The sequence below is a fragment of the Anser cygnoides genome, chromosome 2 (assembly GCF_040182565.1).
Source record: "Anser cygnoides isolate HZ-2024a breed goose chromosome 2, Taihu_goose_T2T_genome, whole genome shotgun sequence".
In the NCBI taxonomy this organism is placed as follows: domain Eukaryota; kingdom Metazoa; phylum Chordata; class Aves; order Anseriformes; family Anatidae; genus Anser; species Anser cygnoides.
In genome coordinates, this window is record NC_089874.1 from 162,587,282 (window position 1) to 162,712,087 (window position 124,806).

Consider the following 124,806-nt stretch of genomic DNA (forward strand, 5'->3'; position numbering starts at 1 on the left):
GCGTGTGGAGAGATAGGCCTGGTGGGGCGGACGAAGGAAGGGAGCGGGGTTCAGGCTCACCTCGTTGGGCGCAGGGGAGAAGACGTCGGGAGGATTGTGTGAGGGTGCGAGTCGCAGGGCCGGCTTTTATGCTGGTCCGTGAGTGCCCGCGGGGCGAGAGAGCCTTTGCGCATGACAGCATTTGGCGTGAGCTGCTCTTACATGCTAAAGCCTGGCAAGTAATGAGGTGGGGCGTGTTGTCCTTCCCACAACGCTCTCGTGTTCTTTTCTCCTGTTGAGGATGTGTCTCTGCGGCCTTGGCGGCAGCTTTTAAGCGAGAGCGGCTCTTTGGATGGATTTGCATGGAGAGTGCGTTTGAGGACAGTCAGCAGACGCGGCCAAACCATGAGAGATGTGGGGTGTCACGAAGTGAGGTCATGGCGTGTCACTCGTGCGGTGCGGTTTGCGGCTTCATTGTTGTGAGGAGGGGGCCCTATTTGCTGGCGTCGCCATAATGCAGGCTGGTGTGGGCTTCCCAGATGTGCTGGGCGCGAGGCGCTGGCACTGGCATTGCACTCGCTCCCTCCCTGCCTTCGTGCCCATTCCCTACGCCTGTGTTTATTCCTCGTCTTTCCCATTGGTTTGCTGCATCGGTCGGTGGCTTGGTGGCGTTTGTGCTTGGAAGGTCCTGGGTGGGAGAAGGGAGGCTGCGTGCTTTCTTCTTGCGGCAGCTTGGCGGGTGGTAGTTTGATTAGGCGGAGGAGAGCTGTCTACGACAGCAGGACGTTGTCCTTTCAGGCCCTGTTGAGAGCTTGCAAGCCCTGAGCTGAGGGGGAGTGGTTTGGCAGGGAGACTTAGGCAGAGCTTTTGGGGTCTTATTCAGCACTGAGCGCCCAAGGGTGAGGCCCTTTCCCTGCCTAGGCTTTGATGGTCAGATGCAGGGTTTGGTCACTGCAGCAGGGAGTTGGAGGCATGCATGGTACTTGGGGCAGCAGTCGTGAGCCCCTCCTGGCTGGGTGGTCCCGGGCATGGCTGACGAGTGGCAAGGCCTGTCCCCGTTGGGCTGAGGTGGTTTTGGCTTGCTGCTGAGGTGAGTAGCGCTTGTTGCTGAGGAAGATGAATCAAGGTAGGAAGGGGGGCTGTGCAACTGGGTGTGCCTTGTTCCGTGAGGCCTGCTGGGTTGCAGCCACAAATGCTGAGGGAGCTGTGTGGTGTCCTTGCGAGGCCACTACTAATTATCTTTGAAAGGTCCTGGTGAGTGGGAGAGGCTCCTGAAGACTGGAAGAGACTCGCCGGCTCCTGTGTTCAAGAAGGTGAAGAAGGAAGGGGTGGGAAACCAGAGGCTGGTTGGCCTGACATCAGTCGCTGGGAAGGTTCTAAAGGAAATCCTCCCGGAAAGCGCTGTCGAGCAGACGAAGAACCAGAATGTGATGGGGAGTAGTCAGCACGGATTTAGAGAGGGAAAGTCACGCGTGAGCCTCCTGAGCGTCTTCTAAATTGAGGTGACCAGCTTGGTGGATGAGGGGAGAGCAGTGGCTGCTGCTCAACTTTAGTAAAGCCTTTAGTAAGGGCTTTCTTTGACACTTGCTCCCGTGACAAGCTCCTAGAGAAGCGGACAAAGTATGGGTTAGATAAAGGGACAGTGAGGTGGGCTGAGAAGTGGCTGATTGCTTGGGTGCAGAGGCTTGTGCTAAGTGGCACAGAGCGGTGTTGGAGGCAAGGCCCTAGCGGTGTAGGCTAGGGCTTGGCAGTGAGGCCACCAATGTTCAATATCGCAGAATCCCAGAATGAGACAACTGAAGGTGTTGGAAGGGACCTCGAAAGATCATCAGGTCCAACCCCCCTGCCAAAGCAGGTTCCTTAGAGCAGGCTGCCCAGGTAGGCATCCAGACGGGCCTTGAATATCTCCAGAGAAGGAGAGCGCACAACCTCCCTGGGCAGCTCCGTCACCCTCACTGTGAAGAAGTTCTTTCTCATGTTGGTGCGGAACTTCCTGTGCTCTATCTTGTGGCCATCATATCCTCATTAGTGAGGTGGGTGATGGGACGGAGTGACCCCGCAGGAATTCTGCAGATGACCCGAGACGGGGAGGAGCGTCTGATGCACGTGATGAACGTGGCACCATTCAGAATGATGTGCAGAGGCTGGAGAACTGGGCAGAGACCAACATCATGAAGTTGCCGAAGGGGCAAAGCAAATTCCTGCCTCTGGGGAGGACTAACGCCGGGGAGCAGGACATGGTGTTGTCCGACAGAGTGGCAGGCAGCTTTGCCAAGCAGGACCTTGTGTTGCTGTTGGAGAGCAAGCTGACGATGAGTCAGCAATGCAGCCTTGCGGCAAAAGAGGCCACCAGGCTCCAGGAGGGCATGGGGAAGAGCGTTGCCAGCACGATGAGAAAGGCGCTCCGTCATCTCTCTTCATCGCCGGTGAGGCCCCTTGTGGAGTCCTTTGTCCAGTTTGAGGCGTCCCAGTGGAAGATGGAAGCGGACATGCTGGAGCAATTCCAGTGCAGGGCTACCAAGATGCTGAAGGGCCTGGAGCCTCTTCAATATGAGGAGAAGGTGAGAGAGCTGGGCGTTTTCAACCCGCAGAGAAGGCTGCTCAGGCTGAATCTCCTCCTTGTTCTAAATCCCGGATGGGCGGGAATGAAGACAAGGGAACCAGACTATTTTCAGTTACTGCCTGCTGCCAGGACAAAGGTGAGTGGACGCCACAGAGAAGAGATGCAATTGTCTTGGAAGAGAAGGAAAGCCTTTTCCCCTGTGAGGGTGGTCAAGCAGTGGACCTCAAGCAGAGGTTTTGGATTTCCATGCTTGGAGATCTGAGAAACCCAACTGCACATGGTCCTGGACAGCCTGCTGTAGCTGACTCTGCTTGAGCAGGGTGCTTGCAGCACATGGTCTCCAGAGGTTACTTCCAAACTGAAAGGACTCTGTGACTGCATCTGTTGTCAATGCGGGAGAATGCTGCTGGGTGAGAAAGCAGTCGAGTGTGTGCTGCTGACACGGAGAGATTGTTTCAGAGGGCATGTGCAGAAGAGCCTTAGCGTGGCCAAGCCTTTGTTTGGTCAAGTGTAGGTCTTGCGTGACGTGCTGGAAGGTGTGGTGGCCCTTTTCGACGTGCCCCGATGACCTCTCGAGTTTTGCCTTTGTACTGAGGGAAGTGGGAAGGGCGCTGGGAAAGAAGGGAAGAGGAGGAGCGTCAGGCTGGCATGCTTGAGAACTTTATTGAGGAAAGCGCATGGAAAGGAAGGAGCAGCAAGTGGCACATCCCTGGGGGGTCTTGGATGCACGTAGGGTGACCAACAACGTCATCGTTGTGCACGGTAAATTTTCTCGGAGCACAGAAATCTTCCAGCCCTGTGATGGGAGCAGCAGAGCGGGAGTCGATCCCTGGTGGCGTTTGGCTTGTGAGCACGTCATAGCGCCAGAGAGAACCAGACATACGAGACAGTGCAAGTCAGGGAAAGAAGTGGGAGAATGGTAGAATGTAAGTCGGCCATGTTTCCAAACATCACGGAATAGCCCACTTCCTTGCTTCTCTGGTTTATGCCTTGAGAGAAATAGCCATGGTTGTGGAGCTGAAGACCCAGTGGGTCAGCGATGGCACAAAGGTGCATCCTCAATCCACGAGGAGTCTCGCACCATATGTGTGGTGTCCGTGTGACGGACAACCCTGTTAAATCATACTGGCCTCGCTAGAGGCCCCAGAGGGACACCACTCCTCCCTGGTCTCCACTTGAGCAAAGAGCTGTTGACCGCAGGTCTTGGTATGTGACCATGCAGGCAATTCATTGTGTGCTGAGTGACCCATCATGTCTTTCCATTTTAGTGACAAGGAGCTATGTAAGAGGGTTGTCCAAACGCTTCTTGAACACCACCAGGCATGGGCCCTGATGGCCACTTGAGCCCTGCTTTTTGTTCTTTTTGTCGGGTGAAGTTGGAAGAGCGTTGGGAGAAGAAAGGAAGAGGAGGCATCTGAGGATGTGGGATGCAGGCGGATTTTATTGAGGAAAACATGAAAAAGAGGGAGCGTCAAGTGGAAGGTGCACATTCGGAGGTGCCTGGAGGGCGACCACCAGCCTATGTCCCTTGCGTAGAGCAGATTTTCCCAGAGCCCCAAGGTCTCGCTACCGTGTGGTGGGAGCAGCCCCAGAAGGTCTCTGGAGGGATTGTGCTAGTGAGCAAGGCATTGCAGCAGAGAGTAGCAGCCGTAGAAGGTGGTGCTATGGAAAGGAGAAAGAGGAAGAAAGAAGGAGGTATGTTGGCCATGTGTCCTGACAGCATGGGCTGGCCCCTTCCTTGCTTGCTTGCTTTGTTGTGCCATGGAATGATGAGCCGCGGCTGGCGAGCCTGCATGCCATGAACAGCGCAGAGGTGCGTCCTCAGTGCGAGAGCTGTGTTGCACGGTGTTGGAGGCTTCTGTCAGGGGTGTTGGCGTGGGTCCTTAGCAGGGGTAGCAGGCTCTTCCGCCGTTGATGCAGCCCAGGCCTCCAAAGCCAAAGCCTCCAAGGCCAAAGCCTCCGAATCCCCCGGAGGAGATGGGCACTCCCTGGGCGCTGAGGTTGCTGCCCACGGCAGCTGATGCGGAGGATCCAACGGCGGTGTTCTGGGGGAAGGAGCTGAGGATGGGTCCTGGCAGGGTGACCAGCACGGCAGGAGGCTGGATGACGACGCGGGAATCCTCGCACTGCCTGACACAGGGCTCGTTGCAGCTGTTAGCCAGCGGGGTGGGTCCGCAGGGGCGGCAGATGTCGTAGCAGGACATGTCTGTGGTGCGGAGGGTCCCTGGAAGAGAGGGTGTTGGGAAGGTGGAGGGTGTTGGGAACGCGGAGGGTGTTGGGGGCGTGAGGAGTGGTGCTGGGGGAGGCCAAGAGTGTGGGGAGGCCTGGGGTTGTGGGGAGCATGGCGGTGGGGAGGGAGAAGGGCTGCTGAGGCTAAGGGGGAAAGGGCGTGTGGAGAGATAGGCCTGGTGGGGCGGACGAAGGAAGGGAGCGGGGTTCAGGCTCACCTCGTTGGGTGCAGGGGAGAAGACGTCGGGAGGATTGTGTGAGGGTGCGAGTCGCAGGGCCGGCTTTTATGCTGGTCCGTGAGTGCCCGCGGGGCGAGAGAGCCTTTGCGCATGACAGCATTTGGCGTGAGCTGCTCTTACATGCTAAAGCCTGGCAAGTAATGAGGTGGGGCGTGTTGTCCTTCCCACAACGCTCTCGTGTTCTTTTCTCCTGTTGAGGATGTGTCTCTGCGGCCTTGGCGGCAGCTTTTAAGCGAGAGCGGCTCTTTGGATGGATTTGCATGGAGAGTGCGTTTGAGGACAGTCGGCAGACGCGGCCAAAGCATGAGAGAGGTGGGGTGTCACGAAGTGAGGTCATGGCGTGTCACTCGTGCGGTGCGGTTTGCGGCTTCATTGTTGTGAGGAGGGGGCCCTATTTGGTGGCGTCGCCATAATGCAGGCTGGTGTGGGCTTCCCAGATGTGCTGGGCGCGAGGCGCTGGCACTGGCATTGCACTCGCTCCCTCCCTGCCTTCGTGCCCATTCCCTACGCCTGTGTTTATTCCTCGTCTTTCCCATTGGTTTGCCGCATCGGTCGGTGGCTTGGTGGTGTTTGTGCTTGGAAGGTCCTGGGTGGGAGAAGGGAGGCTGCGTGCTTTCTTCTTGCGGCAGCTTGGCGGGTGGTAGTTTGATTAGGCGGAGGAGAGCTGTCTACGACAGCAGGACGTTGTCCTTTCAGGCCCTGTTGAGAGCTTGCAAGCCCTGAGCTGAGGGGGAGTGGTTTGGCAGGGAGAGTTAGGCAGAGCTTTTGGGGTCTTATTCAGCACTGAGCGCCCAAGGGTGAGGCCCTTTCCCTGCCTAGGCTTTGATGGTCAGATGCAGGGTTTGGTCACTGCAGCAGGGAGTTGGAGGCATGCATGGTACTTGGGGCAGCAGTCGTGAGCCCCTCCTGGCTGGGTGGTCCCGGGCATGGCTGACGAGTGGCAAGGCCTGTCCCCGTTGGGCTGAGGTGGTTTTGGCTTGCTGCTGAGGTGAGTAGCGCTTGTTGCTGAGGAAGATGAATCGAGGTAGGAAGGGGGGCTGTGCAACTGGGTGTGCCTTGTTCCGTGAGGCCTGCTGGGTTGCAGCCACAAATGCTGAGGGAGCTGTGTGGTGTCCTTGCGAGGCCACTACTAATTATCTTTGAAAGGTCCTGGTGAGTGGGAGAGGCTCCTGAAGACTGGAAGAGACTCGCCGGCTCCTGTGTTCAAGAAGGTGAAGAAGGAAGGGGTGGGAAACCAGAGGCTGGTTGGCCTGACATCAGTCGCTGGGAAGGTTCTAAAGGAAATCCTCCCGGAAAGCGCTGTCGAGCAGACGAAGAACCAGAATGTGATGGGGAGTAGTCAGCACGGATTTAGAGAGGGAAAGTCACGCGTGAGCCTCCTGAGCGTCTTCTAAATTGAGGTGACCAGCTTGGTGGATGAGGGGAGAGCAGTGGCTGCTGCTCAACTTTAGTAAAGCCTTTAGTAAGGGCTTTCTTTGACACTTGCTCCCGTGACAAGCTCCTAGAGAAGCGGACAAAGTATGGGTTAGATAAAGGGACAGTGAGGTGGGCTGAGAAGTGGCTGATTGCTTGGGTGCAGAGGCTTGTGCTAAGTGGCACAGAGCGGTGTTGGAGGCAAGGCCCTAGCGGTGTAGGCTAGGGCTTGGCAGTGAGGCCACCAATGTTCAATATCGCAGAATCCCAGAATGAGACAACTGAAGGTGTTGGAAGGGACCTCGAAAGATCATCAGGTCCAACCCCCCTGCCAAAGCAGGTTCCTTAGAGCAGGCTGCCCAGGTAGGCATCCAGACGGGCCTTGAATATCTCCAGAGAAGGAGAGCGCACAACCTCCCTGGGCAGCTCCGTCACCCTCACTGTGAAGAAGTTCTTTCTCATGTTGGTGCGGAACTTCCTGTGCTCTATCTTGTGGCCATCATATCCTCATTAGTGAGGTGGGTGATGGGACGGAGTGACCCCGCAGGAATTCTGCAGATGACCCGAGACGGGGAGGAGCGTCTGATGCACGTGATGAACGTGGCACCATTCAGAATGATGTGCAGAGGCTGGAGAACTGGGCAGAGACCAACATCATGAAGTTGCCGAAGGGGCAAAGCAAATTCCTGCCTCTGGGGAGGACTAACGCCGGGGAACAGGACATGGTGTTGTCCGACAGAGTGGCAGGCAGCTTTGCCAAGCAGGACCTTGTGTTGCTGTTGGAGAGCAAGCTGACGATGAGTCAGCAATGCAGCCTTGCGGCAAAAGAGGCCACCAGGCTCCAGGAGGGCATGGGGAAGAGCGTTGCCAGCACGATGAGAAAGGCGCTCCGTCATCTCTCTTCATCGCCGGTGAGGCCCCTTGTGGAGTCCTCTGTCCAGTTTGAGGCGTCCCAGTGGAAGATGGAAGCGGACATGCTGGAGCAATTCCAGTGCAGGGCTACCAAGATGCTGAAGGGCCTGGAGCCTCTTCAATATGAGGAGAAGGTGAGAGAGCTGGGCGTTTTCAACCCGCAGAGAAGGCTGCTCAGGCTGAATCTCCTCCTTGTTCTAAATCCCGGATGGGCGGGAATGAAGACAAGGGAACCAGACTATTTTCAGTTACTGCCTGCTGCCAGGACAAAGGTGAGTGGACGCCACAGAGAAGAGATGCAATTGTCTTGGAAGAGAAGGAAAGCCTTTTCCCCTGTGAGGGTGGTCAAGCAGTGGACCTCAAGCAGAGGTTTTGGATTTCCATGCTTGGAGATCTGAGAAGCCCAACTGCACATGGTCCTGGACAGCCTGCTGTAGCTGACTCTGCTTGAGCAGGGTGCTTGCAGCACATGGTCTCCAGAGGTTACTTCCAAACTGAAAGGATTCTGTGACTGCATCTGTTGTCAATGCGGGAGAATGCTGCTGGGTGAGAAAGCAGTCGAGTGTGTGCTGCTGACACGGAGAGATTGTTTCAGAGGGCATGTGCAGAAGAGCCTTAGCGTGGCCAAGCCTTTGTTTGGTCAAGTGTAGGTCTCGCGTGACGTGCTGGAAGGCGTGGTGGCCCTTTTCGACGTGCCCCGATGACCTCTCGAGTTTTGCCTTTGTACTGAGGGAAGTGGGAAAGGCGCTGGGAGAAGAAGGGAAGAGGAGGAGCGTCAGGCTGGCATGCTTGAGAACTTTATTGAGGAAAGCGCATGGAAATGAAGGAGCAGCAAGTGGCACATCCCCGGGGGTCTTGGATGCACGTAGGGTGACCAACAACGTCATCGTTGTGCGCGGTAAATTTTCTCGGAGCACGGAAATCTTCCAGCCCTGTGATGGGAGCAGCAGGGAGGGAGTTGATCCCTGGTGGCGTTTGGCTTGTGAGCACGTCATAGTAGCAGAGAGAACCAGACATACGAGACAGTGCAAGTCAAGGAAAGAAATGGGAGAACGGTAGAATGTAAGTCGGCCATGTTTCCAAACATCACGGAATAGCCCACTTCCTTGCTTCTCTGGTTCATGCCTTGAGAGAAATAGCCGTGGTTGTGGAGCTGAAGACGCAGTGGGTCAGCGATGGCACAAAGGTGTATCCTCAATCCACGAGGAGTCTCGCACCATATGTGTGGTGTCCGTGTGACGGACAACTCTGTTAAATCATCCTGGCCTCACTAGAGGCCCCAGAGGGACACCACTCCTCCCTGGTCTCCACGTGAGCACCGAGCTGTTGACCGCAACTCTTGGTATGTGACCATGCAGGCAATTCATTGTGTGCTGAGTGGCCCATCATGTCTTTCCATTTTAGTGACAAGGATCTATGTAAGAGGGTTGTCCAAACGCTTCTTGAACACCACCAGGCATGGGCCCTGATGGCCACTTGAGCCCTGCTTTTTGTTCTTTTTGTCGGGTGAAGCTGGAAGAGCGTTGGGAGAAGAAAGGAAGAGGAGGCATCTGAGGATGTGGGATGCAGGCGGATTTTATTGAGGAAAACATGAAAAAGAGGGAGCGTCAAGTGGAAGGTGCACATTCGGAGGTGCCTGGAGGGCGACCACCAGCCTATGTCCCTTGCGTAGAGCAGATTTTCCCAGAGCCCCAAGGTCTTGCTACCGTGTGGTGGGAGCAGCCCCAGAAGGTCTCTGGAGAGATTGTGCTAGTGAGCAAGGCATTGCAGCAGAGAGTAGCAGCCGTAGAAGGTGGTGCTATGGAAAGGAGAAAGAGGAAGAAAGAAGGAGGTATGTTGGCCATGTGTCCTGACAGCATGGGCTGGCCCCTTCCTTGCTTGCTTGCTTTGTTGTGCCATGGAATGATGAGCCGCGGCTGGCGAGCCCGCATGCCATGAAGAGCGCAGAGGTGCGTCCTCAGTGCGAGAGCTGTGTTGCCCGGTGTTGGAGGCTTCTGTCAGGGGTGTTGGCGTGGGTCCTTAGCAGGGGTAGCAGGCTCTTCCGCCGTTGATGCAGCCCAGGCCTCCAAAGCCAAAGCCTCCAAGGCCAAAGCCTCCGAATCCCCCGGAGGAGATGGGCACTCCCTGGGCGCTGAGGTTGCTGCCCACGGCAGCTGATGCGGAGGATCCAACGGCGGTGTTCTGGGGGAAGGAGCTGAGGATGGGTCCTGGCAGGGTGACCAGCACGGCAGGAGGCTGGATGACGACGCGGGAATCCTCGCACTGCCTGACACAGGGCTCGTTGCAGCTGTTAGCCAGCGGGGTGGGTCCGCAGGGGCGGCAGATGTCGTAGCAGGACATGTCTGTGGTGTGGAGGGTCCCTGGAAGAGAGGGTGTTGGGAATGTGGAGGGTGTTGGGGAGGCGGAGGGTGTTGGGGGCATGAGGAGTGGTGCTGGGGGAGGCCAAGAGAGTGGGGAGGCCTGGGGTTGTGGGGAGCATGGCGGTGGGGAGGGAGAAGGGCTGCTGAGGCTAAGGGGGAAAGGGCGTGTGGAGAGCTAGGCCTGGTGGGGCAGGCGAAGGAGGGGAGCGGGGTTCAGGCTCACCTTGTTGGGCGCAGGGGAGAAGGCGTCGGGAGGATTGTGTGAGGGTACGAGTCGCAGGGCCGGCTTTTACGCTGGTCCGTGAGTGCCCGTGGGGCGAGAGAGCCTTTGCGCATGACAGCATTTGGCGTGAGCTGCTCTTACATGCTAAAGCCTGGCAAGTAATGAGGTGGGGCGTGTTGTCCTTCACACTACGTTCTTGTGTGCTTTTCTCCTGTTTAGGATGTGTCTCTGCGGCCTTGGCGGCAGCTTTTAAGCGAGAGCGGCTCTTTGGATGGATTTCCATGGAGAGTGCGTTTGAGGACAGTCGGCAGACGCGGCCAAAGCATGAGAGAGGTGGGTTGTTATGAAGTGAGGTCATGGCATGTCACTCGTGCGGTCGGTTTGCGGCTGCATTGTTGTGAGGAGGGGGCCCTATTTGCTGGCGTCGCCATAATGCAGGCTGGTGTGGGCTTCCCAGATGTGCTGGGCGCGAGGCGCTGGCACTGGCATCGCACTCGCCCCCTCCCTGCCTTCGTGCCCATTCCCTACGCCTGTGTTTATTCCTCGTCTTTCCCTTTGGGTTTGCTGCATCGGTCGGTGGCTTGGTGGCCTTTGTGCTTGGAAGGTCCTGTGTGAGAGAAGGGAGGCTGCGTGTTTTCTTCTTGCGGCAGCTTGGCGGGTGGTAGTTTGATCAGGCAGAGGAGAGCTGTTTGCGACAGCAGGACGTTGTCCTTCCAGGCCTCGTTGAAAGCTTGAGAGCCCTGAGCTGAGGGGAATGGTTTGGCAGGGAGACTTAGGCAGAGCTTTTGGGGTCTTATTCAGCACTGAGCGCCCAAGGGTGAGGCCCTTTCCCTGCCTAGGCTTTGATGTTCAGACGCAGGGTTTGGACCCTGTAGCGGGGAATTGGAGGCATGCATGGTGCTCAGGGCAGCAGCCGTGAGCCCCTCCTGGCTGGGTGGTCCCGGGCATGGCTGACGAGTGGCAAGGCCTGTCCCCGTTGGGCTGAGGTGGTTTTGGCTTGCTGCTGAGGTGAGTAGCGCTTGTTGCTGAGGAAGATGAATCAAGGTAGGAAGGGGGGCTGTGCAACTGGGTGTGCCTTGTTCCGTGAGGCCTGCTGGGTTGCAGCCACAAATGCTGAGGGAGCTGTGTGGTGTCCTTGCGAGGCCACTACTAATTATCTTTGAAAGGTCCTGGTGAGTGGGAGAGGCTCCTGAAGACTGGAAGAGACTCGCCGCGCTCCTGTGTTCAAGAAGGTGAAGAAGGAAGGTGTGGGAAACCAGAGGCTGGTAGGCCTGACATCAGTCGCTGGGAAGGTTCTAAAGGAAATCCTCCCGGAAAGCGTTGTCGAGCAGACGGAGAACCAGAATGTGATGGGGAGTAGCCAGCCGGGATTTAGAGAGGGAAAGTCACACGTGAGCCTCCTCAGCGTCTTCTAAATGGAGGTGACCAGCTTGGTGGATGAGGGGAGAGCAGTGGCTGCTGCTCAACTTTAGTAAAGCTTTTAGTAAGGGCTTTCTTTGACGCTTGCTCCCGTGACAAGCTCCTAGAGAAGCGGACAAAGTATGGGTTAGATAAAGAGACAGTGAGGTGGGATGAGAAGTGGCTGATTGCTTGGGTGCAGAGGCTTGTGCTAAGTGGCACAGAGCGGTGTTGGAGGCAAGGCCCTAGCGGTGTAGGCTAGGGCTTGGCAGTGAGGCCACCAATGTTCAATATCGCAGAATCCCAGAATGAGACAATTGAAGGTGTTGGAAGGGACCTCGAAAGATCATCAGGTCCAACCCCCCTGCCAAAGCAGGTTCCTTAGAGCAGGCTGCCCAGGTAGGCATCCAGACAGGCCTTGAATATCTCCAGAGAAGGAGAGCGCACAACCTCCCTGGGCAGCTCCGTCACCCTCACTGTGAAGTAGTTCTTTCTCGTGTTGGTGCGGAACTTCCTGTGCTCTATCTTGTGGCCATCATATCCTCATTAGTGAGGTGGGTGATGGGACGAAGTGACCCCGCAGGAATTCTGCAGATGACCCGAGACGGGGAGGAGCGTCTGATGCACGTGATGAACGTGGCACCATTCAGAATGATGTGCAGAGGCTGGAGAACTGGGCAGAGACCAACATCATGAAGTTGCCGAAGGGGCAAAGCAAATTCCTGCCTCTGGGGAGGACTAACGCCGGGGAGCAGGACATGGTGTTGTCCGACAGAGTGGCAGGCAGCTTTGCCAAGCAGGACCTTGTGTTGCTGTTGGAGAGCAAGCTGACGATGAGTCAGCAATGCAGCCTTGCGGCAAAAGAGGCCACCAGGCTCCAGGAGGGCATGGGGAAGAGCGTTGCCAGCACGATGAGAAAGGCGCTCCGTCATCTCTCTTCATCGCCGGTGAGGCCCCTTGTGGAGTCCTTTGTCCGGTTTGAGGCATCCCAGTGGAAGATGGAAGCGGACATGCTGGAGCAATTCCAGTGCAGGGCTACCAAGATGCTGAAGGGCCTGGAGCCTCTTCAATATGAGGAGAAGGTGAGAGAGCTGGGCGTTTTCAACCCGCAGAGAAGGCTGCTCAGGCTGAATCTCCTCCTTGTTCTAAATCCCGGATGGGCGGGAATGAAGACAAGGGAGCCAGTCTATTTTCAGTTACTGCCTGCTGCCAGGACAAAGGTGAGTGGACGCCACAGAGAAGAGATGCAGTTGTCTTGGAAGAGAAGGAAAGCCTTTTCCCCTGTGAGGGTGGTCAAGCAGTGGACCTCAAGCAGAGGTTTTGGATTTCCATGCTTGGAGATCTGAGAAGCCCAACTGCACATGGTCCTGGACAGCCTGCTGTAGCTGACTCTGCTTGAGCAGGGTGCTTGCAGCACATGGTCTCCAGAGGTTACTTCCAAACTGAAAGGATTCTGTGACTGCATCTGTTGTCAATGCGGGAGAATGCTGCTGGGTGAGAAAGCAGTCGAGTGTGTGCTGCTGACACGGAGAGATTGTTTCAGAGGGCATGTGCAGAAGAGCCTTAGCGTGGCCAAGCCTTTGTTTGGTCAAGTGTAGGTCTCGCGTGACGTGCTGGAAGGTGTGGTGGCCCTTTTCGACGTGCCCCGATGACCTCTCGAGTTTTGCCTTTGTACTGAGGGAAGTGGGAAAGGCGCTGGGAGAAGAAGGGAAGAGGAGGAGCGTCAGGCTGGCATGCTTGAGAACTTTATTGAGGAAAGCGCATGGAAATGAAGGAGCAGCAAGTGGCACATCCCCGGGGGTCTTGGATGCACGTAGGGTGACCAACAACGTCATCGTTGTGCGCGGTAAATTTTCTCGGAGCACGGAAATCTTCCAGCCCTGTGATGGGAGCAGCAGGGAGGGAGTTGATCCCTGGTGGCGTTTGGCTTGTGAGCACGTCATAGTAGCAGAGAGAACCAGACATACGAGACAGTGCAAGTCAAGGAAAGAAATGGGAGAATGGTAGAATGTAAGTCGGCCATGTTTCCAAACATCACGGAATAGCCCACTTCCTTGCTTCTCTGGTTCATGCCTTGAGAGAAATAGCCGTGGTTGTGGAGCTGAAGACGCAGTGGGTCAGCGATGGCACAAAGGTGTATCCTCAATCCACGAGGAGTCTCGCACCATATGTGTGGTGTCCGTGTGACGGACAACTCTGTTAAATCATCCTGGCCTCACTAGAGGCCCCAGAGGGACACCACTCCTCCCTGGTCTCCACGTGAGCACCGAGCTGTTGACCGCAACTCTTGGTATGTGACCATGCAGGCAATTCATTGTGTGCTGAGTGGCCCATCATGTCTTTCCATTTTAGTGACAAGGATCTATGTAAGAGCGTTGTCCAAACGCTTCTTGAACACCACCAGGCATGGGCCCTGATGGCCACTTGAGCCCTGCTTTTTGTTCTTTTTGTCGGGTGAAGCTGGAAGAGCGTTGGGAGAAGAAAGGAAGAGGAGGCATCTGAGGATGTGGGATGCAGGCGGATTTTATTGAGGAAAACATGAAAAAGAGGGAGCGTCAAGTGGAAGGTGCACATTCGGAGGTGCCTGGAGGGCGACCACCAGCCTATGTCCCTTGCGTAGAGCAGATTTTCCCAGAGCCCCAAGGTCTTGCTACCGTGTGGTGGGAGCAGCCCCAGAAGGTCTCTGGAGAGATTGTGCTAGTGAGCAAGGCATTGCAGCAGAGAGTAGCAGCCGTAGAAGGTGGTGCTATGGAAAGGAGAAAGAGGAAGAAAGAAGGAGGTATGTTGGCCATGTGTCCTGACAGCATGGGCTGGCCCCTTCCTTGCTTGCTTGCTTTGTTGTGCCATGGAATGATGAGCCGCGGCTGGCGAGCCCGCATGCCATGAAGAGCGCAGAGGTGCGTCCTCAGTGCGAGAGCTGTGTTGCCCGGTGTTGGAGGCTTCTGTCAGGGGTGTTGGCGTGGGTCCTTAGCAGGGGTAGCAGGCTCTTCCGCCGTTGATGCAGCCCAGGCCTCCAAAGCCAAAGCCTCCAAAGCCAAAGCCTCCGAATCCCCCGGAGGAGATGGGCACTCCCTGGGCGCTGAGGTTGCTGCCCACGGCAGCTGATGCGGAGGATCCAACGGCGGTGTTCTGGGGGAAGGAGCTGAGGATGGGTCCTGGCAGGGTGACCAGCACGGCAGGAGGCTGGATGACGACGCGGGAATCCTCGCACTGCCTGACACAGGGCTCGTTGCAGCTGTTAGCCAGCGGGGTGGGCCCGCAGGGGCGGCAGATGTCGTAGCAGGACATGTCTGTGGTGTGGAGGGTCCCTGGAAGAGAGGGTGTTGGGAATGTGGAGGGTGTTGGGGAGGCGGAGGGTGTTGGGGGCATGAGGAGTGGTGCTGGGGGAGGCCAAGAGAGTGGGGAGGCCTGGGGTTGTGGGGAGCATGGCGGTGGGGAGGGAGAAGGGCTGCTGAGGCTAAGGGGGAAAGGGCGTGTGGAGAGCTAGGCCTGGTGGGGCAGGCGAAGGAGGGGAGCGGGGTTCAGGCTCACCTTGTTGGGCGCAGGGGAGAAGGCGTCGGGAGGATTGTGTGAGGGTACGAGTCGCAGGGCCGGCTTTTATGCTGGTCCGTGAGTGCCCGTGGGGCGAGAGAGCCTTTGCGCATGACAGCATTTGGCGTGAGCTGCTCTTACATGCTAAAGCCTGGCAAGTAATGAGGTGGGGCGTGTTGTCCTTCACACTACGTTCTTGTGTGCTTTTCTCCTGTTTAGGATGTGTCTCTGCGGCCTTGGCGGCAGCTTTTAAGTGAGAGCGGCTCTTTGGATGGATTTCCATGGAGAGTGCGTTTGAGGACAGTCGGCAGACGCGGCCAAAGCATGAGAGAGGTGGGTTGTTATGAAGTGAGGTCATGGCATGTCACTCGTGCGGTCGGTTTGCGGCTGCATTGTTGTGAGGAGGGGGCCCTATTTGCTGGCGTCGCCATAATGCAGGCTGGTGTGGGCTTCCCAGATGTGCTGGGCGCGAGGCGCTGGCACTGGCATCGCACTCGCCCCCTCCCTGCCTTCGTGCCCATTCCCTACGCCTGTGTTTATTCCTCGTCTTTCCCTTTGGGTTTGCTGCATCGGTCGGTGGCTTGGTGGCCTTTGTGCTTGGAAGGTCCTGTGTGAGAGAAGGGAGGCTGCGTGTTTTCTTCTTGCGGCAGCTTGGCGGGTGGTAGTTTGATCAGGCAGAGGAGAGCTGTTTGCGACAGCAGGACGTTGTCCTTTCAGGCCTCGTTGAAAGCTTGAGAGCCCTGAGCTGAGGGGAATGGTTTGGCAGGGAGACTTAGGCAGAGCTTTTGGGGTCTTATTCAGCACTGAGCGCCCAAGGGTGAGGCCCTTTCCCTGCCTAGGCTTTGATGTTCAGACGCAGGGTTTGGACCCTGTAGCGGGGAATTGGAGGCATGCATGGTGCTCAGGGCAGCAGCCGTGAGCCCCTCCTGGCTGGGTGGTCCCGGGCATGGCTGACGAGTGGCAAGGCCTGTCCCCGTTGGGCTGAGGTGGTTTTGGCTTGCTGCTGAGGTGAGTAGCGCTTGTTGCTGAGGAAGATGAATCAAGGTAGGAAGGGGGGCTGTGCAACTGGGTGTGCCTTGTTCCGTGAGGCCTGCTGGGTTGCAGCCACAAATGCTGAGGGAGCTGTGTGGTGTCCTTGCGAGGCCACTACTAATTATCTTTGAAAGGTCCTGGTGAGTGGGAGAGGCTCCTGAAGACTGGAAGAGACTCGCCGCACTCCTGTGTTCAAGAAGGTGAAGAAGGAAGGGGTGGGAAACCAGAGGCTGGTAGGCCTGACATCAGTCGCTGGGAAGGTTCTAAAGGAAATCCTCCCGGAAAGCGTTGTCGAGCAGACGGAGAACCAGAATGTGATGGGGAGTAGCCAGCCGGGATTTAGAGAGGGAAAGTCACACGTGAGCCTCCTCAGCGTCTTCTAAATGGAGGTGACCAGCTTGGTGGATGAGGGGAGAGCAGTGGCTGCTGCTCAACTTTAGTAAAGCTTTTAGTAAGGGCTTTCTTTGACGCTTGCTCCCGTGACAAGCTCCTAGAGAAGCGGACAAAGTATGGGTTAGATAAAGAGACAGTGAGGTGGGATGAGAAGTGGCTGATTGCTTGGGTGCAGAGGCTTGTGCTAAGTGGCACAGAGCGGTGTTGGAGGCAAGGCCCTAGCGGTGTAGGCTAGGGCTTGGCAGTGAGGCCACCAATGTTCAATATCGCAGAATCCCAGAATGAGACAATTGAAGGTGTTGGAAGGGACCTCGAAAGATCATCAGGTCCAACCCCCCTGCCAAAGCAGGTTCCTTAGAGCAGGCTGCCCAGGTAGGCATCCAGACAGGCCTTGAATATCTCCAGAGAAGGAGAGCGCACAACCTCCCTGGGCAGCTCCGTCACCCTCACTGTGAAGTAGTTCTTTCTCGTGTTGGTGCGGAACTTCCTGTGCTCTATCTTGTGGCCATCATATCCTCATTAGTGAGGTGGGTGATGGGACGAAGTGACCCCGCAGGAATTCTGCAGATGACCCGAGACGGGGAGGAGCGTCTGATGCACGTGATGAACGTGGCACCATTCAGAATGATGTGCAGAGGCTGGAGAACTGGGCAGAGACCAACATCATGAAGTTGCCGAAGGGGCAAAGCAAATTCCTGCCTCTGGGGAGGACTAACGCCGGGGAGCAGGACATGGTGTTGTCCGACAGAGTGGCAGGCAGCTTTGCCAAGCAGGACCTTGTGTTGCTGTTGGAGAGCAAGCTGACGATGAGTCAGCAATGCAGCCTTGCGGCAAAAGAGGCCACCAGGCTCCAGGAGGGCATGGGGAAGAGCGTTGCCAGCACGATGAGAAAGGCGCTCCGTCATCTCTCTTCATCGCCGGTGAGGCCCCTTGTGGAGTCCTTTGTCCAGTTTGAGGCGTCCCAGTGGAAGATGGAAGCGGACATGCTGGAGCAATTCCAGTGCAGGGCTACCAAGATGCTGAAGGGCCTGGAGCCTCTTCAATATGAGGAGAAGGTGAGAGAGCTGGGCGTTTTCAACCCGCAGAGAAGGCTGCTCAGGCTGAATCTCCTCCTTGTTCTAAATCCCGGATGGGCGGGAATGAAGACAAGGGAACCAGACTATTTTCAGTTACTGCCTGCTGCCAGGACAAAGGTGAGTGGACGCCACAGAGAAGAGATGCAGTTGTCTTGGAAGAGAAGGAAAGCCTTTTCCCCTGTGAGGGTGGTCAAGCAGTGGACCTCAAGCAGAGGTTTTGGATTTCCATGCTTGGAGATCTGAGAAGCCCAACTGCACATGGTCCTGGACAGCCTGCTGTAGCTGACTCTGCTTGAGCAGGGTGCTTGCAGCACATGGTCTCCAGAGGTTACTTCCAAACTGAAAGGACTCTGTGACTGCATCTGTTGTCAATGCGGGAGAATGCTGCTGGGTGAGAAAGCAGTCGAGTGTGTGCTGCTGACACGGAGAGATTGTTTCAGAGGGCATGTGCAGAAGCGCCTTAGCGTGGCCAAGCCTTTGTTTGGTCAAGTGTAGGTCTTGCGTGACGTGCTGGAAGGTGTGGTGGCCCTTTTCGACGTGCCCCGATGACCTCTCGAGTTTTGCCTTTGTACTGAGGGAAGTGGGAAAGGCGCTGGGAGAAGAAGGGAAGAGGAGGAGCGTCAGGCTGGCATGCTTGAGAACTTTATTGAGGAAAGCGCATGGAAATGAAGGAGCAGCAAGTGGCACATCCCCGGGGGGTCTTGGATGCACGTAGGGTGACCAACAACGTCATCGTTGTGCGCGGTAAATTTTCTCGGAGCACGGAAATCTTCCAGCCCTGTGATGGGAGCAGCAGGGAGGGAGTTGATCCCTGGTGGCGTTTGGCTTGTGAGCACGTCATAGTAGCAGAGAGAACCAGACATACGAGACAGTGCAAGTCAAGGAAAGAAATGGGAGAATGGTAGAATGTAAGTCGGCCATGTTTCCAAACATCACGGAATAGCCCACTTCCTTGCTTCTCTGGTTCATGCCTTGAGAGAAATAGCCGTGGTTGTGGAGCTGAAGACGCAGTGGGTCAGCGATGGCACAAAGGTGTATCCTCAATCCACGAGGAGTCTCGCACCATATGTGTGGTGTCCGTGTGACGGACAACTCTGTTAAATCATCCTGGCCTCACTAGAGGCCCCAGAGGGACACCACTCCTCCCTGGTCTCCACGTGAGCACCGAGCTGTTGACCGCAACTCTTGGTATGTGACCATGCAGGCAATTCATTGTGTGCTGAGTGGCCCATCATGTCTTTCCATTTTAGTGACAAGGATCTATGTAAGAGCGTTGTCCAAACGCTTCTTGAACACCACCAGGCATGGGCCCTGATGGCCACTTGAGCCCTGCTTTTTGTTCTTTTTGTCGGGTGAAGCTGGAAGAGCGTTGGGAGAAGAAAGGAAGAGGAGGCATCTGAGGATGTGGGATGCAGGCAGATTTTATTGAGGAAAACATGAAAAAGAGGGAGCGTCAAGTGGAAGGTGCACATTCGGAGGTGCCTGGAGGGCGACCACCAGCCTATGTCCCTTGCGTAGAGCAGATTTTCCCAGAGCGCCAAGGTCTCGCTACCGTGTGGTGGGAGCAGCCCCAGAAGGTCTCTGGAGAGATTGTGCTAGTGAGCAAGGCATTGCAGCAGAGAGTAGCAGCCGTAGAAGGTGGTGCTATGGAAAGGAGAAAGAGGAAGAAAGAAGGAGGTATGTTGGCCATGTGTCCTGACAGCATGGGCTGGCCCCTTCCTTGCTTGCTTGCTTTGTTGTGCCATGGAATGATGAGCCGCGGCTGGCGAGCCCGCATGCCATGAAGAGCGCAGAGGTGCGTCCTCAGTGCGAGAGCTGTGTTGCACGGTGTTGGAGGCTTCTGTCAGGGGTGTTGGCGTGGGTCCTTAGCAGGGGTAGCAGGCTCTTCCGCCGTTGATGCAGCCCAGGCCTCCAAAGCCAAAGCCTCCAAGGCCAAAGCCTCCGAATCCCCCGGAGGAGATGGGCACTCCCTGGGCGCTGAGGTTGCTGCCCACGGCAGCTGATGCGGAGGATCCAACGGCGGTGTTCTGGGGGAAGGAGCTGAGGATGGGTCCTGGCAGGGTGACCAGCACGGCAGGAGGCTGGATGACGACGCGGGAATCCTCGCACTGCCTGACACAGGGCTCGTTGCAGCTGTTAGCCAGCGGGGTGGGTCCGCAGGGGCGGCAGATGTCGTAGCAGGACATGTCTGTGGTGCGGAGGGTCCCTGGAAGAGAGGGTGTTGGGAAGGTGGAGGGTGTTGGGAACGCGGAGGGTGTTGGGGGCGTGAGGAGTGGTGCTGGGGGAGGCCAAGAGTGTGGGGAGGCCTGGGGTTGTGGGGAGCATGGCGGTGGGGAGGGAGAAGGGCTGCTGAGGCTAAGGGGGAAAGGGCGTGTGGAGAGCTAGGCCTGGTGGGGCAGGCGAAGGAGGGGAGCGGGGTTCAGGCTCACCTCGTTGGGCGCAGGGGAGAAGGCGTCGGGAGGATTGTGTGAGGGTGCGAGTCGCAGGGCCGGCTTTTATGCTGGTCCGTGAGTGCCCGCGGGGCGAGAGAGCCTTTGCGCATGACAGCATTTGGCGTGAGCTGCTCTTACATGCTAAAGCCTGGCAAGTAATGAGGTGGGGCGTGTTGTCCTTCCCACAACGTTCTTGTGTGCTTTTCTCCTGTTTAGGATGTGTCTCTGTGGCCTTGGCGGCAGCTTTTAAGTGAGAGCGGCTCTTTGGATGGATTTCCATGGAGAGTGCGTTTGAGGACAGTCGGCAGACGCGGCCAAAGCATGAGAGAGGTGGGGTGTCACGAAGTGAGGTCATGGCGTGTCACTCGTGCGGTGCGGTTTGCGGCTGCATTGTTGTGAGGAGGGGGCCCTATTTGCTGGCGTCGCCATAATGCAGGCTGGTGTGGGCTTCCCAGATGTGCTGGGCGCGAGGCGCTGGCACTGGCATCGCACTCGCCCCCTCCCTGCCTTCGTGCCCATTCCCTACGCCTGTGTTTATTCCTCGTCTTTCCCTTTGGGTTTGCTGCATCGGTCGGTGGCTTGGTGGCCTTTGTGCTTGGAAGGTCCTGTGTGAGAGAAGGGAGGCTGCGTGTTTTCTTCTTGCGGCAGCTTGGCGGGTGGTAGTTTGATCAGGCAGAGGAGAGCTGTTTGCGACAGCAGGACGTTGTCCTTTCAGGCCTCGTTGAAAGCTTGAGAGCCCTGAGCTGAGGGGAATGGTTTGGCAGGGAGACTTAGGCAGAGCTTTTGGGGTCTTATTCAGCACTGAGCGCCCAAGGGTGAGGCCCTTTCCCTGCCTAGGCTTTGATGTTCAGACGCAGGGTTTGGACCCTGTAGCGGGGAATTGGAGGCATGCATGGTGCTCAGGGCAGCAGCCGTGAGCCCCTCCTGGCTGGGTGGTCCCGGGCATGGCTGACGAGTGGCAAGGCCTGTCCCCGTTGGGCTGAGGTGGTTTTGGCTTGCTGCTGAGGTGAGTAGCGCTTGTTGCTGAGGAAGATGAATCAAGGTAGGAAGGGGGGCTGTGCAACTGGGTGTGCCTTGTTCCGTGAGGCCTGCTGGGTTGCAGCCACAAATGCTGAGGGAGCTGTGTGGTGTCCTTGCGAGGCCACTACTAATTATCTTTGAAAGGTCCTGGTGAGTGGGAGAGGCTCCTGAAGACTGGAAGAGACTCACCGCGCTCCTGTGTTCAAGAAGGTGAAGAAGGAAGGTGTGGGAAACCAGAGGCTGGTAGGCCTGACATCAGTCGCTGGGAAGGTTCTAAAGGAAATCCTCCCGGAAAGCGTTGTCGAGCAGACGGAGAACCAGAATGTGATGGGGAGTAGTCAGCAGGGATTTAGAGAGGGAAAGTCACGCGTGAGCCTCCTCAGCGTCTTCTAAATGGAGGTGACCAGCTTGGTGGATGAGGGGAGAGCAGTGACTGCTGCTCAACTTTAGTAAAGCTTTTAGTAAGGGCTTTCTTTGACGCTTGCTCCCGTGACAAGCTCCTAGAGAAGCGGACAAAGTATGGGTTAGATAAAGAGACAGTGAGGTGGGATGAGAAGTGGCTGATTGCTTGGGTGCAGAGGCTTGTGCTAAGTGGCACAGAGCGGTGTTGGAGGCAAGGCCCTAGCGGTGTAGGCTAGGGCTTGGCAGTGAGGCCACCAATGTTCAATATCGCAGAATCCCAGAATGAGACAATTGAAGGTGTTGGAAGGGACCTCGAAAGATCATCAGGTCCAACCCCCCTGCCAAAGCAGGTTCCTTAGAGCAGGCTGCCCAGGTAGGCATCCAGACGGGCCTTGAATATCTCCAGAGAAGGAGAGCGCACAACCTCCCTGGGCAGCTCCGTCACCCTCACTGTGAAGTAGTTCTTTCTCGTGTTGGTGCGGAACTTCCTGTGCTCTATCTTGTGGCCATCATATCCTCATTAGTGAGGTGGGTGATGGGACGAAGTGACCCCGCAGGAATTCTGCAGATGACCCGAGACGGGGAGGAGCGTCTGATGCACGTGATGAACGTGGCACCATTCAGAATGATGTGCAGAGGCTGGAGAACTGGGCAGAGACCAACATCATGAAGTTGCCGAAGGGGCAAAGCAAATTCCTGCCTCTGGGGAGGACTAACGCCGGGGAGCAGGACATGGTGTTGTCCGACAGAGTGGCAGGCAGCTTTGCCAAGCAGGACCTTGTGTTGCTGTTGGAGAGCAAGCTGACGATGAGTCAGCAATGCAGCCTTGCGGCAAAAGAGGCCACCAGGCTCCAGGAGGGCATGGGGAAGAGCGTTGCCAGCACGATGAGAAAGGCGCTCCGTCATCTCTCTTCATCGCCGGTGAGGCCCCTTGTGGAGTCCTTTGTCCAGTTTGAGGCGTCCCAGTGGAAGATGGAAGCGGACATGCTGGAGCAATTCCAGTGCAGGGCTACCAAGATGCTGAAGGGCCTGGAGCCTCTTCAATATGAGGAGAAGGTGAGAGAGCTGGGCGTTTTCAACCCGCAGAGAAGGCTGCTCAGGCTGAATCTCCTCCTTGTTCTAAATCCCGGATGGGCGGGAATGAAGACAAGGGAACCAGACTATTTTCAGTTACTGCCTGCTGCCAGGACAAAGGTGAGTGGACGCCACAGAGAAGAGATGCAGTTGTCTTGGAAGAGAAGGAAAGCCTTTTCCCCTGTGAGGGTGGTCAAGCAGTGGACCTCAAGCAGAGGTTTTGGATTTCCATGCTTGGAGATCTGAGAAACCCAACTGCACATGGTCCTGGACAGCCTGCTGTAGCTGACTCTGCTTGAGCAGGGTGCTTGCAGCACATGGTCTCCAGAGGTTACTTCCAAACTGAAAGGATTCTGTGACTGCATCTGTTGTCAATGCGGGAGAATGCTGCTGGGTGAGAAAGCAGTCGAGTGTGTGCTGCTGACACGGAGAGATTGTTTCAGAGGGCATGTGCAGAAGAGCCTTAGCGTGGCCAAGCCTTTGTTTGGTCAAGTGTAGGTCTCGCGTGACGTGCTGGAAGGCGTGGTGGCCCTTTTCGACGTGCCCCGATGACCTCTCGAGTTTTGCCTTTGTACTGAGGGAAGTGGGAAAGGCGCTGGGAGAAGAAGGGAAGAGGAGGAGCGTCAGGCTGGCATGCTTGAGAACTTTATTGAGGAAAGCGCATGGAAATGAAGGAGCAGCAAGTGGCACATCCCCGGGGGGTCTTGGATGCACGTAGGGTGACCAACAACGTCATCGTTGTGCGCGGTAAATTTTCTCGGAGCACGGAAATCTTCCAGCCCTGTGATGGGAGCAGCAGGGAGGGAGTTGATCCCTGGTGGCGTTTGGCTTGTGAGCACGTCATAGTAGCAGAGAGAACCAGACATACGAGACAGTGCAAGTCAAGGAAAGAAATGGGAGAATGGTAGAATGTAAGTCGGCCATGTTTCCAAACATCACGGAATAGCCCACTTCCTTGCTTCTCTGGTTCATGCCTTGAGAGAAATAGCCGTGGTTGTGGAGCTGAAGACGCAGTGGGTCAGCGATGGCACAAAGGTGTATCCTCAATCCACGAGGAGTCTCGCACCATATGTGTGGTGTCCGTGTGACGGACAACTCTGTTAAATCATCCTGGCCTCACTAGAGGCCCCAGAGGGACACCACTCCTCCCTGGTCTCCACGTGAGCACCGAGCTGTTGACCGCAACTCTTGGTATGTGACCATGCAGGCAATTCATTGTGTGCTGAGTGGCCCATCATGTCTTTCCATTTTAGTGACAAGGATCTATGTAAGAGCGTTGTCCAAACGCTTCTTGAACACCACCAGGCATGGGCCCTGATGGCCACTTGAGCCCTGCTTTTTGTTCTTTTTGTCGGGTGAAGCTGGAAGAGCGTTGGGAGAAGAAAGGAAGAGGAGGCATCTGAGGATGTGGGATGCAGGCGGATTTTATTGAGGAAAACATGAAAAAGAGGGAGCGTCAAGTGGAAGGTGCACATTCGGAGGTGCCTGGAGGGCGACCACCAGCCTATGTCCCTTGCGTAGAGCAGATTTTCCCAGAGCCCCAAGGTCTTGCTACCGTGTGGTGGGAGCAGCCCCAGAAGGTCTCTGGAGAGATTGTGCTAGTGAGCAAGGCATTGCAGCAGAGAGTAGCAGCCGTAGAAGGTGGTGCTATGGAAAGGAGAAAGAGGAAGAAAGAAGGAGGTATGTTGGCCATGTGTCCTGACAGCATGGGCTGGCCCCTTCCTTGCTTGCTTGCTTTGTTGTGCCATGGAATGATGAGCCGCGGCTGGCGAGCCCGCATGCCATGAAGAGCGCAGAGGTGCGTCCTCAGTGCGAGAGCTGTGTTGCCCGGTGTTGGAGGCTTCTGTCAGGGGTGTTGGCGTGGGTCCTTAGCAGGGGTAGCAGGCTCTTCCGCCGTTGATGCAGCCCAGGCCTCCAAAGCCAAAGCCTCCAAGGCCAAAGCCTCCGAATCCCCCGGAGGAGATGGGCACTCCCTGGGCGCTGAGGTTGCTGCCCACGGCAGCTGATGCGGAGGATCCAACGGCGGTGTTCTGGGGGAAGGAGCTGAGGATGGGTCCTGGCAGGGTGACCAGCACGGCAGGAGGCTGGATGACGACGCGGGAATCCTCGCACTGCCTGACACAGGGCTCGTTGCAGCTGTTAGCCAGCGGGGTGGGTCCGCAGGGGCGGCAGATGTCGTAGCAGGACATGTCTGTGGTGTGGAGGGTCCCTGGAAGAGAGGGTGTTGGGAATGTGGAGGGTGTTGGGGAGGCGGAGGGTGTTGGGGGCATGAGGAGTGGTGCTGGGGGAGGCCAAGAGAGTGGGGAGGCCTGGGGTTGTGGGGAGCATGGCGGTGGGGAGGGAGAAGGGCTGCTGAGGCTAAGGGGGAAAGGGCGTGTGGAGAGCTAGGCCTGGTGGGGCAGGCGAAGGAGGGGAGCGGGGTTCAGGCTCACCTTGTTGGGCGCAGGGGAGAAGGCGTCGGGAGGATTGTGTGAGGGTACGAGTCGCAGGGCCGGCTTTTATGCTGGTCCGTGAGTGCCCGTGGGGTGAGAGAGCCTTTGCGCATGACAGCATTTGGCGTGAGCTGCTCTTACATGCTAAAGCCTGGCAAGTAATGAGGTGGGGCGTGTTGTCCTTCACACTACGTTCTTGTGTGCTTTTCTCCTGTTTAGGATGTGTCTCTGTGGCCTTGGCGGCAGCTTTTAATGCGAGAGCGGCTCTTTGGATGGATTTCCATGGAGAGTGCGTTTGAGGACAGTCGGCAGACGCGGCCAAAGCATGAGAGAGGTGGGTTGTTATGAAGTGAGGTCATGGCATGTCACTCGTGCGGTGCGGTTTGCGGCTGCATTGTTGTGAGGAGGGGGCCCTATTTGCTGGCGTCGCCATAATGCAGGCTGGTGTGGGCTTCCCAGATGTGCTGGGCGCGAGGCGCTGGCACTGGCATCGCACTCGCCCCCTCCCTGCCTTCGTGCCCATTCCCTACGCCTGTGTTTATTCCTCGTCTTTCCCTTTGGGTTTGCTGCATCGGTCGGTGGCTTGGTGGCCTTTGTGCTTGGAAGGTCCTGTGTGAGAGAAGGGAGGCTGCGTGTTTTCTTCTTGCGGCAGCTTGGCGGGTGGTAGTTTGATCAGGCAGAGGAGAGCTGTTTGCGACAGCAGGACGTTGTCCTTTCAGGCCTCGTTGAAAGCTTGAGAGCCCTGAGCTGAGGGGGAATGGTTTGGCAGGGAGACTTAGGCAGAGCTTTTGGGGTCTTATTCAGCACTGAGCGCCCAAGGGTGAGGCCCTTTCCCTGCCTAGGCTTTGATGTTCAGACGCAGGGTTTGGACCCTGTAGCGGGGAATTGGAGGCATGCATGGTGCTCAGGGCAGCAGCCGTGAGCCCCTCCTGGCTGGGTGGTCCCGGGCATGGCTGACGAGTGGCAAGGCCTGTCCCCGTTGGGCTGAGGTGGTTTTGGCTTGCTGCTGAGGTGAGTAGCGCTTGTTGCTGAGGAAGATGAATCAAGGTAGGAAGGGGGGCTGTGCAACTGGGTGTGCCTTGTTCCGTGAGGCCTGCTGGGTTGCAGCCACAAATGCTGAGGGAGCTGTGTGGTGTCCTTGCGAGGCCACTACTAATTATCTTTGAAAGGTCCTGGTGAGTGGGAGAGGCTCCTGAAGACTGGAAGAGACTCGCCGCGCTCCTGTGTTCAAGAAGGTGAAGAAGGAAGGTGTGGGAAACCAGAGGCTGGTAGGCCTGACATCAGTCGCTGGGAAGGTTCTAAAGGAAATCCTCCCGGAAAGCGTTGTCGAGCAGACGGAGAACCAGAATGTGATGGGGAGTAGTCAGCAGGGATTTAGAGAGGGAAAGTCACACGTGAGCCTCCTCAGCGTCTTCTAAATGGAGGTGACCAGCTTGGTGGATGAGGGGAGAGCAGTGGCTGCTGCTCAACTTTAGTAAAGCTTTTAGTAAGGGCTTTCTTTGACGCTTGCTCCCGTGACAAGCTCCTAGAGAAGCGGACAAAGTATGGGTTAGATAAAGAGACAGTGAGGTGGGATGAGAAGTGGCTGATTGCTTGGGTGCAGAGGCTTGTGCTAAGTGGCACAGAGCGGTGTTGGAGGCAAGGCCCTAGCGGTGTAGGCTAGGGCTTGGCAGTGAGGCCACCAATGTTCAATATCGCAGAATCCCAGAATGAGACAATTGAAGGTGTTGGAAGGGACCTCGAAAGATCATCAGGTCCAACCCCCCTGCCAAAGCAGGTTCCTTAGAGCAGGCTGCCCAGGTAGGCATCCAGACGGGCCTTGAATATCTCCAGAGAAGGAGAGCGCACAACCTCCCTGGGCAGCTCCGTCACCCTCACTGTGAAGTAGTTCTTTCTCGTGTTGGTGCGGAACTTCCTGTGCTCTATCTTGTGGCCATCATATCCTCATTAGTGAGGTGGGTGATGGGACGAAGTGACCCCGCAGGAATTCTGCAGATGACCCGAGACGGGGAGGAGCGTCTGATGCACGTGATGAACGTGGCACCATTCAGAATGATGTGCAGAGGCTGGAGAACTGGGCAGAGACCAACATCATGAAGTTGCCGAAGGGGCAAAGCAAATTCCTGCCTCTGGGGAGGACTAACGCCGGGGAGCAGGACATGGTGTTGTCCGACAGAGTGGCAGGCAGCTTTGCCAAGCAGGACCTTGTGTTGCTGTTGGAGAGCAAGCTGACGATGAGTCAGCAATGCAGCCTTGCGGCAAAAGAGGCCACCAGGCTCCAGGAGGGCATGGGGAAGAGCGTTGCCAGCACGATGAGAAAGGCGCTCCGTCATCTCTCTTCATCGCCGGTGAGGCCCCTTGTGGAGTCCTTTGTCCAGTTTGAGGCGTCCCAGTGGAAGATGGAAGCGGACATGCTGGAGCAATTCCAGTGCAGGGCTACCAAGATGCTGAAGGGCCTGGAGCCTCTTCAATATGAGGAGAAGGTGAGAGAGCTGGGCGTTTTCAACCCGCAGAGAAGGCTGCTCAGGCTGAATCTCCTCCTTGTTCTAAATCCCGGATGGGCGGGAATGAAGACAAGGGAACCAGACTATTTTCAGTTACTGCCTGCTGCCAGGACAAAGGTGAGTGGACGCCACAGAGAAGAGATGCAGTTGTCTTGGAAGAGAAGGAAAGCCTTTTCCCCTGTGAGGGTGGTCAAGCAGTGGACCTCAAGCAGAGGTTTTGGATTTCCATGCTTGGAGATCTGAGAAGCCCAACTGCACATGGTCCTGGACAGCCTGCTGTAGCTGACTCTGCTTGAGCAGGGTGCTTGCAGCACATGGTCTCCAGAGGTTACTTCCAAACTGAAAGGACTCTGTGACTGCATCTGTTGTCAATGCGGGAGAATGCTGCTGGGTGAGAAAGCAGTCGAGTGTGTGCTGCTGACACGGAGAGATTGTTTCAGAGGGCATGTGCAGAAGCGCCTTAGCGTGGCCAAGCCTTTGTTTGGTCAAGTGTAGGTCTTGCGTGACGTGCTGGAAGGTGTGGTGGCCCTTTTCGACGTGCCCCGATGACCTCTCGAGTTTTGCCTTTGTACTGAGGGAAGTGGGAAAGGCGCTGGGAGAAGAAGGGAAGAGGAGGAGCGTCAGGCTGGCATGCTTGAGAACTTTATTGAGGAAAGCGCATGGAAATGAAGGAGCAGCAAGTGGCACATCCCCGGGGGGTCTTGGATGCACGTAGGGTGACCAACAACGTCATCGTTGTGCGCGGTAAATTTTCTCGGAGCACGGAAATCTTCCAGCCCTGTGATGGGAGCAGCAGGGAGGGAGTTGATCCCTGGTGGCGTTTGGCTTGTGAGCACGTCATAGTAGCAGAGAGAACCAGACATACGAGACAGTGCAAGTCAAGGAAAGAAATGGGAGAATGGTAGAATGTAAGTCGGCCATGTTTCCAAACATCACGGAATAGCCCACTTCCTTGCTTCTCTGGTTCATGCCTTGAGAGAAATAGCCGTGGTTGTGGAGCTGAAGACGCAGTGGGTCAGCGATGGCACAAAGGTGTATCCTCAATCCACGAGGAGTCTCGCACCATATGTGTGGTGTCCGTGTGACGGACAACTCTGTTAAATCATCCTGGCCTCACTAGAGGCCCCAGAGGGACACCACTCCTCCCTGGTCTCCACGTGAGCACCGAGCTGTTGACCGCAACTCTTGGTATGTGACCATGCAGGCAATTCATTGTGTGCTGAGTGGCCCATCATGTCTTTCCATTTTAGTGACAAGGATCTATGTAAGAGCGTTGTCCAAACGCTTCTTGAACACCACCAGGCATGGGCCCTGATGGCCACTTGAGCCCTGCTTTTTGTTCTTTTTGTCGGGTGAAGCTGGAAGAGCGTTGGGAGAAGAAAGGAAGAGGAGGCATCTGAGGATGTGGGATGCAGGCGGATTTTATTGAGGAAAACATGAAAAAGAGGGAGCGTCAAGTGGAAGGTGCACATTCGGAGGTGCCTGGAGGGCGACCACCAGCCTATGTCCCTTGCGTAGAGCAGATTTTCCCAGAGCCCCAAGGTCTTGCTACCGTGTGGTGGGAGCAGCCCCAGAAGGTCTCTGGAGAGATTGTGCTAGTGAGCAAGGCATTGCAGCAGAGAGTAGCAGCCGTAGAAGGTGGTGCTATGGAAAGGAGAAAGAGGAAGAAAGAAGGAGGTATGTTGGCCATGTGTCCTGACAGCATGGGCTGGCCCCTTCCTTGCTTGCTTGCTTTGTTGTGCCATGGAATGATGAGCCGCGGCTGGCGAGCCCGCATGCCATGAAGAGCGCAGAGGTGCGTCCTCAGTGCGAGAGCTGTGTTGCACGGTGTTGGAGGCTTCTGTCAGGGGTGTTGGCGTGGGTCCTTAGCAGGGGTAGCAGGCTCTTCCGCCGTTGATGCAGCCCAGGCCTCCAAAGCCAAAGCCTCCAAGGCCAAAGCCTCCGAATCCCCCGGAGGAGATGGGCACTCCCTGGGCGCTGAGGTTGCTGCCCACGGCAGCTGATGCGGAGGATCCAACGGCGGTGTTCTGGGGGAAGGAGCTGAGGATGGGTCCTGGCAGGGTGACCAGCACGGCAGGAGGCTGGATGACGACGCGGGAATCCTCGCACTGCCTGACACAGGGCTCGTTGCAGCTGTTAGCCAGCGGGGTGGGTCCGCAGGGGCGGCAGATGTCGTAGCAGGACATGTCTGTGGTGCGGAGGGTCCCTGGAAGAGAGGGTGTTGGGAAGGTGGAGGGTGTTGGGAACGCGGAGGTGTTGGGGGCGTGAGGAGTGGTGCTGGGGGAGGCCAAGAGTGTGGGGAGGCCTGGGGTTGTGGGGAGCATGGCGGTGGGGAGGGAGAAGGGCTGCTGAGGCTAAGGGGGAAAGGGCGTGTGGAGAGCTAGGCCTGGTGGGGCAGGCGAAGGAGGGGAGCGGGGTTCAGGCTCACCTTGTTGGGCGCAGGGGAGAAGGCGTCGGGAGGATTGTGTGAGGGTGCGAGTCGCAGGGCCGGCTTTTATGCTGGTCCGTGAGTGCCCGCGGGGCGAGAGAGCCTTTGCGCATGACAGCATTTGGCGTGAGCTGCTCTTACATGCTAAAGCCTGGCAAGTAATGAGGTGGGGCGTGTTGTCCTTCCCACAACGTTCTCGTGTGCTTTTCTCCTGTTTAGGATGTGTCTCTGTGGCCTTGGCGGCAGCTTTTAAGTGAGAGCGGCTCTTTGGATGGATTTGCATGGAGAGTGCGTTTGAGGACAGTCGGCAGACGCGGCCAAAGCATGAGAGAGGTGGGGTGTCACGAAGTGAGGTCATGGCGTGTCACTCGTGCGGTGCGGTTTGCGGCTGCATTGTTGTGAGGAGGGGGCCCTATTTGCTGGCGTCGCCATAATGCAGGCTGGTGTGGGCTTCCCAGATGTGCTGGGCGCGAGGCGCTGGCACTGGCATCGCACTCGCCCCCTCCCTGCCTTCGTGCCCATTCCCTACGCCTGTGTTTATTCCTCGTCTTTCCCTTTGGGTTTGCTGCATCGGTCGGTGGCTTGGTGGCCTTTGTGCTTGGAAGGTCCTGTGTGAGAGAAGGGAGGCTGCGTGTTTTCTTCTTGCGGCAGCTTGGCGGGTGGTAGTTTGATCAGGCAGAGGAGAGCTGTTTGCGACAGCAGGACGTTGTCCTTTCAGGCCTCGTTGAAAGCTTGAGAGCCCTGAGCTGAGGGGGAATGGTTTGGCAGGGAGACTTAGGCAGAGCTTTTGGGGTCTTATTCAGCACTGAGCGCCCAAGGGTGAGGCCCTTTCCCTGCCTAGGCTTTGATGTTCAGACGCAGGGTTTGGACCCTGTAGCGGGGAATTGGAGGCATGCATGGTGCTCAGGGCAGCAGCCGTGAGCCCCTCCTGGCTGGGTGGTCCCGGGCATGGCTGACGAGTGGCAAGGCCTGTCCCCGTTGGGCTGAGGTGGTTTTGGCTTGCTGCTGAGGTGAGTAGCGCTTGTTGCTGAGGAAGATGAATCAAGGTAGGAAGGGGGGCTGTGCAACTGGGTGTGCCTTGTTCCGTGAGGCCTGCTGGGTTGCAGCCACAAATGCTGAGGGAGCTGTGTGGTGTCCTTGCGAGGCCACTACTAATTATCTTTGAAAGGTCCTGGTGAGTGGGAGAGGCTCCTGAAGACTGGAAGAGACTCGCCGCGCTCCTGTGTTCAAGAAGGTGAAGAAGGAAGGTGTGGGAAACCAGAGGCTGGTAGGCCTGACATCAGTCGCTGGGAAGGTTCTAAAGGAAATCCTCCCGGAAAGCGTTGTCGAGCAGACGGAGAACCAGAATGTGATGGGGAGTAGTCAGCAGGGATTTAGAGAGGGAAAGTCACGCGTGAGCCTCCTCAGCGTCTTCTAAATTGAGGTGACCAGCTTGGTGGATGAGGGGAGAGCAGTGGCTGCTGCTCAACTTTAGTAAAGCTTTTAGTAAGGGCTTTCTTTGACGCTTGCTCCCGTGACAAGCTCCTAGAGAAGCGGACAAAGTATGGGTTAGATAAAGAGACAGTGAGGTGGGATGAGAAGTGGCTGATTGCTTGGGTGCAGAGGCTTGTGCTAAGTGGCACAGAGCGGTGTTGGAGGCAAGGCCCTAGCGGTGTAGGCTAGGGCTTGGCAGTGAGGCCACCAATGTTCAATATCGCAGAATCCCAGAATGAGACAATTGAAGGTGTTGGAAGGGACCTCGAAAGATCATCAGGTCCAACCCCCCTGCCAAAGCAGGTTCCTTAGAGCAGGCTGCCCAGGTAGGCATCCAGACGGGCCTTGAATATCTCCAGAGAAGGAGAGCGCACAACCTCCCTGGGCAGCTCCGTCACCCTCACTGTGAAGTAGTTCTTTCTCGTGTTGGTGCGGAACTTCCTGTGCTCTATCTTGTGGCCATCATATCCTCATTAGTGAGGTGGGTGATGGGACGAAGTGACCCCGCAGGAATTCTGCAGATGACCCGAGACGGGGAGGAGCGTCTGATGCACGTGATGAACGTGGCACCATTCAGAATGATGTGCAGAGGCTGGAGAACTGGGCAGAGACCAACATCATGAAGTTGCCGAAGGGGCAAAGCAAATTCCTGCCTCTGGGGAGGACTAACGCCGGGGAGCAGGACATGGTGTTGTCCGACAGAGTGGCAGGCAGCTTTGCCAAGCAGGACCTTGTGTTGCTGTTGGAGAGCAAGCTGACGATGAGTCAGCAATGCAGCCTTGCGGCAAAAGAGGCCACCAGGCTCCAGGAGGGCATGGGGAAGAGCGTTGCCAGCACGATGAGAAAGGCGCTCCGTCATCTCTCTTCATCGCCGGTGAGGCCCCTTGTGGAGTCCTTTGTCCAGTTTGAGGCGTCCCAGTGGAAGATGGAAGCGGACATGCTGGAGCAATTCCAGTGCAGGGCTACCAAGATGCTGAAGGGCCTGGAGCCTCTTCAATATGAGGAGAAGGTGAGAGAGCTGGGCGTTTTCAACCCGCAGAGAAGGCTGCTCAGGCTGAATCTCCTCCTTGTTCTAAATCCCGGATGGGCGGGAATGAAGACAAGGGAACCAGACTACTTTCAGTTACTGCCTGCTGCCAGGACAAAGGTGAGTGGACGCCACAGAGAAGAGATGCAGTTGTCTTGGAAGAGAAGGAAAGCCTTTTCCCCTGTGAGCGTGGTCAAGCAGTGGACCTCAAGCAGAGGTTTTGGATTTCCATGCTTGGAGATCTGAGAAGCCCAACTGCACATGGTCCTGGACAGCCTGCTGTAGCTGACTCTGCTTGAGCAGGGTGCTTGCAGCACATGGTCTCCAGAGGTTACTTCCAAACTGAAAGGATTCTGTGACTGCATCTGTTGTCAATGCGGGAGAATGCTGCTGGGTGAGAAAGCAGTCGAGTGTGTGCTGCTGACACGGAGAGATTGTTTCAGAGGGCATGTGCAGAAGCGCCTTAGCGTGGCCAAGCCTTTGTTTGGTCAAGTGTAGGTCTTGCGTGACGTGCTGGAAGGTGTGGTGGCCCTTTTCGACGTGCCCCGATGACCTCTCGAGTTTTGCCTTTGTACTGAGGGAAGTGGGAAAGGCGCTGGGAGAAGAAGGGAAGAGGAGGAGCGTCAGGCTGGCATGCTTGAGAACTTTATTGAGGAAAGCGCATGGAAATGAAGGAGCAGCAAGTGGCACATCCCCGGGGGGTCTTGGATGCACGTAGGGTGACCAACAACGTCATCGTTGTGCGCGGTAAATTTTCTCGGAGCACAGAAATCTTCCAGCCCTGTGATGGGAGCAGCAGGGAGGGAGTTGATCCCTGGTGGCGTTTGGCTTGTGAGCACGTCATAGTAGCAGAGAGAACCAGACATACGAGACAGTGCAAGTCAAGGAAAGAAATGGGAGAATGGTAGAATGTAAGTCGGCCATGTTTCCAAACATCACGGAATAGCCCACTTCCTTGCTTCTCTGGTTCATGCCTTGAGAGAAATAGCCGTGGTTGTGGAGCTGAAGACGCAGTGGGTCAGCGATGGCACAAAGGTGTATCCTCAATCCACGAGGAGTCTCGCACCATATGTGTGGTGTCCGTGTGACGGACAACTCTGTTAAATCATCCTGGCCTCACTAGAGGCCCCAGAGGGACACCACTCCTCCCTGGTCTCCACGTGAGCACCGAGCTGTTGACCGCAACTCTTGGTATGTGACCATGCAGGCAATTCATTGTGTGCTGAGTGGCCCATCATGTCTTTCCATTTTAGTGACAAGGATCTATGTAAGAGCGTTGTCCAAACGCTTCTTGAACACCACCAGGCATGGGCCCTGATGGCCACTTGAGCCCTGCTTTTTGTTCTTTTTGTCGGGTGAAGCTGGAAGAGCGTTGGGAGAAGAAAGGAAGAGGAGGCATCTGAGGATGTGGGATGCAGGCGGATTTTATTGAGGAAAACATGAAAAAGAGGGAGCGTCAAGTGGAAGGTGCACATTCGGAGGTGCCTGGAGGGCGACCACCAGCCTATGTCCCTTGCGTAGAGCAGATTTTCCCAGAGCCCCAAGGTCTCGCTACCGTGTGGTGGGAGCAGCCCCAGAAGGTCTCTGGAGAGATTGTGCTAGTGAGCAAGGCATTGCAGCAGAGAGTAGCAGCCGTAGAAGGTGGTGCTATGGAAAGGAGAAAGAGGAAGAAAGAAGGAGGTATGTTGGCCATGTGTCCTGACAGCATGGGCTGGCCCCTTCCTTGCTTGCTTGCTTTGTTGTGCCATGGAATGATGAGCCGCGGCTGGCGAGCCCGCATGCCATGAAGAGCGCAGAGGTGCGTCCTCAGTGCGAGAGCTGTGTTGCACGGTGTTGGAGGCTTCTGTCAGGGGTGTTGGCGTGGGTCCTTAGCAGGGGTAGCAGGCTCTTCCGCCGTTGATGCAGCCCAGGCCTCCAAAGCCAAAGCCTCCAAGGCCAAAGCCTCCGAATCCCCCGGAGGAGATGGGCACTCCCTGGGCGCTGAGGTTGCTGCCCACGGCAGCTGATGCGGAGGATCCAACGGCGGTGTTCTGGGGGAAGGAGCTGAGGATGGGTCCTGGCAGGGTGACCAGCACGGCAGGAGGCTGGATGACGACGCGGGAATCCTCGCACTGCCTGACACAGGGCTCGTTGCAGCTGTTAGCCAGCGGGGTGGGTCCGCAGGGGCGGCAGATGTCGTAGCAGGACATGTCTGTGGTGCGGAGGGTCCCTGGAAGAGAGGGTGTTGGGAAGGTGGAGGGTGTTGGGAACGCGGAAGGTGTTGGGGGCGTGAGGAGTGGTGCTGGGGGAGGCCAAGAGTGTGGGGAGGCCTGGGGTTGTGGGGAGCATGGCGGTGGGGAGGGAGAAGGGCTGCTGAGGCTAAGGGGGAAAGGGCGTGTGGAGAGCTAGGCCTGGTGGGGCAGGCGAAGGAGGGGAGCGGGGTTCAGGCTCACCTTGTTGGGCGCAGGGGAGAAGGCGTCGGGAGGATTGTGTGAGGGTGCGAGTCGCAGGGCCGGCTTTTATGCTGGTCCGTGAGTGCCCGCGGGGCGAGAGAGCCTTTGCGCATGACAGCATTTGGCGTGAGCTGCTCTTACATGCTAAAGCCTGGCAAGTAATGAGGTGGGGCGTGTTGTCCTTCCCACAACGTTCTCGTGTGCTTTTCTCCTGTTTAGGATGTGTCTCTGTGGCCTTGGCGGCAGCTTTTAAGTGAGAGCGGCTCTTTGGATGGATTTGCATGGAGAGTGCGTTTGAGGACAGTCGGCAGACGCGGCCAAAGCATGAGAGAGGTGGGGTGTCACGAAGTGAGGTCATGGCGTGTCACTCGTGCGGTGCGGTTTGCGGCTGCATTGTTGTGAGGAGGGGGCCCTATTTGCTGGCGTCGCCATAATGCAGGCTGGTGTGGGCTTCCCAGATGTGCTGGGCGCGAGGCGCTGGCACTGGCATCGCACTCGCCCCCTCCCTGCCTTCGTGCCCATTCCCTACGCCTGTGTTTATTCCTCGTCTTTCCCTTTGGGTTTGCTGCATCGGTCGGTGGCTTGGTGGCCTTTGTGCTTGGAAGGTCCTGTGTGAGAGAAGGGAGGCTGCGTGTTTTCTTCTTGCGGCAGCTTGGTGGGTGGTAGTTTGATCAGGCAGAGGAGAGCTGTTTGCGACAGCAGGACGTTGTCCTTTCAGGCCTCGTTGAAAGCTTGAGAGCCCTGAGCTGAGGGGGAATGGTTTGGCAGGGAGACTTAGGCAGAGCTTTTGGGGTCTTATTCAGCACTGAGCGCCCAAGGGTGAGGCCCTTTCCCTGCCTAGGCTTTGATGTTCAGACGCAGGGTTTGGACCCTGTAGCGGGGAATTGGAGGCATGCATGGTGCTCAGGGCAGCAGCCGTGAGCCCCTCCTGGCTGGGTGGTCCCGGGCATGGCTGACGAGTGGCAAGGCCTGTCCCCGTTGGGCTGAGGTGGTTTTGGCTTGCTGCTGAGGTGAGTAGCGCTTGTTGCTGAGGAAGATGAATCAAGGTAGGAAGGGGGGCTGTGCAACTGGGTGTGCCTTGTTCCGTGAGGCCTGCTGGGTTGCAGCCACAAATGCTGAGGGAGCTGTGTGGTGTCCTTGCGAGGCCACTACTAATTATCTTTGAAAGGTCCTGGTGAGTGGGAGAGGCTCCTGAAGACTGGAAGAGACTCGCCGCGCTCCTGTGTTCAAGAAGGTGAAGAAGGAAGGTGTGGGAAACCAGAGGCTGGTAGGCCTGACATCAGTCGCTGGGAAGGTTCTAAAGGAAATCCTCCCGGAAAGCGTTGTCGAGCAGACGGAGAACCAGAATGTGATGGGGAGTAGTCAGCAGGGATTTAGAGAGGGAAAGTCACGCGTGAGCCTCCTCAGCGTCTTCTAAATTGAGGTGACCAGCTTGGTGGATGAGGGGAGAGCAGTGGCTGCTGCTCAACTTTAGTAAAGCTTTTAGTAAGGGCTTTCTTTGACGCTTGCTCCCGTGACAAGCTCCTAGAGAAGCGGACAAAGTATGGGTTAGATAAAGAGACAGTGAGGTGGGATGAGAAGTGGCTGATTGCTTGGGTGCAGAGGCTTGTGCTAAGTGGCACAGAGCGGTGTTGGAGGCAAGGCCCTAGCGGTGTAGGCTAGGGCTTGGCAGTGAGGCCACCAATGTTCAATATCGCAGAATCCCAGAATGAGACAATTGAAGGTGTTGGAAGGGACCTCGAAAGATCATCAGGTCCAACCCCCCTGCCAAAGCAGGTTCCTTAGAGCAGGCTGCCCAGGTAGGCATCCAGACGGGCCTTGAATATCTCCAGAGAAGGAGAGCGCACAACCTCCCTGGGCAGCTCCGTCACCCTCACTGTGAAGTAGTTCTTTCTCGTGTTGGTGCGGAACTTCCTGTGCTCTATCTTGTGGCCATCATATCCTCATTAGTGAGGTGGGTGATGGGACGAAGTGACCCCGCAGGAATTCTGCAGATGACCCGAGACGGGGAGGAGCGTCTGATGCACGTGATGAACGTGGCACCATTCAGAATGATGTGCAGAGGCTGGAGAACTGGGCAGAGACCAACATCATGAAGTTGCCGAAGGGGCAAAGCAAATTCCTGCCTCTGGGGAGGACTAACGCCGGGGAGCAGGACATGGTGTTGTCCGACAGAGTGGCAGGCAGCTTTGCCAAGCAGGACCTTGTGTTGCTGTTGGAGAGCAAGCTGACGATGAGTCAGCAATGCAGCCTTGCGGCAAAAGAGGCCACCAGGCTCCAGGAGGGCATGGGGAAGAGCGTTGCCAGCACGATGAGAAAGGCGCTCCGTCATCTCTCTTCATCGCCGGTGAGGCCCCTTGTGGAGTCCTTTGTCCAGTTTGAGGCGTCCCAGTGGAAGATGGAAGCGGACATGCTGGAGCAATTCCAGTGCAGGGCTACCAAGATGCTGAAGGGCCTGGAGCCTCTTCAATATGAGGAGAAGGTGAGAGAGCTGGGCGTTTTCAACCCGCAGAGAAGGCTGCTCAGGCTGAATCTCCTCCTTGTTCTAAATCCCGGATGGGCGGGAATGAAGACAAGGGAACCAGACTATTTTCAGTTACTGCCTGCTGCCAGGACAAAGGTGAGTGGACGCCACAGAGAAGAGATGCAGTTGTCTTGGAAGAGAAGGAAAGCCTTTTCCCCTGTGAGGGTGGTCAAGCAGTGGACCTCAAGCAGAGGTTTTGGATTTCCATGCTTGGAGATCTGAGAAGCCCAACTGCACATGGTCCTGGACAGCCTGCTGTAGCTGACTCTGCTTGAGCAGGGTGCTTGCAGCACATGGTCTCCAGAGGTTACTTCCAAACTGAAAGGACTCTGTGACTGCATCTGTTGTCAATGCGGGAGAATGCTGCTGGGTGAGAAAGCAGTCGAGTGTGTGCTGCTGACACGGAGAGATTGTTTCAGAGGGCATGTGCAGAAGAGCCTTAGCGTGGCCAAGCCTTTGTTTGGTCAAGTGTAGGTCTTGCGTGACGTGCTGGAAGGTGTAGTGGCCCTTTTCGACGTGCCCCGATGACCTCTCGAGTTTTGCCTTTGTACTGAGGGAAGTGGGAAAGGCGCTGGGAGAAGAAGGGAAGAGGAGGAGCGTCAGGCTGGCATGCTTGAGAACTTTATTGAGGAAAGCGCATGGAAATGAAGGAGCAGCAAGTGGCACATCCCCGGGGGGTCTTGGATGCACGTAGGGTGACCAACAACGTCATCGTTGTGCGCGGTAAATTTTCTCGGAGCACGGAAATCTTCCAGCCCTGTGATGGGAGCAGCAGGGAGGGAGTTGATCCCTGGTGGCGTTTGGCTTGTGAGCACGTCATAGTAGCAGAGAGAACCAGACATACGAGACAGTGCAAGTCAAGGAAAGAAATGGGAGAATGGTAGAATGTAAGTCGGCCATGTTTCCAAACATCACGGAATAGCCCACTTCCTTGCTTCTCTGGTTCATGCCTTGAGAGAAATAGCCGTGGTTGTGGAGCTGAAGACGCAGTGGGTCAGCGATGGCACAAAGGTGTATCCTCAATCCACGAGGAGTCTCGCACCATATGTGTGGTGTCCGTGTGACGGACAACTCTGTTAAATCATCCTGGCCTCACTAGAGGCCCCAGAGGGACACCACTCCTCCCTGGTCTCCACGTGAGCACCGAGCTGTTGACCGCAACTCTTGGTATGTGACCATGCAGGCAATTCATTGTGTGCTGAGTGGCCCATCATGTCTTTCCATTTTAGTGACAAGGATCTATGTAAGAGCGTTGTCCAAACGCTTCTTGAACACCACCAGGCATGGGCCCTGATGGCCACTTGAGCCCTGCTTTTTGTTCTTTTTGTCGGGTGAAGCTGGAAGAGCGTTGGGAGAAGAAAGGAAGAGGAGGCATCTGAGGATGTGGGATGCAGGCGGATTTTATTGAGGAAAACATGAAAAAGAGGGAGCGTCAAGTGGAAGGTGCACATTCGGAGGTGCCTGGAGGGCGACCACCAGCCTATGTCCCTTGCGTAGAGCAGATTTTCCCAGAGCCCCAAGGTCTCGCTACCGTGTGGTGGGAGCAGCCCCAGAAGGTCTCTGGAGAGATTGTGCTAGTGAGCAAGGCATTGCAGCAGAGAGTAGCAGCCGTAGAAGGTGGTGCTATGGAAAGGAGAAAGAGGAAGAAAGAAGGAGGTATGTTGGCCATGTGTCCTGACAGCATGGGCTGGCCCCTTCCTTGCTTGCTTGCTTTGTTGTGCCATGGAATGATGAGCCGCGGCTGGCGAGCCCGCATGCCATGAAGAGCGCAGAGGTGCGTCCTCAGTGCGAGAGCTGTGTTGCACGGTGTTGGAGGCTTCTGTCAGGGGTGTTGGCGTGGGTCCTTAGCAGGGGTAGCAGGCTCTTCCGCCGTTGATGCAGCCCAGGCCTCCAAAGCCAAAGCCTCCAAGGCCAAAGCCTCCGAATCCCCCGGAGGAGATGGGCACTCCCTGGGCGCTGAGGTTGCTGCCCACGGCAGCTGATGCGGAGGATCCAACGGCGGTGTTCTGGGGGAAGGAGCTGAGGATGGGTCCTGGCAGGGTGACCAGCACGGCAGGAGGCTGGATGACGACGCGGGAATCCTCGCACTGCCTGACACAGGGCTCGTTGCAGCTGTTAGCCAGCGGGGTGGGTCCGCAGGGGCGGCAGATGTCGTAGCAGGACATGTCTGTGGTGCGGAGGGTCCCTGGAAGAGAGGGTGTTGGGAAGGTGGAGGGTGTTGGGAACGCGGAAGGTGTTGGGGGCGTGAGGAGTGGTGCTGGGGGAGGCCAAGAGTGTGGGGAGGCCTGGGGTTGTGGGGAGCATGGCGGTGGGGAGGGAGAAGGGCTGCTGAGGCTAAGGGGGAAAGGGCGTGTGGAGAGCTAGGCCTGGTGGGGCAGGCGAAGGAGGGGAGCGGGGTTCAGGCTCACCTTGTTGGGCGCAGGGGAGAAGGCGTCGGGAGGATTGTGTGAGGGTGCGAGTCGCAGGGCCGGCTTTTATGCTGTTCCGTGAGTGCCCGCGGGGCGAGAGAGCCTTTGCGCATGACAGCATTTGGCGTGAGCTGCTCTTACATGCTAAAGCCTGGCAAGTAATGAGGTGGGGCGTGTTGTCCTTCCCACAACGCTCTCGTGTGCTTTTCTCCTGTTGAGGATGTGTCTCTGCGGCCTTGGCGGCAGCTTTTAAGCGAGAGCGGCTCTTTGGATGGATTTGCATGGAGAGTGCGTTTGAGGACAGTCAGCAGACGCGGCCAAAGCATGAGAGAGGTGGGGTGTCACGAAGTGAGGTCATGGCGTGTCACTCGTGCGGTGCGGTTTGCGGCTTCATTGTTGTGAGGAGGGGGCCCTATTTGCTGGCGTCGCCATAATGCAGGCTGGTGTGGGCTTCCCAGATGTGCTGGGCGCGAGGTGCTGGCACTGGCATTGCACTCGCTCCCTCCCTGCCTTCGTGCCCATTCCCTACGCCTGTGTTTATTCCTCGTCTTTCCCATTGGTTTGCTTCATCGGTCGGTGGCTTGGTGGCATTTGTGCTTGGAAGGTCCTGGGTGGGAGAAGGGAGGCTGCGTGCTTTCTTCTTGCGGCAGCTTGGCGGGTGGTAGTTTGATTAGGCGGAGGAGAGCTGTCTACGACAGCAGGACGTTGTCCTTTCAGGCCCTGTTGAGAGCTTGCAAGCCCTGAGCTGAGGGGGAGTGGTTTGGCAGGGAGAGTTAGGCAGAGCTTTTGGGGTCTTATTCAGCACTGAGCGCCCAAGGGTGAGGCCCTTTCCCTGCCTAGGCTTTGATGGTCAGATGCAGGGTTTGGTCACTGCAGCAGGGAGTTGGAGGCATGCATGGTACTTGGGGCAGCAGTCGTGAGCCCCTCCTGGCTGGGTGGTCCCGGGCATGGCTGACGAGTGGCAAGGCCTGTCCCCGTTGGGCTGAGGTGGTTTTGGCTTGCTGCTGAGGTGAGTAGCGCTTGTTGCTGAGGAAGATGAATCAAGGTAGGAAGGGGGGCTGTGCAACTGGGTGTGCCTTGTTCCGTGAGGCCTGCTGGGTTGCAGCCACAAATGCTGAGGGAGCTGTGTGGTGTCCTTGCGAGGCCACTACTAATTATCTTTGAAAGGTCCTGGTGAGTGGGAGAGGCTCCTGAAGACTGGAAGAGACTCGCCGGCTCCTGTGTTCAAGAAGGTGAAGAAGGAAGGGGTGGGAAACCAGAGGCTGGTTGGCCTGACATCAGTCGCTGGGAAGGTTCTAAAGGAAATCCTCCCGGAAAGCGCTGTCGAGCAGACGAAGAACCAGAATGTGATGGGGAGTAGTCAGCACGGATTTAGAGAGGGAAAGTCACGTGTGAGCCTCCTGAGCGTCTTCTAAATTGAGGTGACCAGCTTGGTGGATGAGGGGAGAGCAGTGGCTGCTGCTCAACTTTAGTAAAGCCTTTAGTAAGGGCTTTCTTTGACACTTGCTCCCGTGACAAGCTCCTAGAGAAGCGGACAAAGTATGGGTTAGATAAAGGGACAGTGAGGTGGGCTGAGAAGTGGCTGATTGCTTGGGTGCAGAGGCTTGTGCTAAGTGGCACAGAGTGGTGTTGGAGGCAAGGCCCTAGCGGTGTAGGCTAGGGCTTGGCAGTGAGGCCACCAATGTTCAATATCGCAGAATCCCAGAATGAGACAATTGAAGGTGTTGGAAGGGACCTCGAAAGATCATCAGGTCCAACCCCCCTGCCAAAGCAGGTTCCTTAGAGCAGGCTGCCCAGGTAGGCATCCAGACGGGCCTTGAATATCTCCAGAGAAGGAGAGCGCACAACCTCCCTGGGCAGCTCCGTCACCCTCACTGTGAAGAAGTTCTTTCTCATGTTGGTGCGGAACTTCCTGTGCTCTATCTTGTGGCCATCATATCCTCATTAGTGAGGTGGGTGATGGGACGGAGTGACCCCGCAGGAATTCTGCAGATGACCCGAGACGGGGAGGAGCGTCTGATGCACGTGATGAACGTGGCACCATTCAGAATGATGTGCAGAGGCTGGAGAACTGGGCAGAGACCAACATCATGAAGTTGCCGAAGGGGCAAAGCAAATTCCTGCCTCTGGGGAGGACTAACGCCGGGGAGCAGGACATGGTGTTGTCCGACAGAGTGGCAGGCAGCTTTGCCAAGCAGGACCTTGTGTTGCTGTTGGAGAGCAAGCTGACGATGAGTCAGCAATGCAGCCTTGCGGCAAAAGAGGCCACCAGGCTCCAGGAGGGCATGGGGAAGAGCGTTGCCAGCACGATGAGAAAGGCGCTCCGTCATCTCTCTTCATCGCCGGTGAGGCCCCTTGTGGAGTCCTTTGTCCAGTTTGAGGCGTCCCAGTGGAAGATGGAAGCGGACATGCTGGAGCAATTCCAGTGCAGGGCTACCAAGATGCTGAAGGGCCTGGAGCCTCTTCAATATGAGGAGAAGGTGAGAGAGCTGGGCGTTTTCAACCCGCAGAGAAGGCTGCTCAGGCTGAATCTCCTCCTTGTTCTAAATCCCGGATGGGCGGGAATGAAGACAAGGGAACCAGACTATTTTCAGTTACTGCCTGCTGCCAGGACAAAGGTGAGTGGACGCCACAGAGAAGAGATGCAATTGTCTTGGAAGAGAAGGAAAGCCTTTTCCCCTGTGAGGGTGGTCAAGCAGTGGACCTCAAGCAGAGGTTTTGGATTTCCATGCTTGGAGATCTGAGAAGCCCAACTGCACATGGTCCTGGACAGCCTGCTGTAGCTGACTCTGCTTGAGCAGGGTGCTTGCAGCACATGGTCTGCAGAGGTTACTTCCAAACTGAAAGGATTCTGTGACTGCATCTGTTGTCAATGCGGGAGAATGCTGCTGGGTGAGAAAGCAGTCGAGTGTGTGCTGCTGACACGGAGAGATTGTTTCAGAGGGCATGTGCAGAAGCGCCTTAGCGTGGCCAAGCCTTTGTTTGGTCAAGTGTAGGTCTCGTGTGACGTGCTGGAAGGTGTGGTGGCCCTTTTCGACGTGCCCCGATGACCTCTCGAGTTTTGCCTTTGTACTGAGGGAAGTGGGAAAGGCGCTGGGAGAAGAAGGGAAGAGGAGGAGCGTCAGGCTGGCATGCTTGAGAACTTTATTGAGGAAAGCGCATGGAAATGAAGGAGCAGCAAGTGGCACATCCCCGGGGGGTCTTGGATGCACGTAGGGTGACCAACAACGTCATCGTTGTGCGCGGTAAAGTTTCTCGGAGCACGGAAATCTTCCAGCCCTGTGATGGGAGCAGCAGGGAGGGAGTTGATCCCTGGTGGCGTTTGGCTTGTGAGCACGTCATAGTAGCAGAGAGAACCAGACATACGAGACAGTGCAAGTCAAGGAAAGAAATGGGAGAATGGTAGAATGTAAGTCGGCCATGTTTCCAAACATCACGGAATAGCCCACTTCCTTGCTTCTCTGGTTCATGCCTTGAGAGAAATAGCCGTGGTTGTGGAGCTGAAGACGCAGTGGGTCAGCGATGGCATAAAGGTGTATCCTCAATCCACGAGGAGTCTCGCACCATATGTGTGGTGTCCGTGTGACGGACAACTCTGTTAAATCATCCTGGCCTCACTAGAGGCCCCAGAGGGACACCACTCCTCCCTGGTCTCCACGTGAGCACCGAGCTGTTGACCGCAACTCTTGGTATGTGACCATGCAGGCAATTCATTGTGTGCTGAGTGGCCCATCACGTCTTTCCATTTTAGTGACAAGGATCTATGTAAGAGCGTTGTCCAAACGCTTCTTGAACACCACCAGGCATGGGCCCTGATGGCCACTTGAGCCCTGCTTTTTGTTCTTTTTGTCGGGTGAAGCTGGAAGAGCGTTGGGAGAAGAAAGGAAGAGGAGGCATCTGAGGATGTGGGATGCAGGCAGATTTTATTGAGGAAAACATGAAAAAGAGGGAGCGTCAAGTGGAAGGTGCACATTCTGAGGTGCCTGGAGGGCGACCACCAGCCTATGTCCCTTGCGTAGAGCAGATTTTCCCAGAGCCCCAAGGTCTTGCTACCGTGTGGTGGGAGCAGCCCCAGAAGGTCTCTGGAGAGATTGTGCTAGTGAGCAAGGCATTGCAGCAGAGAGTAGCAGCCGTAGAAGGTGGTGCTATGGAAAGGAGAAAGAGGAAGAAAGAAGGAGGTATGTTGGCCATGTGTCCTGACAGCATGGGCTGGCCCCTTCCTTGCTTGCTTGCTTTGTTGTGCCATGGAATGATGAGCCGCGGCTGGCGAGCCCGCATGCCATGAAGAGCGCAGAGGTGCGTCCTCAGTGCGAGAGCTGTGTTGCACGGTGTTGGAGGCTTCTGTCAGGGGTGTTGGCGTGGGTCCTTAGCAGGGGTAGCAGGCTCTTCCGCCGTTGATGCAGCCCAGGCCTCCAAAGCCAAAGCCTCCAAGGCCAAAGCCTCCGAATCCCCCGGAGGAGATAGGCACTCCCTGGGCGCTGAGGTTGCTGCCCACGGCAGCTGATGCGGAGGATCCAACGGCGGTTTTCTGGGGGAAGGAGCTGAGGATGGGTCCTGGCAGGGTGACCAGCACGGCAGGAGGCTGGATGACGACGCGGGAATCCTCGCACTGCCTGACACAGGGCTCGTTGCAGCTGTTAGCCAGCGGGGTGGGTCCGCAGGGGCGGCAGATGTCGTAGCAGGACATGTCTGTGGTGTGGAGGGTCCCTGGAAGAGAGGGCGTTGGGAATGTGGAGGGTGTTGGGGAGGCGGAGGGTGTTGGGGGCATGAGGAGTGGTGCTGGGGGAGGCCAAGAGAGTGGGGAGGCCTGGGGTTGTGGGGAGCATGGCGGTGGGGAGGGAGAAGGTCTGCTGAGGCTAAGGGAGAAAGGGCGTGTGGAGAGATAGGCCTGGTGGGGCGGGCGAAGGAGGGGAGCGGGGTTCAGGCTCACCTTGTTGGGCGCAGGGGAGAAGGCGTCGGGAGGATTGTGTGAGGGTACGAGTCGCAGGGCCGGCTTTTATGTTGGTCCCTGAGTGCCCACAGGGCGAGAGAGCCTTTGCGCATGACAGCATTTGGCGTGAGCTGCTCTTACATGCTAAAGCCTGGCAAGTAATGAGGTGGGGTGTGTTGTCCTTCCCACAACGCTCTCGTGTGCTTTTCTCCTGTTTAGGATGTGTCTCTGTGGCCTTGGCGGCAGCTTTTAAGCGAGAGCGGCTCTTTGGATGGCTTTGCATGGAGAGTGCGTTTGAGGACAGTCGGCAGACGCGGCCAAAGCATGAGAGAGGTGGGGTGTCACGAAGTGAGGTCATGGCGTGTCACTCGTGCGGTGCGGTTTGCGGCTGCATTGTTGTGAGGAGGGGGCCCTATTTGCTAGCGTCGCCATAATGCAGGCTGGTGTGGGCTTCCCAGATGTGCTGGGCGCGAGGCGCTGGCACTGGCATTGCACTCGCCCCCTCCCTGCCTTCGTGCCTATTCCCTACGCCTGTGTTTATTCCTCGTCTTTCCCATTGGGTTTGCTACATCGGTCGGTGGCTTGGTGGCCTTTGTGCTTGGAAGGTCCTGGGTGGGAGAAGGGAGGCTGCGTGCTTTCTTCTTGCGGCAGCTTGGCGGGTGGTAGTTTGATTAGGCGGAGGAGAGCTGTCTCCGATAGAAGGACGTTGTCCTTTCAGGCCCTGTTGAGAGCTTGCAAGCCCTGAGCTGAGGGGGAATGGTTTGGCAGGGAGAGTTAGGCAGAGCTTTTGGGGTCTTATTCAGCACTGAGCGGTCAAGGGTGAGGCCCTTTCCCTGCCTAGGCTTTGACGTTCAGACGCAGGGTTTGGAACCTGTAGCGGGGAATTGGAGGCATGCATGGTGCTCGGGGCAGCAGCCGTGAGCCCCTCCTGGCTGGGTGGTCCCGGGCATGGCTGACGAGTGGCAAGGCCTGTCCCCGTTGGGCTGAGGTGGTTTTGGCTTGCTGCTGAGGTGAGTAGCGCTTGCTGCTGAGGAAGATGAATCAAGGTAGGAAGGGGGGCTGTGCAACTGGGTGTGCCTTGTTCCGTGAGGCCTGCTGGGTTGCAGCCACAAATGCTGAGGGAGCTGTGTGGTGTCCTTGCGAGGCCACTACTAATTATCTTTGAAAGGTCCTGGTGAGTGGGAGAGGCTCCTGAAGACTGGAAGAGACTCGCCGCACTCCTGTGTTCAAGAAGGTGAAGAAGGAAGGTGTGGGAAACCAGAGGCTGGTTGGCCTGACATCAGTCACTGGGAAGGTTCTAAAGGAAATCCTCCCGGAAAGCGCTGTCGAGCAGACGAAGAACCAGAATGTGATGGGGAGTAGTCAGCAGGGATTTAGAGAGGGAAAGTCACGCGTGAGCCTCCTCAGCGTCTTCTAAATTGAGGTGACCAGCTTGGTGGATGAGGGGAGAGCAGTGGCTGCTGCTCAACTTTAGTAAAGCCTTTAGTAAGGGCTTTCTTTGACACTTGCTCCCGTGACAAGCTCCTAGAGAAGCGGACAAAGTATGGGTTAGATAAAGGGATAGTGAGGTGGGCTGCAAAGTTGCTGATTGCTTGGGTGCAGAGTCTATTGCTCAGTGGCAACGGTTGGTGTTGGAGGCAAGGCCCTAGTGGTGTAGGCCAGGTTTCGGAAGTGAGGCCAGCACTGTTCAATATGCCTCATTAGTGAGGTGGGTGGTGGGACGGAGTGACCCCGCAGGAATTCTGCAGATGACCCGAGACGGGGAGGAGCGTCTGATGCACGTGATGAACGTGGCACCATTCAGAATGATGTGCAGAGGCTGGAGAACTGGGCAGAGACCAACATCATGAAGTTGCCGAAGGGGCAAAGCAAATTCCTGCCTCTGGGGAGGACTAACGCCGGGGAGCAGGACATGGTGTTGTCCGACAGAGTGGCAGGCAGCTTTGCCAAGCAGGACCTTGTGTTGCTGTTGGAGAGCAAGCTGACGATGAGTCAGCAATGCAGCCTTGCGGCAAAAGAGGCCACCAGGCTCCAGGAGGGCATGGGGAAGAGCGTTGCCAGCACGATGAGAAAGGCGCTCCGTCATCTCTCTTCATCGCCGGTGAGGCCCCTTGTGGAGTCCTTTGTCCAGTTTGAGGCGTCCCAGTGGAAGATGGAAGCGGACATGCTGGAGCAATTCCAGTGCAGGGCTACCAAGATGCTGAAGGGCCTGGAGCCTCTTCAATATGAGGAGAAGGTGAGAGAGCTGGGCGTTTTCAACCCGCAGAGAAGGCTGCTCAGGCTGAATCTCCTCCTTGTTCTAAATCCCGGATGGGCGGGAATGAAGACAAGGGAACCAGACTACTTTCAGTTACTGCCTGCTGCCAGGACAAAGGTGAGTGGACGCCACAGAGAAGAGATGCAATTGTCTTGGAAAAGAAGGGAAGCCTTTTCCCATGTTACAGCAGTTGAGCAGAGGAAGAATTTACCCAGAAGAATAATTTTTGGTTCCCCATCCGTCGAGATACTGAGAGCACAACTGCACATTTTCAGAACAGTCTTAGTGTGCTGTCTGACTCCACTCTATTCCTCTTCTTGATAGAATTCCGGCTGAGGCTTAGGAGCCACAACAGGCCTTTATATGACCCTTCCTTCACTGTCAAATCCACAACTACAACGATAGGTTGTTACCTCCTTAAAGCAGGTGCCCGCTGAAATCCGTGAAAAGAAAATGATGGATTACATCAAATTCGAAGATCATTGTGGGAAGGAGTCTGCGTTTGACTACGCGTCACTCACTTTATCTTATAAATGTAGCGGCCAGAGAAAAATGTGGTGGAGTACATTTTTTCCCCAGCTCAGCTATGGTTTGGGAGTAACTTCAGTCCTCCATTGTCAGTGGGCAACAGGTATAAAGGGTGAATACAGTCAGGCATTCCCTGATCTTCTCTCAGACCCTGCAGCCTGGGCTCTGGAGAGTACCAGCACTGTACATTCTAGAATACCAAACTTGCCTTATCTGAACCGTAGCCAGGATGGAAAATTACAGTCAACCATCTTGTGGTCCTATAAATAGTAGTCCTAAGCAAAGAACTCCATGAGCTCTCCAAGGGCTGCAAACTCAATCTCTCCCTGAGCTGGGATGCCTCGTAGCATACCCCTGAGGGAAAGTGCATCTCAGGGCTGACTCCTTGAGGAACAACCTCAGATGCAGACAAACACCAACAAGGAATTAGGGTGAGTAATTCACTCTTGGGGGGTATTTTGGAAGCGCATGACTGAATTTAAACACCCCCAAGAACCCTGCAGTGAGTCTCAGCTGAACCTTGCCATTCTTGAGCCTTTAAGTCACTGTTTCTATTGTAGCAAACCCCATTAAAATAATTCTGTTAAATTCTCTGCTGATCAAAGGTTGATTAAGAGCTGTTAAAAATCATACCATCTGTACCTCAAAAGTATAAAATAAATCCTAAATTGCTGCTATATTAAAGCAGTGTAAAATCTAATTCCACGACATGTGCCCAAGCCTTAGTTTGGTCATCTGTATGTACTGGATGATGGGCTGGAAAACCAGCTGGTGCACACCTGTGTTGTTGGTGATGACATCCTTGAGAGGGGAGGCTCAGTGGCCCTTTACAACCCCACCTGATGGCCTCTTGAGCAAAGCTTTAGTAGTAGGTGAAGTTGAAAGAGCGTTGGGTTGAAAAAAAGAAGACAACGAATGTCAGGATGGGATGCAGGTAGATTTTATTGAGGGGGAAAAAAATAAAAGGAAGGAGCACCAATAAAAGCGCCAGGGTCTGTGGTGCTATTAGAGTGACCACCAGCTGCTGTCCCTTGTCTACAGCACATTTCTCCAGGGCACTGACAACTTCCTGTCCTTTTGAGGAGAGTAGCAGGGATGGGGTCAATCCATGGTGGCATTCGGCTTATTAACCAGTCATAGCAGCAGAGAGTAGCGGCCGTAGAAGGTGGTGCTATGGAAAGGAGAAAGAGGAAGAAAGAAGGAGGTATGTTGGCCATGTGTCCTGACAGCATGGGCTGGCCCCTTCCTTGCTTGCTTGCTTTGTTGTGCCATGGAATGATGAGCCGCGGCTGGCGAGCCCGGGTGCCATGAAGAGCGCAGAGGTGCGTCCTCAGTGCGAGAGCTGTGTTGCACGGTGTTGGAGGCTTCTGTCAGGGGTGTTGGCGTGGGTCCTTAGCAGGGGTAGCAGGCTCTTCCGCCGTTGATGCAGCCCAGGCCTCCAAAGCCAAAGCCTCCAAAGCCACCGGAGGAGATGGGCACTCCCTGGGCGCTGAGGTTGCTGCCCACGGCAGCTGATGCGGAGGATCCAACAGCGGTGTTCTGGGGGAAGGAGCTGAGGATGGGTCCTGGCAGGGTGACCAGCACGGCAGGAGGCTGGATGACGACGCGGGAATCCTCGCACTGCCTGACACAGGGCTCGTTGCAGCTGTTAGCCAGCGGGGTGGGTCCGCAGGGGCGGCAGATGTCGTAGCAGGACATGTCTGTGGTGTGGAGGGTCCCTGGAAGAGAGGATGTTGGGAAGGTGGAGGGTGTTGGGGGAATGAGAAGCAGTGCTGGGGGAGGCCAAGGGACTGGGGAGGCCTAAGTTGGGGCTGTGGGGTGCATGGGAGCAGGGATGAGGAATGGCTGCTGAGGCTGGGGGGCAGAAGGCGTGTGGAGTTTTATCCCTATGGGGCAGAGGGGAGCGGGGTTTAGGCTCACCTTGTTGGGCGCAGGGGAGAAGGTGTCGGGAGGAGTTTGTGAGGGTGCGAGGTGCAGGGCTGTCTTTTATTCTGGTCTCTGAGTGCCTGCGGGGCAAGAGAGCCTTTGCACGTGACAGCATTTGGCATGAGCAGCTCTTACATGCCAAAGCCTGGCAAGTAATGAGGTGGGGCATGTTTTTGATCCTGCAACACTCAATTTTCACGTCCTTCTCTTGAGGACATGTCCATTTGGCAATGGTGGCACATTTTACGCCAAAGTACTTATTAGAGGCCAAAGGATTGCTCTTGAAGGTGCATGTCAAAGCGGGCAGAAGACGTGACCCAAGCATAGGAGAGCAGCGGTGTTTTCAGTGAGGTCATGGTGCTGTTCTCATGTGGTGTGATTGCGGCTGTGTTGTGAGGAGGGGCTTCCTGGATGTGCTGGGCATGAGGTGCAGCCACTTCCTTTTATGACAAGGTTACCCATCTAATTGACCAAAGGAAGGCAGTACATGCAATTTCTTTGGATTTCAGCAAACCTTTTTGATACTGTTTCTCAAAACATCCTCCTGGACAAAACGTCCGGCACGCAGGTAGATAAATATATAACACAGTTGGTGGACTGTTGTCTGACTGGTCAAGTTCAAAGGGTTGTAGTAAAGGGGGGGTTCGTCACGCTTGCTGCAGTCACTAGTGGGGTTTCCCAGGACTCCATTTTGGACCCAGTTCTCTTTGATGTTTTTGCAGATGATCTGGATACAGGCCTCAAATGCATACTCAGTAAGTTTACAGATGACAGGAAATAAGGAGTTGCTGTTGTCTCCCTCAAGGGTGGAGAGGCTGTGCAGAGAGATCTTGACAGACCACAGGGCTGTGCAATCACTAGTCATATGAAGTTTAAGAAGAGTAAGTACCAGATTCTGCACCTGGGGCACGGTAACCTGTCCCAGTATATGTACAGACTGGGGGATGAGGTACTGAGGAGCTGCCCCAAAGAAAGGGATCTGTGGCTTCTAGTTGACAGTAAGTTGAGTAATGAAGTGGGGTGTGTTTTCCTACCCCAAATGTTCCCTTTTTGGGTCCTTCTGCTGAGGACATGGCCAATGATCATGGCGGCGCATTTCAAGTGTCAGTATTAAAGACCAAAAAATAGTTCTTGAAGGTGCGTGTAAGGCTGGATAGAAGATGCATCCAAAGAAAGGGAGAGGTGTGGTGTCATCAGTGAGGTCAAAGGGAAACCTGTTTTTGATTTTTAGAAAGATGATTTGGACATTTCAGATGGGAACTGGAGGCATGCGGTCTGCAACTCAAAAGGGTGGGTGATATCAAAGCCTTCCACTGGTTAGGCAAGGTGACTGGTTTGCAGGCTGTCTGACAGGTGAGTAGTGCATGTTGCTGAGGAAGATGGAGAAGCTGTGCCACTGGATGTACTGAAGTGCACAGGACCTGTCAGGTTGCACCCACAAATGCTGAGAGTCCTGGCTGATATCTTCACAAGGCTACTTTCAGCTTTCTTTGAAAGTTGATGGTGACTGGGCTCCTGAAGACTGGAATAGACTCATCCCACTCCTATGTTCAACAAGATCAAGAAGGAAGGTCTGGGGAACCGCAGGATGGTTTGCCTGCCATCAGTCTCTGGGAAGGTGTGGAAGGAAATCCTCTTGGGAAGCACTGCCCAGCACACAAATGATAAGAATGCGATGGGGAGTATTCAGCATGGATTTAGAGAACTGAAGTCATGCTTGAGCCTCCTCAGTGTCTTCTGCGTTGAAGTAACTCTCCTGGTAAATGAGGGAAGAGCCGTGTCTGTTGCTTACCTTGCCTTTAGTAAAAGCTTTGATGCTCCCTCAGACGACATGGCCATTCTGAAGCTGAGAAAGTACGGGTTTCTTTGAGAAAGAGCCATGGTTGAGAATTTGGTGAGCCCAAGATCCAGACTCATGCCAGAGGTGCAACCCTCATTCCATGTCATTGCTTGCAGCGTCTTGATGGTATTTGTCAGAGGTGGTGGCCAGAAAATCCTGATGGGAAAGAGAGTTGTTCAGTGCGTGCTGATTTCTGACCCATGCAGAAGTCCCTTAGTGTGCCCAGGCCTTTGGTTTTGCAAGTGAAGGGCTTGTGTCATATGCCAGAAGAACAGTAGCAGCCCATTGGTGCTGTTGTCAGTGACATACTTGCTGAGAGAGGTCTTGTGTCCCTTTTCACAGACTCTTAGAATTGTAGACTATCTTGACTGTGAGATACTGTAGAGTATCCAGATCCTTGAGGCTCCATGAGTCCGAGTCCTGACAACATACAAGGCAACCTGGGTGTTAAACCAGATAGAATAATTGAATGATTGAATGTTTTCAGTTGGAAGGCATGCTAATTCCATGATTCCTGTAGGCCTGTTTTAATTACTGGAGGGTCTCTATAACGTCTGCCTGGAGCCTTCTCTTCTCCAGGCTGAACAAGCCCGGCTCTCTCAGCCTGTCTTTGTAGGAGAGTTGCACCAGCTGTCTGACCATCTTTGTGTCCCTCCTCGCAACCTGCTCTGACAGTTCCAGATCTGTCTTATGCTGGGGGCCCAAGCACTCAACACAGTCCTGCAGGTGGGGTCTGACAAGAGCAGAGTACAGGGGGAGAATAGCCTCCCTCCTTTTGCCAGCTGCAATTCTTATGATGCAGCCCAGGAGACGGCTGGCTTTCTGGGCTGCGAGTGCACTGGCTGCTCAGGTTGAGACATTTCCCCACCAATACCCCTAAATCATTCTTCACTGGGCAGCTCATAATCCACTCGTTGCTCAGGCTGTATTCATGTTGGGGATTGTCTCGACCCAAAAGCAGGACCTTGCACTCGGCCTTGTTGAATGCCTTGAGGTTTGCTTGGGCCCGCCTGTCAAGGTCCTTCCAGATGGCATCCCTTTTTCCCCTAAGGTGCTGGCCACCCCACAGAGCTTGGTGCCATGTGCAAACTTGCTGGCTGCCTGATCAGTAGCACTGTGCATGTCAGCAACAAAGAGGTATAATAATGCTGGCCCCAGGACAGACCCCTGAGAGAAAACTTCCCCTCTGATCTCTACCTGGGAATCGAGCGGACTCCTTGAATGTGTTCAACTAGAAAATTTATTGTCTGCAAAGTGGGCCGTCAAACCTCTGACTCTTCTTTTTAAAAAAAAGGATATATGTAAGAGTTCTGTCCAGATGCTTCTTAAACAGCAACAGGCTTGGGCCCTGCCGGCCTGCTGAGCCTTGCTTAATGTTGAGTGAAGTTGAAGGAGTGTTGGGAGCAGAAAGGAAGAGGAGACATCACAGGCTGACATGCATGAGAACTTTATTGTGGAAAAAAAGAGTACAAAGTTATGCAGAGTAGAAGGGACCTGTTCTGTGGTGCAAGTAGTGCAACCATCAGCCTGTGTCCCATGGTACAGCAGGTTTTCGCAGAGCCCCAAGGTCTTCGTGCACTGCAATAGAATCAGCACATGAGAGGTGCCGGGTGGGTTTGTGGCTGGGAGCAAGTCATTGCAGTGGAGAGTACTCGACATGGAAGAGGGTGGAAGGAGAACAAGGGAATGAGAGAGGAGTAGGCCATCCTTCAGCCATGTTTCCAGGCAGCATGGACTGGCCCCGTTCCCTGCTAGAGTGTGGAGTGCCCTGAGAAGAAGAGCTGTGGCTGGTGAGCCCATGCACCATGAACAGCACAGAGGTGCGTCCTCAGTCTGAGAAGTGGCTTGCACAGTCTTGGAGGCTTCAGTCAGGGGTGTTGGTGTGGGTCCTTAGCAGGGGTAGCAGGCTCTTCTGCTGGAGAAGCAGCACAGGCCTTCGGAGCATCAATAATAAATTCAATAATCATGGATTTATAAAGAGCACATCAGGTGTGACCCTCCACAGAGTCTTCAACCTAGAATTGACTGATGTCCCACATATATGACTCTGTGATAGTGCTTGTTGTGAAGGTGTAGGATCATGTTGCAGAAGAAAGCAGGTCAAGGGTGTGCTCACATGGGGAGATTGTTTCAGAGGGCACACGCAGAAGAGCCTTAGCGTGCCTAAGGCTTTGGTTAGGTACATGTAGGTCTTGGGTGATGTGCTGAAAGCCCAGGCGGTGCCCACTTGTGGTGATGTTGGTGACATCCTTGCCAGGTGTGGTGGTTTTACCCAGCTGGGCAGCTGAGCTCCGCCACAACCACTGTCTCACTCCCCCTCCTCAAAGGGAAAGGGGGGGAAAAGACAATGAAAAGGGCTCAAGGGTTGAGTTAAGGACAGGGAGATCACTCAACAATGATAGTCATGGGCAAAACAGGCTCCGCACTGGGAGATTAATCAAACATATTACCTATTACTAACAAACTAGAACAGTGAGAAAGAAACAAAACACAAACAAACTAAAGATACCTACCCCCATCCACCCTATTCCACCTCCTCCCCTGAAGTGGCATAAGAAATGGGCAATGTGGGCTGCAGTCAGTCCTTGTCGCTTCGTGTCTGCCGCTCCTTCGTGGTCCCTCTCTGCCCCTGCTCCAAGTGGAGTCCCTCCCATGGGGCATTCACAGCTTCTTTTGGCAACCTGTTCCCATGCCTCACCACCCTCACAGTATAGAATTTCCTCCTAATATCTAATCAAAATCTATCCTCTTTTTCTTGAAGACCATTCTCCCTTGCCCTATCATTATCTACATGAGTAAAGAGTCCTTCTCCATCCTTTTTAGAAGACCCCTTTAAGTACTGAAAGGTCTCAAGGAAGTCTCCCCGGAGCCTTCTCTTTCCCAGGCTAAACATCCCCAGCTTTCTGAGCCTTTCTTCATAGGAGAGGTACTCCAGCCCTCTGATCATCTTTGGAGCCTTCCGCTGGACTTGCTCGAACAGGTACACATCATTATGTGCTGGAGGCCCCAAACCTGCAGACACTACTCCAGGTGGGGCCTCACGAGGACAGAGCAGAGGGGGACAATCACGTCCCTCGACCTGCTGGTCACACCTCTGTTGAAGCAGCCCAGGATGCAGGTGGCTTTCTGGGCTGCAGGCATGCACTGCTGGGTCCTGTCGAGCCTTTGGTCCACCAGAACAACCCAAGTCCTTCCCTGCAGGGCTGCTCTTAATGAGTTCTTCTCCCAGTCTGTCCTCCTGACTGGGATTGCCCCGACCCAGGTGCAACACCTTGAACTTGGACTTGTTGAAGCTCATGTGGTTCACATGAGCCCGCTTCTGCAGCCTGTCCAGGTCCCTTTGGCTGAAGAGCGTTGAGTGAAGAAAGGAGGAGTGTCAGGCTGGCATGCATTAGAACTTTATTGAGGAAGACTCATGAAAAGGAAGGAGCACAAACAGAAGAGCCGTGGTCAGAGGTGCAAGCAGAGTGACCATCAGCAGCTATGCATTTTGTGTGGGAGCTATTCCCAGAGCACGGAGATGAGAGCATCCTCAGTCCATGAAGTGGCTTGCAGGGCATTGTTAGCTGCTGTCAGGGGTGCTGGCGTGGGTCCTTAGCAGGGGTAGCAGGCTCTTCTGCCAGAGAAGCAGCCCAGGCCTCCAAGGCCAAAGCCTCCAAGGCCAAAGCCTCCGAAGCCACCGGAGGAGATGGGCACTCCCTGGGCACTGAGGTTGCTGCCCACGGCAGCTGATGCGGAGGATCCAACAGCGGTGTTCTGGGGGAAGGAGCTGAGGATGGGTCCTGGCAGGGTGACCAGCACGGCAGGAGGCTGGATGACGACGCGGGAATCCTCGCACTGCCTGACACAGGGCTCGTTGCAGCTGTTAGCCAGCGGGGTGGGTCCGCAGGGGCGGCAGATGTCGTAGCAGGACATGTCTGTGGTGTGGAGGGTCCCTGGAAGAGAGGGCGTTGGGAAGGTGGAGGGTGTTGGGAAGTCGGAGGGTGTTGAGGGTTTGAGGAGTGGTGCTGGGGGAGGCAAAGGGATTGGGGAGGCTTAGGGTGGGGCTGTGGGGAGCATGGAGGTGGGGAGGTGGAAGGGCTGCTGAGGCTGGGGGGCAGAGGGCATGTGGAAAGATGAAGGAGGGGAGCGGGGTTCAGGCTCACCTTGTTGGGCGCAGGGGAGAAGGCGTCGGGAGGATTGTGACGGTGCGAGGCGCAGGGCCGGCTTTTATGCTGGTCCCTGAGTGCCTGCGGGGCAAGAGAGCCTTTCCACATGACATCATTTGGCATGACCTGCTCTTACATGCCAAAGCCTGGCAAGTAACAAGGTGGGGTGTGTTGTCATTCCCACAATGCTCCCTTTTCATTTTCTCCTTTGAGGATGTGTCTGTTTGAACTTGGCGGCACATTTCAAGTGAGTGTATTAAAGACGAAAAGATAGTTCTTGAAGGTGCATGAAAGAGTGGGTAGAAGATGCATCCAAAGCATGTGGGAGGTTCATTGTCATCAGTGAGGTCATGGTTTGGCACTCAGGAGGTGTGGTTAGTGGCTCTGTTTTGAGAAGGGGGCATCAGCTGTTCGCATCCCCAGCAGGCTGGTCTGGATTTCCCAGGTGCGCCGGGCGTGATGCCCTGCCAATTGCATCACATTCACTCTCTCCGTGCTTTCACCCCAACTCATGAGCCTGCATTTAGCCCTTGTCTTTCCTATTGGGTGTGCTACACTGGTGGCTTGGTGTCTGTCTTGCACATAGAGGCTGTAGCTAGGAGCAAGTGGGCTCCCTGTCTTTTCCCTGGGGCCGCAGTCAAAAGAGGCAGAGGAGGGGTGTTTGCATAGGAGAATGTTGTAGTCATGGGACTGTCTTAGGGCTGACAAAATTAAGTGCGTTGGGAGTCCTGCCATGCTTCCCAAAGGGTTGCGTTGGCGACTCCATAGGGCTCCCTTTTGTGGGGCCAGCATGTTGACAGCCGGGGCTTTGGCCTCCGGCAGTTTGGTGGGAGTCCCTTAGGCTGTCTGGTGAGGCATGTGAGAGGCTCACCAGAGAGAGGCTCTGCCTCATCAGAGGCAGATGACAGACATGTGGGACTGTCCAGAAGGTTCAGCCCCAAGGTTCAGGGGAGTTTTTTGGGGTGAGTGTCAAGGGGGAATCCTATTTCTGTGCGTGGTGTTCGATGTTGAGACAGATGATGTGAGCCTTTCAGAGGGGAGCTGGAGGCATGTATGCTGCTTGTGGCTGTGGACATGAGGCCCCAGTGGTGATGGTTGCATTCCAAGGAGTGGGGGGATGGCAAGTGCAGCCCCTGATCTGCTGAGGTGAGTGTTTTGTAGGCTGTCCCACTGGAGCTCGTTGACGAGGATGATGGGGAGGCTGTGTAGCTGGTTATGCAGGAGTCCGTGGGACCTGACAGGCTGCACCTGCAAATGCTGAGTGTCGTGGCTGATACGTTTTCAATAAATAGCTCTCTCATTTATCTTTGAAAAGTCATGGTGACTGGGAGAGGTTCCTGAAAAGTGGAAGAGACTCATCCCACTCTTATGTTCAAAAGATGAAGGAGGAATGTCTGGGAAACTGCAGCCTGGTCAGCCTGAGGTCAGAGTCTGGGAAGGTTCTGAAGGAAATCTTCCCAGAATGTATTGCCAAGCACAGAAAAGTGATGGAGAGTAGTCGACATGGATTTATAAAGAGCAAATCAGGCTTGAGCCTCTGCAGTGTTTTCTACAGAGAAGTGACTGACATCCTACATATATGACTCAGTGACACTGTTTGTTGTGAAGGTGTAGGATCATGTTGCAGATGAAAGCAGATCAAGTGTGTCCTGACATGGGGGGAGTAGAATCAGAATCATAGAATATCCCGAGCTGGAAGGGACCTACAAGGATCATCGAGTCCAACTCCTTGCACCACACGTCTACCCAAAAGTTCAGTCCATATGACAAAGAGCACAGTCCAAATGCTTCTTACACTCTGACAGGCGTGGTGCTGTGACTACATCCCTAGGGAACCTGTTCTAGTGCATGACGAACCCCTCATTGAAGAACCTCTTCCTGATATCCAGCCTGAACCTCCTCTGCCTCAACTTGACACCATTCCCGCGGGTCCTATCACTGGTCATTAAAGAAAACAGATCAGCACTTGCCCCTCCACTCCCCCTTGTGAGGAAGCTGTAACTGAGATAAGGTCTCCCTTCAGCCTCCTCTTTTCCAGGCTGAACAGGACAAGTGACCTTAGCCGCTCCTCATACATCTTCCCCTCTAGGACTTTCACCATCTCAGCAGCCCTTCTCTGGACAGTCTCCATTAGTTTCACATCCTTTTTGTACTGTGGGGCCCAGAACTGCAGACAGTACTGAAGGTGAGGCTGCACATAGCAGAGCAGAGCAGGACAATCCCTTCCCTTGACCGACTAGAAATGTTGTGCTTGACGCCCCCCGGGTACGGTTCACTCTTCTGGCTGCCAGGGCACACTGCTGGCTCATATTCAACTTGCTATCAACCAAAACCCCCAGATCCCTCTCTGCGGGGCTGCTGTCCAGAGTCTCATCACCCAGTCTGTACACATAGCCAGGGTTGCCCCTTCCCAGGTGCAGGACCTGGCAATTGCTCTTGTTAAACTTCGGGCAGTCTGTGATTGTCCAGCTCTCCAATCTGTCCAGAGCTCTCTGCAAGGCCTTTCCACCCGCAACAGAGTCAACAACTCCTCCCAGTTTAGTATCATCAGGAAATTTGCTCAAAACACCTTCTAGTCCTACATCCAAATGGTTTATAGAAACATTGAAGAAGACTGGCCCTAAAATGGAGCCCTAGGGGACCCCACTGGTGACTGGCTGCCAGCTTCATGTGGCCCCATTTACCATAACCCTTTGAGCCCTACCCGTCAGCCAATTGTTCACCCATCATATTATGTTACTATCTAGCTGTATGCTGGACATTTTGTCCAGTAGGATCCTATGGGAAACTGTGTCAAAATCTTTACTGAAATCCAAAAAGATTACATCAACTGGTTTCCCTTGATCAACTAAATGGGTGATCTTATCATAAAAAACAATCAAATTTGTTAAACAGGACCTACCCCTCATTAACCCATGTTGGCTGGAACCAATGACTCCTCCCCCCGAGTAGCGCAGGGGAACAGGGAGCGTGGGCTGCAGTCAGTCCCTGTTGCTTCATGTCCACCGCACCTTCACGGTCACTCTCTGCTCCTGCTCCACGTAGGGTCCCTCCCACGGGATGCCGTCCTTCCCAAACTGAGCCTGTGTGGGCTTCCCACAGGCAGCAGCTCTTCAAGAACCGCTCCCATATGGCTCCGTACCAAGGGGTCCATATATCAGGAGCAAACTGCTCCAGCACAACCACCACAGGCGGCAGCTCCCTGCAGATCCCCTGCTCCGCTGTGGGCTCCTCTCCACAGGCTGCAGCTCTGACCTGGGGGCCTGCTCCTGCAGGGGCTCTCCATGGGCCGCTTCCTCCTCTCCACTGCATTTGTACAGGGTGAAGTGGGAATCGTCATAGAATCATAGAATGGCTCACCTTGGAAGGGACCTTAAGGATCATCTAACTCCAGCCCCCTGCCGGAGGCAGGGATGCCACCCACCAGATCACGTTGGCCAAGGCCCCATCCAGGCTGGCCTTGAACACCTCCACGCCTGGGGTAACCACAACTTCTCTTGGCAACCTGTTCCAGTGCCTCATCCTCTCACAGTGAAGAATTTCCTTTTCATGTCTAGTCTAAATCTATCCTCTTTTAGTTGAAGACCATTCCCCCTTGTCCTATCATTATCTACCCAAGGAAAGAGACGTTCTCCATCTTTTTTAGAAGACCCCTTTAAGTATAGAAAGGTCTCAAGGAAGTCTCCCTGGAGCCTTCTCTTCTCTGGGCTGAACATCACAGAATCACAGAATTACATACTATTAAGGATTGGAAGGGACCTTGAAAGATCATCTAGTCCAATCCCCCTGCCGGAGCAGGAAGACCTAAATCATGTCACAAGGGAACGAGTCCAGATGGGTATTGAAAGTCTCCAGAGGAGGAGACTCCACAACCCCCCTGGGCAGCCTGTTCCAGTGTTCTGTCAACCTCAACATAAAAAAGATTTGTCACATATTTAAGCACCACCTCCTGTGTTCGAGCTTACACACATTGCCCCTTGTCCTATCACTGGGTGTCACCGAGAAGAGCCTGGCTCCATCCTCCTGACACTTGCCCTTTACGTATTTATAAATATCCCCAACTTTCTCAGCCTTTCTTCATAGGAGAGGTGTTCCAGCCCTCTGATCATCTTTGGAGACTTCCTCTGGACTTGCTCGAACAGGAACACATCATTATGTGCTGGAGGCCCCAAACCTGGAGACACTACTCCAGGTGGGGCCTCACGAGAGCAGAGGAGAGGGGGACAATCACGTCCCTCGACCTGCTGGTCACACCTCTGTTGAAGCAGCCCAGGATTCAGTTCACCTTCTGGGCTGCAGGCATGCACTGCTGGGTCCTGTCAAGCCTTTGGTCCACCAGAACAACCCAAGTCCTTCTCTGCAGGGCTGCTCTCAATGAGTTCTTCTCCCAGTCTGTCCTCCTGACTGGGATTGCCCTGACCCAGGTGCAACACCTTGAACTTGGACTTCTTGAACCTCATGCGGTTCACATGGGCCCGCTTCTGCAGCCTGTCCAGGTCCCTTTGGCTGAAGAGCGTTGAGTGAAGAAAGGAGGAGTGTCAGGCTGGCATGCATTAGAACTTTATTGAGGAAGACTCATGAAAAGGAAGGAGCACAAAGAGAAGGGCCGTGGTCAGAGGTGCAAGCAGAGTGACCATCAGCAGCTATGCATTTTGTGTGGGAGCTATTCCCAGAGCACGGAGATGAGAGCATCCTCAGTCCATGAAGTGGCTTGCAGGGCATTGTTAGCTGCTGTCAGGGGTGCTGGCGTGGGTCCTTAGCAGGGGTAGCAGGCTCTTCTGCCAGAGAAGCAGCCCAGGCCTCCAAGGCCCCAGCCTCCAAGGCCCCATCCTCCAAAGCCTCCAGAGGAGATGGGCACTCCCTGGGAGCTGAGGTTGCTGCCCACGGCAGCTGATGCGGAGGATCCAACAGCGGTGTTCTGGGGGAAGGAGCTGAGGATGGGTCCTGGCAGGGTGACCACCACGGTGGAAGGCTGGATGGCGACGTGGGAGTCCTCGCACTGCCTGACACAGGGCTCGTTGCAGCTGTTAGCCAGCGGGGTGGGTCCGCAGGGGCGGCAGATGTCGTAGCAGGACATGTCTGTGGTGCGGAGGGTCCCTGGAAGAGAGGGTGTTGGGAAGGTGGAGGGTGTTGGGGGCGAGACGAGCGGTGCTGGGAGAGGCCAAAGGAGCGGGGAGGCCTGGGGTTTTGCGGAGCATGGCGGTGGGGAGGTGGAAGGGCTGCTGAGGCTGGGGGCAGAGAGCATGTGGAAAGATGAAGGAGGGGAGCGGGGTTCAGGCTCACCTTGTTGGGCGCAGGGGAGAAGGCGTCGGGAGGAGTGTGTGAGTGTGAGAGGTCGAGGGCCGGCTTTTATGCTGGTCCGTGAGTGCCCGCGGGGCGAGAGAGCCTTTGCGCATGACAGCATTTGGCGTGAGCTGCTCTTACATACCAAAGCCTCACAGGTAATGAGGTGGGGCGTGTTGTCCTTCCCACAACGCACCCTTTTCATTTTCCCTGTTGAGATGTGTCTCTGTGGCCTTGGCGGCAGCTTTTAAGTGAGAGTGGCTCTTTCGATGGATTTGCATGGACAGTGCGTTTGAGGGCAGTCGGCAGACGCGGCCAAAGCATGGGAGAGGTGGGGTGTCACGAAGTGAGGTCATGGCGTGTCACTCGTGCGATGCGGTTTGCGGCTGCATTGTTGTGAGGAGGGGGCCCTATTTGCTGGCATCGCCATAATGCAGGCTGGTGTGGGCTTCCCAGATGTGCTGGGCGTGAGGCACTGGCACATTTATTTATGATGATGTTACCCCTCTCGTTTACCATGTGTAGCCACCAGTAAGTGTAATCTCTTAGGAGTTCAGCAAAAATTTTGATAAAATTTCTTACAATGTCCTTCTGAACAAAATGTCAAGCATACAGCTAGACTTATATCTAATGTGATGGTTGAGCAGTTGGCTGATTGGTCAGACTCAAAGTGTATTGTAAGTGTGGTTAACTGTGCCTGGCAGGGAGTCACTATGGGGCTTCCCGAGGGCTCCATTTTGGGTAGAGAAGCCTTGCACATACATGTTGACGAATTAGAGGGCTGGGCTATGACCAACAGCATGAAATTTAATGAGGGCAACTGGCGAATTCCCCATCCGAGACAGGGCAACCCTGGATCCATGTCCAGACTCGGGGAGGAGAGGCTGGAAAGCAGCCCAGCATGAAAAGACCTGGGGGTTCTGGTTGACAGCAAGTGGACTGTGAGTCAACAGGGCGCCCTGGCAGCCCAAAGTTCCCCGTTTCCTGGGTTACATCAAGCACAGCATTGCTAGCCGGTCAAAGGAAGTGATTGTCCCACTCTACTCTGCACTGGTGCGGCCTCCCCTCAAGTGCTGTGTACAGAATTGGTCACCGCAATCTAACGACATAAAACTCTTAGCGATTGTCAAAAGGAGCACTACAGAGATGGTGAAGGGCTTCGAGGGCAAAATGTACGAGGAGTGGCTGCAGTCCCCTGGTTTGTTCATTCCAGAGAAGAGGAGGCTTCACCGGAGCCTACAGCTTCCTCATGAGGGGAGCGGAGGGACAGGCGCTGATCTCTTCTCTCTGGTGAGCAGCAGTAGGACCCGAGGGAATGGCCTGAAGCTGTGTCAGGGGAGGTTCAGCTTGGATATTAGGGAAAGGCTCTTTCCCGAGAGGGTGGTTGGGCATGGGAACAGGCTCCTCAGGGAAGCCATCACAGCACCAAGCTTGCTGGAGCACAAGACAACACCCTCAGAAATGTGGTTAGATTTTTGGGTGGTCCTGTGTGGAGCCACGAGTTGGACGCGATGATCCTCGTCGGTCCCTCACAACTTGGTCTATTCTGTGATTCCATGATTCCATCGCATTTGCTGCCTCCCTGCCTTTCTAACAACTCGCTAAGCCAGTCTTTACCCTTGTCTTTCCCATTGGGTGTGCTGTATAGGTAGCTTGGTGGCCGTGGTGCTTGGAAGGTTGTAGGTGGGAGAAAGGAGGCTGCCTGTTTTGTCTTGTGCAAGCTTGGGGCCATCCTTGTGGGTGGCAGTCCAAGGAGGCAGGAGGGGGCTGCTTGTGAAAGCAGGCTGTTGTCCCATGTGGCCTGGTACTGAGCTCACAAGCCCTTTGATGTCAGCAGTCCTGCCATTTTCTCAAAGATTTGCTTTGGCCACTCCATAGCGCTCCCCTTTGCTGACGCCAGCATCTTCCCAGGCTAGGCTTTGGCCCAACGTACTGCTTAATAGGGGCCCCTTGGGACAATTGAGGATGCCTGTGAGATGCCTTGAGACTCATGAGAGGCTGAGGGAGTGGAACTGCGAGGAAGGGCAAGCTGGGGAGCCCGGGTGTTGGGGGTGAGTGCCTTTAGGGTGAGTGTCAAGGTGACAGCTATTTTTATGCCCTATGTTTGATGGTCAGAAAGAGGATCTGGATGTTTCAGAGGGGAGCTGGAGGCATACAGATTAGTAGACCTTGTGCTGATGTTTGCATTCCAAAGGGCGGAATGATGGCAAGGCCTGCCCGAGGGCAGCTGAGGTGGGTGTTTTGCAGGCTGTCTCTCAGGTGAGCAGAGCTTCTTGCAGAGGCAGATGTGTAGGTTGTGCATCTGGATGTGCATAAGTAATCAGGACCTGATGGGTTGCACCCAAAAATGCCGAGGGTTCTGGCTGATATCTGTGTAAGGCCACTTTCAATTATCTTTGAAAGGTTATGGTGACTGGGACAGGACCTGGAAACTGGAAGAAACTCACTCCACTCCTATGTTCAACAAGATGAAGAAGGAAGGTCTGGGAAACTGCAGGCTGGTTGTTCTGTCATCGGTCACTGGGAAGGTTCTGAAAGAAATCCTCCTGGAAAGCACTGACAAGCACATGAGTGATAAGAAAGAGATGGGGAGTAGTCAGCATGGATCTACAAAGAGCAGATCATACAGGTGCCTTCTCACTGTCTTCTGTGTTGAAGTGACCTGCTGGGTGGACAAGGGGAGAGCAACAGCTGTTGCTTACCTTGCCTTTAGTAAAGGCTTTGCTGCTTGCTCCCGTGAAATGCTCGCAGAGAATCTGACAAGTACGGGTTACACCAACAAACAGTGGAGTGGTCTGAAAAGTGGCTGCATGCCACTGCACATGGTCCTACACAGCCTGCTGACTGTCCTTGACCACGGAAGTTGTACTACCCGCTGTCAAGAGCTTCCTTCCTGATTATATCATTCTGAGATAGTGTTTCTTGTGATGGTGTAGGATCATAGTACAGAAGGAAGCAGCAGTAGGGCGTGTAACACGGGGAAATTTTTTGAGAGGGCATGGGCAGAAGAGCGTTAGCATGATGAAGTCTGTGCTTGGGCACTTGTAGGTCTTGGGTGATGTGTTTTAAGGTCTTGTGGCCCTTTTGGACATGCCCCAATGACCACTTGAGCTTTGCCTTTGTACTGAGGGAAGTGGGAAAGGCGCTGGGAGAAGAAGGGAAGAGGAGGAGCGTCAGGCTGGCATGCTTGAGAACTTTATTGAGGAAAGCGCATGGAAAGGAAGGAGCAGCAAGTGGCACATCCCCGGGGGGTCTTGGATGCACGTAGGGTGACCAACAACGTCATCGTTGTGCGCGGTAAATTTTCTCGGAGCACGGAAATCCTCCAGCCCTGTGATGGGAGCAGCAGAGAGGGAGTCGATCCCTGGTGGCGTTTGGCTTGTGAGCACGTCATAGTAGCAGAGAGAACCAGACATACGAGACAGTGCAAGTCAAGGAAAGAAGTGGCAGAATGGTAGAATGTAAGTCGGCCATGTTTCCAAACATCACGGAATAGCCCACTTCCTTGCTTCTCTGGTTCATGCCTTGAGAGAAATAGCCGTGGTTGTGGAGCTGAAGACGCAGTGGGTCAGCGACGGCACAAAGGTGCATCCTCAATCCACGAGGAGTCTCGCACCATATGTGTGGTGTCCGTGTGACGGACAACCCTGTTAAATCATACTGGCCTCACTAGAAGCCCCAGAGGGACACCACTCCTCCCTGGTCTCCACATGAGCACCGAGCTGTTGACCGCAACTCTTGGTATGTGACCATGCAGGCAATTCATTGTCTGCTGAGTGGCCCATCATGTCTTTCCATTTTAGTGACAAGGATCTATGTAAGAGCATTGTCCAAACGCTTCTTGAACACCACCAGGCTTGGGCCCTGATGGCCACTTGAGCCCTGCTTTTTATTCTTTTTGTCAGGTGAATTTGGAAGAGCGTTGGGAGAAGAAAGGAAGAGGAGGCATCTGAGGATGTGGGATGCAGGCGGATTTTATTGAGGAAAACATGAAAAAGAGGGAGCGTCAAGTGGAAGGTGCACATTCGGAGGTGCCTGGAGGGCGACCACCAGCCTATGTCCCTTGCGTAGAGCAGATTTTCCCAGAGCCCCAAGGTCTCGCTACCCTGTGGTGGGAGCAGCCCCAGAAGGTCTCTGGAGAGATTGTGCTAGTGAGCAAGGCATTGCAGCAGAGAGTAGCGGCCGTAGAAGGTGGTGCTATGGACAGGAGAAAGAGGAAGAAAGAAGGAGGTATGTTGGCCATGTGTCCTGACAGCATGGGCTGGCCCCTTCCTTGCTTGCTTGCTTTGTTGTGCCATGGAATGATGAGCCGCGGCTGGCGAGCCCAGGTGCCATGAAGAGTGCAGAAGTGCGTCCTCAGTCCGAGAGCTGTTTTGCACGGTGTTGGAGGCTTCTGTCAGGGGTGTTGGCGTGGGTCCTTAGCAGGGGTAGCAGGCTCTTCCGCCGTTGATGCAGCCCAGGCCTCCAAAGCCAAAGCCTCCAAGGCCAAAGCCTCCGAATCCCCCAGAGGAGATGGGCACTCCCTGGGCGCTGAGGTTGCTGCCCACGGCAGCTGATGCGGAGGATCCAACGGCGGTGTTCTGGGGGAAGGAGCTGAGGATGGGTCCTGGCAGGGTGACCAGCACGGCAGGAGGCTGGATGACGACGCGGGAATCCTCGCACTGCCTGACACAGGGCTCGTTGCAGCTGTTAGCCAGCGGGGTGGGTCCGCAGGGGCGGCAGATGTCGTAGCAGGACATGTCTGTGGTGTGGAGGGTCCCTGGAAGAGAGGGCGTTGGGAAGGTGGAGGGTGTTGGGGAGGCGGAGGGTGTTGGGGGCATGAGGAGCGGTGCTGGGGGAGGCCAAGGGAGTGGGAAGGCCCAGGGTGGTACTGTGAGGAGCATGGAGGTGGGGAGGCAGAAGGGCTGCTGAGGCTGGGGGTAAAAGGCGTGTGGAGAGATGGGGCCAATTGGGTGGGTGAAGGAGGGGAGCGGGGTTCAGGCTTACCTTGTTGGGCGCAGGGGAGAAGGCGTCGGGAGGATTGTGTGAGGGTGTGAGACGCAGGGCCGGCTTTTATGCTGGTCCTTGAGTGCCCGCAGGGCGAGAGAGCCTTTGCGCATGACAGCATTTGGCGTGACGTGCTCTTGTATTCCAAAGCCTCCTGTTTAGTATGAGGCAAGTGGTCTTGCCTTGGTCTTTATTACTGTCACTTGTAATGCGCTGCCAAGATTCTGTGAAACAGACACATCCTAAATAAGAGAAAATGAAAAGGGAGCATTGTGGGAATGACAACACACACCACCTCATTACTTGCCATGCTTTGGAATGCAAGAGCAACTCACGCCAAATACTGTCATGTGCAAAGGCTCTCTCGCCCCGCGGGCACTCAAGGACCAGCATAAAAGCCGGCCCTGCGCCTCTCACACTCACAAACTCCTCCCAACGCATTCTCCCCTGCGCCCAACAAGGTGAGCCTGAACCCCACCCCCTTCCTTCACCCGCCCCAACAGGCCTAGCTCTTCATACGCCCTCTGCCCCCAGCCTCAGCAGCCCTTCCGCCTCCCCACTGCCATGCTCCTCACAGTACCACCCTGGGCCTCCCCACTCCATTGGCCTCCCCCAGCACCACTCCTCACGCCCCCAACACCCTCCGACTTCCCAACACCCTCTCTTCCAGGGACCCTCCGCACCACAGACATGTCCTGCTACAACCTCTGCCGCCCCTGCGGACCCACCCCGCTGGCTAACAGCTGCAACGAGCCCTGTGTCAGGCAGTGCGAGGACTCCCACGTCGCCATCCAGCCTTCCACCGTGGTGGTCACCCTGCCAGGACCCATCCTCAGCTCCTTCCCCCAGAACACCGCCGTTGGATCCTCCGCATCAGCTGCTGTGGGCAGCAACCTCAGCGCCCAGGGAGTGCCCATCTCCTCCGGGGGATTCGGAGGCTTTGGCCTTGGAGGCTTTGGCTTCGGAGGCCTGGGCTGCTTCTCTGGCAGAAGAGCCTGCTACCCCTGCTAAGGTCCCACACCAACACCATGCAAGCCAGCTCTTCAACTGAGGACACACCTCTGTGCTGTTCATAGCTCATGGGCTCATCAGCCACAGCTCTTCTTCTCAGGGCACTCCACACTCTAGCAGGGAACGGGGCCAGTCCATGCTGCCTGGAAACATGGCTGATGGACAGCCTACTCCTCTCTCACTTCCTTGTTCTCCTTCCACCGTCTTCCATGTCCAGTACTCTCCAGTGCAATGACTTGCTCGCAAAGTCCAAAAACACACTTGGCACCTTCCATGTACTGATTCTATTGCAGTGCACGAAGACCTTGGGGCTCTGCGAAAATCTGCTCTACCATGGGACACAGGCTGATGGTTGCACTACTTGCACCACAGAACAGGTCCCTTCTACTCTGCATAACTTTGTAGTCTTTTTTTCCACAATAAAGTTCTCGTGCATGTCAGCCTGTGATGTCTCCTCTTCCTTTCTGCTCCCAACACTCCTTCAACTTCACTCAACATTAAGCAGGGCTCAGCAGGCCAGCAGGGCCCAAGCCTGTTGCTGTTCAAGAAGCATCTGGACAGAACTCTTACATACATCCTTGTTTTTAAAATGGAGAGTCACTGTTTTGACAGACGGACCACTTAGCAGACAACTAATTGGCTGGATGAGCACATATAAGGAGTTGCGGCCAACAGCTCAGTGCACACATAGAGACCAGTGAGGAGAGCTTTCTCTCAGGATTCTATCCTGGGACCAGTGTTATTTGACCTCTTTGTTGCTGACATGCGTGGTGGGATTGAGCAGGCCCTCAGCAAGTTTGTGAATGGCACCAAGCTCTGTGGGGTAGCCGACACCTTAGGGGAAAAAGGAATGGAAGGACCTTGACAGGCTTGACAGGTGGGCCCAAGCAAACGCAAAGGCATTCAACAAGGCCGAGTGCAAAGTCCTGCATTTGGGTCGAGACAATCCCCAACATGAATACAGCCTGAGCAACGAGTGGATTATGAGCTGCCCAGTGAAGAATGATTTAGGGGTATTGGTGGGGAAATGTCTCAACCTGAGCAGCCAGTGCACTCGCAGCCCAGAAAGCCAGCCGTCTCCTGGGCTGCATCATAAGAATTGCAGCTGGCAAAAGGAGGGAGGCTATTCTCCCCCTGTACTCTGCTCTTGTCAGACCCCACCTGCAAGACTGTGTTGAGTGCTTGGGCCCCCAGCATAAGACAGATCTGGAACTGTCAGAGCAGGTTGCGAGGAGGGACACAAAGATGGTCAGACAGCTGGTGCAACTCTCCTACAAAGACAGGCTGAGAGAGCCGGGCTTGTTCAGCCTGGAGAAGAGAAGGCTCCAGGCAGACGTTATAGAGACCCTCCAGTAATTAAAACAGGCCTACAGGAATCATGGAATTAGCATGCCTTCCAACTGAAAACATTCAATCATTCAATTATTCTATCTGGTTTAACACCCAGGTTGCCTTGTATGTTGTCAGGACTCGGACTCATGGAGCCTCAAGGATCTGGATACTCTACAGTATCTCACAGTCAAGATAGTCTACAATTCTAAGAGTCTGTGAAAAGGGACACAAGACCTCTCTCAGCAAGTATGTCACTGACAACAGCACCAATGGGCTGCTACTGTTCTTCTGGCATATGACACAAGCCCTTCACTTGCAAAACCAAAGGCCTGGGCACACTAAGGGACTTCTGCATGGGTCAGAAATCAGCACGCACTGAACAACTCTTTCCCATCAGGATTTTCTGGCCACCACCTCTGACAAATACCATCAAGACGCTGCAAGCAATGACATGGAATGAGGGTTGCACCTCTGGCATGAGTCTGGATCTTGGGCTCACCAAATTCTCAACCATGGCTCTTTCTCAAAGAAACCCGTACTTTCTCAGCTTCAGAATGGCCATGTCGTCTGAGGGAGCATCAAAGCTTTTACTAAAGGCAAGGTAAGCAACAGACACGGCTCTTCCCTCATTTACCAGGAGAGTTACTTCAACGCAGAAGACACTGAGGAGGCTCAAGCATGACTTCAGTTCTCTAAATCCATGCTGAATACTCCCCATCGCATTCTTATCATTTGTGTGCTGGGCAGTGCTTCCCAAGAGGATTTCCTTCCACACCTTCCCAGAGACTGATGGCAGGCAAACCATCCTGCGGTTCCCCAGACCTTCCTTCTTGATCTTGTTGAACATAGGAGTGGGATGAGTCTATTCCAGTCTTCAGGAGCCCAGTCACCATCAACTTTCAAAGAAAGCTGAAAGTAGCCTTGTGAAGATATCAGCCAGGACTCTCAGCATTTGTGGGTGCAACCTGACAGGTCCTGTGCACTTCAGTACATCCAGTGGCACAGCTTCTCCATCTTCCTCAGCAACATGCACTACTCACCTGTCAGACAGCCTGCAAACCAGTCACCTTGCCTAACCAGTGGAAGGCTTTGATATCACCCACCCTTTTGAGTTGCAGACCGCATGCCTCCAGTTCCCATCTGAAATGTCCAAATCATCTTTCTAAAAATCAAAAACAGGTTTCCCTTTGACCTCACTGATGACACCACACCTCTCCCTTTCTTTGGATGCATCTTCTATCCAGCCTTACACGCACCTTCAAGAACTATTTTTTGGTCTTTAATACTGACACTTGAAATGCGCCGCCATGATCATTGGCCATGTCCTCAGCAGAAGGACCCAAAAAGGGAACATTTGGGGTAGGAAAACACACCCCACTTCATTACTCAACTTACTGTCAACTAGAAGCCACAGATCCCTTTCTTTGGGGCAGCTCCTCAGTACCTCATCCCCCAGTCTGTACATATACTGGGACAGGTTACCGTGCCCCAGGTGCAGAATCTGGTACTTACTCTTCTTAAACTTCATATGACTAGTGATTGCACAGCCCTGTGGTCTGTCAAGATCTCTCTGCACAGCCTCTCCACCCTTGAGGGAGACAACAGCAACTCCTTATTTCCTGTCATCTGTAAACTTACTGAGTATGCATTTGAGGCCTGTATCCAGATCATCTGCAAAAACATCAAAGAGAACTGGGTCCAAAATGGAGTCCTGGGAAACCCCACTAGTGACTGCAGCAAGCGTGACGAACCCCCCCTTTACTACAACCCTTTGAACTTGACCAGTCAGACAACAGTCCACCAACTGTGTTATATATTTATCTACCTGCGTGCCGGACGTTTTGTCCAGGAGGATGTTTTGAGAAACAGTATCAAAAAGGTTTGCTGAAATCCAAAGAAATTGCATGTACTGCCTTCCTTTGGTCAATTAGATGGGTAACCTTGTCATAAAAGGAAGTGGCTGCACCTCATGCCCAGCACATCCAGGAAGCCCCTCCTCACAACACAGCCGCAATCACACCACATGAGAGCAGCACCATGACCTCACTGAAAACACCGCTGCTCTCCTATGCTTGGGTCACGTCTTCTGCTCGCCCTGACATGCACCTTCAGGAACAATCCTTTGGCCTTTAATAATTACTTTGACGTAAAAGGTGCCACTATTGCCAAATGGACATGTCCTCAAGAGAAGGACGTGAAAATTGAGTGTTGCAGGATCAAAAACATGCCCCACCTCATTACTTGCCAGGCTTTGGAATGCAAGAGCAGGTCATGCCAACTGCTGTCACGTGCAAAGGCTCTCTTGCCCCATGGGCACTTGGGGACCAGCATAAAAGCCGGCCCTGCGCCTCGCACCCTCACACACTCCTCCTGACGCCTTCTCCCGTGCGCCCAACTAGGTGAGCCTGAACCGCGCTCCCCTCCTTCGCCCACCTCACCGACCCCATCTCTCCTCAAACCCTCTGCCCCCAGCCTCAGCAGCCCTTCCGCCTCCCCACCGCCATGCTCCCCAAAGTCCCACCCTAGGCCTCCCCAACTCCCTTGGCCTCCCCCAGCACCACTCCTCACGCCCCCAACACCCTCCGACTTCCCAACACCCTCTCTTCCAGGGACCCTCCGCGCCACAGACATGTCCTGCTACAACCTCTGCCGCCCCTGCGGACCCACCCCGCTGGCTAACAGCTGCAACGAGCCCTGTGTCAGGCAGTGCGAGGACTCCCACGTCGCCATCCAGCCTTCCACCGTGGTGGTCACCCTGCCAGGACCCATCCTCAGCTCCTTCCCCCAGAACACCGCCGTTGGATCCTCCGCATCAGCTGCCGTGGGCAGCAACCTCAGCGCCCAGGGAGTGCCCATCTCCTCCGGGGGATTCGGAGGCTTTGGCCTTGGAGGCTTTGGCTTCGGAGGCCTGGGCTGCTTCTCTGGCAGAAGAGCCTGCTACCCCTGCTAAGGACCCACACCAATATTGCTGACAGCAGTCTCCAACACCGTGAAAGCCAGCTCTCAGACTGTGGATGCACCTCTGTGCTGTTCATGGCACACGGGCTCACCAGCCATAGTTCTTCTTTTCATGGCACTTTCTTCCTCTTTCTCCTTTCCACAGTGCCTCCTTCTATGTCAAGTACTTTCTGCTGCAATTACTCAGAGCAAGAAGCCCTTGGGGACCTCCTTTTTGGTGAATTTATCACAGTACAGGAAGACCTTTTTGCTCTGGGAAAATCTGCTGTGCACAAGGCACGTAAGCCGATGATTGCCCTACTTGCACCTTTGTATTCATCCCTTTTATTCTGTATGCCTTCCTTTTTGATGTTTTTTCTTCAATAAAATCATCCTGCAATGCATTCTGAGATGCCTCCTCTTCCTTTCTTCTCCCAACACTCTTTCAACTTCATCCACAAGAAAGACAGGGCTCAAGAGGTCATCATTCCAGATGGTGAAGGGCCTTGTGCTCAGACTCCATCAAGCCTAACACAGAAATCCCATCCCAACATAAACGCAGGGATGGCTTGAGAAAGCTATTGGTGAGTTCCCCAAGGTGCCAAGACCTATCCCAAGAAGTATGTTCACCACAGCCAGCATAGCTTGGCACAATTTTTCCTTCCAGAACATGACACAAGCCTTTCACTTGTCCAAACAATGGCTTGGGTATATAAAGACCATCTGGTCAGGTATCTGATGCAATCTCCCTGTGTCACCACACACCTAACTCTCTTCCCCAGCACCACTCTCCAGCCCTCCTAAGATATGTTACCACAGAAGCAGAAAGAAAAGCAAAGAAACAAACAATGAAAAGAAAGAAGAGAGGAACAACGTGACTTCACAGTAAGGGCTCAGCTCCATTGTCACAAAGGGAACATTACTGGCCATGGCCTATGCCCCGTGTCATGTAAAGGCTAAGAATGTCCTGCAGGAAGCATTGCACCCCTCATCCAACCACTCTCCTGCTCCTCAGCTGTTCATCTATTCAAGGCTTTAGGGCTCCTGCACATTTTCCTGAACAAGATGAGACTGTAATAGGCTGCAAGGGAATCTCACAAAAATATCCACAGAGCCTTCCGCTGGCTGCCTCACACAGAAAGATGAATGGAGCAGGAACTGCAGTTCTCAATGGCCACACAGCCTTTTCCAAGACTTCCAGGGCTAAAAGGAAAGACACACAACAGGAAAGAGGGCCCACAAGCAACCATATGGCCACAGGGACAACGAGGATTGAGCATGAGAGTGGGTACAAGGGTTCTGGCACAAATATGCAGCTCACACTGCAACCACCCTTCCAAGTCTCCTTCCTCCAGCACAGAAACCCTTCTCTCCCCCCCACAAAGTCACCAACCTGTCTCACAGCAGGCCCCCAGCCCAGCATGGCATTCCTCCCCCATGCCTCTTCCCTGTCAGTCACCCCAGCGCCCAACAACAGAGAAACGCAGTCACCCTTCCCACCTCACCTCACCTCCTTCAGCAACAAGCCCTGCTTACCTGAGAGACAATGCACAGAACATCCACATGCATCACAGGAAGGCAGGCCACCCACAAACTCCCAGAAAGCGATTTATCCATCCCATCGACCATCTCTAAAGACCTGGGATGCTCCTTCACAAAACAGCCTGTCCCCTGCCTCCTCCCTGCACATCTCTCCCGCAGAGTCCGTGGGCAGCTATTGCAGCCCTCCAGTCATACAAGCTGTCCCACCAGCCTCAGGTAATCCCATGATGCCACAGTTCTCTGAGCTGACACAGGGCTCTTGCTCCTCCTGCCTACTTCCCAGGCTCTGTGCTTTTGCATACGGGCACCTCAGGTGAATCCTTTTCCCACCTCTTGCTTCTTCCCAAGACTTCTGTAGCTCAGTCACCACACCCTATGTACTGACAACCCAACCTCTGTTTCCCCACTTACCTGCAACCTACAATCTTTCAACAGAACCAGCTTACATCCCTACTCATCTGGTTTCACAGTATTGTGGAATGGTTGAGGTTGGAAGGGACCTCTGGCAGTCACCTCATTCATCCCCTCTGCTCAAGCAGCACCACCAAGACCAGATTACCCCAGATTGTCTCCAGGTGGCTTTTGAGTACCTCCAAGGAGGAGAACTTGGTCACCCACACTGTAAAAAAGGTTTCTACAGATTTACGCAGAACATCTGGTCTTCTACTTTGTGCCCATTACCTCTTGTCCTGGCACCACAGAATCACAGAATGGTTGAGGTTGGAGGGAACCTCTGAAGATCATCTAGTCCAATGCTCCTGCCAAGCAGGATCACCTAGAGCACATTGTACAGGATAGTATCCAGGCATGTTTTGAATATCTTCAGAGAAGGAGACTTCACGACCTCTCTGGGCAACCTGTTCCAGTGCTCTTTCACCCTCACAGTAAAGAAGTGCCCTCTCATATTCAGATGAAACTTCCCGTGCTTCAGTCTGTGCCCTTTGCCTCTCGTCCTGGCACTGGACACAACTGAAAAGAGTCTGGTTCCATCCTCTTGACACCCTCCCTTCATATATTTATATGCATTGATGAGATCTCCCCTCGGTCTTCTCTTTTCCAAGCTAAACAGGCCCAGTTCTCTCAGCCTGTCCTCGTATGACAGGTGCTCCAGTCCTCTAATCATCTTCATAGCCCTCCTCTGGCCTTGCTCCAGTAGTTCCATGTCCCTCTTGTACTGGGGAGCCCAGAACTGGACACAATACTCCAGGTGTGGCCTCACCAGGACTGAGCAGGCAGGCAGGATCACCTCCCTTGACCTGCTGGCAACACTCTTCCAAATGCACCCCATGATACCAATGGCCTTCTTGGCCACAAGGGCACATTGCTGACTCATGGTCAGCCTGCTGTCCACCAGGACTCCCAGCTCCCTCTCTGCAGAGCTGCTCCCCAGCAGGTCAGCCCCCAGCCTGTACTGGTTCTTGGGGTTATTCCTCCCTAGGTGCAGGAACCTGCACTTGCCTTTGTTGAACTTCGTGAGGTTCCCCTCAGCCCATCTCTCCAGCCTGTCCAGGTCCCTCTGAATGCCAGCACAGCCCTCTGGGGTATCAGCCACTCCTCCGAGCTTTGTGTCATCAGCAAACTTCCGGAGGGTGCACTCTGTTCCATCGTCGAGGTCATTAATGAATAAGTTGACCAAAACTGGACCCAGTACTGATGCCTGAGGGACACTTCTAGCTACAGGCCTGTAACTAGACTCCTCACCACTGAGCACAACCCTCTGAGCTCTGCCATCCAGCCAATTATCAATCCACCTCAGTGTCCACTCATCTAGCCCGCACATCCTGAGCTTGCCTATGAGGATGTTATGGGAGACAGTGTCAAAAGCCTTGCTGAAGCCAAGGTAGATCACATCCACCGCTCTCCCCTCATCTACCCAGCTAGTCATCTCATCATTGAAAGTTATCAGATTAGTTAAGTATGATTTCCCCTTGGTAAATCCATGCTGACTACTCCTGATCACTCTCTAATCCTCCACATGCTTGGAGATGACCTCCAGGATGAGCTGCTCCATCACCTTTCCAGAAATGGAGGTGAGGCTGACTGGCCTGTATTTTCCTGAGTTCTCCTTCCTGCCCTTTTTGAAGACTGATGTGACATTGGCTTTCTTCCAGTCTTCAGGCACCTCTCTTGCACAACTCACAAGACCCTGGCTTCATCCTCTCTGCACCCTCCCTTCAGGTATTCGTAGACATATGTGAGATCTCTCATGAGCCATGTCTTCTCCAGGCTCAACAGTCCAAGCTCTCTTAGCACTTCCTCATTGAGGAGGCCCAGGTTGGGCCTCACCACTGCTGAGTAGAGGGGAAGGATCACCTCTCTTGATGTGCTGGCAACATTCCCTCTAATATAATGCAAGACACCATTAACCCTCCTACCTGCAAGGGCACATTGCTGCCCCGTGTTCAACCTGGTGTCCACCAGGACACCCAGGTCATTTTCTGCTAAGCTGCTTTCCAGATGGGCAGCCCCCAGCATGTCCTGGTGCCTGGGGCTGTTCCTCCCGAGCTGCAGGGCTTGGCACTTTCCCTGTTTGAACTCCAAGAGGTTCCCATCAGCCTGCTTCTCCAGCCTGTCAAGGTCCTTCAGGATGCCAAGACAATGCTGTGGCAGATCAGCCATTCCTTGGTGTTCTGTCAGCAGGAACCACGTAGAGGCTATGCTCTGCTGCATCACCTGCACCATAAATGAAGATGTTTACCAGGACTGGACCCAGCATTCTCCTCTGGGATCAATCTCTGACTCTCGACCTTAGGCCTGGCTGCTCACCCTGTTTTTGATCCACCTCACTGCTTGATCATCGAGCCCATACTTCAACAGCTTCTCTATAAAAATCTGATGGGAGACAGTGTCAAAAGCCTGACTGAAGTCAGGCAGACAGACAACATCCACTGCTTTCCTGTCTTTTACCAAGCCAGTCATTTCAGCCCAGAGGGTTATCAGGCCAGTCAAGTGTGACTTCCCCTTTGGGAATCCATACTCCTGATGACGTTCTTGTCCTCTGTGTGCCTGGAAATGAATCACCTTCCCAGGGATCAAGGTTAGGCTGACTGGTTTCCAGTTCCTCGGGTCCTCCTTCTTGCCTTTCTTCAAGGAGGAGTGACATTTGCTTTCCTCCAGTCCTCAGGCATCTCCTTCACTCCCCATGACCATTTGCACATTACTGAGAGTGGCGTTGCAATGTCATCAGCCAGTTCCTTCAGTACTCCTGGGTGCATCCCATTGTAGCCCTTAGACTTGTGTATGGCTGCTTGACTAGGGGACCTCTTCCTTGCTCCTGAATTTCATGCTGGTCTCTGGGACATTGGATTCCTGAAGGCTGCTCTTGCTAGTGGAGACTCAAGTGAAGAAGACATTCACTACCTCCACCTTTTCCATGTCCTCTGTCATCCACCTCCACCTCATTCAGTGCCTTCCCTACTCTTGCTTTTACTGCTTTACACTTCGAGAACCCGTTCTCATTGCCTTTGACATCCCTGGATGTTTGTAAGCGGGTGGACAAAGAGCTCTTACCACACTGTGTCACAAACATCCCATCTCTCTCCAAAGCATGCCAGCAGCTACTACCACACAGCCGAGCCAGGACAGGCTCTCTTCAACATTCAAGCTCAGCTCAAGCAGCTAGCCCTCATGTCCTGAGTGTCCTGCCGGCGAGGCCATGGCCACTGCAGCACCAAGTCCTGCAACAGCAGTGCCATGGCAACCCTGCATGGCATGTGTTGGGCTCTAGGCCCCGCTACCTCCTGTCATCGCCCACCTCTGCTCCAGCAGTCGCAGCCTACCCTCAGCACAGCCAGGTACTTGCAGCCCGCAGGGACTCCTCAGCCAATCATGAGGCAGTTAACAACCAGCACCTTCCAGTCAGGAGGCAGCTGACAGGCCCCAGCTGCAGCAGAAAAGACAACCAACCATCCTGTTAGAAAGGCCCGTTGAAACAAATTGTTCAGATCAACCAAAGGGCTTACAAAAACAACCAAAAAGAGAGGGAAAAAGAAACAGTCAATAAAACAAAACCCTGAGAACAAAATGGCAAGGAATCCCCAAACAGGGGTTATAAATAAATAAATAAATAAGGGGGGAGGGAGGAGCAGGTGGGGCTGGAAAAACGCTGATTAAAAAGTACTCATGAAAATAAAGTAGATAGACCACAAATGTAGGGTTCTGTCATGGTCCCCCCATACTGCAGGGTCCCAGACCCAATGTCCCCATGACTTCCTAGGGCCACAGTCTCACTAACTGCGTATTACCCACTCAGTCTATGAGAGCTATAAAAAATACTGTCCAGCCTTCATATGGAGTCCAGAAAACCCACATGGCCTCAACATACTCAAGACTGCAACCCAGGCAGCATGAAACGTCCTTTCTTGTAGCTACAACCTTACAAGCAAGAAGGGCACTAGGCCACTGACACTGCACACCCAGTGGGAAAGGCAAGGGCTGTAGAGAGTCTACCTCGACTTCAGCAAGGCCTTTGACACAGTCTCCCATAGTATTCTCCTGGAGAAGCTGGCAGCCCATGGCTTGGACAGGTACACTCTTTGCTGGGTTAAAAACTGGCTGGACGGCCAGACCCAGAGAGTGGTGGTGAACAGAGTGAAATCCAGCTGGCGACCGGTCACCAGTGGTATTCCCCAGGGGTTGGTGTTGGGGCCCATCCTCTTTAATATCTTTTTTGATGATTTGGATGAGGGAATTGAGTGCACCCTCAGTAAGTTTGCAAATGACACCAAGCTGGGGGGAAATGCTGATCTGCCAGAGGGTAGGAAGGCCCTGCAGAGGGACCTGGATAGGATGGGTCCATGGGCAAAGGCCAATGGGATGAGGTTCAACATGGCTAAGTGCCGGTTCCTGCACTTTGGCCACAACAACCCCATGCAGCACTACAGGCTTGGGGAAGGCTGGCTGGAAAGCTGTGCAGATGAAAAGGATCTGGGGGTGCTAGTTGATGCTCGCCTGAACATGAGCCGGCAGTGTGCCCAGGTGGCCAAGAAGGCCAACAGCATCCTGGCCTGTATGAGGAATAGTGCAGCCAGCAGGACCAGGGAGGTGATCGTTCCCCTGTACTCAGCTCTGGTGAGACTGCACCTCAAGTACTGTGTTCAGCTTTGGGCCCCTCAGTACAAGAAGGACATTGAGGCCCTGGAACGTGTCTAGAGAAGGGTGACGAAGCTGGTGAAGGGCCTGGAACACAAATCCTGTGAGGAGCACTTGAGGGAACTGGGGTTGTTTAGTCTGGAGAAGAGGAGGCTCAAGGGAGACGTTACTGCTCTCTACAACTACCTGAGAAGAAGTGGTGGGTAGCTGGGGGTCAGCCTCTTCTCGCAGATAACTAGTGATAGGACTAGAGAGAATGGCTTTGAGTTGCACCAGGGGAGGCTTAGGTTGGAAATTAAGAGACATTTCTTCTCAGAAAGAGCACTCAGGCATTGGAACAGGTTGCCCAGGGAAGTGCTGAAGTCACCGTCCCTGGGGGTGTTCAAGGAAAGGTTGGACCTGGTACTTAGGGACATGGTGTAGTGGGTGACATTGGTAGTAGGGAGACGGTTAGACCAGATGATCTTGAAGGTCTTTTCCAACCTTAATGATTCTATGATTCTGTGAAGCAATTTTATTCATAATTGCAATGGCAGGTGTCCTGCAAGCAGGAGTGCACAGCAAAAGTATATCATAACCTTATATTACCAATTACCCAACGCTTGATTCCTCCCTGGTTCCTCATCGACTGAGTAATACAGGTTCACAAACTACTTGACGCTTATTATTATACCATATATGTACAATTTTATTTGACCAGCTACTAACTTCTCTTTTTCCTTCTCTTTTTCCTTCTCGTCTCACGACAAGAGGGACCTGATTATTTGTTTATACGGATTTCGCACTTCTCCTCCTCTTTTTGTAAGCTGTGCTCCTTATCTGGGGACAGTGGCACCTTCCCTTATCTGGTTAACATACTCCCCACTCCCATGCCACTGTCATGCTTGCGCAATCACTTTTCAATATGCAAGGTTTGTGGAATTTTCTACTGCAAAAACACACTCAATGGCAAAAACACCACTTTTTTTTTTTTTTTCACATAACCTGCCAAAGCAGGACACACGATGGGAAAGACAAGGGCTAAACGCAGGCTTGCTGAGTTGGGTTGAAGGCACGGAGGGAGTGAATGTGATGCAAGTGGTAGCGCATCATGCCCAGATACCTGGGAAGCCCAGAACAGTCTGCTGGGGATACCAGCAAATGGGCCCCCCTTCTCAAAACAAAGCCACAGAAAACACCTCATGAGTGCCAACCCATGACCTCACTGATGACAACGCACCTCTCCCATGCCTTGGATGGATCTTCTACCCGCCCTTTTGCACACCTTCAAGAACTATTCTTTGGTTTTATTATTCTCACTTGAAATGTGCCACCAAACCAAACAAACACATACTCAAGAGTAGAAAATGAAAAGGTCGAGTTGTGGGAACGACAATGCACCCCACCTCATTACATGATCGGCTTTGGCATGTAAGAACAGCTCACACCAAATGCGGTCATGCGCAAAGGCTCTCTCGCCCCGTGGGCACTCACGGACCAGCATAAAAGCCAGCCCTGCGCCTCTCACACTCACACACTCCTCCCGACGCCTTTTCCCCTGCACCCAACAAGGTAAGCCTGAACCCCACTCCCCTCCTTCATCTCTCCACACTCCCTCTGTCCCCAGCCTCAGCAGCCTTTCTGCCTCCCCACCGCCATGTTCCCCACAGCCCCACCATAGGCTTTCCCACTCCCTTGGCCTCCCCCAGCACCGCTCCTCACGTCCCCAACACCCTCCACCTTCCCAACACCCTCTCTTCCAGGGACCCTCCACACCACAGACATGTCCTGCTACGACATCTGCCGCCCCTGCGGACCCACCCCTCTGGCTAACAGCTGCAACGAGCCCTGTGTCAGGCAGTGCGAGGACTCCCACGTCGCCATCCAGCCTTCCACCGTGGTGGTCACCCTGCCAGGACCCATCCTCAGCTCCTTCCCCCAGAACACCGCCGTTGGATCCTCCGCATCAGCTGCTGTGGGCAGCAACCTCAGCTCCCAGGGAGTGCCCGTCTCCTCCGGTGGCTTTGGAGGCTTTGGCCTTGGAGGCTTTGGCTTCGGAGGCCTGGGCTGCTTCTCTGGCAGAAGAGCCTGCTACCCCTGCTAAGGACCCACAACAATGCCCCTGACAGCAGCTAACAATGCCCTGCAAGCCACTTCATGGACTGAGGATGCTCTCGTCTCCGTGCTCTGGGAATAGCTCCCACACAAAATGCATAGCTGCTGATGGTCACTCTGCTTGCACCTCTGACCACGGCCCTTCTGTTTGTGCTCCTTCCTTTTCATGAGTCTTCCTCAATAAAGTTCTAATGCATGCCAGCCTGACACTCCTCCTTTCTTCACTCAACGCTCTTCAGCCAAAGGGACCTGGACAGGCTGCAGAAGCGGGCTCATGTGAACCACATGAGCTTCAACAAGTCCAAGTTCAAGGTGTTGCACCTGGGTCGATGCAATCCCAGTCAGGAGTACAGACTGGGAGAAGAACTCATTGAGAGCAGCCCTGCAGGGAAGGACTTGGGTTGTTCTGGTGGACCAGAGGCTCGACAGGACCCAGCAGTGCACGCCTGCAGCCCAGAAAGCCACCTGCATCCTGGGCTGCATCAACAGAGAAGTGGCCAGCATAATGAGGGAGTTGATCGTCCCCCTCTACTCTGCCCTCTTGAGGCCCCACAAGTGCATGGCTCAAGATATAGGTAGGGCAGGTCAATATGTGCCACAAGACCTCCCCTAGTGTTCTCGGTTTACGTGGCAAGGTTTTGGTAGTAGGGGCTGCAGGGATGGCCTCTGTGAGAAGAATCCAGCAGTTACCCCATTTTTGATAAGGGCCTGTTTCAGCAATCTACAAAGGGACCTGCCACTGCCCAGTATTGAGCCAGTAAGCAACGTTGTTTGCATGTCTTTGAGACCATTTTTACAAAAAGGAGAAAAAAATCCTGCTGCACAACAACAGCAGGGAGAGCGAAGAGTGAGAACCAGCTGTGCAGACCCCAAGGTGAGTGCAGAGGGGGACAGGAGGTGTTCCAGGCATGCAGCAGCAGTTCTACTGCAGCCTGTGGAGAGGCCCCTGGCAGAGCAGGCTGTCCCCCTGCAGCCCATAGGTCCCACATGGAGCAGATCTCCATGCTGCAGCCTGTGGAGGAGCCCCCATGGAGCAGGTGGATGTGGCCTGGAGGAGGCTGCGGCCCATGGAGAGCTGCCACAGGAGCAGGCCCCAGGCTGGAGCTGCAGCCCATGGAGAGGAGTCCACTCAGGAGGGGGGGAGCTGCCTCTTTGGAGGACCCGTGCTGGAGCAGTTTGCTCCTGATATATGGACCCCTTGGTACGGAGCCATATGAGAGCGGTTCTTGAAGATCTGCTTCCTGTGGGAAGCCCCCGCTGACTCAGTTCGGGAAAGATGGCATCCCATGGGAGGGACCCCACGGGGAGCAGGGGCAGAGAGGGACCATGAAGGAGTGGCGGATACGAAGAGACAGGGACTGACCACAGCCCACATTGCCCCTTCCCGTATGCCACATGGGGGGAGGAGGTGGAATGGGGTGGATGGGGGTAGGTGTCTTTAGTTTGTTTTTTGTTTCTTTCTCACTGTTCTAGCTTGTTAGTAATAGGTAATACATTTTATTAATCTCCCTATGCTGAGCCTGTTTTGCCCATGACTAACACCGTTGAGTGATCTCCCAGTCCTTATCTCAATTCTAGAGCCCTTTTCATTGTCTTTTCTCCCCCTTTCCCTTTGAGGAGGGGGAGTGAGACAGCGGTTGTGACAGAGCTCAGCTGCCCAGCTAGGTAAAACCACCACACTTGGCAAGGATGTCACCAACATCACCACAAGTGGGCACCACCTGAGCTTCCAGCACATCACCCAAGACCTACATGTGCCCAGCTAAACCCTTGGGCATGCTAAAGCTCTTCTGCGTGTGCCCTCTGAAACAATCTCCTCATGTGAGCACACCCTTGACCTGCTTTCTTCTGCAACATGATCCTACACCTTCACAACAAACACTATCACAGAGTCATATATGTAGGACGTCAGAGACATACACGTATGTCAGTCACCTCAATGTAAAAGACACTGTGGAGGTTCACGCCTGATTTGCTCTTTATAAATCCGTGCTGACTACTCTCCATCACTTTTCTGTGCTTGGCAATACATTCTGGGAGGATTTCCTTCAGAACCTTCCCAGACACTGAACTCAGGCTGACCAGGCTGCCGTTTCCCAGACATTCCTCCTTCATCTTCCAAGGTCCGTATTGTCTGTCTCAACATCAAACACCACGCACAAAAATAGGATTCCGCCTTGATACTCACCTGAAAGAACACCCCAGCACCTTGGGGCCAGACCTTCTGGACAGTCCAACGTGTCTGTCCTCTGCCTCTCACGAATCTCACAGCTTCTCCCAGGCCTCACCAGACAGCCTAAGGGACTTCCACCAAACTGCGGGAAGCCAAAGCCCCGGCTGTCAACATGCTGGCCCAAGAAAAGGGAGTGCTATGGAGCTGCCAACGCAACCCTTCGGGAATCATGGCAGGACTCCCAACACACTTAGTCTTGTCAGCCCTGACACAGGCCCACGAATACAACATGGAATCATAGAATCATAGAATATCCCGAGTTGGAAGTGATAAGGATCATGGAGTCCAAGTCCTGGCACCACACAGATCTACCCAGAATTTTAGACCATGTTACTAAGTGTTCAGTCCAAATGCTTCTTAAACTCCGACAGGCTTGGTGCCGTGACTACTTCCCTGGGGAGCCTGTTCTAGTGTGCAACCACCCTCTCAGTGAAGAACCTCTTCCTGATATCCATCCTGAACCTCCCCTGCCTCAGCTTGACACCATTCCCACGGGTCTTATCACTGGTAACTAAAGAGAATAGATCAGCACCTGCTCCTCCACTCCCCCTCATGAGGAAGCTGTAGCCTGCGATGAGCTCTCCCCTCAGCCTCCTCTTTTCCAGGCTGAACAGGACAAGTGACCTCAGCCGCTCCTCATACATCTTCCCCTCTAGGCCCTTCACCATCTTAGTTGCCCTCCTCTGGACACTCTCCAACAGTTTCACGTCCTTTTTGTACTGTGGTGCCCAGAACAGCAGACAGTACTGAAGGTGAGGCCGCACCAGCACAGAGTAGAGCAAGACAATCACCTGCCTCGACCGACTAGCGATGCCATGCTTGATGCACCCCAGGGTACGATTCACCCTCCTGGCTGCCATGGCACACTGCTGGCTCATATTCAACTTGCTATCAACCAAAACCCCCAGATCCCTCTCTGCGGGGCTGCTGTCCAGCGTCTCATCGCCCAGTCTGTACGTGTAGCCAGGTTTGGCCTTTCCCAAGTGCAGGACCCGACACTTGATCTTGTTAAACTTCATGCGGTTGGTGATTGCCCAGCTCTCCAATCTGTCCAGATATCTCTGCATGGCCTTTCCACCCTCAACAGAATCCACATCTCCTCCAAGTTTGTTGTCGTCAGCAAATTTGCTCAAAACACCTTCTAGTCCTACATCCAATTGGTTTATAGAAACATTGAAGAGGACTAGCCCTAAAATGGAGCCTTGGGGCTCCCTGGGAGCTCCACACCTAGTGACCATCCGCCAGCCAGATGTGGCCTTATTTAACACAACCCTTTGAGCCCTCCATCAGTCAACTGGTCACCCATTGGATGATGTTTTTGTTTAGCTGTATGCTGGGTATTTTCTCCAGTACGATCCTGTGGGAAACTGTCAAAAGGTTTGCTGACGTCCAAAAAGATCACATCAGCTGGTTTCCCTTGATCGACTAGATGGGTGATTTTGTCATAAAACAAAATCAAATTTGTTAAGCAGGACCTACATCCTGCTTGGCAAACACCCCTCCTCTGCCTCTTGGGACTGAAGCGCCAGGGACAAGACAGGGAGCCTACTTGCTCCCAGCTACAGCCTCTAAGTGCAAGATGGCCACCAAGCCAGCGATACAGCACACCCAACGGGAAAGACAAGGCTAAAGACTGGCTTAGTGAGTTGTTAAAAAGGCAGGGAGGCAGCAAATGCGATGGAATCATGGAATCACAGAATAGACCAAGTTGTGAGGGACCCACGAGGATCATCGCGTCCAACTCGTGGCTCCACACAGGACCACCCAAAAATCAAACCACATTTCTTAGAGTGTTGTCTTGTGCTCCAGCAGGTTTGGTGCTGTGATGGCTTCCCTGGGGAGCCTGTTCCCATGCCCAACCACCCTCTCGGGAAAGAGCCTTTCCCTAATATCCAAGCTGAACCTCCCCTGACACAGCTTCAGGCTGTTCCCTCGGGTCCTACTGCTGCTCACCAGAGAGAAGAGATCAGCGCCTGTCCCTCCGCTCCCTTGTGAGGAAGCTGTAGGCTCCGGTGAAGCCTCCTCTTCTCTGGAATGAACAAACCAAGGGACTGCAGCCATTCCTCGTACATTTTGCCCTCTAAGCCCTTCACCATCTCTGTAGTGCTCCTTTTGACAATCTCTAAGAGTTTTATGTCGTTAGATTGCGCTGACTGATTCTGTACACAGCACTTGAGGGGAGGCTGCACCAGTGCAGAGTAGAGTGGGACAATCACTTCCTTTGACCAGCAAGCAATGCTGTGCTTGATGTAACCCAGATCCAGGATTGCCCTGACTCAGATGGGGAATTTGCAAGTTGCTCTTGTTAAATTTCATGCTGTTGGTCATAGTCCAGCCCTCTAATTCAATAACATGTATGTGCAAGGCTTCTCTACCCAAAATGGAGCCCTCGGGAACCCCCATAGTGACTCCCTGCCGGGCACAGTTAACCACACTTACAATACACTTTGAGTCTGACCAATCAGCCAACTGCTCAACCATCACATTAGATATAAGTCTAGCTATATGCTGGACATTTTGTTCAGAAGGACATTGTAAGAAATTTTATCAAAAGCTTTGCTGAACTCCTAAGAGATTACACTTACTGGTGGCTACACATGGTAAACGAGAGGGGTAACCTTGTGATAAATAATAATACCAGCACCTCACGCCCAGCACATCTGGGAAGCCCACACCAGCCTGCATTATGGCGATGCCAGCAAATAGGGCCCACTCCTCACGACAATGTAGCTGCAAACCACATCGCACGAGTGACACACCATGACCTCACTTCATGACACCCCACCTCTCCCATGCTTTGGCCGCATCTACCGACTGCCCTCAAATGCACTCTCCATGCAAATCCATCCAAAGAGCCACTCTCACTTAAAAGCTGCCGCCAAGGCCAAATAGACACATCTCAACAGGGAAAATGAAAAGGGTGCGTTGTGGGAAGGACAACACGCCCCACCTCATTACCTGTGAGGCTTTGGCATGTAAGAGCAGCTCACGCCAAATGCTGTCATGCGCAAAGGCTCTCTCGTCCCGCGGACACTCAAGGTCCAGCATAAAAGCTGGCCTTGTGCCTCGCACCCTCACACATTCCTCCCGACGCCTTCTCCCCTGCGCCCAACAAGGTGAGCCTGAACACCACTCCCCTCCTTCATCTTTCCACACGCCCTCTGCCCTCAGCCTCAGCAGCCCTTCCGCCTCCCCACCGCCATGCTCCTCAGGACCCCAGGCCTCCCCACTCTCTTGGCATTGTAAGAACTTTTATCAAAAGCTTTGCTGAACTCCTAAGAGATTACACTTACTGGTGGCTACACATGGTAAATGAGAGGGGTAACCTTGTGATAAATAATAATACCAGCACCTCACGCCCAGCAAACCTGGTAAGCCCTGACCAGCCAGCACTATGGCAATGCCAGCAAATAGGACCCCCTCCTCACAACAATGCAGCCAAAAACCGCATCGCATGAGTGACACACCGTGACCTAACTTCATGACACCCCACCTCTCCCGTGCTTTGGCTGCATCTGCCGACTGCCCTCACATGCCCTCTCCATGCAACTCCACCCAAAGAACCACTCTAACTTAACAGCTACTGCCAAGGCCAAATAGACACATCCTCAACAGGAGGAAATGAACAGGGTGTGTTGTGGGAAGGACAAATCACCCCACCTCATTACTTGCCAGGCTTTGGCATGCAAGAGCAGCTCACGCCAAATGCTGTCATGCGCAAAAGCTCTCTCGCCCCGTGGGCACTCAAGCACCAGCATAAAAGCCAGTCCTCGGCCTCACACCCTCACACACTTCCAACGCCTTCTCCCCTGCGTCCACAAGGTAAGCCTGAACCCCACTCCCCTCCTTCGCCTGCCCCTCCGGGCCTACCCCTCCACACGTCCTCTGCCCCGAGTCTTCCGCCTCCCCACTGCCATGCTATCCAAAGCCCCACTCTAGGCCTCCCCACTCCCTTGGCCTCCCCCAGCACCGCTCCTCATGCCCCCAACACCCTCCACCTTCCCAACACCCTCTCTTCCAGGGACCCTCCGCACCACAGACATGTCCTGCTACGACATCTGCCGCCCCTGCGGACCCACCCCGCTGGCTAACAGCTGCAACGAGCCCTGTGTCAGGCAGTGCGAGGACTCCCACGTCGCCATCCAGCCTTCCACCGTGGTGGTCACCCTGCCAGGACCCATCCTCAGCTCCTTCCCCCAGAACACCGCCGTTGGATCCTCCGCATCAGCTGCCGTGGGCAGCAACCTCAGCTCCCAGGGAGTGCCCATCTCCTCTGGAGGCTTTGGAGGCTTTGGCCTTGGAGGCTTTGGCCTTGGAGGCCTGGGCTGCTTCTCTGGCAGAAGAGCCTGCTACCCCTGCTAAGGACCCACAACAATGCCCCTGACAGCAGCTAACAATGCCCTGCAAGCCACTTCATGGACTGAGGATGCTCTCATCTCCGTGCTCTGGGAATATCTTCCACACAGAATGCATAGCTGCTGATGGTCACTCTGCTTGCACCTCTGACCACGGCCCTTCTCTTTGTGCTCCTTCCTTTTCATGAGTCTTCCTCAATAAAGTTCTAATGCATGCCAGCCTGACACTCCTCCTTTCTTCACTCAACACTCTTCAGCCAAAGGGACCTGGACAGTCTGCAGAAGCAGGCCCATGTGAACTGCATGAGGTTCAACAAGTCCAATTTCAAGGTGTTGCACCTGGGTCGATGCAATCCCAGTCAGGAGGACAGACTGGGAGAAGAACTCATTGAGAGCAGCCCTGCAGAGTAGGACTTGGGTTGTTCTGGTGACCACAGGCTCGACAGGACCTAGCAGTGCACGCCTGCAGCCCAGAAGGCCAACTGCATCCTGGGCTGCATCAACAGAGGTGTGACCAGCAGGTCGAGGGACGTTATTGTCCCCCTCTACTCTGCCCTTGTGAGGCCCCACCTGGAGTAGTGCCTCCAGGTTTAGGGCCCCCAGCACAAGATGGTGTGTACCTGTTAGAGCAAGTCCAGCGGAAGGCTCCAAATATGATCAGAGGTTGGATCACCTCTCCTATGAAGAAAGGCTCAGAGAGCTCGGGATGGTCTTCCTGGAGAAGAGAAGGCTCCGGGGAGACTTCCTTGAGACCTTTCAGTACTTAAAGGGGTCTTCTAAAAAGGATGGAGAAGGATTCTTTACTCGTGTAGACAATGTTAGGACAAGGGGGAATGGTCTTCAACTAAAAGAGGATAGATTTAGACTAGACATGAAAAGGAAATTCTTCACTGTGAGGGTGGTGAGGCATTGGAAAAGGTTGCCAAGACAAGCTGTGGATGCACCATCCGTGGAGGCGTTCAAGGCCAGCCTGGATAGGATCTTGGTCAGCCTGATCTGGTGGGTAACATCCTTGCTTATGGCAGGGGGCTGGAGTTAGATGATCCTTAAGGTCCCTTCCAAGGTGAGCCATTCTACGATTCTATGACGATTCCCACTTCACCCTGTACAAATGCAGTGGAAAGGAGGAAGAGGCCCATGGAGAGCCCCTGCAGGAATAGGGCCCCAGGACAGAGCTGCATGTTGTGGAGAGGAACCCAAACAGGAGAAGGGATCTGGGGGGAGCTGCCTCTTTGGAGGACCCGTGTTGGAGCAGTTTGCTCCTGATATATGGACCCCTTGGTACGGAGCCATATGGGAGCGGTTCTTGAAGATCTGCTGCCTGTGGGAAGCCCACACAGGCTCAGTTTGGGAAGGACGGCATCCCATGGGAGGGATCCCATGTGGAGCAGGTGCAGAGAGGGACCATGAAGGAGTGGTGGATATGAATCAACAAGGACTGAATGCAGCCCACATTGCCCGTTCCCCTATGTCACTCGAGGGGCGGAGGTCAAATAGGGTGGATGGAGGTACATATCTTTAGTTTGTTTGTGTTTTGTTTCTTTCTCACTGCTCTAGCTTGTTAGTAATAGGTAATACATTTTATTAATCTCCCTATGCTGAGCCTGTTTTGCCCATGACTAACACTGTTGAGTGATCTCCCAGTCCTTATGTCAACCCTTGAGCCCTTTACATTGTATTTCCCCCCCATTTCCCTTTGAGGAGGGGGAGTGAGACAGCGGTTGTGGCGGAGCTCAGCTGCCCAGCTAGGTAAAACCACCACACCTGGCAAGGATGCAACCAACACCACCAGAATTGGGCACCACCTGGGCTTCCAGCACATCACCCAAGACCTACATGTGCCTAACCAAAGCCTTGGGCACGCTAAGGCTCTTCTGCGTGTGCCCTCTGAAACAATCTCCCCATGTGAGCACACCCTTGACCTGCTTTCTTCTGGAACATGATCCTACACCTTCACAACAAACACTATCACAGAGTCATATATGTAGGACATCAATCACTTCTATGTAGAAGAGGCTGCGGAGGCACACACAGGATTTGCTCTTTATAAATCCATGCTGACTATTCTCCATCACTTTTCTGTGCTTGAGAATACATTTTGGGAGGATTTCCTTCAGAACCTTCCCAGACACGTTGAGAAACAAGGTTGTGTTTTTGCAATAGAAGGTGTTTTTACAGGGTAAAATTCCACTAACGTTGCATATTCAAAAGTGATTGTGCAGGCATGAGAGTAGCATTACAGTGGGGAGTATGGTAAGAACATAAGGGGAAGGTCCCACTGTCCCAAAATAAGCAGGATAGCTAACAAAAACAGGACAAGCAGTGTAAAATCAGTAAAAACAAAAAATCGTGATCCCTCCAGTCACGAGAGAAGAAGGGGAAAAAAAAAGGGAATGGAGAAATTAACGCTTGGTCAAATATAATTGGACTTATATGGTATAGAAAGGCACTGAGTAGCTTGTGAACCTGTAGTACGCAGCCAGTGAGGAAATGGGAGAAACCAAGTATTGGGTAATAGGGAATATAAGGTTATGATATACTTTTCCTGTGTACTCCTGCTTGCAGGATGCCCACCATTGCAATAACAAATAAAATAGCTTCACAGAAGACCCTGTCTGAAGAAAATTATTGAGATTTTTCTCAAAAAACTGATGTCAGGCTGACCAGGCTGCAGTTTCCCAGACATTCCTCCTTCATCTTCTTGAACATAAGGGTGGGATGAGTCTCTTCCAGTTTACAGGAACCTCTCCCAGTCACCATGACCTTTCAAAGATAACTGAAACTGCTATTGCAAATATCAGCCGGGACACTCAGCATTTGCAGGTGCAGCCCTTCAGGTCCCAAGGACTCCTGCATGACCAGCTACACAGCCTCCCCATCATCCTCATCCACAAGCTCCAGTCGGACAGCTTACAAAACACTCACCTCAGCAGATCAGGGGCTGCACTTGCCATCCCCCCACTCCTCAGAATGCAACTATGACCACTGGGGCCTCATGTCCACAGCTACAAGCAGCACGCACACCTCCAGCTCCCTTCTGAAAGGTCCACATCATCTGTCTCAACATTGAACACCACACACAGAAATACCCCTTGACCCCTTGACACTGTGCTGGGTCTGTCTGGGATGGAGTCACCTTTCGCTGCCTACACAGTGCTGTGCTCTGCACTCGTAGCTGGAACAGCACTGCTATCACTCCAGTGTTGTGTCTATTGCTGCACAGTACTGGCACGGCATCAGGACTCCCTCCAAGCCCCCAACAGCCAGCAGGCTGGAGGTGGGCTAGTGGTGGGGACGGGACATCGCCAGGGCAGCTGACCTAAACCAACCAAAGGGATATTCCATAACACATGATGTCACACTCAGCAATAAAAAATGGGGCTCTCGTGGGGGAGGGGTCTGTCCTCCAGAACACCATTACTCATTTTGAGGCCCTGCTTCCCAGGATGTGGCCGAACATCACTTGTTCATGGGAAATAGAGAATAACTTTTTTTTTCCCTTTCTGTACTTCTGCGCTGCCTTATTCTTTTATTTTTTTTCCCCATTCCCTTTCCCTTTAATTAAATCATTCTGATCTCAAACCTCAAGCTTTTTGTGTCATATTTTCTCCCCCTTCCTCTTTGAGGAGGGAGGAGTGAAAGAGCATCCGTGGTGGAACTCGACTGCCCACCTGAGTAAAACCGTCACACCAGAGCACAGAGGGCTTCCTGCCTTGTGACAGGAGCAGCGGAGAGGGAGTCAAACCCTGGTGGCGTTTGGCTTGTCAGCAGCAGAGAGAACCAGACATACGAGACAGTGCAAGTCAAGGAAAGAAGTGGCAGAATGGTAGAATGTAAGTCGGACGTGTTTCCAAACATCACGGAATAGCCCACTTCCTTGCTTCTCTGGTTCATGCCTTGAGAGAAATCGCCGTGGTTGTGGAGCTGAAGACGCAGTGGGTCAGCGACGGCACAAAGGTGCATCCTCAATCCACAAGGAGTCTCGCACCATATCTGTGGTGTCCGTGTGACGGACAACTCTGTTAAATCATCCTGCCCTCACTAGGGACCCCAGAGGGACACCACTCCTCCCTGGTCTCCACGTGAGCACCGAGCTGTTGACCGCAGGTCTTGGTATGTGACCATGCAGGCAATTCATTGTGTGCTGAGTGGCCCATCACATCTTTCCATTTTAGTGACAAGGATCTATGTAAGAGCGTTGTCCAAACGCTTCTTGAACACCACCAGGCTTGGGCCCTGATGGCCACTTGAGCCCTGCTTTTTGTTCTTTTTGTCGGGTGAAGTTGGAAGAGCGTTGGGAGAAGAAAGGAAGAGGAGGCATCTGAGGATATGGGATGCAGGCGGATTTTATTGAGGAAAACATGAAAAAGAGGGAGCGTCAAGTGGAAGGTGCACATTCAGAGGTGCCTGGAGGGCGACCACCAGCCTATGTCCCTTGCGTAGAGCAGATTTTCCCAGAGCCCCAAGGTCTCACTACCCTGTGGTGGGAGCAGCCCCAGAAGGTCTCTGGAGGGATTGTGCTAGTGAGCAAGGCATTGCAGCAGAGAGTAGCAGCCGTAGAAGGTGGTGCTATGGAAAGGAGAAAGAGGAAGAAAGAAGGAGGTATGTTGACCATGTGTCCTGACAGCATGGGCAGGCCCCGTCCTTGCTTGCTTGCTTTGTTGTGCTATGGAATGACGAGCTGCGGCTAGTCAACCCAAATGCCATGGACAGCGCAGAGGTGCGTCCCCAGTGCGAGAGCTGTGTTGTACGGTGTTGGAGGCTTCTGTCAGGGGTGTTGGCGTGGGTCCTTAGCAGGGGTAGCAGGCTCTTCCGCCGTTGATGCAGCCCAGGCCTCCGAAGCCAAAGCCTCCAAGGCCAAAGCCTCCGAATCCCCCGGAGGAGATGGGCACTCCCTGGGAGCTGAGGTTGCTGCCCACAGCAGCTGATGCGGAGGATCCAACGGCGGTGTTCTGGGGGAAGGAGCTGAGGATGGGTCCTGGCAGGGTGACCAGCACGGCAGGAGGCTGGATGACGACGCGGGAATCCTCGCACTGCCTGACACAGGGCTCGTTGCAGCTGTTAGCCAGCGGGGTGGGTCCGCAGGGGCGGCAGAAGTTGTAGCAGGACATGTCTGTGGTGCGGAGGGTCCCTGGAAGAGAGGGTGTTGGGAAGGTGGAGGATGTTGGGGGCGTGAGGAGTATTGCTGAGGGAGGCCAAGGGAGTGGAAAGGCCTAGAGTGGGGCTGTGGGGAGGACGGTGGTGGGGAGGCAGAAAGGCTGTTGAGGCTGGGGGGCAGAGGGCGTTTGTAGAGACAGACCAGGTGGGGTTGGCGAAGGAGAGGAACAGGGTTCAGGCTCACCTTGTTGGGCGCAGAGGAGAAGGCGTCGGGAGGAGTGTGTGAGGGTGCGAGGCGCAGGGCCGCTTTTATGCTGGTCCCCAAGTATGCACAGGGCGAGAGAACACATGACAGCATTTGGCGTAAGCAGCTCTTATATGCCAAAACCCATCAAGTAATGAGGTGGGGTGTGTTGTCCCCACGATGCTCCATCTTCATTTCCTCCTGTTGAGGATGTTGGAAGTGGCGGAACATTTCAAGTGAGAGTATTAAAGGGATAGTTCCTGAAGGTTCGTTAAAGGGCTGGCAGAAGATGCATGCATGACATGGGAGAAGTGCATTGTTGTCAGTGAGGTCATGGTTTGGCACTCCTGAGGTGTGGTCGGTGGCTCTGTTGTGAGGAGGGGGCCCCCGTTGTTGGCATCCCCAGCAGGCTGGTCAGGGCTTCTCAGGTATGCTGGGCGTGATGCGCTACCACTTGCATCACATTCACTCCCTCCGTGCCTTCATCCCAACTCACGAGCCTGCTTTTAGCCCTTGTCTTTCCTGTTTGGTGTGCTGCATTGGTGGCTTGGTGGTCATTGGTAGAGGGTGTATCTGGGAGCAAGTGGGCTCCCTGTCTTGTCCTTGGGGCCGCAGTCAAAAGAGGCAGAGGAGGGGAGTTTGCATAGCAGGATGTTGTAGTCGCGGGCCTGTCTTAGGGCTGACAGGACTAAGTGCGTTGGGAGTCCTGCCATGCTTCCCAAAGGGTTGCGTTGGCGACTCCGTAGCGCTCCCTTTTGTGGGGCCAGCATGTTGACAGCCGGGGCTTTGGCCTCCTGCAGTTTGGTGGGAGTCCCTTAGGCTGTTCTTTGTGGTGGGGGTCAAGGGGGAATCCTATTTCTGTGCGTGGTGTTCAACGTTGAGACAGACGATATGGACGTTTTAGAGGGGAGCTGGAGGTGTGTATGCTGCTTGTAGCTGTGAACATGGGGCCCCAGTGGTGATGGTTGCATTGCGAGGATTGGGGAATGGCAAGTGCAGCCCCTGATCTGCCGAGGTGAGTGTTTTGTAGGCTGTCCCACTGGAGCTTGTTGACGAGGATGATGGGGAGGCTGTGTAGCTGGTTATGCAGGAGTCCGTGGGACCTGACAGGCTGCACCTGCAAATGCTGAGTGTCGTGGCTGATACGTTTTCAATAAATAGCTCTCTCAGTTACCTTTGAAAAGTCACGGCGACTGGGAGAGGTTCCTGAAAAGTGGAAGAGACTCATCCCACTCTTATGTTCAAAAGATGAAGGAGGAATGTCTGGGAAACTGCAGCCTGGTCAGCCTGAGGTCAGAGTCTGGGAAGGTTCTGAAGGAAATCCTCCCAGAATGTGTTCTCAAGTACGGAAAAGTGATGGAGAGTAGTCAGCGTGGATTTATAGAGAGCATATCCCCTGTGTGCCTACATAGCATCTTCTACGGAGAAGTGACTGACGTCCTACATATATGACTCTGTGATAGTGTTTGTTGTGAAGGCGTAGGATCACAGAGGCACAAAAAACATCGCTTATTGGCTCAGCACTGGGCAGCGGCAGGTCCCTTTGTAGATGGCTGAAAGAGGCCCTTATCAAACATGGGGCAACTGCTGGATTGTTCTCATAGAGGCCACCCCTGCAGCCCCCACTACCAAAACCTTGCCACGTAAAAACAGAACACTAGGGGAGGTCTTGTGGCACTTTTCAACCTGATCTTGAACCGTGTATTTATACAGGGTGAAGTGGGAGTCATCATAGAATCATAGAATGGCTCACCTTGGAAGGGACCTTAGGGATCATCTAACGCCAGCCCCCTGCCGGAGGCAGGGATGCCACCCACCAGATCACGTTGGCCAAGGCCCCATCCAGGCTGGCCTTGAACACCTCCACGCCTGGGGTAACCACAACTTCTCTTGGCAACCTGTTCCAGTGCCTCATCCTCTCACAGTGAAGAATTTCCTTTTCATGTCTAGTCTAAATCTATCCTCTTTTAGTTGAAGACCATTCCCCCTTGTCCTATCATTATCTACCCAAGGAAAGAGACGTTCTCCGTCTTTTTCAGAAGACCCCTTCAAGTACTGAAAGGTCTCAAGGAAGTCTCCGCAGAGCCTGCACTTCTCCAGGCTGAACATCCTGAGCTCTCTGAGCCTTCTTTCATAGGGGAGGCGCTCAAGGTGGTGCCTCACGAGGACAGAGCAGAGGGGGACAATCACGTCCCTCGACCTGCTGGTCACACCTCTGTTGAAGCAGCCCAGGGTGCAGGTGGCTTTCTGGGCTGCAGGCGTGCACTGCTGGGTCCTGTCGAGCCTTTGGTCCACCAGAACAACCCAAGTCCATCTCTGCAGGGCTGCTCTCAATGAGTTCTTCTCCCAGTCTGTCCTCCTGACTGGGATTGCCCCGACCCAGGTGCAACACCTTGAACTTGGACTTGTTGAAGCTCATGTGGTTCACATGAGCCCGCTTCTGCAGCCTGTCCAGGTCCCTTTGGCTGAAGAGCGTTGAGTGAAGAAAGGAGGAGTGTCAGGCTGGCATGCATTAGAACTTTATTGAGGAAGACTCATGAAAAGGAAGGAGCACAAAGAGAAGGGCCGTGGTCAGAGGTGCAAGCAGAGTGACCATCAGCAGCTATGCATTTTGTGTGGGAGCTATTCCCAGAGCACGGAGATGAGAGCATCCTCAGTCCATGAAGTGGCTTGCAGGGCATTGTTAGCTGCTGTCAGGGGTGCTGGCGTGGGTCCTTAGCAGGGGTAGCAGGCTCTTCTGCCAGAGAAGCAGCCCAGGCCTCCAAGGCCCCAGCCTCCAAGGCCCCATCCTCCAAAGCCTCCAGAGGAGATGGGCACTCCCTGGGAGCTGAGGTTGCTGCCCACGGCAGCTGATGCGGAGGATCCAACGGCGGTGTTCTGGGGGAAGGAGCTGAGGATGGGTCCTGGCAGGGTGACCACCACGGTGGAAGGCTGGATGGCGACGTGGGAGTCCTCGCACTGCCTGACACAGGGCTCGTTGCAGCTGTTAGCCAGCGGGGTGGGTCCGCAGGGGCGGCAGATGTCGTAGCAGGACATGTCTGTGGTGCGGAGGGTCCTTGGAAGAGAGGGTGTTGGGAAGTCGGAGGGTGTTGGGGGCACGAGAAGCAGTGCTGGGGGAAGCCAAGGGAGTGGGGAGGCCTGGGGTTTTGCGGAGCATGGCAGTGGGGAGGCGGAAGGGCTGCTGAGGCTGGGGGCAGAGGGCGTATGGAGAGCTAGGCCTGTTGGGGCGGGTGAAGGAAGGGGGTGGGGTTCAGGCTCACCTTGTTGGGCGCAGGGGAGAAGGCGTCGGGAGGAGTTTGTGAGTGTGAGAGGCGCAGGGCCGACTTTTATGCTGGTCCTTGAGTGCCCGCGGGGCGAGAGAGCCTTTGCGCATGACAGCATTTGGCGTGAGCTGCTCTTGCATGCCAAAGCCTGGCAAGTAATGAGGTGGGGTGTGGTGTCCTTCCCACAACTCGACCTTTTCATTTCCTCCTGTTGAGGACATGGTGTTGGGTCCTGGTGGCACCTTCAAAGTGAGAGTATTAGAGGCTGGAGCATTTCTGTGAAAGGTGCATGGCAGGGCAGGTAGATGATGTGGCCAAAGGCTGGCTGAGGTGTGGTGTCATGAGTGAGGTCTTTGCATGGCATTTATGTGGTGTGGCCCAGCCACACTGGGCTCTGTGGCTGTGAGGAAATCATTGCAGTGGAGCGTATCGGGCATAGAAGAGGGTGCTATGAAAAGAAGGAATGAGAGATGAGTAGGTCCTACACTGGCCATGTTTCCTGACACCGTAGGCTTCCTCGCCTTTCCTCCAAAGCCAAGGCCACCAGAAAACTCAAGCCTTGACGCTCTGCTTGATGGGACGTTTTGGGCTGGGTGGGGAGGTCCGTGAGTGGCCCTGAGATTCATGAAAGGCGGAGGACAAGAGGTACTGTCAGAAAGGGCCAGCTGGGAGCCATTGTGTTATTGGGGGTGATATTTGGCATTTGTGTCAAGGGAGAAACCTATTTCTCTGCCCAGTGTTTGATTTTCTGAAAGGCGATTTGGACATTTCAGACGGAACTGGAGGCATGTGGTCTGCAACTCCAAAGTGTGGGCGAATGTCAAGGCCTTCCACTGCTTAGCCAAGGTGAGTGTTTTGCAGGCTGTCCAACAGGTGAGTGGTGCGTGTTGCTGAGGAAGACGGGGAGGCTGTGCCACTGGATGTGCTTAAGTGCACAGGACCTATCAGGTTGCACCCACATATGCTGAGAGTCCTGGCTGAAATCTTCACAAGGCTACATTCAGCTTTCTTTGAAAGTTCTTGGTGACTGGGTTCCTGAAGACTGGAATAGACTCATCCCACTCTGATGTTCAACAAGATGGAGAAGGAAGGTCTGGGAAACTGCAGGCTGGTCACTCTGTCATCCGTCGCTGGGAATGTTTTGAAAGAAATCCTCCTGCAAAGCATTGACAAGCCCATGAACGGTAAGAAAGAGATGGGGACTAGTCAGCATGGATCTACAAAGAGCAGATCATACTTGAGCCTTCTCAGTGTCTTCTACGTTGAAGTGACGTGCTGGGTGGACAAGGGGAGAGCAGGAATTGTTGCTTACCTTGCCTTTAGTAAAGGCTTTGATGATTGCTCCAATGACATGGCCATTCAGAAGCTGAGGAAGTACGGGTCTCTTTGAGAAAGAGCCATGGTTGGGGATTTGGTGAGCCCAAGATCCAGCCTCATCTCAGAGGCGCAACCGTCATTCTATGACGTTGATTGAAGTGTCTTGATGGTGTCTGTCAGGGGTGGTGTCCAGAAAATCCCAATGGGAAAGAGAGTAGTTCAGTGCGTGCTGACTTCTATTGGTGCAGCCCTGGAGATGGCTGGCTTTCTGGGCCGCGAGTGTACATCGCTGGCTCACATTGAGATGTTTCTCCACCAATACCCCCAAGTCATTCTCTGTGGGGCTGCTCTCAATCCACTCGTTGCTCAGGCTGTATTGATGTTGGGGATTGTCTCGACCCAAATGCAGGACTTTGCATTCGGCCTTGTTGAACTCCTTGAGGTTTGCTTGGGCCCACCTGTCAAGCCTGTCAAGGTCCTTCCAGATGGCATCCCTTTCCTCTAAGGTGTCGGCCCCCCCACAGAGCTTGGTGCCATGTGCAAACTTGCTGAGGGCCCGCTCCATCCCACTGTGTATGTCAGGGGCAAGGAGGTGAGATAACACAGGTCCCAGGACAGACCCCTGAGAGAAAGCACTCCTCCATTTTATCTACCTGGGCATCGAAGTGTTGGCCGCTACTCCTTGAATGTGCTCATCCAGCCAATTAGTTGTCTGCTAAGTGGTCTGTCCATCAAATCTGTGACTCCTCTTGTTTAAAAACCAGGATACATGTAAGAGTGCTGTCTAGCTGCTTCCTGAACAGCAACAGGCTTGGGCCCTGCCGGCCTGCTGAGCCCTGCTTAATGTTGAGTGAAGTTGAAGGAGTGTTGGGAGCAGAAAGGAAGGGGAGACATCACAGGCTGACATGCACGAGAACTTTATTGTGGAAAAAAAGAGTGCAAACACTTGCAGAGTAGAAGGGACCTGTTCTGTGGTGCAAGTAGTGCAACCATCAGCCTGTGTCCCATGGTACAGCAGGTTTTCGCAGAGCCCCAAGGTCTTCGTGCACTGCAATAGAATCAGCACATGAGAGGTGCCGGGTGGGTTTGTAGCTGGGAGTAAGCCATTGCAGTGGAGAGTACTGGACATGGAAGACGGTGGAAGGAGAACAAGGAAGTGAGAGAGGAGTAGGCTGTCCATCAGCCATGTTTCCAGGCAGCATGGACTGGCCCCGTTCCCTGCTAGAGTGCGGAGTGCCCTGAGAAGAAGAGCCGAGGCTGGGGAGCCTGTGCGCTATGAAGAGCGCGGAGGTGCGTCCTCAGTCGAAGAGCTGGCTTGCATGGAGTTGGAGGCTTCTGTCAGGGGTGTTGGTGTGGGTCCTTAGCAGGGGTAGCAGGCCCTTCCGCCAGAGAAGCAGCCCAGGCCTCCAAGGCCAAAGCCTCCAAAGCCACCGGAGGAGATGGGCACTCCCTGGGAGCTGAGGTTGCTGCCCACGGCAGCTGATGCGGAGGATCCAACGGCGGTGTTCTGGGGGAAGGAGCTGAGGATGGGTCCTGGCAGGGTGACCACCACGGTGGAAGGCTGGATGACGACGTGGGAGTCCTCGCACTGCCTGACACAGGGCTCGTTGCAGCTGTTAGCCAGCGGGGTGGGTCCGCAGGGGCGGCAGATGTCGTAGCAGGACATGTCTGTGGTGCGGAAGGTCCCTGGAAGAGAGGGTGCTGGGAAGTCAGAGGGTGTTGGGGGCGTGAGGAGCGGTGCTGGGGGAGGCCAAGGGAGTGGGGAGGCCTAGGGTGGGACTTTGGGGAGTATGGCGGTGGTGAAGCGGAAGGGCTGTTGAGGCTGGGGGCAGAAAGAGTCTGGAGAGATGGGTCCAGTGTGGCGGGTGAAGGGGGGGAGCGGGGCTTAGGCTCACCTTGTTGGGCGCAGAGGAGAAGGCGTCGGGAGGAGTGTGTGAGGGTGCGAGGCGCAGGGCCGCTTTTATGCTGGTCCCCAAGTATGCACAGGGCGAGAGAACACATGACAGCATTTGGCGTAAGCAGCTCTTATATGCCAAAACCCATCAAGTAATGAGGTGGGGTGTGTTGTCCCCACGATGCTCCATCTTCATTTCCTCCTGTTGAGGATGTTGGAAGTGGCGGAACATTTCAAGTGAGAGTATTAAAGGGATAGTTCCTGAAGGTTCGTTAAAGGGCTGGCAGAAGATGCATGCATGACATGGGAGAAGTGCATTGTTGTCAGTGAGGTCATGGTTTGGCACTCCTGAGGTGTGGTCGGTGGCTCTGTTGTGAGGAGGGGGCCCCCGTTGTTGGCATCCCCAGCAGGCTGGTCAGGGCTTCTCAGGTATGCTGGGCGTGATGCGCTACCACTTGCATCACATTCACTCCCTCCGTGCCTTCATCCCAACTCACGAGCCTGCTTTTAGCCCTTGTCTTTCCTGTTTGGTGTGCTACATTGGTGGCTTGGTGGTCATCTTGTAGGTAGAGGATGTATCTGGGAGCAAGTGGGCTCCCTGTCTTGTCCTTGGGGCCGCAGTCAAAAGAGGCAGAGGAGGGGAGTTTGCATAGCAGGATGTTGTAGTCGCGGGCCTGTCTTAGGGCTGACAGGACTAAGTGCGTTGGGAGTCTTGCCATGCTTCCCAAAGGGTTGCGTTGGTGACTCCATAGCGCTCCCTTTTGTGGGGCCAGCATATTGACAGCCAGGGCTTTGGCCTCCTGCAGTTTGGTGGGATTTCATTAGGCTATTCATCTCCCTCTCAACAACTGCCATCACAGGGCAGGAAGAACTCTGTGCTCCACTTCCCTCAGTACAAGGGCAAAGCTTATAAGGTCATTGGGGCAGTTCGAAAAGGGCCACAAGACCTTAAAACACATCACCCAAGACCTACAAGTGCCCAAGCACAGACTTCATCATGCTAACGCTCTTCTGCCCATGCCCTCTCAAAAAATTTCCCCGCGTTAGCACACCCTACCACTGCTTTCTTCTGTACTATGATCCTACACGGTCACAATAAAAATCTTAGAATGATATAGTCAGGAAGGAAGCTCTTGAGAGCATGTAGGGCAACTGCTATGATCAAGGATGGTCAGCAGGCTGTGTAGGACCATGTGCAGTGGCATGCAGCCACTTTTCAGACCACTCCACTGTTTGTTGGTGTAACCCGTACTTGTCAGATTCTCTGGGAGCGTTTCATGGGAGCAAGCATCAAAGACTTTACTAAAGGCAAGGTAAGCAACAGCTGTTGCTCTCCCCTTGTCCACCCAGCAGGTCACTTCAACACAGAAGACAGTGAGAAGGCACCTGTATGATCTGCTCTTTGTAGATCCATGCTGACTACTCCCCATCTCCTTCTTATCACTCATGTGCTTGTCAATGCTTCCGAGGAGGATTTCTTTCAGAACCTTCCCAGTGACCGATGACCAAACAACCAGCCTGCAGTTTCCCAGACCTTCCTTCTTCATCTTGTTGAATATAGGAGTGGGGTGAGTTTCTTCCAGTTTCCAGGTCCTGTCCCAGTCACCATAACCTTTCAAAGATAATTGAAAGTGGCCTTACACAGATATCAGCCAGAACCCTCGGCATTTTTGGGTGCAACCCATCAGGTCCTGATTACTTATGCACATCCAGATGCACAACCTACACATCTGCCTCTGCAAGAAGCTCTGCTCACCTGAGAGACAGCCTGCAAAACACTCACCTCAGCTGCCCTCAGGCAGGCCTTGCCATCATTCCGCCCTTTGGAATGCAAACATCAGCACAAGATCTACTAATCTGTATGCCTCCAGCTCCCCTCTGAAATGTCCAGATCCTCTTTCTGACCATCAAACATAGGGCATAAAAATAGCTGTCACCTTGACACTCACCCTAAAGGCACTCACCCCCAACACCCGGGCTCCCCAGCTTGCCCTTCCTCGCAGTTCCACTCCCTCAGCCTCTCATGAGTCTCAAGGCATCTCACAGGCATCCCCAATTGTCCCAAGGGGCCCCTATTAAGCAGTACGTTGGGCCAAAGCCTAGCCTGGGAAGATGCTGGCGTCAGCAAAGGGGAGCGCTATGGAGTGGCCAAAGCAAATCTTTGAGAAAATGGCAGGACTGCTGACATCAAAGGGCTTGCGAGCTCAGTACCAGGCCGCACGGGACAACAGCCTGCTTTCACAAGCAGCCCCCTCCTGCCTCCTTGGACTGCCACCCACAAGGATGGCCCCAAGCTTGCACAAGACAAAACAGGCAGCCTCCTTTCTCCCACCTACAACCTTCCAAGCACCACGGCCATCAAGCTACCGATACAGCACACCCAATGGGAAAGACAAGGGTAAAGACTATCTTAGCGAGTTGTTAGAAAGGCAGGGAGGCAGCAAATGCGATGGAATCATAGAATCACAGAATAGACCAAGTTGTGAGGGACCCACAAGGATCATCGCGTCCAACTCAAGGCTCCACACAAGACCACCCTGGGGAGCCTGTTCCAGTGCCCAACCACCCTCTCGGGAAAGAGCCTTTCCCTAATATCCAAGCTGAACCTCCCCTGACACAGCTTCAGGCTGTTCCCTCGGGTCCTACTGCTGCTCACCAGAGAGAAGAGATCAGCACCTGTCCCTCCGCTCCCCTCGTGAGGACGCTGTAGGCTCCGGTGAAGTTTCCTCTTCTCTGGGCTGAACAAACCAAGGGACTGCAGCCACATCCTGCCTCTAAACCCTTCGCCATCTCTCTAGTGCTCCTGTTGACAATCTCTAAGAGTTTTATGTCGTTAGATTGTGCTGACTGATTCTGTACACAGCACTTGAGGGGAGGCCGCACCAGTGCAGAGTAGAGTGGGACAATCACTTCCTTTGACCAGCAAGCAATGCTGTGCTTGATGTAACACAGGTCCAGGATTGCCCTGTCTCAGATGCGGAATTCGCAAGTTGCTCTTGTTAAATTTCATGCTGTTGGTCATAGTCCAGCCCTCTAATTCAATAACATGTATGTGCAAGGCTTCTCTACCCAAAATGGAGCCCTCGGGAACCCCCATGGTGACTCCCTGCCAGGCACAGGTAACCCCATTTACAACTACACTTTGAGTCTGACCAATCAGCCAACTGCTCAACCATCACATTAGATATAAGTCTAGCTATATGCTGGACATTTTGTTCAGAAGGACATTGTAAGAAATTTTATCAAAAGCTTTGCTGAACTCCTAAGAGATTACACCTACTGGTGGCTACACATGGTAAATGAGAGGGGTAACCTTGTGATAAATAATAATACCAGCACCGCACGCCCAGCAAACCTGGTAAGCCCAGAGCAGCCTGCACTATGGCAATACCAGCAAACAGGGCCCCCACCTCACAAAAATGCAGCCGCAAACCGCACCGCAAGAGTGACACGCCGTGACCTCACTTCATGACACCCCACCTCTCCCGTGCTTTGTCCGCGTCTGCCGAGTGCCCTCACATGCACTCTCCATGCAAATACAGCCAAAGAACCACTCTCACTTAAAAGGTACCGCCAAGGCCAAATAGACACATCCTCAACAGGATGAACAACTTGTTGAACATCAGAGTGGGATGAGTCTATTCCAGTCTTCAGGAACCCAGTCACCCAGAACTTTCAAAGAAAGCTGAATGTAGCCTTGTGAAGATTTCAGCCAGGACTCTCAGCATATGTGGGTGCAACCTGATAGGTCCTGTGCACTTAAGCACATCCAGTGGCACAGCCTCCCCGTCTTCCTCAGCAACACGCACCACTCACCTGTTGGACAGCCTGCAAAACACTCACCTTGGCTAAGCAGTGGAAGGCCTTGACATTCGCCCACACTTTGGAGTTGCAGACCACATGCCTCCAGTTCCGTCTGAAATGTCCAAATCACCTTTCAGAAAATCAAACACTGGGCAGAGAAATAGGTTTCTCCCTTGACACAAATGCCAAATATCACCCCCAATAACACAATGGCTCCCAGCTGGCCCTTTCTGACAGTACCTCTTGTCCTCCGCCTTTCATGAATCTCAGGGCCGCTCACGGACCTCCCCACCCAGCCCAAAACGTCCCATCAAGCAGAGCGTCAAGGCTTGACTTTTCTGGTGGCTTCGGCTTTGGAGGAAAGGCGAGGAAGCCTACGGTGTCAGGAAACATGGCCAGTGTAGGACCTACTCATCTCTCATTCCTTCTTTTCATAGCACCCTCTTCTATGCCCGATACGCTCCACTGCAATGATTTCCTCACAGCCACAAAGCCCAGTGTGGCTGGGCCACACCACATAAATGCCATGCAAAGACCTCACTCATGACACCACACCTCAGCCAGCCTTTGGCCACATCATCTACCTGCCCTGCCATGCACCTTTCACAGAAATGCTCCAGCCTCTAATACTCTCACTTTGAAGGTGCCACCAGGACCCAACACCATGTCCTCAACAGGAGGAAATGAAAAGGTCGAGTTGTGGGAAGGACACCACACCCCACCTCATTACTTGCCAGGCTTTGGCATGCAAGAGCAGCTCACGCCAAATGCTGTCATGCGCAAAGGCTCTCTCGCCCCGCGGGCACTCAAGGACCAGCATAAAAGTCGGCCCTGCGCCTCTCACACTCACACACTCCTCCCGACGCCTTCTCCCCTGCGCCCAACAAGGTGAGCCTGAACCCCACCCCCTTCCTTCACCCGCCCCAACAGGCCTAGCTCTTCATACGCCCTCTGCCCCCAGCCTCAGCAGCCCTTCCGCCTCCCCACTGCCATGCTCCGCAAAACCCCAGGCCTCCCCACTCCCTTGGCTTCCCCCAGCACTGCTTCTCGTGCCCCCAACACCCTCCGACTTCCCAACACCCTCTCTTCCAGGGACCCTCCGCACCACAGACATGTCCTGCTACGACATCTGCCGCCCCTGCGGACCCACCCCGCTGGCTAACAGCTGCAACGAGCCCTGTGTCAGGCAGTGCGAGGACTCCCACGTCGCCATCCAGCCTTCCACCGTGGTGGTCACCCTGCCAGGACCCATCCTCAGCTCCTTCCCCCAGAACACCGCCGTTGGATCCTCCGCATCAGCTGCCGTGGGCAGCAACCTCAGCTCCCAGGGAGTGCCCATCTCCTCTGGAGGCTTTGGAGGATGGGGCCTTGGAGGCTGGGGCCTTGGAGGCCTGGGCTGCTTCTCTGGCAGAAGAGCCTGCTACCCCTGCTAAGGACCCACGCCAGCACCCCTGACAGCAGCTAACAATGCCCTGCAAGCCACTTCATGGACTGAGGATGCTCTCATCTCCGTGCTCTGGGAATAGCTCCCACACAAAATGCATAGCTGCTGATGGTCACTCTGCTTGCACCTCTGACCACGGCCCTTCTCTTTGTGCTCCTTCCTTTTCATGAGTCTTCCTCAATAAAGTTCTAATGCATGCCAGCCTGACACTCCTCCTTTCTTCACTCAACGCTCTTCAGCCAAAGGGACCTGGACAGGCTGCAGAAGCGGGCTCATGTGAACCACATGAGCTTCAACAAGTCCAAGTTCAAGGTGTTGCACCTGGGTCGGGGCAATCCCAGTCAGGAGGACAGACTGGGAGAAGAACTCATTGAGAGCAGCCCTGCAGAGATGGACTTGGGTTGTTCTGGTGGACCAAAGGCTCGACAGGACCCAGCAGTGCACGCCTGCAGCCCAGAAAGCCACCTGCACCCTGGGCTGCTTCAACAGAGGTGTGACCAGCAGGTCGAGGGACGTGATTGTCCCCCTCTGCTCTGTCCTCGTGAGGCACCACCTTGAGCACCTCCCCTATGAAAGAAGGCTCAGAGAGCTCGGGATGTTCAGCCTGGAGAAGTGCAGGCTCTGCGGAGACTTCCTTGAGACCTTTCAGTACTTGAAGGGGTCTTCTGAAAAAGACGGAGAACGTCTCTTTCCTTGGGTAGATAATGATAGGACAAGGGGGAATGGTCTTCAACTAAAAGAGGATAGATTTAGACTAGACATGAAAAGGAAATTACTTCAATGTGAGAGGATGAGGCACTGGTACAGGTTGCCAAGAGAAGTTGTGGTTACCCCAGGCGTGGAGGTGTTCAAGGCCAGCCTGGATGGGGCCTTGGCCAACGTGATCTGGTGGGTGGCATCCCTGCCTCCGGCAGGGGGCTGGAGTTAGATGATCCCTAAGGTCCCTTCCAAGGTGAGCCATTCTATGATTCTATGATGACTCCCACTTCACCCTGTATAAATACACGGTTCAAGATCAGGTTGAAAAGTGCCACAAGACCTCCCCTAGTGTTCTGTTTTTACGTGGCAAGGTTTTGGTAGTGGGGGCTGCAGGGGTGGCCTCTATGAGAACAATCCAGCAGTTGCCCCATGTTTGATAAGGGCCTCTTTCAGCCATCTACAAAGGGACCTGCCGCTGCCCAGTGCTGAGCCAATAAGCGATGTTTTTTGTGCCTCTGTGATCCTACACCTTCACAACAAACACTATCACAGAGTCATATATGTAGGACGTCAGTCACTTCTCCGTAGAAGATGCTATGTAGGCACACAGGGGATATGCTCTCTATAAATCCACGCTGACTACTCTCCATCACTTTTCCGTACTTGAGAACACATTCTGGGAGGATTTCCTTCAGAACCTTCCCAGACTCTGACCTCAGGCTGACCAGGCTGCAGTTTCCCAGACATTCCTCCTTCATCTTTTGAACATAAGAGTGGGATGAGTCTCTTCCACTTTTCAGGAACCTCTCCCAGTCGCCGTGACTTTTCAAAGGTAACTGAGAGAGCTATTTATTGAAAACGTATCAGCCACGACACTCAGCATTTGCAGGTGCAGCCTGTCAGGTCCCACGGACTCCTGCATAACCAGCTACACAGCCTCCCCATCATCCTCGTCAACAAGCTCCAGTGGGACAGCCTACAAAACACTCACCTCGGCAGATCAGGGGCTGCACTTGCCATTCCCCAATCCTCGCAATGCAACCATCACCACTGGGGCCCCATGTTCACAGCTACAAGCAGCATACACACCTCCAGCTCCCCTCTAAAACGTCCATATCGTCTGTCTCAACGTTGAACACCACGCACAGAAATAGGATTCCCCCTTGACCCCCACCACAAAGAACAGCCTAAGGGACTCCCACCAAACTGCAGGAGGCCAAAGCCCCGGCTGTCAACATGCTGGCCCCACAAAAGGGAGCGCTACGGAGTCGCCAACGCAACCCTTTGGGAAGCATGGCAGGACTCCCAACGCACTTAGTCCTGTCAGCCCTAAGACAGGCCCGCGACTACAACATCCTGCTATGCAAACTCCCCTCCTCTGCCTCTTTTGACTGCGGCCCCAAGGACAAGACAGGGAGCCCACTTGCTCCCAGATACACCCTCTACCTACAAGATGACCACCAAGCCACCAATGCAGCACACCAAACAGGAAAGACAAGGGCTAAAAGCAGGCTCGTGAGTTGGGATGAAGGCACGGAGGGAGTGAATGTGATGCAAGTGGTAGCGCATCACGCCCAGCATACCTGAGAAGCCCTGACCAGCCTGCTGGGGATGCCAACAACGGGGGCCCCCTCCTCACAACAGAGCCACCGACCACACCTCAGGAGTGCCAAACCATGACCTCACTGACAACAATGCACTTCTCCCATGTCATGCATGCATCTTCTGCCAGCCCTTTAACGAACCTTCAGGAACTATCCCTTTAATACTCTCACTTGAAATGTTCCGCCACTTCCAACATCCTCAACAGGAGGAAATGAAGATGGAGCATCGTGGGGACAACACACCCCACCTCATTACTTGATGGGTTTTGGCATATAAGAGCAGCTCACGCCAAATGCTGTCATGCGCAAAGGCTCTCTCACCCCGCGGGCACTCAAGGGCCAGCATAAAAGCGGCCCTGCACCTCGCACCCTCACACACTCCTCCCGACGCCTTCTCCTCTGCGCCCCACAAGGTGAGCCTGAGCCCCGCTCCCCTCCTTCACCTGCCCCACTGGACCCATCTCTCCAGACTCTTTCTGCCCCCAGCCTCAACAGCCCTTCCGCTTCACCACCGCCATACTCCCCAAAGTCCCACCCTAGGCCTCCCCACTCCCTTGGCCTCCCCCAGCACCGCTCCTCACGCCCCCAACACCCTCTGACTTCCCAGCACCCTCTCTTCCAGGGACCCTCCGCACCACAGACATGTCCTGCTACGACATCTGCCGCCCCTGCGGACCCACCCCGCTGGCTAACAGCTGCAACGAGCCCTGTGTCAGGCAGTGCGAGGACTCCCACGTCGTCATCCAGCCTTCCACCGTGGTGGTCACCCTGCCAGGACCCATCCTCAGCTCCTTCCCCCAGAACACCGCCGTTGGATCCTCTGCATCAGCTGCCGTGGGCAGCAACCTCAGCTCCCAGGGAGTGCCCATCTCCTCCGGTGGCTTTGGAGGCTTTGGCCTTGGAGGCCTGGGCTGCTTCTCTGGCGGAAGGGCCTGCTACCCCTGCTAAGGACCCACACCAACACCCCTGACAGAAGCCTCCAACTCCATGCAAGCCAGCTCTTCGACTGAGGACGCACCTCTGCGCTCTTCATAGCGCACAGGCTCCCCAGCCTCGGCTCTTCTTCTCAGGGCACTCCGCACTCTAGCAGGGAACGGGGCCAGTCCATGCTGCCTGGAAACATGGCTGATGGACAGCCTACTCCTCTCTCACTTCCTTGTTCTCCTTCCACCGTCTTCCATGTCCAGTACTCTCCACTGCAATGGCTTACTCCCAGCCACAAACCCACCCGGCACCTCCCATGTGCTGATTCTATTGCAGTGCACGAAGACCTTGGGGCTCTGCGAAAACCTGCTGTACCATGGGACACAGGCTGATGGTTGCACTACTTGCACCACAGAACAGGTCCCTTCTACTCTGCATAACTTTGTACTCTTTTTTTCCACAATAAAGTTCTCATGCATGTCAGCCTGTGATGTCTCCTCTTCCTTTCTGCTCCCAACACTCCTTCAACTTCACTCAACATTAAGCAGGGCTCAGCAGGCCGGCAGGGCCCAAGCCTGTTGCTGTTCAGGAAGCAGCTAGACAGCACTCTTACATGTACCCTGGTTTTTAAACAAGAGGAGTCACAGATTTGATGGACAGACCACTTAGCAGACAACTAATTGGCTGGATGAGCACATTCAAGGAGTAGCGGCCAACACTTCGATGCCCAGGTAGATAAAATGGAGGAGTGCTTTCTCTCAGGGGTCTGTCCTGGGACCTGTGTTATCTCACCTCCTTGCCCCTGACATACACAGTGGGATGGAGCGGGCCCTCAGCAAGTTTGCACATGGCACCAAGCTCTGTGGGGGGGCCGACACCTTAGAGGAAAGGGATGCCATCTGGAAGGACCTTGACAGGCTTGACAGGTGGGCCCAAGCAAACCTCAAGGAGTTCAACAAGGCCGAATGCAAAGTCCTGCATTTGGGTCGAGACAATCCCCAACATCAATACAGCCTGAGCAACGAGTGGATTGAGAGCAGCCCCACAGAGAATGACTTGGGGGTATTGGTGGAGAAACATCTCAATGTGAGCCAGCGATGTACACTCGCGGCCCAGAAAGCCAGCCATCTCCAGGGCTGCACCAATAGAAGTCAGCACGCACTGAACTACTCTCTTTCCCATTGGGATTTTCTGGACACCACCCCTGACAGATACCATCAAGACACTTCAATCAACGTCATAGAATGACGGTTGCGCCTCTGAGATGAGGCTGGATCTTGGGCTCACCAAATCCCCAACCATGGCTCTTTCTCAAAGAGACCCGTACTTCCTCAGCTTCTGAATGGCCATGTCATTGGAGCAATCATCAAAGCCTTTACTAAAGGCAAGGTAAGCAACAATTCCTGCTCTCCCCTTGTCCACCCAGCACGTCACTTCAACGTAGAAGACACTGAGAAGGCTCAAGTATGATCTGCTCTTTGTAGATCCATGCTGACTAGTCCCCATCTCTTTCTTACCGTTCATGGGCTTGTCAGTGCTTTGCAGGAGGATTTCTTTCAAAACATTCCCAGCGACGGATGACAGAGCGACCAGCCTGCAGTTTCCCAGACCTTCCTTCGCCATCTTGTTGAACATCAGAGTGGGATGAGTCTATTCCAGTCTTCAGGAACCCAGTCACCAAGAACTTTCAAAGAAAGCTGAATGTAGCCTTGTGAAGATTTCAGCCAGGACTCTCAGCATTTGTGGGTGCAACCTGATAGGTCCTGTGCACTTAAGCACATCCAGTGGCACAGCCTCCCCGTCTTCCTCAGCAACACGCACCACTCACCTGTTGGACAGCCTGCAAAACACTCACCTTGGCTAAGCAGTGGAAGGCCTTGACATTCGCCCACACTTTGGAGTTGCAGACCACATGCCTCCAGTTCCGTCTGAAATGTCCAAATCACCTTTCAGAAAATCAAACACTGGGCAGAGAAATAGGTTTCTCCCTTGACACAAATGCCAAATATCACCCCCAATAACACAATGGCTCCCAGCTGGCCCTTTCTGACAGTACCTCTTGTCCTCCGCCTTTCATGAATCTCAGGGCCGCTCACGGACCTCCCCACCCAGCCCAAAACGTCCCATCAAGCAGAGCGTCAAGGCTTGACTTTTCTGGTGGCTTCGGCTTTGGAGGAAAGGCGAGGAAGCCTACGGTGTCAGGAAACATGGCCAGTGTAGGACCTACTCATCTCTCATTCCTTCTTTTCGTAGCACCCTCTTCTATGCCCGATACGCTCCACTGCAATGATTTCCTCACAGCCACAGAGCCCAGTGTGGCTGGGCCACACCACATAAATGCCATGCAAAGACCTCACTCATGACACCACACCTCAGCCAGCCTTTGGCCACATCATCTACCTGCCCTGCCATGCACCTTTCACAGAAATGCTCCAGCCTCTAATACTCTCACTTTGAAGGTGCCACCAGGACCCAACACCATGTCCTCAACAGGAGGAAATGAAAAGGTCGAGTTGTGGGAAGGACACCACACCCCACCTCATTACTTGCCAGGCTTTGGCATGCAAGAGCAGCTCACGCCAAATGCTGTCATGCGCAAAGGCTCTCTCGCCCCGCGGGCACTCAAGGACCAGCATAAAAGTCGGCCCTGCGCCTCTCACACTCACACACTCCTCCCGACACCTTCTCCCCTGCGCCCAACAAGGTGAGCCTGAACCCCACCCCCTTCCTTCACCCGCCCCAACAGGCCTAGCTCTTCATACGCCCTCTGCCCCCAGCCTCAGCAGCCCTTCCGCCTCCCCACTGCCATGCTCCGCAAAACCCCAGGCCTCCCCACTCCCTTGGCTTCCCCCAGCACTGCTTCTCGTGCCCCCAACACCCTCCGACTTCCCAACACCCTCTCTTCCAGGGACCCTCCGCACCACAGACATGTCCTGCTACGACATCTGCCGCCCCTGCGGACCCACCCCGCTGGCTAACAGCTGCAACGAGCCCTGTGTCAGGCAGTGCGAGGACTCCCACGTCGCCATCCAGCCTTCCACCGTGGTGGTCACCCTGCCAGGACCCATCCTCAGCTCCTTCCCCCAGAACACCGCCGTTGGATCCTCCGCATCAGCTGCCGTGGGCAGCAACCTCAGCTCCCAGGGAGTGCCCATCTCCTCTGGAGGCTTTGGAGGATGGGGCCTTGGAGGCTGGGGCCTTGGAGGCCTGGGCTGCTTCTCTGGCAGAAGAGCCTGCTACCCCTGCTAAGGACCCACGCCAGCACCCCTGACAGCAGCTAACAATGCCCTGCAAGCCACTTCATGGACTGAGGATGCTCTCATCTCCGTGCTCTGGGAATAGCTCCCACACAAAATGCATAGCTGCTGATGGTCACTCTGCTTGCACCTCTGACCACGGCCCTTCTCTTTGTGCTCCTTCCTTTTCATGAGTCTTCCTCAATAAAGTTCTAATGCATGCCAGCCTGACACTCCTCCTTTCTTCACTCAACGCTCTTCAGCCAAAGGGACCTGGACAGGCTGCAGAAGCGGGCTCATGTGAACCACATGAGCTTCAACAAGTCCAAGTTCAAGGTGTTGCACCTGGGTCGGGGCAATCCCAGTCAGGAGGACAGACTGGGAGAAGAACTCATTGAGAGCAGCCCTGCAGAGATGGACTTGGGTTGTTCTGGTGGACCAAAGGCTCGACAGGACCCAGCAGTGCACGCCTGCAGCCCAGAAAGCCACCTGCACCCTGGGCTGCTTCAACAGAGGTGTGACCAGCAGGTCGAGGGACGTGATTGTCCCCTTCTGCTCTGTCCTCGTGAGGCACCACCTTGAGCACCTCCCCTATGAAAGAAGGCTCAGAGAGCTCGGGATGTTCAGCCTGGAGAAGTGCAGGCTCTGCGGAGACTTCCTTGAGACCTTTCAGTACTTGAAGGGGTCTTCTGAAAAAGACGGAGAACGTCTCTTTCCTTGGGTAGATAATGATAGCACAAGGGGGAATGGTCTTCAACTAAAAGAGGATAGATTTAGACTAGACATGAAAAGGAAATTACTTCAATGTGAGAGGATGAGGCACTGGTACAGGTTGCCAAGTGTAGTTGTGGTTACCCCAGGCGTGGAGGTGTTCAAGGCCAGCCTGGATGGGGCCTTGGGCAACGTGATCTGGTGGGTGGCATCCCTGCCTCCGGCAGGGGGCTGGCGTTAGATGATCCCTAAGGTCCCTTCCAAGGTGAGCCATTCTATGATTCTATGATGACTCCCACTTCACCCTGTATAAATACACGGTTCAAGATCAGGTTGAAAAGTGCCACAAGACCTCCCCTAGTGTTCTGTTTTTATGTGGCAAGGTTTTGGTAGTGGGGGCTGCAGGGGTGGCCTCTATGAGAACAATCCAGCAGTTGCCCCATGTTTGATAAGGGCCTCTTTCAGCCATCTACAAAGGGACCTGCCGCTGCCCAGTGCTGAGCCAATAAGCGATGTTTTTTGTGCCTCTGTGATCCTACACCTTCACAACAAACACTATCACAGAGTCATATATGTAGGACGTCAGTCACTTCTCCGTAGAAGATGCTATGTAGGCACACAGGGGATATGCTCTCTATAAATCCACGCTGACTACTCTCCATCACTTTTCCGTACTTGAGAACACATTCTGGGAGGATTTCCTTCAGAACCTTCCCAGACTCTGACCTCAGGCTGACCAGGCTGCAGTTTCCCAGACATTCCTCCTTCATCTTTTGAACATAAGAGTGGGATGAGTCTCTTCCACTTTTCAGGAACCTCTCCCAGTCGCCGTGACTTTTCAAAGGTAACTGAGAGAGCTATTTATTGAAAACGTATCAGCCACGACACTCAGCATTTGCAGGTGCAGCCTGTCAGGTCCCACGGACTCCTGCATAACCAGCTACACAGCCTCCCCATCATCCTCGTCAACAAGCTCCAGTGGGACAGCCTACAAAACACTCACCTCGGCAGATCAGGGGCTGCACTTGCCATTCCCCAATCCTCGCAATGCAGCCATCACCACTGGGGCCCCATGTTCACAGCTACAAGCAGCATACACACCTCCAGCTCCCCTCTAAAACGTCCATATCGTCTGTCTCAACGTTGAACACCACGCACAGAAATAGGATTCCCCCTTGACCCCCACCACAAAGAACAGCCTAAGGGACTCCCACCAAACTGCAGGAGGCCAAAGCCCCGGCTGTCAACATGCTGGCCCCACAAAAGGGAGCGCTACGGAGTCGCCAACGCAACCCTTTGGGAAGCATGGCAGGACTCCCAACGCACTTAGTCCTGTCAGCCCTAAGACAGGCCCGCGACTACAACATCCTGCTATGCAAACTCCCCTCCTCTGCCTCTTTTGACTGCGGCCCCAAGGACAAGACAGGGAGCCCACTTGCTCCCAGATACACCCTCTACCTACAAGATGACCACCAAGCCACCAATGCAGCACACCAAACAGGAAAGACAAGGGCTAAAAGCAGGCTCGTGAGTTGGGATGAAGGCACGGAGGGAGTGAATGTGATGCAAGTGGTAGCGCATCACGCCCAGCATACCTGAGAAGCCCTGACCAGCCTGCTGGGGATGCCAACAACGGGGGCCCCCTCCTCACAACAGAGCCACCGACCACACCTCAGGAGTGCCAAACCATGACCTCACTGACAACAATGCACTTCTCCCATGTCATGCATGCATCTTCTGCCAGCCCTTTAACGAACCTTCAGGAACTATCCCTTTAATACTCTCACTTGAAATGTTCCGCCACTTCCAACATCCTCAACAGGAGGAAATGAAGATGGAGCATCGTGGGGACAACACACCCCACCTCATTACTTGATGGGTTTTGGCATATAAGAGCAGCTCACGCCAAATGCTGTCATGCGCAAAGGCTCTCTCGCCCCGCGGGCACTCAAGGACCAGCATAAAAGCGGCCCTGCACCTCGCACCCTCACACACTCCTCCCGACGCCTTCTCCTCTGCGCCCCACAAGGTGAGCCTGAGCCCCGCTCCCCTCCTTCACCTGCCCCACTGGACCCATCTCTCCAGACTCTTTCTGCCCCCAGCCTCAACAGCCCTTCCGCTTCACCACCGCCATACTCCCCAAAGTCCCACCCTAGGCCTCCCCACTCCCTTGGCCTCCCCCAGCACCGCTCCTCACGCCCCCAACACCCTCTGACTTCCCAGCACCCTCTCTTCCAGGGACCCTCCGCACCACAGACATGTCCTGCTACGACATCTGCCGCCCCTGCGGACCCACCCCGCTGGCTAACAGCTGCAACGAGCCCTGTGTCAGGCAGTGCGAGGACTCCCACGTCGCCATCCAGCCTCCCACCGTGGTGGTCACCCTGCCAGGACCCATCCTCAGCTCCTTCCCCCAGAACACCGCCGTTGGATCCTCCGCATCAGCTGCCGTGGGCAGCAACCTCAGCTCCCAGGGAGTGCCCATCTCCTCCGGTGGCTTTGGAGGCTTTGGTCTTGGAGGCCTGGGCTGCTTCTCTGGCGGAAGGGCCTGCTACCCCTGCTAAGGACCCACACCAACACCCCTGACAGAAGCCTCCAACTCCATGCAAGCCAGCTCTTCGACTGAGGACGCACCTCTGCGCTCTTCATAGCGCACAGGCTCCCCAGCCTCGGCTCTTCTTCTCAGGGCACTCCGCACTCTAGCAGGGAACGGGGCCAGTCCATGCTGCCTGGAAACATGGCTGATGGACAGCCTACTCCTCTCTCACTTCCTTGTTCTCCTTCCACCGTCTTCCATGTCCAGTACTCTCCACTGCAATGGCTTACTCCCAGCCACAAACCCACCCGGCACCTCCCATGTGCTGATTCTATTGCAGTGCACGAAGACCTTGGGGCTCTGCGAAAACCTGCTGTACCATGGGACACAGGCTGATGGTTGCACTACTTGCACCACAGAACAGGTCCCTTCTACTCTGCATAACTTTGTACTCTTTTTTTCCACAATAAAGTTCTCATGCATGTCAGCCTGTGATGTCTCCTCTTCCTTTCTGCTCCCAACACTCCTTCAACTTCACTCAACATTAAGCAGGGCTCAGCAGGCCGGCAGGGCCCAAGCCTGTTGCTGTTCAGGAAGCAGTTAGACAGCACTCTTACATGTATCCTGGTTTTTAAACAAGAGGAGTCACAGATTTGATGGACAGACCACTTAGCAGACAACTAATTGGCTGGATGAGCACATTCAAGGAGTAGCGGCCAACACTTCGATGCCCAGGTAGATAAAATGGAGGAGTGCTTTCTCTCAGGGGTCTGTCCTGGGACCTGTGTTATCTCACCTCCTTGCCCCTGACATACACAGTGGGATGGAGCGGGCCCTCAGCAAGTTTGCACATGGCACCAAGCTCTGTGGGGGGGCCGACACCTTAGAGGAAAGGGATGCCATCTGGAAGGACCTTGACAGGCTTGACAGGTGGGCCCAAGCAAACCTCAAGGAGTTCAACAAGGCCGAATGCAAAGTCCTGCATTTGGGTCGAGACAATCCCCAACATCAATACAGCCTGAGCAACGAGTGGATTGAGAGCAGCCCCACAGAGAATGACTTGGGGGTATTGGTGGAGAAACATCTCAATGTGAGCCAGCGATGTACACTCGCGGCCCAGAAAGCCAGCCATCTCCAGGGCTGCACCAATAGAAGTCAGCACGCACTGAACTACTCTCTTTCCCATTGGGATTTTCTGGACACCACCCCTGACAGATACCATCAAGACACTTCAATCAACGTCATAGAATGACGGTTGCGCCTCTGAGATGAGGCTGGATCTTGGGCTCACCAAATCCCCAACCATGGCTCTTTCTCAAAGAGACCCGTACTTCCTCAGCTTCTGAATGGCCATGTCATTGGAGCAATCATCAAAGCCTTTACTAAAGGCAAGGTAAGCAACAATTCCTGCTCTCCCCTTGTCCACCCAGCACGTCACTTCAACGTAGAAGACACTGAGAAGGCTCAAGTATGATCTGCTCTTTGTAGATCCATGCTGACTAGTCCCCATCTCTTTCTTACCGTTCATGGGCTTGTCAGTGCTTTGCAGGAGGATTTCTTTCAAAACATTCCCAGCGACGGATGACAGAGCGACCAGCCTGCAGTTTCCCAGACCTTCCTTCTCCATCTTGTTGAACATCAGAGTGGGATGAGTCTATTCCAGTCTTCAGGAACCCAGTCACCAAGAACTTTCAAAGAAAGCTGAATGTAGCCTTGTGAAGATTTCAGCCAGGACTCTCAGCATTTGTGGGTGCAACCTGATAGGTCCTGTGCACTTAAGCACATCCAGTGGCACAGCCTCCCCGTCTTCCTCAGCAACACGCACCACTCACCTGTTGGACAGCCTGCAAAACACTCACCTTGGCTAAGCAGTGGAAGGCCTTGACATTCGCCCACACTTTGGAGTTGCAGACCACATGCCTCCAGTTCCGTCTGAAATGTCCAAATCACCTTTCAGAAAATCAAACACTGGGCAGAGAAATAGGTTTCTCCCTTGACACAAATGCCAAATATCACCCCCAATAACACAATGGCTCCCAGCTGGCCCTTTCTGACAGTACCTCTTGTCCTCCGCCTTTCATGAATCTCAGGGCCGCTCACGGACCTCCCCACCCAGCCCAAAACGTCCCATCAAGCAGAGCGTCAAGGCTTGACTTTTCTGGTGGCTTCGGCTTTGGAGGAAAGGCGAGGAAGCCTACGGTGTCAGGAAACATGGCCAGTGTAGGACCTACTCATCTCTCATTCCTTCTTTTCGTAGCACCCTCTTCTATGCCCGATACGCTCCACTGCAATGATTTCCTCACAGCCACAGAGCCCAGTGTGGCTGGGCCACACCACATAAATGCCATGCAAAGACCTCACTCATGACACCACACCTCAGCCAGCCTTTGGCCACATCATCTACCTGCCCTGCCATGCACCTTTCACAGAAATGCTCCAGCCTCTAATACTCTCACTTTGAAGGTGCCACCAGGACCCAACACCATGTCCTCAACAGGAGGAAATGAAAAGGTCGAGTTGTGGGAAGGACACCACACCCCACCTCATTACTTGCCAGGCTTTGGCATGCAAGAGCAGCTCACGCCAAATGCTGTCATGCGCAAAGGCTCTCTCGCCCCGCGGGCACTCAAGGACCAGCATAAAAGTCGGCCCTGCGCCTCTCACACTCACACACTCCTCCCGACACCTTCTCCCCTGCGCCCAACAAGGTGAGCCTGAACCCCACCCCCTTCCTTCACCCGCCCCAACAGGCCTAGCTCTTCATACGCCCTCTGCCCCCAGCCTCAGCAGCCCTTCCGCCTCCCCACTGCCATGCTCCGCAAAACCCCAGGCCTCCCCACTCCCTTGGCTTCCCCCAGCACTGCTTCTCGTGCCCCCAACACCCTCCGACTTCCCAACACCCTCTCTTCCAGGGACCCTCCGCACCACAGACATGTCCTGCTACGACATCTGCCGCCCCTGCGGACCCACCCCGCTGGCTAACAGCTGCAACGAGCCCTGTGTCAGGCAGTGCGAGGACTCCCACGTCGCCATCCAGCCTTCCACCGTGGTGGTCACCCTGCCAGGACCCATCCTCAGCTCCTTCCCCCAGAACACCGCCGTTGGATCCTCCGCATCAGCTGCCGTGGGCAGCAACCTCAGCTCCCAGGGAGTGCCCATCTCCTCTGGAGGCTTTGGAGGATGGGGCCTTGGAGGCTGGGGCCTTGGAGGCCTGGGCTGCTTCTCTGGCAGAAGAGCCTGCTACCCCTGCTAAGGACCCACGCCAGCACCCCTGACAGCAGCTAACAATGCCCTGCAAGCCACTTCATGGACTGAGGATGCTCTCATCTCCGTGCTCTGGGAATAGCTCCCACACAAAATGCATAGCTGCTGATGGTCACTCTGCTTGCACCTCTGACCACGGCCCTTCTCTTTGTGCTCCTTCCTTTTCATGAGTCTTCCTCAATAAAGTTCTAATGCATGCCAGCCTGACACTCCTCCTTTCTTCACTCAACGCTCTTCAGCCAAAGGGACCTGGACAGGCTGCAGAAGCGGGCTCATGTGAACCACATGAGCTTCAACAAGTCCAAGTTCAAGGTGTTGCACCTGGGTCGGGGCAATCCCAGTCAGGAGGACAGACTGGGAGAAGAACTCATTGAGAGCAGCCCTGCAGAGATGGACTTGGGTTGTTCTGGTGGACCAAAGGCTCGACAGGACCCAGCAGTGCACGCCTGCAGCCCAGAAAGCCACCTGCACCCTGGGCTGCTTCAACAGAGGTGTGACCAGCAGGTCGAGGGACGTGATTGTCCCCTTCTGCTCTGTCCTCGTGAGGCACCACCTTGAGCACCTCCCCTATGAAAGAAGGCTCAGAGAGCTCGGGATGTTCAGCCTGGAGAAGTGCAGGCTCTGCGGAGACTTCCTTGAGACCTTTCAGTACTTGAAGGGGTCTTCTGAAAAAGACGGAGAACGTCTCTTTCCTTGGGTAGATAATGATAGCACAAGGGGGAATGGTCTTCAACTAAAAGAGGATAGATTTAGACTAGACATGAAAAGGAAATTACTTCAATGTGAGAGGATGAGGCACTGGTACAGGTTGCCAAGTGTAGTTGTGGTTACCCCAGGCGTGGAGGTGTTCAAGGCCAGCCTGGATGGGGCCTTGGGCAACGTGATCTGGTGGGTGGCATCCCTGCCTCCGGCAGGGGGCTGGCGTTAGATGATCCCTAAGGTCCCTTCCAAGGTGAGCCATTCTATGATTCTATGATGACTCCCACTTCACCCTGTATAAATACACGGTTCAAGATCAGGTTGAAAAGTGCCACAAGACCTCCCCTAGTGTTCTGTTTTTATGTGGCAAGGTTTTGGTAGTGGGGGCTGCAGGGGTGGCCTCTATGAGAACAATCCAGCAGTTGCCCCATGTTTGATAAGGGCCTCTTTCAGCCATCTACAAAGGGACCTGCCGCTGCCCAGTGCTGAGCCAATAAGCGATGTTTTTTGTGCCTCTGTGATCCTACACCTTCACAACAAACACTATCACAGAGTCATATATGTAGGACGTCAGTCACTTCTCCGTAGAAGATGCTATGTAGGCACACAGGGGATATGCTCTCTATAAATCCACGCTGACTACTCTCCATCACTTTTCCGTACTTGAGAACACATTCTGGGAGGATTTCCTTCAGAACCTTCCCAGACTCTGACCTCAGGCTGACCAGGCTGCAGTTTCCCAGACATTCCTCCTTCATCTTTTGAACATAAGAGTGGGATGAGTCTCTTCCACTTTTCAGGAACCTCTCCCAGTCGCCGTGACTTTTCAAAGGTAACTGAGAGAGCTATTTATTGAAAACGTATCAGCCACGACACTCAGCATTTGCAGGTGCAGCCTGTCAGGTCCCACGGACTCCTGCATAACCAGCTACACAGCCTCCCCATCATCCTCGTCAACAAGCTCCAGTGGGACAGCCTACAAAACACTCACCTCGGCAGATCAGGGGCTGCACTTGCCATTCCCCAATCCTCGCAATGCAGCCATCACCACTGGGGCCCCATGTTCACAGCTACAAGCAGCATACACACCTCCAGCTCCCCTCTAAAACGTCCATATCGTCTGTCTCAACGTTGAACACCACGCACAGAAATAGGATTCCCCCTTGACCCCCACCACAAAGAACAGCCTAAGGGACTCCCACCAAACTGCAGGAGGCCAAAGCCCCGGCTGTCAACATGCTGGCCCCACAAAAGGGAGCGCTACGGAGTCGCCAACGCAACCCTTTGGGAAGCATGGCAGGACTCCCAACGCACTTAGTCCTGTCAGCCCTAAGACAGGCCCGCGACTACAACATCCTGCTATGCAAACTCCCCTCCTCTGCCTCTTTTGACTGCGGCCCCAAGGACAAGACAGGGAGCCCACTTGCTCCCAGATACACCCTCTACCTACAAGATGACCACCAAGCCACCAATGCAGCACACCAAACAGGAAAGACAAGGGCTAAAAGCAGGCTCGTGAGTTGGGATGAAGGCACGGAGGGAGTGAATGTGATGCAAGTGGTAGCGCATCACGCCCAGCATACCTGAGAAGCCCTGACCAGCCTGCTGGGGATGCCAACAACGGGGGCCCCCTCCTCACAACAGAGCCACCGACCACACCTCAGGAGTGCCAAACCATGACCTCACTGACAACAATGCACTTCTCCCATGTCATGCATGCATCTTCTGCCAGCCCTTTAACGAACCTTCAGGAACTATCCCTTTAATACTCTCACTTGAAATGTTCCGCCACTTCCAACATCCTCAACAGGAGGAAATGAAGATGGAGCATCGTGGGGACAACACACCCCACCTCATTACTTGATGGGTTTTGGCATATAAGAGCAGCTCACGCCAAATGCTGTCATGCGCAAAGGCTCTCTCGCCCCGCGGGCACTCAAGGACCAGCATAAAAGCGGCCCTGCACCTCGCACCCTCACACACTCCTCCCGACGCCTTCTCCTCTGCGCCCCACAAGGTGAGCCTGAGCCCCGCTCCCCTCCTTCACCTGCCCCACTGGACCCATCTCTCCAGACTCTTTCTGCCCCCAGCCTCAACAGCCCTTCCGCTTCACCACCGCCATACTCCCCAAAGTCCCACCCTAGGCCTCCCCACTCCCTTGGCCTCCCCCAGCACCGCTCCTCACGCCCCCAACACCCTCTGACTTCCCAGCACCCTCTCTTCCAGGGACCCTCCGCACCACAGACATGTCCTGCTACGACATCTGCCGCCCCTGCGGACCCACCCCGCTGGCTAACAGCTGCAACGAGCCCTGTGTCAGGCAGTGCGAGGACTCCCACGTCGCCATCCAGCCTCCCACCGTGGTGGTCACCCTGCCAGGACCCATCCTCAGCTCCTTCCCCCAGAACACCGCCGTTGGATCCTCCGCATCAGCTGCCGTGGGCAGCAACCTCAGCTCCCAGGGAGTGCCCATCTCCTCCGGTGGCTTTGGAGGCTTTGGTCTTGGAGGCCTGGGCTGCTTCTCTGGCGGAAGGGCCTGCTACCCCTGCTAAGGACCCACACCAACACCCCTGACAGAAGCCTCCAACTCCATGCAAGCCAGCTCTTCGACTGAGGACGCACCTCTGCGCTCTTCATAGCGCACAGGCTCCCCAGCCTCGGCTCTTCTTCTCAGGGCACTCCGCACTCTAGCAGGGAACGGGGCCAGTCCATGCTGCCTGGAAACATGGCTGATGGACAGCCTACTCCTCTCTCACTTCCTTGTTCTCCTTCCACCGTCTTCCATGTCCAGTACTCTCCACTGCAATGGCTTACTCCCAGCCACAAACCCACCCGGCACCTCCCATGTGCTGATTCTATTGCAGTGCACGAAGACCTTGGGGCTCTGCGAAAACCTGCTGTACCATGGGACACAGGCTGATGGTTGCACTACTTGCACCACAGAACAGGTCCCTTCTACTCTGCATAACTTTGTACTCTTTTTTTCCACAATAAAGTTCTCATGCATGTCAGCCTGTGATGTCTCCTCTTCCTTTCTGCTCCCAACACTCCTTCAACTTCACTCAACATTAAGCAGGGCTCAGCAGGCCGGCAGGGCCCAAGCCTGTTGCTGTTCAGGAAGCAGTTAGACAGCACTCTTACATGTATCCTGGTTTTTAAACAAGAGGAGTCACAGATTTGATGGACAGACCACTTAGCAGACAACTAATTGGCTGGATGAGCACATTCAAGGAGTAGCGGCCAACACTTCGATGCCCAGGTAGATAAAATGGAGGAGTGCTTTCTCTCAGGGGTCTGTCCTGGGACCTGTGTTATCTCACCTCCTTGCCCCTGACATACACAGTGGGATGGAGCGGGCCCTCAGCAAGTTTGCACATGGCACCAAGCTCTGTGGGGGGGCCGACACCTTAGAGGAAAGGGATGCCATCTGGAAGGACCTTGACAGGCTTGACAGGTGGGCCCAAGCAAACCTCAAGGAGTTCAACAAGGCCGAATGCAAAGTCCTGCATTTGGGTCGAGACAATCCCCAACATCAATACAGCCTGAGCAACGAGTGGATTGAGAGCAGCCCCACAGAGAATGACTTGGGGGTATTGGTGGAGAAACATCTCAATGTGAGCCAGCGATGTACACTCGCGGCCCAGAAAGCCAGCCATCTCCAGGGCTGCACCAATAGAAGTCAGCACGCACTGAACTACTCTCTTTCCCATTGGGATTTTCTGGACACCACCCCTGACAGATACCATCAAGACACTTCAATCAACGTCATAGAATGACGGTTGCGCCTCTGAGATGAGGCTGGATCTTGGGCTCACCAAATCCCCAACCATGGCTCTTTCTCAAAGAGACCCGTACTTCCTCAGCTTCTGAATGGCCATGTCATTGGAGCAATCATCAAAGCCTTTACTAAAGGCAAGGTAAGCAACAATTCCTGCTCTCCCCTTGTCCACCCAGCACGTCACTTCAACGTAGAAGACACTGAGAAGGCTCAAGTATGATCTGCTCTTTGTAGATCCATGCTGACTAGTCCCCATCTCTTTCTTACCGTTCATGGGCTTGTCAGTGCTTTGCAGGAGGATTTCTTTCAAAACATTCCCAGCGACGGATGACAGAGCGACCAGCCTGCAGTTTCCCAGACCTTCCTTCGCCATCTTGTTGAACATCAGAGTGGGATGAGTCTATTCCAGTCTTCAGGAACCCAGTCACCAAGAACTTTCAAAGAAAGCTGAATGTAGCCTTGTGAAGATTTCAGCCAGGACTCTCAGCATTTGTGGGTGCAACCTGATAGGTCCTGTGCACTTAAGCACATCCAGTGGCACAGCCTCCCCGTCTTCCTCAGCAACACGCACCACTCACCTGTTGGACAGCCTGCAAAACACTCACCTTGGCTAAGCAGTGGAAGGCCTTGACATTCGCCCACACTTTGGAGTTGCAGACCACATGCCTCCAGTTCCGTCTGAAATGTCCAAATCACCTTTCAGAAAATCAAACACTGGGCAGAGAAATAGGTTTCTCCCTTGACACAAATGCCAAATATCACCCCCAATAACACAATGGCTCCCAGCTGGCCCTTTCTGACAGTACCTCTTGTCCTCCGCCTTTCATGAATCTCAGGGCCGCTCACGGACCTCCCCACCCAGCCCAAAACGTCCCATCAAGCAGAGCGTCAAGGCTTGACTTTTCTGGTGGCTTCGGCTTTGGAGGAAAGGCGAGGAAGCCTACGGTGTCAGGAAACATGGCCAGTGTAGGACCTACTCATCTCTCATTCCTTCTTTTCGTAGCACCCTCTTCTATGCCCGATACGCTCCACTGCAATGATTTCCTCACAGCCACAGAGCCCAGTGTGGCTGGGCCACACCACATAAATGCCATGCAAAGACCTCACTCATGACACCACACCTCAGCCAGCCTTTGGCCACATCATCTACCTGCCCTGCCATGCACCTTTCACAGAAATGCTCCAGCCTCTAATACTCTCACTTTGAAGGTGCCACCAGGACCCAACACCATGTCCTCAACAGGAGGAAATGAAAAGGTCGAGTTGTGGGAAGGACACCACACCCCACCTCATTACTTGCCAGGCTTTGGCATGCAAGAGCAGCTCACGCCAAATGCTGTCATGCGCAAAGGCTCTCTCGCCCCGCGGGCACTCAAGGATCAGCATAAAAGTCGGCCCTGCGCCTCTCACACTCACACACTCCTCCCGACGCCTTCTCCCCTGCGCCCAACAAGGTGAGCCTGAACCCCACCCCCTTCCTTCACCCGCCCCAACAGGCCTAGCTCTTCATACGCCCTCTGCCCCCAGCCTCAGCAGCCCTTCCGCCTCCCCACTGCCATGCTCCGCAAAACCCCAGGCCTCCCCACTCCCTTGGCTTCCCCCAGCACTGCTTCTCGTGCCCCCAACACCCTCCGACTTCCCAACACCCTCTCTTCCAGGGACCCTCCGCACCACAGACATGTCCTGCTACGACATCTGCCGCCCCTGCGGACCCACCCCGCTGGCTAACAGCTGCAACGAGCCCTGTGTCAGGCAGTGCGAGGACTCCCACGTCGCCATCCAGCCTTCCACCGTGGTGGTCACCCTGCCAGGACCCATCCTCAGCTCCTTCCCCCAGAACACCGCCGTTGGATCCTCCGCATCAGCTGCCGTGGGCAGCAACCTCAGCTCCCAGGGAGTGCCCATCTCCTCTGGAGGCTTTGGAGGATGGGGCCTTGGAGGCTGGGGCCTTGGAGGCCTGGGCTGCTTCTCTGGCAGAAGAGCCTGCTACCCCTGCTAAGGACCCACGCCAGCACCCCTGACAGCAGCTAACAATGCCCTGCAAGCCACTTCATGGACTGAGGATGCTCTCATCTCCGTGCTCTGGGAATAGCCCCCACACAAAATGCATAGCTGCTGATGGTCACTCTGCTTGCACCTCTGACCACGGCCCTTCTCTTTGTGCTCCTTCCTTTTCATGAGTCTTCCTCAATAAAGTTCTAATGCATGCCAGCCTGACACTCCTCCTTTCTTCACTCAACGCTCTTCAGCCAAAGGGACCTGGACAGGCTGCAGAAGCGGGCTCATGTGAACCACATGAGCTTCAACAAGTCCAAGTTCAAGGTGTTGCACCTGGGTCGGGGCAATCCCAGTCAGGAGGACAGACTGGGAGAAGAACTCATTGAGAGCAGCCCTGCAGAGATGGACTTGGGTTGTTCTGGTGGACCAAAGGCTCGACAGGACCCAGCAGTGCACGCCTGCAGCCCAGAAAGCCACCTGCACCCTGGGCTGCTTCAACAGAGGTGTGACCAGCAGGTCGAGGGACGTGATTGTCCCCCTCTGCTCTGTCCTCGTGAGGCACCACCTTGAGCGCCTCCCCTATGAAAGAAGGCTCAGAGAGCTCAGGATGTTCAGCCTGGAGAAGTGCAGGCTCTGCGGAGACTTCCTTGAGACCTTTCAGTACTTGAAGGGGTCTTCTGAAAAAGACGGAGAACGTCTCTTTCCTTGGGTAGATAATGATAGGACAAGGGGGAATGGTCTTCAACTAAAAGAGGATAGATTTAGACTAGACATGAAAAGGAAATTCTTCACTGTGAGAGGATGAGGCACTGGAACAGGTTGCCAAGAGAAGTTGTGGTTACCCCAGGCGTGGAGGTGTTCAAGGCCAGCCTGGATGGGGCCTTGGCCAACGTGATCTGGTGGGTGGCATCCCTGCCTCCGGCAGGGGGCTGGAGTTAGATGATCCCTAAGGTCCCTTCCAAGGTGAGCCATTCTATGATTCTATGATGACTCCCACTTCACCCTGTATAAATACACGGTTCAAGATCAGGTTGAAAAGTGCCACAAGACCTCCCCTAGTGTTCTGTTTTTACGTGGCAAGGTTTTGGTAGTGGGGGCTGCAGGGGTGGCCTCTATGAGAACAATCCAGCAGTTGCCCCATGTTTGATAAGGGCCTCTTTCAGCCATCTACAAAGGGACCTGCCGCTGCCCAGTGCTGAGCCAATAAGCGATGTTTTTTGTGCCTCTGTGATCCTACACCTTCACAACAAACACTATCACAGAGTCATATATGTAGGACGTCAGTCACTTCTCCGTAGAAGATGCTATGTAGGCACACAGGGGATATGCTCTCTATAAATCCACGCTGACTACTCTCCATCACTTTTCCGTACTTGAGAACACATTCTGGGAGGATTTCCTTCAGAACCTTCCCAGACTCTGACCTCAGGCTGACCAGGCTGCAGTTTCCCAGACATTCCTCCTTCATCTTTTGAACATAAGAGTGGGATGAGTCTCTTCCACTTTTCAGGAACCTCTCCCAGTCGCCGTGACTTTTCAAAGGTAACTGAGAGAGCTATTTATTGAAAACGTATCAGCCACGACACTCAGCATTTGCAGGTGCAGCCTGTCAGGTCCCACGGACTCCTGCATAACCAGCTACACAGCCTCCCCATCATCCTCGTCAACAAGCTCCAGTGGGACAGCCTACAAAACACTCACCTCGGCAGATCAGGGGCTGCACTTGCCATTCCCCAATCCTCGCAATGCAACCATCACCACTGGGGCCCCATGTTCACAGCTACAAGCAGCATACACACCTCCAGCTCCCCTCTAAAACGTCCATATCGTCTGTCTCAACGTTGAACACCACGCACAGAAATAGGATTCCCCCTTGACCCCCACCACAAAGAACAGCCTAAGGGACTCCCACCAAACTGCAGGAGGCCAAAGCCCCGGCTGTCAACATGCTGGCCCCACAAAAGGGAGCGCTACGGAGTCGCCAACGCAACCCTTTGGGAAGCATGGCAGGACTCCCAACGCACTTAGTCCTGTCAGCCCTAAGACAGGCCCGCGACTACAACATCCTGCTATGCAAACTCCCCTCCTCTGCCTCTTTTGACTGCAGCCCCAAGGACAAGACAGGGAGCCCACTTGCTCCCAGATACATCCTCTACCTACAAGATGACCACCAAGCCACCAATGCAGCACACCAAACAGGAAAGACAAGGGCTAAAAGCAGGCTCGTGAGTTGGGATGAAGGCACGGAGGGAGTGAATGTGATGCAAGTGGTAGCGCATCACGCCCAGCATACCTGA

General features: G+C 54.5%; 27 protein-coding genes across 27 annotated transcripts in view; 10 read left to right on the forward strand and 17 right to left on the reverse strand.

The window, feature by feature from the left end:
- Positions 1-124, reverse strand: part of LOC136789948 (feather beta keratin-like) — a 958-nt gene extending 834 nt beyond the window's left edge. The window contains exon 1 of the mRNA XM_066991277.1: positions 61-124. The gene's annotated coding sequence lies outside the window, so the exon portion shown is untranslated. The remainder of the gene's footprint in view (positions 1-60) is intronic.
- Positions 125-4,143: 4,019 nt separating this feature from the next.
- Positions 4,144-4,787, reverse strand: LOC136789818 (feather beta keratin-like). Its single transcript, XM_066990825.1, has one exon. The coding sequence runs from the start codon at positions 4,744-4,746 to the stop codon at positions 4,426-4,428; it is 321 nt and encodes a 106-aa protein (XP_066846926.1). The 5' UTR covers positions 4,747-4,787; the 3' UTR covers positions 4,144-4,425.
- Positions 4,788-9,320: 4,533 nt separating this feature from the next.
- LOC136789949 (scale keratin-like) lies at positions 9,321-10,219 on the reverse strand. Its single transcript, XM_066991278.1, has 2 exons — positions 9,919-10,219; positions 9,321-9,695 (listed from the first exon to the last, which is right to left on the reverse strand). Exons 1-2 carry the CDS (start codon positions 10,199-10,201, stop codon positions 9,355-9,357), a joined length of 624 nt encoding a protein of 207 aa, XP_066847379.1. The 5' UTR covers positions 10,202-10,219; the 3' UTR covers positions 9,321-9,354.
- A 4,038-nt stretch (positions 10,220-14,257) lies between these two features.
- LOC136789819 (feather keratin 1-like) lies at positions 14,258-14,620 on the reverse strand. Its single transcript, XM_066990826.1, has one exon. The coding sequence runs from the start codon at positions 14,602-14,604 to the stop codon at positions 14,284-14,286; it is 321 nt and encodes a 106-aa protein (XP_066846927.1). The 5' UTR covers positions 14,605-14,620; the 3' UTR covers positions 14,258-14,283.
- A 4,275-nt stretch (positions 14,621-18,895) lies between these two features.
- On the reverse strand, positions 18,896-19,799 carry LOC136789820 (feather beta keratin-like). The gene is made up of 2 exons (XM_066990827.1): positions 19,778-19,799; positions 18,896-19,554 (listed from the first exon to the last, which is right to left on the reverse strand). The coding sequence occupies exon 2, from the start codon at positions 19,532-19,534 to the stop codon at positions 19,214-19,216; it is 321 nt and encodes a 106-aa protein (XP_066846928.1). The 5' UTR covers positions 19,535-19,554; positions 19,778-19,799; the 3' UTR covers positions 18,896-19,213.
- Positions 19,800-24,110: 4,311 nt separating this feature from the next.
- Positions 24,111-24,747, reverse strand: LOC136789822 (feather beta keratin-like). The gene is made up of 2 exons (XM_066990828.1): positions 24,709-24,747; positions 24,111-24,485 (listed from the first exon to the last, which is right to left on the reverse strand). Exon 2 carries the CDS (start codon positions 24,463-24,465, stop codon positions 24,145-24,147), a length of 321 nt encoding a protein of 106 aa, XP_066846929.1. The 5' UTR covers positions 24,466-24,485; positions 24,709-24,747; the 3' UTR covers positions 24,111-24,144.
- Positions 24,748-28,866: 4,119 nt separating this feature from the next.
- LOC136789824 (feather beta keratin-like) lies at positions 28,867-29,437 on the reverse strand. Its single transcript, XM_066990830.1, has one exon. It carries the CDS (start codon positions 29,396-29,398, stop codon positions 29,078-29,080), a length of 321 nt encoding a protein of 106 aa, XP_066846931.1. The 5' UTR covers positions 29,399-29,437; the 3' UTR covers positions 28,867-29,077.
- A 4,261-nt stretch (positions 29,438-33,698) lies between these two features.
- Positions 33,699-34,368, reverse strand: LOC136789823 (feather beta keratin-like). Its single transcript, XM_066990829.1, has one exon. It carries the CDS (start codon positions 34,327-34,329, stop codon positions 34,009-34,011), a length of 321 nt encoding a protein of 106 aa, XP_066846930.1. The 5' UTR covers positions 34,330-34,368; the 3' UTR covers positions 33,699-34,008.
- A 4,265-nt stretch (positions 34,369-38,633) lies between these two features.
- On the reverse strand, positions 38,634-39,302 carry LOC136789950 (feather beta keratin-like). The gene has a single exon (XM_066991279.1). It carries the CDS (start codon positions 39,259-39,261, stop codon positions 38,941-38,943), a length of 321 nt encoding a protein of 106 aa, XP_066847380.1. The 5' UTR covers positions 39,262-39,302; the 3' UTR covers positions 38,634-38,940.
- Positions 39,303-43,384: 4,082 nt separating this feature from the next.
- On the reverse strand, positions 43,385-44,466 carry LOC136789825 (feather beta keratin-like). The gene is made up of 2 exons (XM_066990831.1): positions 44,435-44,466; positions 43,385-44,211 (listed from the first exon to the last, which is right to left on the reverse strand). The coding sequence occupies exon 2, from the start codon at positions 44,189-44,191 to the stop codon at positions 43,871-43,873; it is 321 nt and encodes a 106-aa protein (XP_066846932.1). The 5' UTR covers positions 44,192-44,211; positions 44,435-44,466; the 3' UTR covers positions 43,385-43,870.
- A 3,907-nt stretch (positions 44,467-48,373) lies between these two features.
- Positions 48,374-49,289, reverse strand: LOC125181708 (feather keratin 1-like). Its single transcript, XM_048056631.2, has 2 exons — positions 49,140-49,289; positions 48,374-48,937 (listed from the first exon to the last, which is right to left on the reverse strand). The coding sequence occupies exons 1-2, from the start codon at positions 49,258-49,260 to the stop codon at positions 48,612-48,614; spliced, it is 447 nt and encodes a 148-aa protein (XP_047912588.2). The 5' UTR covers positions 49,261-49,289; the 3' UTR covers positions 48,374-48,611.
- A 5,099-nt stretch (positions 49,290-54,388) lies between these two features.
- Positions 54,389-55,236, reverse strand: LOC136789827 (feather beta keratin-like). The gene is made up of 2 exons (XM_066990833.1): positions 55,131-55,236; positions 54,389-54,920 (listed from the first exon to the last, which is right to left on the reverse strand). Exon 2 carries the CDS (start codon positions 54,898-54,900, stop codon positions 54,580-54,582), a length of 321 nt encoding a protein of 106 aa, XP_066846934.1. The 5' UTR covers positions 54,901-54,920; positions 55,131-55,236; the 3' UTR covers positions 54,389-54,579.
- Positions 55,237-59,677: 4,441 nt separating this feature from the next.
- On the reverse strand, positions 59,678-60,438 carry LOC106029409 (feather keratin 1-like). The gene is made up of 2 exons (XM_048056802.2): positions 60,417-60,438; positions 59,678-60,230 (listed from the first exon to the last, which is right to left on the reverse strand). The coding sequence occupies exon 2, from the start codon at positions 60,208-60,210 to the stop codon at positions 59,890-59,892; it is 321 nt and encodes a 106-aa protein (XP_047912759.2). The 5' UTR covers positions 60,211-60,230; positions 60,417-60,438; the 3' UTR covers positions 59,678-59,889.
- Positions 60,439-63,822: 3,384 nt separating this feature from the next.
- Positions 63,823-65,560, reverse strand: LOC136789826 (feather beta keratin-like). The gene is made up of 2 exons (XM_066990832.1): positions 65,403-65,560; positions 63,823-65,175 (listed from the first exon to the last, which is right to left on the reverse strand). The coding sequence occupies exons 1-2, from the start codon at positions 65,521-65,523 to the stop codon at positions 64,835-64,837; spliced, it is 462 nt and encodes a 153-aa protein (XP_066846933.1). The 5' UTR covers positions 65,524-65,560; the 3' UTR covers positions 63,823-64,834.
- Positions 65,561-66,061: 501 nt separating this feature from the next.
- On the forward strand, positions 66,062-66,825 carry LOC136789951 (feather beta keratin-like). The gene has a single exon (XM_066991280.1). It carries the CDS (start codon positions 66,093-66,095, stop codon positions 66,411-66,413), a length of 321 nt encoding a protein of 106 aa, XP_066847381.1. The 5' UTR covers positions 66,062-66,092; the 3' UTR covers positions 66,414-66,825.
- A 3,166-nt stretch (positions 66,826-69,991) lies between these two features.
- Positions 69,992-71,086, forward strand: LOC136789828 (feather beta keratin-like). The gene is made up of 2 exons (XM_066990834.1): positions 69,992-70,144; positions 70,355-71,086. Exon 2 carries the CDS (start codon positions 70,375-70,377, stop codon positions 70,693-70,695), a length of 321 nt encoding a protein of 106 aa, XP_066846935.1. The 5' UTR covers positions 69,992-70,144; positions 70,355-70,374; the 3' UTR covers positions 70,696-71,086.
- A 7,644-nt stretch (positions 71,087-78,730) lies between these two features.
- On the forward strand, positions 78,731-79,620 carry LOC125181709 (feather keratin 1-like). The gene is made up of 2 exons (XM_048056632.2): positions 78,731-78,866; positions 79,058-79,620. The coding sequence occupies exons 1-2, from the start codon at positions 78,746-78,748 to the stop codon at positions 79,396-79,398; spliced, it is 462 nt and encodes a 153-aa protein (XP_047912589.2). The 5' UTR covers positions 78,731-78,745; the 3' UTR covers positions 79,399-79,620.
- Positions 79,621-85,630: 6,010 nt separating this feature from the next.
- Positions 85,631-86,198, forward strand: LOC106029411 (feather keratin 1-like). The gene has a single exon (XM_013170693.3). It carries the CDS (start codon positions 85,684-85,686, stop codon positions 86,002-86,004), a length of 321 nt encoding a protein of 106 aa, XP_013026147.3. The 5' UTR covers positions 85,631-85,683; the 3' UTR covers positions 86,005-86,198.
- A 3,778-nt stretch (positions 86,199-89,976) lies between these two features.
- LOC136789952 (feather keratin 1-like) lies at positions 89,977-91,124 on the reverse strand. The gene has a single exon (XM_066991281.1). The coding sequence runs from the start codon at positions 91,106-91,108 to the stop codon at positions 90,788-90,790; it is 321 nt and encodes a 106-aa protein (XP_066847382.1). The 5' UTR covers positions 91,109-91,124; the 3' UTR covers positions 89,977-90,787.
- A 2,717-nt stretch (positions 91,125-93,841) lies between these two features.
- Positions 93,842-94,388, reverse strand: LOC136789953 (feather keratin 1-like). Its single transcript, XM_066991282.1, has one exon. It carries the CDS (start codon positions 94,372-94,374, stop codon positions 94,054-94,056), a length of 321 nt encoding a protein of 106 aa, XP_066847383.1. The 5' UTR covers positions 94,375-94,388; the 3' UTR covers positions 93,842-94,053.
- A 2,637-nt stretch (positions 94,389-97,025) lies between these two features.
- On the reverse strand, positions 97,026-97,914 carry LOC136789954 (feather keratin 1-like). The gene is made up of 2 exons (XM_066991283.1): positions 97,814-97,914; positions 97,026-97,604 (listed from the first exon to the last, which is right to left on the reverse strand). Exon 2 carries the CDS (start codon positions 97,582-97,584, stop codon positions 97,279-97,281), a length of 306 nt encoding a protein of 101 aa, XP_066847384.1. The 5' UTR covers positions 97,585-97,604; positions 97,814-97,914; the 3' UTR covers positions 97,026-97,278.
- A 4,776-nt stretch (positions 97,915-102,690) lies between these two features.
- LOC136789829 (feather keratin 1-like) lies at positions 102,691-103,261 on the forward strand. The gene has a single exon (XM_066990835.1). The coding sequence runs from the start codon at positions 102,729-102,731 to the stop codon at positions 103,047-103,049; it is 321 nt and encodes a 106-aa protein (XP_066846936.1). The 5' UTR covers positions 102,691-102,728; the 3' UTR covers positions 103,050-103,261.
- A 2,403-nt stretch (positions 103,262-105,664) lies between these two features.
- On the forward strand, positions 105,665-106,583 carry LOC136789955 (feather keratin 1-like). The gene is made up of 2 exons (XM_066991284.1): positions 105,665-105,776; positions 105,986-106,583. The coding sequence occupies exons 1-2, from the start codon at positions 105,665-105,667 to the stop codon at positions 106,309-106,311; spliced, it is 438 nt and encodes a 145-aa protein (XP_066847385.1). The 3' UTR covers positions 106,312-106,583.
- Positions 106,584-109,177: 2,594 nt separating this feature from the next.
- On the forward strand, positions 109,178-109,748 carry LOC136789956 (feather keratin 1-like). The gene has a single exon (XM_066991285.1). The coding sequence runs from the start codon at positions 109,216-109,218 to the stop codon at positions 109,534-109,536; it is 321 nt and encodes a 106-aa protein (XP_066847386.1). The 5' UTR covers positions 109,178-109,215; the 3' UTR covers positions 109,537-109,748.
- Positions 109,749-112,476: 2,728 nt separating this feature from the next.
- Positions 112,477-112,900, forward strand: LOC136789957 (feather keratin 1-like). The gene has a single exon (XM_066991286.1). The coding sequence runs from the start codon at positions 112,493-112,495 to the stop codon at positions 112,796-112,798; it is 306 nt and encodes a 101-aa protein (XP_066847387.1). The 5' UTR covers positions 112,477-112,492; the 3' UTR covers positions 112,799-112,900.
- A 2,764-nt stretch (positions 112,901-115,664) lies between these two features.
- On the forward strand, positions 115,665-116,235 carry LOC136789958 (feather keratin 1-like). Its single transcript, XM_066991287.1, has one exon. It carries the CDS (start codon positions 115,703-115,705, stop codon positions 116,021-116,023), a length of 321 nt encoding a protein of 106 aa, XP_066847388.1. The 5' UTR covers positions 115,665-115,702; the 3' UTR covers positions 116,024-116,235.
- A 2,728-nt stretch (positions 116,236-118,963) lies between these two features.
- LOC136789959 (feather keratin 1-like) lies at positions 118,964-119,387 on the forward strand. Its single transcript, XM_066991288.1, has one exon. The coding sequence runs from the start codon at positions 118,980-118,982 to the stop codon at positions 119,283-119,285; it is 306 nt and encodes a 101-aa protein (XP_066847389.1). The 5' UTR covers positions 118,964-118,979; the 3' UTR covers positions 119,286-119,387.
- The last annotated feature ends 5,419 nt before the right edge of the window (positions 119,388-124,806 follow it).

Excerpts from the sequence above, each read along its gene's own strand:
- LOC136789952 (XM_066991281.1), bottom strand. The coding sequence starts at position 91,108 with ATGTCCTGCTACAACTTCTGCCGCCCCTGCGGACCCACCCCGCTGGCT.
- LOC136789818 (XM_066990825.1), bottom strand. The coding sequence starts at position 4,746 with ATGTCCTGCTACGACATCTGCCGCCCCTGCGGACCCACCCCGCTGGCT.
- LOC136789949 (XM_066991278.1), bottom strand. The coding sequence starts at position 10,201 with ATGGAAATCCATCCAAAGAGCCGCTCTCGCTTAAAAGCTGCCGCCAAG. Across the intron at positions 9,696-9,918 it reads TCTCCCCTGCGCCCAACAAG|GGACCCTCCACACCACAGAC; the intron begins GTGAGCCTGAAC and ends CCTCTCTTCCAG.
- LOC136789953 (XM_066991282.1), bottom strand. The coding sequence starts at position 94,374 with ATGTCCTGCTACGACATCTGCCGCCCCTGCGGACCCACCCCGCTGGCT.
- LOC136789955 (XM_066991284.1), top strand. The coding sequence starts at position 105,665 with ATGCGCAAAGGCTCTCTCACCCCGCGGGCACTCAAGGGCCAGCATAAA. Across the intron at positions 105,777-105,985 it reads TCTCCTCTGCGCCCCACAAG|GGACCCTCCGCACCACAGAC; the intron begins GTGAGCCTGAGC and ends CCTCTCTTCCAG.
- LOC136789823 (XM_066990829.1), bottom strand. The coding sequence starts at position 34,329 with ATGTCCTGCTACGACATCTGCCGCCCCTGCGGACCCACCCCGCTGGCT.
- LOC136789827 (XM_066990833.1), bottom strand. The coding sequence starts at position 54,900 with ATGTCCTGCTACGACATCTGCCGCCCCTGCGGACCCACCCCGCTGGCT.
- LOC106029411 (XM_013170693.3), top strand. The coding sequence starts at position 85,684 with ATGTCCTGCTACGACATCTGCCGCCCCTGCGGACCCACCCCGCTGGCT.
- LOC136789824 (XM_066990830.1), bottom strand. The coding sequence starts at position 29,398 with ATGTCCTGCTACGACATCTGCCGCCCCTGCGGACCCACCCCGCTGGCT.
- LOC136789958 (XM_066991287.1), top strand. The coding sequence starts at position 115,703 with ATGTCCTGCTACGACATCTGCCGCCCCTGCGGACCCACCCCGCTGGCT.
- LOC136789828 (XM_066990834.1), top strand. The coding sequence starts at position 70,375 with ATGTCCTGCTACAACCTCTGCCGCCCCTGCGGACCCACCCCGCTGGCT.
- LOC136789956 (XM_066991285.1), top strand. The coding sequence starts at position 109,216 with ATGTCCTGCTACGACATCTGCCGCCCCTGCGGACCCACCCCGCTGGCT.
- LOC136789820 (XM_066990827.1), bottom strand. The coding sequence starts at position 19,534 with ATGTCCTGCTACGACATCTGCCGCCCCTGCGGACCCACCCCGCTGGCT.
- LOC136789957 (XM_066991286.1), top strand. The coding sequence starts at position 112,493 with ATGTCCTGCTACGACATCTGCCGCCCCTGCGGACCCACCCCGCTGGCT.
- LOC136789959 (XM_066991288.1), top strand. The coding sequence starts at position 118,980 with ATGTCCTGCTACGACATCTGCCGCCCCTGCGGACCCACCCCGCTGGCT.
- LOC136789951 (XM_066991280.1), top strand. The coding sequence starts at position 66,093 with ATGTCCTGCTACAACCTCTGCCGCCCCTGCGGACCCACCCCGCTGGCT.
- LOC125181708 (XM_048056631.2), bottom strand. The coding sequence starts at position 49,260 with ATGCTGTCACGTGCAAAGGCTCTCTTGCCCCGCAGGCACTCAGAGACC. Across the intron at positions 48,938-49,139 it reads TCTCCCCTGCGCCCAACAAG|GGACCCTCCACACCACAGAC; the intron begins GTGAGCCTAAAC and ends CCTCTCTTCCAG.
- LOC136789829 (XM_066990835.1), top strand. The coding sequence starts at position 102,729 with ATGTCCTGCTACGACATCTGCCGCCCCTGCGGACCCACCCCGCTGGCT.
- LOC136789825 (XM_066990831.1), bottom strand. The coding sequence starts at position 44,191 with ATGTCCTGCTACGACATCTGCCGCCCCTGCGGACCCACCCCGCTGGCT.
- LOC136789822 (XM_066990828.1), bottom strand. The coding sequence starts at position 24,465 with ATGTCCTGCTACGACATCTGCCGCCCCTGCGGACCCACCCCGCTGGCT.
- LOC136789826 (XM_066990832.1), bottom strand. The coding sequence starts at position 65,523 with ATGCTGTCATGCGCAAAGGCTCTCTCGCCCTGCGGGCACTCAAGGACC. Across the intron at positions 65,176-65,402 it reads TCTCCCCTGCGCCCAACAAG|GGACCCTCCACACCACAGAC; the intron begins GTAAGCCTGAAC and ends CCTCTCTTCCAG.
- LOC136789819 (XM_066990826.1), bottom strand. The coding sequence starts at position 14,604 with ATGTCCTGCTACGACATCTGCCGCCCCTGCGGGCCCACCCCGCTGGCT.
- LOC106029409 (XM_048056802.2), bottom strand. The coding sequence starts at position 60,210 with ATGTCCTGCTACGACATCTGCCGCCCCTGCGGACCCACCCCGCTGGCT.
- LOC136789954 (XM_066991283.1), bottom strand. The coding sequence starts at position 97,584 with ATGTCCTGCTACGACATCTGCCGCCCCTGCGGACCCACCCCGCTGGCT.
- LOC125181709 (XM_048056632.2), top strand. The coding sequence starts at position 78,746 with ATGCGGTCATGCGCAAAGGCTCTCTCGCCCCGTGGGCACTCACGGACC. Across the intron at positions 78,867-79,057 it reads TTTCCCCTGCACCCAACAAG|GGACCCTCCACACCACAGAC; the intron begins GTAAGCCTGAAC and ends CCTCTCTTCCAG.
- LOC136789950 (XM_066991279.1), bottom strand. The coding sequence starts at position 39,261 with ATGTCCTGCTACGACATCTGCCGCCCCTGCGGACCCACCCCGCTGGCT.